We start from the raw sequence: 144,179 nt of genomic DNA on the forward strand, positions 1-144,179 counted from the left end.
CAGCAGCCAGCAAGGTGGCACCCTCCCTTGCAATCTTGAGTCCTAACCTCATAGGCTCCTACCATGAAGCTTCTAGACGCTGATAATCTCATCCTCTTCTTTTGACCTCTCCACCCCTAAGAGTGAGAGCAGCTTTTTGTATTGATCCTTTCTACTGTTCTCATTTTCCTCTTTCAGTTGTCTAGCCCTTGATTAGCAAATTCCTTCTGTTAAGTTCTTTCTGTTGAAACACTTAAGAGTAATTTGTTTCCCTGAATGAACCCCAACCAATGTTCCGTTTATTTATTTTCGTACCTTTTCTTATTTTAAACATTTGAAGATTATGCTAGAAATTCTCTGTTGCAACTCCTTCCTTGCTATACCTGTATAGCAGAGGAGAATCTGGGAACTATATCTCCCAGGATAATCATATCCATATGTTCTGTATGCGAGTGTGGGTTAGAGTTTTCTTCTTTAAGAAAAAGAGAGGCTATTACTAGAAGCACGGGCATATACCTGATGTAAAATTCACAGTGCTCTCTGGGTGGGCTAGGCTGTTCCTGTGCTTCAGGATGCTGAAATAATAAACAGGGGCATCCTGGAGGGTTTTTTTTTTTTTTTTTAATTATTTGGGGCTTCTGGGAAAGCTCCTGAGAATCAGCTGTAAGAGGAATCAAATGTAAGAGGAATTCCTCTTACATTTGTGGGTTTCTTTTTCTTTCATTAAAATAGTCTGGCTCATTCTCAGGCCATACTTACTATTTCTTTGGGCTTCCATGGTGGCTCAAATGGTAAAGAATTGGTCTGCAATGCAGGAAACTTGAGTTTGATCCCTGGGTCAGGAAGATCCCTTGGAGAAGGGAATGGCTACCCACTCCAGTATTCTTGCCTGGAGAATTCCATGGACAGAGCAGATGGTGGGCTACAGTTATGGGGTCGCAAAGTCAGACATGACTGAGTGACTAACACACAAGCAAGACAAGATTATTTCTTTAGGGTTATTTTTGTTTCCCATTTAAATATAACCATATTGAGATAAACTGATTGACACCTCTTATTTTTTTCTCTACTAATTGACTTGTTATTATTGAAAGAAAGAAAGTGAAGTCACTCAGTCGTGTCCAACTCTTTGGGACCCCATGGACTGTAGCCTACCAGTCTCCTCCATCCATGGGATTTTCCAAGCAAGAGTACTAGAGTGGGTTGCCATTTCCTTCTCCAGAGGATCTTCCCAACCCAGGGGTCAAACCCAGGTCTCCCTCATTGTAGGCAGATGCTTTACCCTCTGAGCCACCAGGGAAGTCGTTATTAGTGAAGGGATTTCTAAAAGGCTATTGACAAGAAAGTGTACTGAATATATAGACGTATGAGCATTTAGAAGTCATACTAAATAAAAAATTATGAGCTCATTTTTTCAAGATTACACATACAAATTAAAATACACAAATAAGCTCCCCCTGTATTAGCTTATAAATTCTTAAGCAGCAGCTCTAAACTGAAACTGATCATCAGAATAACCATGGGAAGTTTTTAATAGATGCTTGGGCTTTATTCCTGGAAGCTCTGCCTGAAATTGGGTTCAGGTTTATATGTATATGGGGCTTCCCGGTAGCACAGTGGTAAAGAATCCCCCTTGCAATGCATGAGACACAGGAGACTCAGGTTTGATCCCTGGATCGAGAGGATTCTCTGAAGGAGAAAACGGCAACCCACTCCAGTATGCTTTGGAGAAGGCAATGGCACCCCACTCCAGTACTTTTGCCTGGAAAAATCCCATGGACAGAGGAGCCGAGTAGGCTGCAGTCCCTGGGGTCGCAAAGAGTCGGACATGACTTCACTTTCACTTTTCACTTTCATGCACTGGAGAAGGAAATGGCAACCCACTCCAGTGTTCTTGCCTGGAGAATCCCAGAGACGGTGGAGCCTGGTTGGCTGCCGTCTATGAGGTCGGACATGACTGAAGCGACTTAGCAGTACAAGCAGCCAGTATGCTTCCCTGGACAATTCCATGGACAGAGGAGCCTGGCAGGCTACATACAGTTCATGGGGTTGCCAAGAACTAGATATGACTAAGTAACTGAGCACATTATATATATATATATGTATATATTATATAAAAGCTCTTCAGGTGAGTTTGACTGACCAGCCTTGTTTTGAAAGCACTACTTTGCCATCAATATTACCTTTAAAATAGTCCTGTGATCATGTGTTCTTAAATTTAATCCCAAGTTTTCTCTGTCGCTTGGTTTTTTTTTTGTTCTTCATTGGCCTCAGTATTGAAGCATATTTCATAAAGTCACTTGTAAACTAGTGCTTTAGGAGGTAGATTAAAAAAAAAAAGACTTCTACTGTCTGACATCATCTCCCAAAACAAGGATCCCTTATTTTGTACATGATGTCCCTGACTATGTTTATTTCAGAATGAATGATAATGATAGGCTTGTGAAATCAACATGTTGGACTACATATTTCTATTTTATAAATGCAGAATACATCAGGAATGCCAAGTGGTGATGTCACAATCCTTCTGTTTTCTGCCAACTTATTTGCCTTATGGACTCAAATCTGTTGCTCTTGAAACAGATGGCTCTCCGTACCCTCCAGGTCATTACATAAGAAGGTGAGGTGCGGTGGGTTGGGTATGTTCAGTTTCCAGGAAGACCGGCACAGTGCATGTGACAGGGCCCCAGCTTCAGAGCCAGACATGCCTGGACTTAAAGCTTGGCTCTGCCTCCTTCTGATCATGTGAACTTCAGCAACTTGGCTTGTTTAGCCTCCACAGCCTATTCTCTATAAGAATGGAGATAATATTTCCTTTGTGTTCTTATGGAAAACTTGAGTAATATATATATAAAGCAAAGGGCAAATAAAGGATTCACAGTGAAAGATTTGCTTTTTAAGAATTTCTATATGAAAAAAAAAAAAATCAGGATTTCTCCTAAGCTTCCTCCTGAATAGCATTTGCTCTGAACTGAGGAGGTTGCCTGCTAGGATTTAATGTAATCGCAGGTCAGCAGTTCTTTTGCAGGACTATGTCATGGTGGTTGTCATAACTTGAAGCCCACACAGACAAGAAAATGCAGTCTGTGAAAGAATGATACTTATCTGAGTTGGCTCTCTCAAGGCACTGAAATCATGACTCTGGTGATCTGCTTGAGCTCAGCCTTCCAATTATCTATTTAAAAAAAATCTATGTGTGTGTATGTATACATTGTGGTTTTGGAGGGAGACATTGTACTTAAAAGAACTCTCCCTCAAAACTGATGAAACTACTGAACTCACTGAACTGGATGAGAGCTGCATGAAAATAAGTCAACAATTTATTTAAATGCACTTACATAAAACAAGGGCTTCCCAGGTGGTGCTAGTGGTAAAGAACCCTGCTGCCAATGAAGGAGGTGAAAGAGACTCAACTTCCAGCCCTGAGTCAGGAAGATCCCCTGGAGGAGCACATGGCGAGCCATTCCAGGATTCTTGCCTTGAAAATCCCATGGACAGAGGGGCCTGGTGACCAATGGTCCATGGGGTCGCGAAGAGTCGGACACGACTGGAGCACGCATGCATGCACAAATAACAGATGACAAATAATTTGAGTAATTCAGAGTAATTTTTGCTTTTGCTCTAGCAGAGAAATTAGTAAAACTATGGTGATAATCAAAGAAATAGTTCCATTAAAAAATGTCTTGTTTCATACGCTACTCAGTATTTTATGCGCACTGCATCCATGCCCTGCGTAAGCAAGACGATGTTTTATTGAATTAGAGCCTCCGCATTGTTTTCAAATTTTTATCTTAAGCAATTTGTTTTCTTCTTTTGGGGGGGGCGGGGAGTGTTGCACTGGGTCTTCGTTGCGGCACGCAGGCTTTCTCTAGTTGTAGCGAGCGGGGGCGACTCAGCTGCAGCGCGCAGGTTTCTCGTCGCGGTGTCTTCTTGCAGAGCACAGGCTCTAGGCACACTGGAGTTCAGTAGTTCCAGTTTGCGGGCTTAGTTACTCCACAGCGTGTGGAATCTTCCCGGAGCAGAGACCAAACCTGTGTCCCCTGCATTGGCAGGCAGATTCTTATCCACTGTGCCACCAGGGAAGTTCTGTAAATTTTTAAGGTATTTGTATTATTTCTTGAGCTATACCTCAAAGCTTTTACTCCATCACAGTGGCTACAGTCACCTTTGGGAAGATAAAACCTGTTAGCACGTTGCTTCAGCTACATCTTGCCTTCTGGGCTTGGACTTGTCTGACACTTGACCTCTGATGCCTGTGGAGCTCCAGCTGGCACCCATCCATGCGTAGAGCTGGAAGATCAGCATCCTATAGGGTAAACCTTGAGTCAGTGCAGGATCGGACACAGTGGGTAAATGCCTGCTCTTCTGCCCCATCCTCCTGACAATTCAGAGGTGCATCTACATGATCTTCAGACAGTGACAGCAAGTGACAGCCTCCGCCACCCACAGCTTTGACCTGCCCCAAGATGCATCCTTATTTTGGCAGTCCCTTCTCCCCCATTTCATTCTTCCCAGCCTTTACTCGTGACTCCCTGAGATGACGTTCTCTAGTAAACTACCTTCATGAAAGATAAGTCTCAGACTGCTTTCTCGTGGGAACCCAGGCAAAGACAGTGTCACTAAGCCCAAACAAATAAAGCACAATCGCTTAGTGCCTGAGTTTACAAACCACAGTTCAGTGGCTGGCTTTTGCGAGAGCATGCCCTCTGTCTCTCTAAGACGACTGGTGTATATTTTCTCCCTCTGCTTTCTGTTCCTCTAAAGTGGTAGAGAAGCTGACGTGTCTCTCTGTTCAGTGGGTACCTGATGCTCCACTTCTACTGGGATCTAAAACCTTTGGGTCGAAGCATGGAGTCATCACCCTTGCTGTGTAATACCCCACCAGTACTCTAGTAGAATTAACTCTGAGACTTTCCCGTTTAACCGCTTTACCCACAACATCAGGTAGCTTAACCATTTCCCCTCAGACTGAAGGTCCCATAACATCCTCTTTCACCACCCCCCACCCCCAGTAAAACTAGAACATGTTCTGTTAAATTGTACCCAGCGTGGGTTTTCTGTCAGCCGAACAGTGTCAACACACACTCAGAAATAGAAAATGATGACACCATGTGGCACATTCTTGGCAAAATTCTTCTCTACCTTCTTTCGCTTGCCTGCTGGAGGACTTCCCAAGACCTGCTCTCCTCCCCATCTGCTTGCAGCCGGGGAGAGTTGTCTGCACTGTGCTGGTGTGTTTACATGTTACTCTGAGTTGTGCTTTTCCCTGATGTACCCTTAGGGGCGGGACAGGAGAATCAATCTGCAGGAGGTCAGAGCCACCCATATTCTGCATATTTAGATCTGGCCTTGAAGAGATGACTACAGATGGGGCTTCTTCCATGCTAAGCTCTATTATCACCCAAAATATCTTCCGTTCTCTAGTGAGCTTCCTTCTTTTAATCAGCCATATGTTTTTGCTGGGTTTGGTTTTGTTTTCACCACAGGCGATTTCCCCCACCCTCCTTGCAAAAGACAAGAATTTTCCCCTGATGGTTTTGTTATCTTGCTTCATCTCCCAATATGACCTCTTTTGTTCACTTTTCCATTTCTTGCCTCTCGCACACAGAAGTATGGAGAGAAAGTGAACTTTGGAGTCAGACTGGCTTGGGTTCTAATCCATGCTCTTTTAAACTCTTGTCTCTGTGATTCTTAAGCACGTGTTTCTAACTTTTGATCCTAAATGTCTTCCCCTGTGAAAATAAAGATAGTAATGTGTATCACAGAGCCACAGAATTTTGGCAAAAAATAAATAGCATACAGGGTAAATGCTCAGAAAATGACTGTCTTCTTTTTTTGTTACTGTATGTTACCTGAAGATACAGTCAGTCTGCCTTACTGGAGGTGTCTGTTACAGCTTAGTCTGCTTTTCCCAGCCAAGCATGCTTCCTTTCCCCCAGATTTCATGCTCACTTTGTTTAAGACCACCCTTTGGTCAGTTTACAATGAATGTTTTTGACAGAGTTATTCACTCAGCCATGTCCAATTCTTTGCAACACCATGGACTGTAGCCACCAGGCTCCTCTGTCTATAGGATTCTCCAGGCAAGAATACTGGAATTGGTAGCCTGAACTGTGGTATTGGAGAAGACTCTTGAGAGTCCCTTGGACTGCAAGGAGATCCAATCAGTCCATTCTAAAGGAGATCAGCCCTGGGATTTCTTTGGAAGGAACGATGCTAAAGCTGAAACTCCAGTACTTTGGCCACCTCATTCGAAGAGTTGACTCATTGGAACAGACTCTGATGCTGGGAGGGATTGGGGGCAGGAGGAGAAGGGGACGACAGAGGATGAGATGGCTGGATGGCATCACCAACTCGATGGACGTGAGTCTGAGTGAACTCCAGGAGTTGGTGATGGACAGGGAGGCCTGGTGTGCTGCGATTCATGGGGTCACAAAGAGTCGGACACGACTGAGCAACTGAACTGAACCTTCTCCATGGGATCTTCCCAACCCAGGGATTGAACCCAAGTCTCCCGCATGGCAGGCAGATTTTTTTATCATCTGAGCCACTAGGGAAGCCCCAGTGTCTTTGCCATTATGAAAAGTTTTGTATGTTATTGTAGGAGTTGTTCATTGTGGAATGACAACAAATTCTATCACCTCATACAGCTTCTGATCTGATCTGATACAGCTTCTGAGAGTCAGGAAGCCAGGAGCCATCTTAGCTGTGTGATTCTGACTCAGGGTCCTTCCCAAGGCTGGTTCTTCGGGGCATTACAAGGCTCCATGGAACTGAAGGACACAAAATACAGTATCTACAATAAAACTCATCTCAGCAATTGTCAACCATGTGACCCCAAATTGTGGTAAATGGGGTACTTATTGATTCACTCATTGTGGGTTTACATTCTGGCTCATCTCACCTAGACAAGAAATCCTTAGATTTGGATCAAATGGTTTTTCTAGTCTGGGGACTTAAGGATTTTAAGTTCACAAAGCCTAATTGTACTTTTGCACGGTAAAAGTCTACTCTGTATCCATAGGAAAATGACTTGCAGGAAAGCCAGGATTTTTCTCAGGAAATAATTCACATGCATGCCTGGTAGGTGCAGAGTTCTGCTAGAGTTGAACAGAGGTGGTCTGGGCTTGCAACATATTCAAAGTCAGTTTTAACTGTTTCCTTATCTGGGAAAACCTCAGTAATTCTGATACTGGCTGCTTTCTGTTTGTTCTTCCAAATCTATTCTTCAAGGTTCTGGGCTCTAAAATACTGACCTGCATGGACTTCATGAGCAGGCTGTCTTGATCACAGGCTTCTCAAGTAAGGTCTGGCCAGCTGGAAGCCCTGGGAGGAGGGTTAAAAGGGCAGGAAGATAGTGAGGTTGGGTTATTTCCCCAACTCCTTCCTGGAGCAGCATTAGCTATGTCTCAACACCAAAGATGACAGTCTCCGTCAGGAAGTCTTCTCTGAATAGCTCCCCATGCCAGGTTTCTAAAGCCATGCTCTGCCCCCTGCTCATTTGGGCTTAGAAGTGGTAACTGTAGTCCTATATTTATTAACTCCAGGGTACTTCTTTATCACTCTTTCCCCCCTAAACCTGCCTACAACTTTCTAAATTGTCTTTTATTAAACTGTTCTCCATACTCAGTTGGAATATGTCATCTGTTTCATGCCAGGACCCAACTGATAGCTACTGGGAAGTGGCTGGTTTGATTATCTATCTATCTACCTACCTACCTACCTATCTATCTTCTAGTTTTATTGAGATGTAATTGACACACCTCACTGGTTAAGTATAAGATGTACAGCATAATGATTTGTCTTACATATCATTAAATGATCACCACAGTGTTTAGTGAACATCCATCACCTCGTGTAAATGTGAGGTATATTATTTTTGCTATTTTGACAGTTGTGAAAACCGAGGCTTAGGGAGGAGAAATAACTTGCCCAGTGCTGCACAGGCAGCCATTGATGGAGCTAGTATTTAAACCCACACTATTAGAGTCCAGAGTCTACTCGCTTCTCAATTTCCTCCTTAGTTAATGAGGAAATGATTAAGAAAATATGACAAAGGTATGTCTTTGTTCAAATGGAAAATATCTGCAAATTCCTGCATGGTATAAATAGACTGTTTAAAATTATGAATTATACTACTGCTTGTAAGACTTCTATTTATTCCAAGCCTGTTTGTGGATTTTGTGCAATAAAGGTTGCCAGAGCTATTGTGAATGTTAAGTGTAGCCCACAAATACAAATACTTCTGAATTCACCAAACACACACACACACACACACACACACGAGTCTAACTCTACTTACTCTAGTGCTTAGCAATTCCTCAAATGGGAAGTGGTTAGTCTTGATCTCCTTATAAATCTGCTTATAAATAATGGTTGTGTTTACACACCTGGAAATACTGGATTTTTCCCTAAATGAATCGTTGTTTTGGAATAGTATAAACAGAGTCAGTGTTAAGGAAGAGGATTTCTTTGTCTAGTGAAGCTTTGAGCATTTAAACAGCTGCTTGGTTTCACTCCAGAGGTGTTTGCATTTCATTGACAGATGGAGTAATTTCCAAATGGTTTTCAATCAGTGTATACTAGACATGTGGTTGAGAATTATCTCTTAAGAGAGAAAAAAGAAAAATGCAATTTAACCATGGTGTCTTATTTATTTATTTATTTTTAAAGCATCTGTTATTAAGTAACTACCACGGAAACCACATGTTGGGATATGAAAGTCTATGCAGTGGTGTGTATTTAAAGCTGTTTATTTTCATGCCATTTGGAAATTTTTATTTGTGTGTTCTTACAATTTTTTTTTAAAGAAGAAATAATATGTGTATCTGAAGCATGGCTTTTTGTCCAAATTTATATCCATGTTACTCTTTACTTTGGCTTTTCTAGGAGGTGTCAAATTTTATTTTGAGTATTTTATATAGTTCAGATATTTACAATACTTCCAGGGATTTTTAAATAAAACCCATAAGACATTATTATTGTTATTTTATATAGCAATGTTCACATAGATTTACCCACATGTTAACCATATTTGTTTCTCATTTCTTCCTGTCTTCATCTCGAGCATTTTCCTTTTACCTAAAATACATCCTTAAGAATTAGTCACCTTATTGAGAGGATGCTGGAGGCAAATTCTCTCTCTCTCTCCTGTTTTTTTGTTTGTTTTTTAGCTTTAAAATGTGTTTATTTCACTTTGATTCATGAAGTACAACAGATGAATACAGAATAGCAATTAGGGAATTACTTTCTCAGCACGTTTCTGATATTACCCACTGTCTCTGACTGCCACCGGAGCTGTTGATAAGTCAGCCATCCCTCATTGCTTTTTAAGCCAGAGTGAACTCTCTTCTGTGTTATCAGAATCCCTTTGGGATGGAAGGAATTTTACAGATGCTGAGAGTGCTACCTGCTGAGAACCCATGGCTGTCAATCTTGCTGGAAATTGCCCTCAACTCAATAGACCCATCCTCAACCAGGTTCATGTCTTGTCTTTGAAGACTTTCACTATCTAAATAGCCCTCTGACCCATGACCCAGGTGACATGAAAGATGCTAGCTTTGGCTGAGGGCCGGTATAGGAAATGGCTGTGATATGTGTGGTCTTGCCATTTGGGCCATTTGACTCTGTAGACCTGAAGTTATTAGATGTATCAAAGTTAACAAAAGGTGCAGAGGTGGAGGGTTAAAGCAAGCAAAATAGGAGAATCACCTTCAGAATTCTGAAACAAGGCAACGCAATGGGTAGCATGGGTGTGCTGCATATAGTTGCTCAGATCAGATCAGATCAGTCGCTCAGTCATGTCCAACTCTTTGCGACCCCATGAATCGCAGCATGCCAGGCCTCCCTGTCTATCACCAACTCCCGGAGTTCACTCAGACTCACGTCCATCGAGTCAATGATGCCATCCAGCCATCTCATCCTCTGTCGTCCCCTTCTCCTCCTGCCCCCAATCCCTCCCAGCATCAGAGTCTTTTCCAATGAGTCAACTCTTCACATGAGGTGGCCAAAGTACTGGAGTTTCAGCTTTAGCATCAGTCATATCCAACTCCTTGCAACCCCTTGCATGGCGGCCTGCCAGTCTTTCCTGTCCATGGAATTTTTCAGCCAAGAGTATTGGAGTGGGTTGCCATTTCCACCTCCAGGGAATTTTCCCAACCTAGGGATCAAACCCAAGTCTCTTACATCTCCTACAGTGGCAGGTAGCCATTACCGCTGAGCCATTGGGGAAGCCCCTTTTCCAAAACTTGCTAAAGTGTGCTACTTGGCCCTGGTAAAGACTAAGTGCGTGACCATAAAGCTCAAAACAACTATGAGTCAAAATTTCCCATTAGGAGCTGGGTTCTGCCCAACACACCAAATCAGGCACACCCACCAGAAATGGATCATTTCTGGAACAGAAATACTAGGATCAAAGCCAAGACATAGCCAGAAACACAAGGGGGTAGAGCCATGTCAACCGTCATGATCTCATTAGCCCTCTTCCAATGGCAAGCTTGGTTCACAGATGGCCTATCTCTTGACCCTGAATGTGGGTTGGTATGTGGGAACTGCTGAAAATGGACTTGGGCCACACTGTATCTCCATCCAGTGATGGTCTGGAAGATAAGGTCTGTGAGGTAAAATTTCCACCATAGGCAGATATTTAGGCAACATACCTGATCTTTATGTGGAAAGAGAAATAGCCTAATGTTAAACGCACATGGATTCAACAAATAGCCAGTTTGGTCAGAGGCCTGGAAGAAAAAGATATTAAAAGATCAGAGACAAGAAGGTCTGGAATAGGCATATATGAACAGACTTTGGGGCTTAAAGAGAGAAGGTCTTTGCATTTGCTTTACACATTGCCACCGTCACAGAATATCATCTAAGGAAGAGGCACTAAACAATCAAATAGAGAGAATGACTTGGCCAGCTGATGTAAAACAGCCTGTGTCATCTGCTTTCCCAGGGCTGGCATGATGGGTTTGTAAATGGAGAACCATGGTGGCAGAGAAAGGCTATACATGGACCCACAGTCATGGGTTTCTACCTACGAAAGTCTAACCTGTCAGCGGCGCTGACTAATACTTGTCCACTTACACAAGAACATCTGTCAAGAATATCAACAATCCGCTTGGTGGTAGAATTCGCCTCCATTGGTCTTTGCTATTCGAGAAGGAATATAAATTCATTTTGACTCTACAGCACATATTCCAGGTGTGAGTTTGACTTTTCATCCACAGGGTCTCAGACCGCACTATTATCTGCAGGCTTACAAAATTCAAGCCACCCAAATGGGATTCCCTCACAGCATGACATCAGATCAATGAGCCCACTTTATGACAAATACTATGGCACAATTGGCAAATACTATGACATCTAGCTACAGGCCTGAGAGCATATGAATTCTGAGTGGTCCAGGGGATGAGAGGAGACTTAAGGTCGAAGAAGAAAAGGTTTAAGGAGTCTACATCTTGTTACAGCAAGGCATGGGCAAGGCTGTGGATATCAGTAGAAAGTTCTGGTACATTCCCAAAGGCTTGGCTATGCAGTTTGGGCAGACATAGTAATAGCAAGTTTCATGTCAAAAGACCAAGCAGAGGTAGCGGGGACCTGAGAAGAATGTGGAGACAAACCACACCTTCCCAGTGTCATGATGCATGTACCTTCCTGGGATGGAAGGAAGCAGTGGGGAGAGCCAGGCCCAGAACAACTCTAGAGGGTGGCTTGACCTCTGAATTAATTAGTTTAAATCCCAAATGGAATGAGCAATTTTTAATTACCTGTTACTATTTAAACCAGAGAGATCATATTATTTTTCAGTGGCAAAATTAGGAAATTTTTAACATCAGCAAAAATGGGGGCACCAAAGCTAAGTTGAGCTCATTAGTAGAAAACGTAAAGTTACATTTCCACACAGCTAAGCTGTGACTATTTCAAAATGCTACACATATACTCTTCCTATATTAGGGTGCCCTGACAACAGCTTTCAGAACGTCCTCGTGAAAGTGAAAGTTGCACAGTTGTGTCTGACTCTTTGTAACCCCATGGACTATACAGTCCATGGAATTCTCCAGGCCAGAATACTGGAGTGAGTAGTCTTTCCCAATCCAGGGATTGAACCCAGGTCTCTGGCATTGGAGGCAGATTCTTTACCAGCTGAGCCACAAGGGAAGAGAACCAACTCAAAATTAGCCATCATGATCCTTTCCCCTGCCTGCAGGAGGGAGAATTTAATCAAGAAAGAGGAGATAAATTAATCTCATTTTAAAAATATGGACCAGCTTTCTTCCCAGCCATCCAAATGTCATTTAATGATTCACTTTTAGGCATAGACACCTTTACAAAACCCTCTTTTTTTCAAAATTTTTATGGAAATATAGTTGTTTCACAATGTTGTGTTAGCTCCAGGCGTACAACAAAGTGATTCAGTTATATACATATATATATATATATATATATATATATATATATATACACACATATAGTCTTGTTTCATTCTCTTCCATCATAGGTTATTACGGGATATTGAGTATAGTTCTCTGTGCTGTACAGTAGGTTCTTGTTGGTTATCTGTTTTATATATAGTAAGGTATACATTTTAATCCCAAACTCTTAATTTATTCCTTCCCACCCACCGAAAAAAAAAAAAAAAAACATTTAAAATTCTCCAATTCTCATCTTCATACATTACTGATGGGATTGTAAAGTCATTCACCCACTACGGAAGATGGTTTTGTGCTTTTTCAATAAGTTAAACATAGAATTACCATATGATCCGGCAATACCATTCTTATGTATACTCCAAAGAATTGATAACAAATAAGCAAGCAAGAGCTTAGCACAAATACCAGCGTAGCACCACTAATAATAGCCTAAAGTTGGGACAACCCAAATACCCATCAACAGAAGAATGGGTAAATAAAATGTGGTGTACCCATACAGTGGAATATTTTTCAACCCCAAAAAGGAATGAAGCATTGATTTATGCTACAACACAGATGAAACTTGAAAACATGCCAAGGGAAAGAAGCCAGACACAAAAGGCCTCACATTGGATGATTCCACTTGTTTGAAATATCCAGAATAGTCACATCCAAAGACACAGAAAGTAGATTCACATTTTCCAGGGGGGAAAGGGGAGTGGCTTCTAATGAGTGTGGAGTTTCTTTTAGAGGGATGAGAATGCCCTGGAACTAGATAGCGGTGATAGTCACATATATCGTGGCTACACTTCAGGCCCTGAATTGTACGTTTTAAAATGATTCAGCTAGTAAATTTTATGTTGTGTGTATTTTACCACACACACAAAAATAATTCTCCAAAACCCAGTTAACAGGGACTTTCCTTATTCTCCCAAAACCATTTTAGATCCCAAGGAAAGTTTCCTGCAGTTCTAACTGAAGTGCTTCACCAGCTTTTCCTTGTGGGAGGCAACCCAAGACTCTGATTGCGCTGAATAAAGTTGTTCAGCTGTTTTACAAGGAAAACACCTGGCACCAAATCCTGGGCTCTTTACAGAACTGCTCACTAAGCCTCTTCCCCAGGGTCAATTTGGGGAGAAGCACGAAGAGTCTGAACTTGCTAGGTTCACCGGGAACCACACCCAGCAGCTAATAAGTTGTTCCGAACTCTACATGCCCCATCTTAATAACTAGTTCTCTTCCCAGTTTGTAGGTTCCCATAATCATGTGGCTACTCAAATGAGAACAGCAAAAACCACTAACAATTTGGAGACGAGACAGAGTCCAGAAAAGGAAGCAAAGTCATGAAAATATAAATTTAGCTTGAGGTGTTCCATGAACACAAGGCAGAGACCTAGAATTAGGGCTTGTCCTAAATTTCAAAATTGACAAAATAGTGACTTCTCTGAAAGCAGAGTCAGTTGAGTAAGGATATCCCTCAATATCTCAGGAGAGATATCTCAAGATGTATCAGAAGCTCACAGGAATTGATCAAAGAATTCAAAACTTTCAGATTTCAAAAGAAAAGACTCTTTGATCCGTCTGGTGACAACTGGTCAGAACAATGTGCCATAATGTTAGTCTGAGAACCAGTATTCAGGTTCCAAGAGAAACTATAGCTTCCTTTACCCTCAAAATGATAGTTACAAATGCTAGCCTATAAGAATTTGGCCAGTAGTCAGCAGGGAAAAAAAAAAAAGTATACATATATATATATATGTATGAAGAGGTAGGCAGGAGCCAGATAATGTAAAACCTTGGAGTCTGGGATTTCTTCTAAGTTCAATTAAAAGACACTGCAGAGTTTTGAGACCTTCCCTGGTGGCTCAGATGGTAAAGCGTCTGCCTGCAATGTGGGAGACCAGGGTTCGATTCCTGTGTCGGGAAGATCCCCTGGAGAAGGAAATGGCAATCCACTCCAGCACTCTTGCCTGAAAAATCCCATATCATATAATTTACGTTAACAAAACATCACACTCTCTGGTTCGGTGGAGGATGGATGGATTGCCAGGAGCAGGAATAGTTGCCAGGACAAAAGTTCAATGATGGTGGCTTGGACCAAGGGGCTAACAGTAGAGATCTAGGGAGGTGAGTGGATTCAGAATATATTTATGAGTAGAATCTATAGGACATGGTGATGGAATAGAATGTGTGGAAGGGAAACAGAAAGGAAGGAGTCAAGAATGACTTCTAGATCAAAAGAAAGGCTGTAGCACCTGGATTTTTGGTTGCAATAAGCAAGATCAGATCAGATCAGATCAGTCGCTCAGTCATGTCCGGCTCTTTGCAACCCCATGAATCGCAGCACACCAGGCCTCCGTGTCCATCACCAACTCCTGGAGTTCACTCAGACTCACGTCCATCGAGTCAGTGACACCATTCAGCCATCTCATCCTCTGTCGTCCCCTTCTCCTCTTGCCCGGAATCCCTCCCAGCATTACAGTCTTTTCTAATGAGTCAACTCTTCGCATGAGGTGGCCAAAGTACTGGAGTTTCAGCTTTAGCATCATTCCTTCCAAAGAAATCCCAGGGCTGATCTCCTTCAGAATGGACTGGTTGGATCTCCTTGCAGTCCAAGGGACTCTCAAGAGTCTTCTCCAACATCACAGTTCAAAAGCATCAATTCTTTGGCGCTCAGCCTTCTTCACAGTCCAACTATCACATCCATACATGACCACTGGAAAAACCATAGCCTTAACTAGACGGACCTTTGTTGGCAAAGTAATGTCTCTGCTTTTGAATATGCTGTCTAGGTTGGTCATAACTTTCCTTCCAAGGAGTAAGCATCTTTTAATTTTATGGCTGCAGTCACCATCTGCAGTGATTTTAGAGCCCAGAAAAATAAAGTCTGACACTGTTTCCACTGTTTCCCCATCTATTTCCCATGAAGTGATGGGACCAGATGCCATGATCTTCATTTTCTGAATGTTGAGCTTTAAGCCAACTTTTTCACTCTCCACTTTCACTTTCATCAAGAGGCTTTTGAGTTCCTCTTCACTTTCTGCCATAAGGGTGGTGTCTTCTGCATATCTGAGGTTACTGATATTTCTCCCGGCAACCTTGATTCCAGCTTGTGTTTCTTCCAGTCCAGCGTTTCTCAAAGCCGTAGGAAATCTATGCATTATATGCATTAAAATATTTTCCTATATAATTCTATTTATACAGTTTTCCTATGGCTCAGATAGTTAAAAAACTGCCTGTAATGCAAGAGACCTGGGTTCTACCCTTGGGTTGGGAAGATTCCCTGGAGAAGGGAATAGCTACTCACTCCAGTATTTTTGCCTGGAGAATTCCACAGACAAAGGAGCTTGGTGGGCTATAGTCTATGGGGTTGCAAAGAGTCAGATACAACTAACATTTTCATTCTATTTACAGCAAATATCTATGAGATTAGTATTGTGAATTATTTTATTATCATTGCCACTGTTGAACTTTTACTCTGGAAGGTTTTATATATATATATATATATAATATATTATATATATATATAATATATAACTTCCAGGTTCTATACATACATACAGCTTTGGTACTTCTTGTGTTGTCAAGCAAAATTCAGGCAAGAATGTTTTAGTTTCTTGTATCACAAAACTAAAACGTTGATGAAAGAGGAAATAGCATGACAAAATAACAATTCTAATAGGCAAAACGAAATGGAGAGAAAATTATGGCAAGAGATTTTAAGAACTGCTCAGATTTTTAGTTTCAGTCGAACAAGATAATGAAGCCTGTTAAAATCTCAGCTTATTTGTGAAACTCAGTGTATACCTGTCTCAATAGAGCCCCATTTATTCTCTGAAATCATACCTTTGTTTTGAAGACTAAATCATTCCAGTTACAACAGTATCTTAGAATTGTCTCTCTTTTCATATGAAAATATATTTGTGTTTGTAGGTAAGATATTTTTAAGTGGCTAAGTAAAAATAATCTAAGAATGGCTGTTGCTTAATTGCCATAGTACATTTATTTTAAATGCATAAAGTACTTAGAAGAATAAAGGGATTGCTATCCTACTATTTAGGGCTTCCCTGGTGGCTCAGATGGTAAAGAATCTGCCTGCAATGCAGGAGACCAGGATTTGATCCCTGGGTCAGGGATCAAAGAAGGAATGGCTACCCACTTCAGTATTCTTGCCTAGACAACTCCATGGACAGAGGAGCCTGGCGGGCTACAGTTCATGGGATCACAGAGTCCCAACATGACTGAAGCGACTCAGCATGCATGCGCGCGCGCACACACATACACACACACACACATCCTGTTAATATTGTTTTCATCACTGTTGGTGGTAAGATTCTGTAGAAACACTGGAATAGAGAGCAAGGCCATCATTAAACGCTTTTGATGTAATTTCACAGCCCTCGGCCACCTGCCTGGTTCCTCCAGCTTATTCCCCCAGACTTGGTGTCTTCTTGTGCAGCCAATCCTGTTGTTAGCAGAAAGAGGCAGACTTAAGTAACTGCAACGTTCAGGAACCAGACTGTCATCCAACACAACCCTGTTTGTCCTTTTCCAGGGAAGATTTTAAATAATCAAAAATTTTGTCTCTCTAGTCCTCTCTTTTTCAGGACAAAATTTCCATTTCCTTTAACTTGTCCTTGTCTAACAATATTTCTAGAAATAATACCTCCTGGCTTCTCATTTTTACATAGTGTAACTCGATGAAAATGAAAGAGGAGAGTGGAAAAAGTTGGCTTAAAGCTCAACATTCAGAAAACGAAGATCATGGCATCTGGTCCCATCACTTCATGGAAAATAGATGGAGAAACAGTGTCAGACTTTATTTTTTGGGGCTCTAAAATCACTGCAGATGGTGACTGCAGCCATGAAATTAAAAGACGCTTACTCCTTGGAAGGAAAGTTATGACCAACCTAGACAGCATATTAAAAAGCAGAGACATTACTTTGCCAACAAAGGTCCATCTAGTCAAGGCTATGGTTTTTCCAGGAGTCATGTATGGGTGTGAGAGTTGGACTATAAAGAAAGCTAAGCACCAAAGAATTGATGCTTTTGAACTGTGGTGTTGGAGAAGACTCTTAAGAATCCCTTGGATGCAAGGAGATCCAACCAGTCCATCTAAAGGAGATCAGTCCTGGATGTTCATTGAAAGGACTGATGTTGAAGCTGAAACTCCAATACTTTGGCCACCTGATGCAAAGAGCTGACTCATTGGAAAAGACCCTGCTGCTGGTAAAGATTGAAAGCATGAGGAGAAGGGGACGACAGAGGATGAGATGGTTGGATGGCATCACTGCCTCAATGGACATGAGTTTGGGTAAACTCCAGGAGTTGGTGATGGACAGGGAGGCCTGGCTTGCTGCGGTCCAACGAGTCACAAAGAGTCAGACACGACTGAGCGACTAAATTGAACTGAACTAAACTTAATTTTTAAAGCAAAATATCTTGCCTTTTCTTTACTTTCCTTTAATGTGTATTCTTTCCATAAAAATTGGTTTAATTTACATAGCTACTATTTTGGAACTAAAAAAATTGAGCATTTCTTCCAAAAAAAACTCTTTATTTTTAATATATTGCTTTTAATATATGTTTGTTATTCCCAGTAAACAATGAAGAAAATTTTATCACATATGGAGAAGGCAATGGCACCCCACTCCAGTACTCTTGCCTGGAAAATCCCATGGATGGAGGAGCCTGGTGGGCTGTAGTCCATGGGGTCGCTGAGGGTCGGACATGACTGAGCGACTTCACTTTCACTTTTCACTTTCATATATTAGAGAAGGAAATGGCAACCCACTCCAGTGTTCTTGCCTGGAGAATTCCAGGAATGGGGGAGCCTGGTGGGCTGCCATCTATGGGGTCGCACAGAGTCGGACACGACTGAAGTGACTTAGCAGCATACATGAACAAGAGAAAATTTTAAAAATTAGGATAGTATACATTTTCAAGAGCATTGCTTTATAGAGAACACAAAGTAATGGATTACAATGTAATTCCTCTTTATACAATATAGACTGATTACGTTATCTGAGATACTCCACAATTTATTTGTTGGTGGTGGTATTCATTCCCTAAGTTGTGTTCAACTCTTTGCAACCCTGTGGACTGTAGCCCTCCAGGCTCCTCTGTCCACAGGATTCTCCAGGCAAGAATACTGGAGTGGGCTGCCATGCCCTCCTCTAGGAGATATTCCCGACCCATGGTTCAAACCTGCTTCTCTTATGTCTCCTGTACTGGCAGCTCTTTACCACTTTCCATTCATGGGTATTCTTTCTATAAAAATTAGAAAAAGAAACACCAATACAGTATATCAGAAAATATATATGGAATTTAGAAAGACAGTAATGATGACCCTATAAGCCAGACAGCAAAAGAGACACAGATATAAAGAATAGACTTTTGTACTATGTGGGAGAAGGTGAGGGTGGGATGATTTGAGAGAATAGCATTGAAACATGTGTATTACCATATGTAAGACAGATGACCAGAGTAAGTTCAATACATGAAGATGGGCACTCAAAGCCAGTGCTCTGGGACAATCCAGAGGGATGGGGTGGGGAGAGAGGTAGAAGGGAGGTTCCATGGGGGATTATGTCAATGTATGGCAAAAACCACCATAATATTGTAAAGAAATTATCCTCCAGTTAAAATTAACAAATTAATTTAAAAATTAGTTTAATTTACATAGCTATTATTTCAAGAACAAAAAAAAATTGGGCATTTCTTCCAAGAAAAACTCTTTATTCTTAATATTAAAGAAATTAGTTATTTAATAAAGAGTTTTTAATAAAATACTCTTTAATAAAACATTATTAAAGAGTTCTTTACCACTAGTACCACCTGGGAAACCCCTGGGTGTGCTACTATTAATGAAAATAAATCACATTATTTTCATGAAATCCAAGTAGTTCTGACTTTTGAGTAGAATGCCTCTGTTGATATCTTTCCATACCTTTAGATATTTATTTATTCAGAGTAACTTTTAGTGATCGAAGATATATGCTCTGAATATGTACACATATTTCTTCAAAGGAAATAAATATGTCTTCCACATTGTTTAATGTCTTATGTCTCATGTGACTAGTGAATTTAGGGGGCTGGGTGGGAATGAAAGATGGAAGTGTACATGAAAATTCTATAAGTATTTCTTCATAGCATAAATATAGAAAAGGGTTAGAATCTTCATCTGTTGAAATTCATATGATTTTAAAGCACAAACCTGAATCTGATATCAGTGTCAGTGCTTATTTATATGTATTATATATTTCACATCATGAGTTACAACAAAGTATGGTTTTAAAAAGTCATTTAGAACATGATATCATATGACTGAAATAGATAATCATTTCATTATTAATCTTATTCCCCATCTATATAATGTTCAATTTTTATTTTCTCTTAATGACACAAGGGAAATCTCTCAGGAACTGAATGAATCAGGTCAAAACTGGGGCCATGATGATTTACTTACCTATCCCTAATTCAATATGCAGTTCATTATTTCAGTTAAACTATAATGAAAATCTTTATTCCATATAAATATTTCAGAGGACCAGATACTAGCTATGCACTCAATCATGAGATATTATTTTTTAGCCTATTTTATATATCTCTACTTCAATTTAGTGTTACAGTTCCCAGGGCCTCAGTGTGTCCTATTTCTGAATGCTGAAAATATCTTTAGCCTAATCTGGTATTTTCGCTTGAGTCAGATAATTTATTCTTAAGTATGACATGCTTCCCTCAAGTTATGAAAGAAAACATTTTCAAAAATAGGTGTAGCCAAAAAAGAAAAGAAAAAAATCCCTCATGTCTCCAAGTAAGCCAAGGCTATGAATCTCCCAAATGATAAACTAGCTACCTGCTGGGGCATGCTAGGGTCTAATTTTTATAATTCATCTTATAATTAGCCATGTATGGTGATTTTCAGCACAATGTCAGACTATATGTCTTGACAAGGATAGTCTAAAATTTACTGAGGTTTGCTTCTAGAAAACTGTGTACCTTATAAGTAAGAGAGGATGATTTTATACAATAGTAATGAAGGCCAGACATGGAAAGGGTAATCTGCTAGGCCAAGAGTAACCAAAACACGGTCTTTTTTTTTCCAAGGAGGTTGCAGTTCAGTAGGAGTGAATATAAATCATTATGATACAATGTGTGGTCTACATGGAAAATGCATGTCTAAAGAGTGATTAATTTTGACTGGAGTAGGGGTTGAGAAAAGCTTCCCAGAAGGAAGTAACCTGAATCTGGCCTCGGAGGATCAATTAAGCACAAAGAAGGGAGGAGAAACCTTGAAGGCTGGGATTGGTAGTTTCAACAAAGATGCAGAGTCAGGAGAAAAGTAAGACATATTTAAGGAGCACAGTTGTTTATTACAGGTAAAATACACGGTGACTCGGAGAGCAGAAGGCCAGACTGGGGTAGAAAAGGGCAGAGATGCTGAAGGGCCTGAGGAACAGACAGAGGAATGTAAATCGTATTCTATAATCAGTGCTCTAAGCAGGGAAACAGCACAATCAGTTTGGGGTTTGGCAAAGCCAGTTCTAACGGCAGTGTCTACAGGCAGTTAGGACGGAGAGAGAGAAGCAGCAGGCAAAGCAGTGGAAAGTCAGTTGCAGTTGTGTGGGTGAGAGGAAACGAGGTAAAGGGGCTTGAACTGAGGAAGTGGTAATGAAAACAGAAGACGGAAGGTCTTCTGAAAACAGAAGACAGGGGGTGATTCAACAGATTGGTTAGTTCAGTTCAGTTCAGTCACTCAGTCTCATCTGACTCTTTGCAACCCCATGGACTGCAGCACGCCAGGCTTCCCTGTCCATCACCAACTCCCAGAGCTTTCTCAAACTCATGTCCATTGAGTCAGAGATGCCATCCAACCATCTCATCCTGTCATCCCCTTCTCCTCCTGACTTCAATCTTTCCCAGCTTCAGGGTCTTTTCCAGTGAGTCAGTCCTTTGCACCAGGTGACCAAAGTATTGGAATCTCAGCTTCAGCATCAACCCTTCGAAGGACTGATCTCCTTTAGAATGGACTGGTTGAATCTCCCTGGAGTCCAGGGGACTCTCAAGAGTCTTCTCTAACACCACAGTTCAAAAGCATCAATTATTCGGCGCTCAGCTTTCTTCACAGTCCAACTCTCACATCCATACATGACCACTGGAAAAACCATAGCCTTGACTAGATGAACCTTTGTTGGCAAAGTAATGTCTCTGTTTTTGAATATGCTATCTAGGTTGGTCATAACTTTCCTTCCAAGGAGTAAGCATCTTTTAATTTCATGGCGGCAATCACCATCTGCAGTGATTTTGGAGCCCAGAAAAATAAAGTCTGACACTGTTTCCACTGTTTCCCCATCTATTTCCCATGAAGTGATGGGACCAGATGCAGTTTTCTGAATGTTGAGCTTTAAGCCAACTTTTTCACTCTCCACTTTCACTTTCATCAAGAGGCTTAATTCCTCTTCACTTTCTGCCATAAGGGTGGTGTCATCGGCATATCTGAGGTTATTGATATTTCTTCCGGCAATCTTGATTCCAGCTTGTGCTTCTTCCAGCCCAGCTTTTCTCATGATGTACTCTGCATATAAGTTAAATAAGCAGGGTGACAATATACAGCTTTGACATACTCCTTTTCCTATTTGGAACCAGTCTGTTGTTTCATGTCCAGTTCTAACTGTTGCTTCCTGACCTGCATATAGGTTTCTCAAGAGGCAGGTCAGGTGGTCTGGTATTCCCATTTCTTTCAGAATTTTCCACAGTTTATTGTGATCCTCACAGTCAAAGGCTTTGGTATAATCAATAAAGCAGAAATAGATGTTTTTCTGGAACTCTCTTGCTTTTTCGATGATCCAGCAGATGTTGGCAATCTGGTTCTCTGGCAACCAGGATCTCTGGTTCCTCCACCTTTTCTAAAACCAGCTTGAACATCTGGAAGTTCACAGTTCATGTGTTGCTGAAGCCTGGCTTGAAGAATTTTAAGCATTACTTTACTAGTGTGTGAGATGAGTGCAATTGTGCAGCAGTTTGAGCATTCTTTGGCATTGCCTTTCTTTGGGATTGGAATGAAAACTGACCTTTTCCAGTCCTGTGGCCACTGCTGAGTTTTCCAAATTTGCTGGCATATTGAGTGCAGCACTCTCACAGCATCATCTTTAAGGATTTGAAATAGCTCAACTGGAATTCCATCACCTCCACTAGCTTTGTTTGTAGTGATGCTTTCTAAGGCCCACTTGACTTCACTTTCCAGGATGTCTGGCTCTAGGTGAGTGATCACACCATCGTGATTGTCTGGGTCGTGAAGCTCTTTTTTGTACAGTTCTTCTGTTTGTACAGTTCTTCTGTGTATTCAGGGCTTCCCTGGTGGCTCAGAGGTTAAAGCGTCTGCCTGGAATGCAGGAGACTGGGGTTCGATGCATGGGTTGGGAAGATCCCCTGGAGAAGGGAATGGCAACCCACTCCAGTACTCTTGCCTGGAGAATCCCATGGAGGGAGGAGCCTGGTAGGCGACAGTCCACAAGGTCACAAAGAGTCGGACATGACTGAGCAACTTCACTTCACTTCTGTGTATTCTTGCCACCTCTTCTTAGTATCTTCTGCTTCTGTTAGGTCCATACCATTTCTGTCCTTTATCGAGCCCATCTTTGCATGAAATGTCCCCTTAGTATTTCTGATTTTCTTGAAGAGATCTCTAGTCTTTTCCCATTCTGTTGTTTTCCTCTATTTCTTTACATTGATCACTGAGGAAGGCTTTCTTATCTCTCCTTGCTGTTCTTTGGAACTGTGCCTTCAGATGCTTATATCTTTCCTTTTCTCCTTTGCTTTTCACTTCTCTTCTTTTCACAGCTATTTGTAAGACCTCCCCAGACAGCCATTTTGCTTTTTTTGCATTTCTTTTCCATGGGGATGGTCTTGATCCCTGTCTCCTGTACAATGTCACGAACCTCCGTCCATAGTTCATCAGGCACTCTGTCTATCAGATCTAGTCCCTTAAATCTATTTATCACTTCCACTGTATAATCATAAGGGATTTGATTTAGGTCATACCTGAATGGTCTAGTGGTTTTCCCTACTTCCTTCAATTTAAGTCTGAATTTGGCAATAAGAATTTCATGACCTGAGCCACAGTCAGCTCCCAGTCTTGTTTTTGCTGACTGTATAGAGCTTCTCCATCTTTGGCTGCAAAGAATATAATCAATCTGATTCTGGTGTTGACCATCTGGTGATGTCCATGTATAGAGTCTTCTCTTGTGTTGTTGGAAGAGAGTGTTTGTTATGACCAGTGCATTCTCTTGGAAAAACTCTATTAGCCTTTGCCCTGATTCATTCCGTATTCCAAGGCCAAATTTGCCTGTTACTCCAAGTGTTTCTTGACTTCCTACTTTTGCATTCCAGTCCCCTATAATGAAAAGGACATCTTTTTTGGGTGTTAGTTCTAAAAGGTCTTGTAGGTCTTCATAGAACCGTTCAACTTCAGCTTCTTCAGCGTTACTGGTTGGGGCATAGACTTGGATTACTGTGATATTGAATGGTTTACCTTGGAAATGAACAGAGATCATTCTGTCCTTTTTGAGATTGCATCCAAGTACTGCATTTTGGACTCTTGTTGACCATGATGGCTACTCCATGTCTTCTGAGGAATTCCTGCCCACAGTAGTAGATATAATGGTCATCTGAGTTAAATTCGCCCATTCCAGTCCATTTTAGTTCACTGATTCCTAGAATATCGACATTCACTCTTGCCATCTCCCATTTGACCACTTCCAATTTGCCTTGATTCATGGACCTGACATTCCAGGTTCCTATGCAATATTGCTCTTTACAGCATTGGACCTTGCTTCTATCACCAGTCACATCCACAACTGGGTATTGTTTTTGCTTTGGCTCCATCCCTTCATTCTTTCTGGAGTTATTTCTCCACTGATCTCCAGTAGCATATTGGGCCCCTACTGACCCGGGGAGTTCCCCTTTCAGTATCCTATCATTTTGCCTTTTCATACTGTTCATGGGGTTCTCAAGGCAAGAATACTGAGGTGGTTTGCCATTCCCTTCTCCAGTGGACCACATTCTGTCAGCCCTCTCCACCATGGCCCACCCATCTTGGGTGGCCCCACACAGCGTGGCTTAGTTTCATTGAGTTAGACAAGGCTGTGGTCCATGTGATCAGTATTAGTTGATACCAAAGAACTAATCTTATTAATTTTTATTAGAGTATGATGATAGCACTATGTAAGAACACGTTCATAATATTGAGAGATATTTACAGAACAATATGTGGGTGAAATGATATGTCTAGATTGCTTTAGAACAATTCAGAAAATACAAAAACGATATACAAGGAGGTAATTAAAGCACACGTGTCCAAAGATTGATGAGTAGGAATCTGAGTGAAGGTATAGGGGGATTCGTTTTACTACTCAATCTATGTGTATGTTTAAATTTCAAAATACATTTTACAAGAACTAGTTAGCAAAAAAAATTAATAATGACATAGATAATATCAAACTCTCTACCCAATCTACAAAAAATCTTGTTGCCTTTAATTTGAAAATCCATCCACAATACATCAATTCTTATCACTTCCATTGCTGCCTCCCTGAATGAAGCCACCTTCATCTCTCAGCAGAACTATTACAGGAGCCTTTTAAGCATCCTCCCTATATCTACAGTTTCTGTGTGGTGCCTACATTCCTCTCGAAATTCAGAACCACATTTTCAATAAATAAGTTATAATTCACATATTATTCTGCTGCTCAAAATCCTCTGATTTCTCATCTCTTGAAAAATAAAAGTCAAATCCCTTACCTTGTCTTTGAAGCACCTCAGTGAACTTTTAAAAAAATATTTTATTTATGTATTTATTTATGGCTGTGCTGGGTCTTGCCACACAAAGGCTTTTTCTAGCTGTGGTGACTGAGAGGAGGGTTACCCTCTAGTTGTCCTGTGACGGCTTCTCCATTGCAGTGGTTTCTCTTGCTGCAGATCATGTGCTCTGAGAGGGCACCTGGGCTTTAGTGGTTGCAGAACACAGGCTTAGCTGCCCTGCAGCCTGTGGAATCTTCCTGGACCAAGGATTGAACCCACGTCCCCTGCATTGGCAGGCAGATTCTTAACCACTGAGCCACCAGAGAAGTCCTCAGTGGATTTGTTTTCATGCATGCTCTTTGAACTCATCTCCTACATTCTCCACTTTCATTCACTCTGCTTCAGCCGCAATAACCTCCCTGTTATCACTCAGAAAAAAAAAAAGGAATAGAAGCCTTTGAATTTGTTCTTTCTTCCCTTTACATGGAAAACTCTTAGCCCAGGGGGCCACACAGCTCCTTTCCTCAATCTCTGCTCACGTGTCACATGAGCAGAGAAACTTTCCTTGACACCCATAGGAACTAGCACCGTCCCACCAACACCACGCATGCTCTGTTCCCTTTCACCTGCTCTTTCTTCCTATCCTTCATCATTATTGGACATGGTATGTGTTTTCTTTGTCTCCTCTGGCTAGACTGCAAGTTCCTTGGGAGCAGGGTCACCTTTGGGTTTCCTGTGGAATCCCCAGCAGCTCGGATACTGTATGGCTCACAGCAGGCTACGAAATACATGTTCATTATGAAAAATGAGTCAGTTGGGTCACAGTACTACCTTTAATTGTGAATATAGAAATTCGGCTTAGGCCCATGAACGAAAGGATTCTGTATCCCTCTCACCCTAAAATAGTGTTACCCACCCAGTGGCAGGATGGAGAAGCCATGACTAATTGAATTCATTCACCTATTGCATGGCAACAAGATTAGGATACAGAGTAGACAAGATCTCAAATTAAGGACGGGCAGGCCCCAGGGGACTCCCCACTGGGTCCAGCCATTCTACAGGCAGATGATTCACTCCTCCCCAGGCAAGGAGGAGTGAAGCTGGGGGTGGGGAACTCCCGTGTTTTCTTCCTAATATAGTCAGGAGGGCCAAGTTCCCTTTTGTGGGCCAAGAGAGAAATACTGGGAAAGGGAAAGAACATTTCCTACCACAATGAAGATAATAGTTATGACTATAATAATAAAGAAGACAATGACGAGCCTTTTTCCATCCCCAATTCCCTCTGAAGCCTATCAGAAACAAATTACATTGTGATCTGAAAACCTCTTGTTCCGTGATCCTTAGTTTTATAATTTTGTTTATTCTCTTTCTATGTGCATGAATTATGGAATAACATATTCTTTGATATCCCAAATAAGGTAAAATAAATATACTCATTCACCGAAAAAACAAAACAAATTAGGTTATGGGAATGTTTTTTCTTCTCCACCCACCATAGTTTCCATCACTGGTACTCTAAGCCCAGGAACTCTGCCCACCCACCAACAGATATGCATGCAAAGAGGATTGGGTGTGTTGTATGAAGGGAGATGATGATCATTTCTGAGAAGGATATGGCTGTATGTTAGGTAGGACAGTGATGGTTAGAATTTGTGCTAACTACACACGAGAATTTTCTACCAAGCCTGATAAACATTGGAAGTGAAAGTGAAAGTCAGTAAGTTGTGTCCGACTCTTTGCAACCCACGGACTGTAACCTGCCAGGCTCCTTCGTCCATGGAATTCTGTAGGCAAGAATACTGGAGTGAGTAGCCGTTTCCTTCTCCAGGGGGTCTTCCCAACCCAGAGATTGAACCAAGGACTCCTGTATTGCAGGCAGACTCTTTACCATCTGAGCCACCAGGGAAGCCCGTATCACTTACTAACTGTACAACCTTACACAAGTTATTAACAAGTTATTAAAGTATTATTCTTTATCTGTCTTAGCGTTAAAACAGATAAAGAAGAATACCCCCTTCATAAAGTTGTTCTAAGGAATATATATCTTTGTATAATATATTTATATGACACCTAGAAAAGAGTCTGGCACTTGTAAGGTATGTACATGTGCATATATTATCAATTTAAAGATTTCTACAATCCAAATTTAAATGATGTTTTATGAGTTTCTAGGAGATGTGATTGTATATTTGCTTGACAAATAATGAAATATTTTTCCTTGGAGCAATGATAAAGAGAAATAGTGTGTTACAATGATTAATACAGGAGCTCTGGTGTAACCAATGGAAAGTGGTGGTGCTCTTATATTTTATTCCTCCATTAACAAATAAAATGTATTCAGTCCACTTAATTCTTTGGTGAGTATTCAGTGGTGAAAGAATGAGACTCATGTAGTAGCACAAGATTTCATTAAAGATTAGTTTTACACTGTCTTTTAATGAAGACATTAGGTAAGACATTGGCAAAAGAGGAGATATAAGACAGTAGGTAGAATCAAATGCCTAAGTTCCATCTGAAATTGAGCTATTTGCAAAGATACTTAATTTTTGCAATTTGTTAAAAAAAAAAAAAAAGAACGAGACATTAGGTGCTGGATATTACTCATTAGCTCTAGAATTCTAGCCTAGGATTCATCTTATTCAACATTTGCCATTAATGATTTGGATCGAGACTAAGATGGCATGCATGCCTAATTTGCCAGTACCACAAAGAATGGAAAGATAATGAATAGCATTGATGGTCAACTAGAGAACTAAAAAAGCAGGACAGCCTGGAATGTTGGACTAAATCAAAACTAGCTATAATAAGAGATGAATGTAGAATGATGTAAGTAGCAAATCACCCTATAGTGGTTAATCATTCATCTAGGCCCTTTGTTAGGAGATATAGATACAAAAAAATGAAAAATATTTTATCCCAGTTCCTCATAATACTCAGTTTAACTGAGGAATGTGTGTGCTTAGTCACTCAGTTGAGTCCAACTCTTTGCAACCCCATGGACAGTAGCCCATGGGATCCATAGGCTATAGCCATGGAACCTACAGGTTCCTCTCTCCATGGAATTTTCCAGGCAAGAATACTGGAATGGGTTGCCATTTCCTCCTCCAATAGCTGAAGAGAGAGAATCATAAAAAGTGCAGTGATAGGTGTATTCACACAAGCACAGAGAAGTAACATCTAATTCATCCAATGGGGAAAGTGAAAGTTGCACAGTCATGTCCAGCTGTTTGCAACCCCATGGACTATATAGTCTATGGAATGCTCCAGGCCAGAATACTGCAATATGTTCCTTTCTCCAGGGAGTTTTCCCAACCCAGAGATCGAACCCAGGTCTCCCACATTGGAGGCGGATTCGTTACCAGCTGAGCCACCAGGCAAGCCCATCCAATGGCGAGTGAAGGGATTAAGGAAGGTGTTCCAGTGAAATAGGCTCTCAAGCTAAGCAGGGGTTTTTTCCAGCCAAAGGACACAATCTGACAGAGACATGCATTGAAAACCAATATGGTGTATGCAGAAAAATTTAGGAACTAAAATGCAGTGCAGGAAATGAGAGATGATACTGGAGAAGTAGCGTGACCCATGGGGACACTATGTCACGTAAAGGAACAGGATTTCGTCACTTAAGCATGAACAGCTGAAGCAGAAATTCAGCCAGGAAGCAGCAAGTTCAGACCTGCATTTCACATGATCATTCAGGAAGCAACATGGAGGGTGATTGTGATGGGCAAAAAAGGAGAAAAAGACAAAGAGGAGAAAACTAGAGCCCAGACCCAGGTGAGAGGAGCCAAAGATTTTATCAACAGTCTAGTGTTACTGTGGGTACTCCAGGTTTTAAGAGCCATTAAGAGGAACAGAAATCCATAGATAAACTGGAAAAGATGGTTAGAGAGACAGGGAGAAAATTTTAAGGATCTTGGGCCATGAAAGCCATGGAAACAGAATTACAAGAAGGAAGAGTGATTTATGTATCCAATATAACATATAAGATAAGGCCTTTAAAATGACCTTCAAATTTCACAATCAGACCAATTGTTAGACTTAATAGGAACAATTTCGGTAGAGTGGTTGAGAGGGAAGACAAATTAAAGTATATTTTTAAAAATAAATGATAAGTGAGTAAGTATAGCATGCACTTTTTTAAAGACATTGGTAATAAAAGAAAGGAAAGAGATAAGGTAGTTGCTATAAGACAGATTGTTTCATTTATAATGGAAGAGATTTGAAACAGTTTAGAAGTAAAAGTGGCAAAGCCAGAAAGAGAGAGAGAAAAAAAAAAAAAAAGAATTAAAGCAAGCTCCCAGAGAGAAAGAAAAGAGTGAATTACATGGGTGGAGAGGTTAGTTTTTATTAAACAAGAGGATCAACTTAGCCTATAAAAATAGGGAGGAGATGAGGGTAAGGTGAAGCTAGGCCAATGGGTATAGAGAAAGTATAAGGTGACCAATTTTCTCAATTATATGCTACTGTTGTGATGGTAGTTACATAAGTCCTACATTTCTTGTTTTAAACTCCTACTATAGAATTCAGAGGTCTTAACTTGACAACATAAAATGAGAAAGATCTTAGGAGCCAACAAGATGATAAAAGTCTTTGCAAAATATAGTCCTTATATACTTCCAGAGAGATGGACATTCCAATCACATTCCAATTATTATGTTCAATTTTCAAGGGCTACATTTTAAAAAGGCCCTGTGAAATATCGTCATAGTCGCAAGAAAATGTTAAGGAATATGACCCCATAAACCCACTTAACAAAAAACACTTAAAGGACTTTTGATGATTTTACTCTAATGTGTCTTAGAGAAGGTCTTTTGCATCAAGATTACTTCTAGTGGTGAGAATACCATAGGGTATACAGGAATAGAAATATAATGTTGTACACATGAGGTGTATATAATGATATAAACAAATGTTGCCTCAATAAAAAAAAATCTAAATTTTTTTAAAAAGGTGGTCAATATTGTTTATCCTAAGAAAGAAAAATTGAGAGATGATGCTGTTGTAGAGTAAAGGGAATATATTTGCTCTAAAGGGTTCTATGGGGGCTGAGTTTGGATGTGACAAAGAGGTAGGTTTTATTTTAATGGAAGGAAGCACTCATGAAAGCCACACAGCTCTCCATGACGGAGAGTATATGAGGTTAGATGGCCAAAAAAAGCAGGAAGGTTGTAACAGGGACCCCTGCAAGGGGAGAAAGTTGGATATCTCCCAACTCTGAATTTCCATAATTCTATTTTTGAACATCATTCACTCATCCTTGAGAAGTTATGGGATGAGATATGGAGCGTGTCAGTCTTGGTATCTGGTGGGACAGGAAAGCAGATAAAACTGGAATGTTTAAGGTCTACACAATAGGGATTTGGCAAAGAATTTTACTTTTTTTTTTTAACTGCGTGAGCAAGTAATTTACTATTTTAGAGCAATGAACTTCAGAGAATTTCAACCTGTGGTAAGGATGTTTGAGGACGATGACTGGAACTTTGTCGAGACCTGGAAATTTACAAACTGTTAAAAAAAAAAGTGCATGAAGGTGGAGGTGTGGGGGCAGGAGAGGGGTGTGCAGATGTGTAGAGATGGAGAGAGAAGCGTGAAAAAATAAGCACATATCTAATCCAGCATCCAAACCACCAAGTTTACTGCAGAGGAAAGGATAAAGAAAAAAAGGAAGTTGATGGACTATAAAAGGACCTTGGGCAGCCAGATAAAAAGGTCCTAGATCCAACACTCCTACGGGAGAGGAGCTGAGTTGCCTGTGGATGTTTTCCTTCACTCAGTGAGATGATTCCCTGCAGCTAATTCAAAAGCATGGAGCCTAGCTTGAGTGAAAAAGGGAATTGTATAGGGCCATAGGGTGTCCTAAGAAGCAGGACTTTGGGAAAGAGCTTGGGAAGGAACTAGGACCAGGAATTAGAGTAAGTCAAGAATTTGCATTTCTTTAAAGTCGCCAGGTGAGGTCCACATGGCAGAACCAAGGACCTCGCTTTGATAGCCGCTGCTTCAAGTTTGTGAAGCGTCTTTACAGGGATTATGTTATTTAATCCTTGCCATAACTCTGTGGAGGAGGTCTCATTATCCTCATTTTGGGGGAAAGGAAGCAAAGGAATAAAGAATTTCAACACCCAAGCTCTTACAGCTTCTAACCAGCAGAAAGACAGAAATCTGCCAAATTCCATTTTTTTCTCTCTACCCCTTAGCTGTTTGGTGGGGTTAATGGCCAATATCTACCAGAACGTGGTGAAAATCGTTAATAGCACATTACTAATTCCACTTGTTCAATAATAACACAGCTGATGGAAATGTTGTTATACTTTTTAGGGACAATGGCTGTTATATTTTTATACTGCTAAGAGTGGGATTCAACGCTAATTTCTTTATTAGTTTCACATGCTTTTATATCAGAACACAAGTACTACAAACCTAAAGAGAGCACTGGGACAGCTACATTAATAGACGAATTAAATTCCCTGTAGTTTTGCTGGCTTCTTTTTCCTTTCAGCGACTTTTTCCCTCTATCTTGTACCAGCAACCATAATTATGTTAGAAAGGCTTTAATGTCAATGAAAATAATCAGTAATCAGTCAATAATAAGAATAAAAAAGAGTTTTATTTGAGCCAAACTGAAGACTATAGCCCAGCAGTCATGAAACTGCTCCCAAGAAGCCTCGTTTTCAGCACAGTTTTATATCTTGTCAGAACAAACTTTAAACAAGTCAGGGATACATATCTTCAAGATTTCCAAAAAAAAAAAAAAAAACCCAACATGTCCAAAGTGGGTCAGTATGACCTTCGTGCCTGGAAGGGAAAGATCAAGCATTGGTGTCCCGGGAAGAGGAACATTTAATCCTTCATTTTAACATGGACATGCTTTACTTCAGGTCGATGTGTCATTTTCCTTAGTAATTAAAGCAGATGTGCAGTATCTGTTTGATGGGCAAGAAAATAGGTTGTTTTAGTTAGCATGAAATTCAACTTAACTCTTGTATAAGTCATAATGACTTCTCCATACCTCAATTCATGAAAATTTCTCTTTTTGCTAAGTCGCTTCAGTCGTGTCTGACTTGTGCAACCCCATAGACAGCTGCCCACCAGGCTCCCCTGTCCCTGGGATTCTCCAGGCAAGAACACTGGAGTGGGTTGCCATTTCCTTCTCCAATGCATGAAAGTGAAAAGTGAAAGTGAAGTCACTCAGTCGTGTCTGACTCGTAGCAACCCCATAGACTCAGCCCACCAAGTTCCTCCATCCATGGGATTTTTCAGGCAAGAGTACTGGAGTGGGGTGCCATTGCCTTCTCCGTTTCTCTTTTTAGTTGCTCTCAATTAAAATAAGTTTCTGTGTGGAAGTTTCCTTTGCAAAGCCAACTTCTTTATTCTGGTCCTTCATAAGTTTCCGGAAACCATTATCAAAAAGTGGTCAAGATATTCAGGCTATTTTTCAAGATTATTTACTTTCTAATTTAAGGTTGGGCCTGATTTTTAGTAATCTGAAAAAAAAAAGATACATATTTGAACTATATAACCACATAGTTTAAGAACAGCAAACATCGTCTTTCTGGAAACTTGCAAATCGTTACTAAAGGGGTAGGATGGGTAAGAAGAGCTGATAGAGGGGTCTTCAGACCCTAATTTCTAGAATCTCCAGTTTCAGCTTCAATTTTTTAAATTTAAAGATAATTTGATGAACGTATATGGAATCTAGAAAGATGGTACTGATAAACCTATTTGCAGGGGAGCAATGGAGACCAAAGACATAGAGAACAAACTCGCGGACACAGTATGGGAGGGAGAGAGTATCACAAATTCAGAGAGTAGAATGGAAACATATACATTACCCTATGTAAAATGATAGCCAGTGGGGATTTGTGTGTGACACAGGGCGCTCAGCCCAGTGCTCTGTTAAACCTAGAGGGGTGGGATGGGGTGGGAGATGGGAGGGAGGTTCAAGAGGGAGGGACATATGTATCCCTGTGGCTAATTCTTGTTGACGTACGGCAGAAACTAGTGCAATATTGTAAAGCAAGTATCTTCCAATGGAAAAAAAAAAGAAAAAAATGATAATTTAGTGAAGGATAAAACTTCCCAGGTGGCGCTTGTGGTAAAAAACCCACCTGCCAACGCAGGAGACATAAGAGACACAGATTCGATCCCCGGGTCTGGAAGATCCCCTGGAGGAGGACACAGCAACCCACTCCAGTATTCTTGCTTGGAGAATCCCATGGACAGAAGAGCCTGGTGGGCTACAGTCCACGGGGTCATGAAGAGTCGGACACAACTGAAGCAACTTAGCACGAAAAACTGCACTACCAAGCAACTTTCATAAAAACAAACACAATTCTTTAAGGACACGTAGAATGTGAACAGTCATAAGAAACAACTAAAGCCAGTAAGTTCAGAGGAGTTTCTAGCCTTGTAAAAGTTGCGTTTATGAAGGCTGGTTCTGCCACTTTTCATTCAGTAAGCATTTATTTGGTATGTATTTTGTGTGAGACAGTTTGCCAGCATTGAATCACCATACCAGAGCAAGCAGGACCAAGGTCCATATCAAGGCCGTGGATAAAAAGCAGATTATGCTGCCAGACTCTGCAGCTTGAATCTGTACTGCCCATGGGACTTGAACTCCTACATGGCCCAAAGAGTTTGGACATTTCAAGCCCAGAATTGGAGTAAACATCAGCATGAAACTGTTATCTTCTCCAGAGTTCCAGAAAGGTATGTATGACATTGTCATGCATGGGATGCCCACATAGCACTGTCATGCCATATCTGCACACAGACCATAGCCTACCATGCCAAAATGTAAGAATATCAGAAGGAGAAACTGCAAGAGAAATTATACCCAAGGGATTTCAGGATAGAGCAAACAGAATGCAGTCTTAGAAATAGTATGTTTAATTATTCAAGGGATAAAGGAAGAGAAAATAAGGCAAAAAAGAGTAAATGATTATTTTTAAAAAGTAAAAAGCAGATTTTAAACATCTAAATAGAAATTCTTTAAATAAAAAATTAAACTAAGCACAGCTAAAGAGAGAATACAAATATATCTGAGAAAATCACCCAGAATACAGGTGAAATATTTAACTGAAAATTTAAGTGATGAGAAAATACTATTGAAAATTTAGAGACAGGAAGTATGGAATGAGAGGTTCTAACATATGCTTTAATAGGTATTCCAGGAGAAACTAGTATAAGAAATGGCGGAAAACGATATTTTATTTTAAGTGATGCCTACTTCAATATATCCATGAGCATCTAATTCAAAGTGATAGCTTAACATCAAATATAATCAATAAAGGTAAGTTCTTCCATCAGTGCATAATAGTGCAAGTACAGAGCGGGAAGGATAACCAGATTCTTCACCTGGTCCTAAAAGTTGCCAGAGAGAATGGACAGATGGCCAACTGAGGGATGACAGTCAGAGGGACACCAGCTTTCTCACTGTCAACAACCAGAGTCTCCCTTCAGCTAAATCATCATTTAGGAATGAAGACAAAAATTGTAACTTTTCTCATATGTACAAAATGTAAACATCTTTACTCCTCGCAGGCCCTCATGAAAGTACAGAAGGACACACATCAGCAAGAAAGAAAATGAACCCCAGGAGTAAAGGTACCAAAAGCAATTATGAGGAAATCAATCTAAAGAAAATATGTGGACAATTAACATTATACAAGTAATGTTATACAAGTATCGTAGCAACAGTGTGAGAACAGTTTCATACTGTATTATAATTTCATTCTGTAGTACAATTATCTTTAGCAGTCTTCTTTCAAAAACTGTGATAATAATAGCAGTTAATAGTTATAGATATTTGTCATGTTTCAGGTGCTATACTAAGATTTTTATGGACTATCTCATTTATTCCCCACAACAATCTTGCAATACTTATCTGCTTGTTCCCATTTTACAGATGTCAAAACTGAGGCATAGAGTAGTAATTTTTTCCAAAGTCATCCAGAAACAAACAATGGAAATGGATTTGTGTTGACCTAGGATGTCATTTAGCATTAAAGTGTCAAAACCCAATTTCCTCATCTGTGTGAAGAAGAGATGGATATTTGCTCTGACCATATTACAAGGTTACATGAAGATGAAATAATGCTATTATCTATTCAAGTGTTTTAGAAATTGTAAGTGCATGTGTGCTCAGTTCTGTCTGACTCTTTCCAAACCCATGGACTGTAGCCCACCAGGATCCTCTGTCCATGGAATTTTCCAGGCAAGAATACTGGAGTGTGTTGCCATTTCCTCCTCCAGGGTATCTTCCCATCCCAGGGATTGAACCTGAGTCTCCTACATTGGTAGATGGATTCTTTACCACTGCATCACATAGAAATTGTAAAGTACTTTACAATTTGAAATTATAATAAAAATAAAATGGGATATGTGTATCAAATTAAAAAGTAATAATAATTAGGCCACGTAGATAATAGCATTTTAAAATCATCCATTCAAAATATTTCTTTAGAGCTTCAGTCAGTAGGCATAATCTGGAAATAGAAAAGATAGTGTTTCATGTATTTGTTTGCTTACTTGCTTGTTTCTAACCCATCTTGATCCAGAAAAGATTTTCAGGCAACTAACAAAGGTATACAAAATTATACAGAAAAAGGTATACAAAAAAATTTAATATATAAAGATTCATCTAATTTTTCATTTTAAAAATATACCCCAGATTTAATTTCTAAATATACACACCCTTTCCGAGAATAACTTGTTATTAATTTAAAATGTAACTGTACTCCACATATCCTCGGTTACCACCCCCATCCCAATAGACATGTGGAACAAATTTAAGCAGCAGGAAAAGTTCATATTGTCTCTTTTAAAAAATGAAAATTGTTCATTTTCATACTGCTTTGGTATGGTTCAAGTTAATGATGTGCTAATGTGATATTAAAGTAGTAACTCCTGCAGTTCTAACAGCCTAATTGGGCCACTGACATCACAGCAGCATAACTAAAATGTTGGCTTTTACTCCATTTCCATAAGTGAATGGAATCTGAGACTCATTGCATGTTAATCGCCGCAGTTTAGTAGGTCCCTTATTTATTTTGGATAAGCATTTCATTGGCAAATAAAGAATTAAGTGAGAAAACGAGCCAGAATTCGATAGACACTGGTGAAGAGTGATTTCTTTTGGCTCCCATAATAAATAGGGACTTTTTAAGCCTATAGAAAATGAGAACAGATGTGAATAATGACACAATTTGTTACTTATGAAAGCAAGGTTTTTCTGAAGATTTGGGAATTATCATGAGAACTATTCATTGAAACTCAAAAAAATCCATAAATATTAATATCAGGATGGAAATGTTTGCACTATAAGTTGAAACATAAAGACTATTTACCCATCGTGCCTTTGAAAAATTCAGATTGCCCTGAATCCTTAGGAACTCTATGTCATCAGATGATTCAGAGAGGGTCTCTGAAATATTTAGAATTCTCAAGCAGATTAGGAAAAACACACTCTTGGTAAAGGAAAGTGTGTACATTGTTCTGTCTGTATCTTCCCTGGCTTTTATGACTTATAAAAAGAGGACTGAACATGGTATCAAGAAAACTGGGCTTGCATATTGGCCTTGCCACTTAATAGCCAATGTGATTTCAGATCTCTTTAAAGATGCAGTTACATTTTCTACATCTGTAAAATGACCATAATGGCCCCTCCTATAAAGGGTAATTTGAAGATAAAGTGAGAGTAGAGTTCAGTTCAGTCACTTGGTCACATCTGACTCTTTGCAACCCCATGGACTGCAGCACCCCAGGCTTCCCTGTCCATCACCAACTCCCGGGGCTTGCTCAAACTCATGTTCATTGTGTTGGTGATGCCATCCAACCATCTCATCCTCTGTCGTCCCCTTCTCCTCCTGCCTTCAATCTTTCCCAGCATCAAGGTCTTTTCCAATGAGTCGCTTCTTTGCATCAGGTGGCCAAAGTATTGGAGTTTCAGCTTCAACATCAGTCCTTCCAACGAATATTCAGGACTGATTTCCTTTAGGATAGACTGGTTGGATCTCCTTGCAATCCAAGAGACTCTCAAGAGTCTTCTCCAACACCACAGTTCAAAAGCATCAATTCTTCAGCATTCTGCTTACTTTAGAGTCCAACTCTCACATTCATACATGACTACTGGAAAAACCATAGCCTTGACTAGACGGACCTTTGTTGGCAAAGTAATGTCTCTGCTTTTTAATACGCTGTCTAGGTTTGTCATAGCTTTTCTTCCAAAGAGCAAGTGTCTTTTAATTTCATGGCTGCAGTGACCATCTGCAGTGATTGTGGAGCCCAAGAAAATAAAGTCTCTTACTGTTTCCATTGTTTCCCCATCTATTTGCCACAAAGTGATGGGGCCAGATGCCATGATCTTAGTTTTCTGAATGCTGAGTTTTAAGCCAACTTTTTCACTCTCTAGTATCCAGTTAATTAAATCTGATTAGAATTGAGGATATTCCACAAAAACTTTAATAATTGACCTTATTCACTCTGGGAATTCTGCTTTGACCTGTATGGAGTTGATGACATCTTTCTGGTGGAAATCAAGTGACAGGTCAAAAACATATACACTGTCTCCACTTCGCCAGTTATGATAGCTATGGTTGTACAGGACTGATTGGAGATATGAAAGTGAAGTAGAAGTGTTAGTTGTGTCCGACTCTTTGTGACCTCACAGACTGTAGCCCACCAGGCTCTTCTGTCCATGCAAGTCTCCAGTCAAGAATACTGGAGTGGTTAGCCATTTCTTTCTCCAGGGGATCTCCCCAACCTAGGTCTCCTACAAACCAGGTCTCCCACATTGCAGGCAGATTCTTTACTGTCTGAGTCACCAAGTCAAGCTCTTATGACATATTGGTTCTTTCTTTTAATGAGTTTTGAGCAATGGTCACTAAGCATATTTAATTGTTCAAATAGACTGCATCATTCTATCATTCTTGTCATAAAGAATACTGTCTGGGCTCTTTCTGAGAGAGACACAATAAACTATGGGTTTAATAAAAAAATCATCAAGCCATTACACTGTAGAAACATCCACAGAGCAGAAAGACCTGTCCAGAGCATCTTGGCAATCATCTATTCCCAGGCTCTGCTGAGTCCAAGACATCATAGGAGGTGCTTGAGCAGCCCTGGGAGGTGGTGAGAGGGGTGGTCGAGGGGTTGGCTCCTGCTCCACTTGCTAGATTTAACCCTACCAGCTCTGCTTTTATCATTTTCCAAACACTGACTTTTTGTTTAAGTTTTCATTTACACAAAGGGTTGGGTTACTATAAAAATGTTTAACCAGCTGATCTAGTCCAATTTTCTCATTTTAGAGATGAGGAAATTGAAGGCGGGAAAGATGACACAAATATCCCTCAAAAGTCAATCCTCCAATCAGGACCAGATAAAATTCATCCATATCCCCAATCTAGGTTATTTCCACCACACTGTCCTCACGATAAGATTTATCCCCATCCTCTATTGAATGTTGAGTTCTGTGCTAGTTATTCTACCTCTATTTACTAATGAATACAGCAAAATCTCTAAATATTTTCATCATTTGAAGATGAGGCTCGAGAATATCAATTTCCCAAGCCTGCATTCAAATCCAGTCTAACTCCCAATCTTGTAAGTGTATTTGCTGAGTTTCACTAAACTTACAGGCTTTTTATCAAGCATCAAAACAACAGACCATTATAAAGCAACCCAGACGAACAAATACGTAAATGTTGGATATTTAATTGCCAATTTTGGGCTCTACTTTTTTTTTTTTTTAACTTTACAATATTGTATTAGTTTTGCCAAATATCGAAATGAATCCGCCACAGGTGTACATGTGTTCCCCATCCTGAACCCTCCTCCCTCCTCCCTCCCCATACCATCCCCTGGGTCGTCCCAGTGCACCAGCCCCAAGCATCCAGTATCGTGCATCGAACCTGGACTGGCAACTCGTTTCATACATGATGTTATACATGTTTCAATGCCATTCTCCCGAATCTTCCCACCCTCTCCCTCTCCAACAGAGTCCATAAGACTTTCTATACATCAGTGTCTCTTTTGCTGTCTCATACACAGGATTATTGTTAGCATCTTTCTAAATTCCATATATATGCGTTAGTATACTGTATTGGTGTTTTTCTTTATGTGTACTTTATAAAAATTGAGGTACAACGCATATGGATGTAGAAAGGCTAAATGAAACCTTATTTGAGAATTGCTCTTGTCTCTTTCTGGACTGAGATTATCAAAACACCTCTTATTTTATGTTGGTTCTTTAATTTATTAGAATAAGCATGTGGCTTTTCCATTCTTTTTTGTATCATATATCACGCATTTGCACATATTAATTTTTTTCCTCATTCAAAAAGTCTGCTTCTCATATTACAAATCAGATTTGTACATGTACTCATAAGAGGGGAATAATGCAAAGACGTTTTCCCCCTGGCATTGTCAATTTTTCAAGTTTCATGTTTAAAGCAGTTTCTTTGCCTTGTGTATTCTCTAACACAGCTAAGTAAGGCAGTTTTCAGTGCAATGAGAAGCCTGCGCCCAGCAACAAAGATCCAGCACAGTCAATAAATATATAAATAACTTATTTTAAAGAAGAGGCTAGAAGTCAAAGTTATTTAAAAAAAAAAAAAGAGCACAGAGGAATCTTAGAAATTATTCTGTGTGATATTAAAATGGAAGATAGATCCAATGAACCCTGATGTAAACGATGGTTTTGGATCATTTTGATGGAGGTTTATCAGCTGTGACAAGTGCACGGCTCTGATTTGGTGTGTTTATAGTAGGAAAGGTTGTGCCTGTGTGGGAGGAAGGGCTATATGGGAACTCTGTGCACTTTCCACTCAATTTTGCTATAAACATAAAACTTTCCTGAAAAATAGAGTCTATTTAAAAAGGAGGAAAATGCAACACCTAGGCCCAGGAATCTAGACAAACCTTATACAACCTCAAAATGTATTATTAAAATGGAACACCAAATTTGAGAAAATGGATAATTACCTGAACAAAAACCATGCAGCCAGGACTGTGTAAAATATGCTTGGAGAGTAGTAAGAGGCAGGAAGTGGGAACGTCTCACCATCCCAGACTGCTGGAAACACCTGAAAAGCAGGCAAATTAGACCAAATGTGTGGTGTCCCAATTAGATGTAGAAATTTGCAGTATCAGCTAAGGAGCTCAAACTTAGAGAAAGCAATAAAAATTCTGTGTGGGTGAGTGAGATGGGGAAGGCTGTCCTTTAAGAAAACGTGTCTGGCGGCCTGAGTGACACAGAATGAAGGTAGGAGAAACCAGAATCAAGGAAATGAAATATTAAGTTATTATAATAGCCTAGGAGTAAGGGGGTTGGGAACTAAATTGGGATACTAGCGTTGCAAATGAGGGAAGAAAGGAACCATTGGAGAGATACTGTAGGCAGCGAATTTACAAGACTGGTTGACTGATTTGATAAGAGTTAAGAAGGGAAAAGAGAAATCAAATATGCATGTCTTCATGCTGGGATAATAGTGCTACAGCCTTCTCACCACTGTCTTTAATCCCTCCCTTGCCCAGAGTTTTCTCCTCTGCCTTTATTTATTTTTTTTTTTATTTTTAATCTGTTTTATTGAAGTATAGTTGATTTACAACACTACTAATTTCTGCTATATAGCAAAGTGACTCAATTATGCACATATATATATACACTTTCTTTTTCATATTCTTTTCTTTTTTTTCTGATTTTATTTTATTTTTAAATTTTACATAATTGTATTAGTTTTGCCAAATATCAAAATGAATCCGCCTTTAAACTCGCCCAAGCTTGAATTAGCATAAACGTTTGGAAAAGGTAAAAAACATTTATCCTCAAAATGTTCTTGAGGTAAACCATTTCTGAAATATGAACCTGTTTGCCAGCCAAAACTATATTTACATTCAAACTGTGGTTTAAACACTCTGTCCAAACATGACAGATGTTGGAATCAATTGATTTGCAAGTCTTTTTTTTTTTTTTGTCAGCTTCAATAAACAAAATCTTCTGAAATTATCATCCGTCAAGTATATTTACCAAATCTATGCAATGCATATGGACTTCTATAAAGTTAATTGAAAATTAAACTTATGGCCTTTGGGAGTTAAAAAGAAAGGTAATTTTTTAAAGGGGGAGGCTTTAAAACTGGCAAGAATAGACCAAAAGCAAAGCAAAACAAAACAATTAAACAAACAAAAATACCCTATACAGACCAAAAAAAGAATTTTCTCTTGTCACTACCTCTCTAAAAAATTTTCCCAAGTTTTTTGCCTAAGGTTCCAAAAGAAATTTAAGATTGTAATCCTAAAATCACGTAGCTTTTTTTTTTTTTTTTTTGTCCTTTTAAGCTCAAACTTTGAAATCATCATGTTCAGACAAGGTCCTATGTCATCATAAATAAATCACGTAGCTTTTTAAAATCAGATCCTATAAATTACATAGAAAAGCTTGACTTTTATATAATATTGTATTCTAATTCAATGATTTAAAGTACCTATTTTCATAGTATCCCTAGATTAGATAACTCTAATGCGCTAGAATCTGCTAAAGGTAATACTGTAAAGTGAAATGAATCTGACACTATTTCTATAGATTAGAATAAACAACAGGGCTTTCCAGGTTTTGCTAGCGGTAAAGAAAGACAGTGCTAAGTTGTCTCCAACTCTTGCAATCCCATGAACTGTAGCCTACCAGGAACCTGCCTGCCAATGAAGGAGATTCAAGAGATGCTGGTTCAATCCCTGGGTCAGGAAGATCCCCTGGAGGAGGACACGGCAACCCACTCCAGTATTCTTGCCTGGAGAATCCCATGGACAGTGGAGCCTGGTGTTACAGTCCATAGGTCGCAAAGAGTTGGACATGACTGAAGAGACTTGGCATGCATGTGTGCATAATAAATGATAAATACTTATTGATTCTTACCTTGATAAAGATAATGAGAATAACAACAGGCTAATTCCAATAAGGGCTTCCCTGGTGACTCAGTGGTAAAGAATCCACCTGCCAAGCAGGAGACTCAGGTTCAATCCCTGGATCAGGAAGATCTGGAAAACAAAATGGCAACCACTCCAGTATCCTTATCTGGGAAATCCCATGGACAGAGGAGCTTGGCGGGATACAGTCCACAGGGTCTCAAAAAGTTGGACATGACTTAGCAACTGAGCACACACACAAATATGATAAATACAAAAAGAATTGAGAGAGAAAACTCAGCCACAAAGCCACCTAACCTCCCCTGCTACTTACTCATCTATAAACCTAGGGTCTTAATAGAACCTAGTTTAAAGGTTTGTGGGGATTAAATAAAATAATATGTGCAAAGTACATAACATGGCATCTAGCATATAATAAATATTCAATAAATATTATCTAATATTATAATATTAAATATTAGATAATACTTATGACAAATCTAGACAGCATATTAAAAAACAGAGATATTACTTTGCTGACAAAGATCCATTATAGTCAAAGCTATGGTTTTTCCTGGTGGGTCAGATGGTAAGGAATCTGCCTGCAATGCAGGAGACCCAGGTCAATCCCTGGTAGGGGAAGATCCTCTGGAGATGGGAATAGCAACCCACACCAATATTCTTGCCTGGAGAATTCCATGGACACAGAAGCCTGGTGGGCTATAATCCATGGGGTTGCAAAGAGTCGGACACAAATGAGTTACTAAGCACATACGTGGTTTTTCCAGTAGTCATGTACAGATGTGAGAGTTGGACCATAAAGAAGGCTGAGCACTGAAGAACTGATGCTTTCAAATGGTGGTGCTGGAGAAGACTCTTAAGATTCCCTTGGACTGCAAGGAGATCAAGCCAGTCAATCCTAAAGGAAATCAACCCTGAATATTCATTGGAGGGACTGATGCAGAAGCTCCAATACTGATGCAGAAGCTCCAAAATTGACTCATGGGAAAAGACCCTGACTGGGAAAGATTGAGGGCAAGAGGAGAAGGGGGTGACAGAGGATAAAATGGCTGGATGGCATCTCTGACTCAATGGGCATGAGTTTGAGCAAACTCTGGGAGATAGTGAAGGACAGGGAAGTCTGGTATGCTGTAGTTCACGGGGTTGCAAAGAGTTGGACATAACTACAACAAATATCAATGTTAACATATCCTTTAGTTTACCTAGTTATGTTTATTTTTTAATATCTCTTCATGTTAACTACCTATTGGGATCTTAGCATTTTAATTTAGATTTAGTATATTCTTTTTGTTTTAAAATATTAACCCTTGGTTATACTTACTGCAAATCTATTACCAATATTTTGTTTTGTTTTTAAACACAAGTTTTTTTTCTTTTAGTAGAATTACTTCTCTTAATATTTTCTTCTTGATATTTACCATTCCTTTTAAATGTAGAAAGTCTTCACTATTCCAGAATTACATGATAACATATTTCTTTGAAGTTTTTCTTTTTTGTGATAATAAGTGAACATTTTACATTTAACTCTTTAATATAGCTGGAATTGGGGGAAGGGAATAAAATGGGGACCAAATGTTAACATTTCATCAAACATTGGTGACAATACAAGCCTCACATGGTGAAAAGTCTTTTCCTTCACTATGGTTTTATATTACAGGCATGCCTCAGAGATATTGCAGGTTCGGTTCCATAAAACCACAATAATGTGAATATCACAATAGAGCAAGTCACATGAACGTTTTGATTTCCCAGTGCACATAAAAGTTATGTATATACTGTACTGTAGAGAGAAGGCAATGGCAACCCACTCCAGTATTCTTGCCTGGAAAATCCCATAGATGGAGGAGACTGGTAGGCTGTAGTCCATGGGGTCATGAAGAGTCGGACACCACTGAGCGACTTCACTTTCACTTTTCACTTTCATGCATTGGAGAAGGAAATGGCAACCCACTCCAATGTTCTTGCCTGGAGAATCCCAGGGATGGTGGAGCCTGGTGGGCTGCCGTCTATGGGGTCGCACAGAGTTGGACACGACTGAAGCGACTTAGCAGCAGCAGTCTATTAAGTATACAAAGCATTATGTCTTTAAAATGCATACCTTTATGTATTTTTATTATAATTAATGTGCATACCTTAATTTTAAAATATTTTACTGCTAAAAAAATGCTAACCATCATTTGAGCCTTCAGTGAGCCATAGTAGAAACGTTAAAGATCACTGATCACAAAGCACCATCCCAAATACAATAATGATGGAAAAGCTTGATCAGAGAAGAGGAAGCTGAAACCTCACTGTTGGCTCTGGTGGTGGTTCTCTATCTTGAGTGCACATTAAAATGACTTGGAAGATAAAGAAACAAATCTGGAGGCCTGGATCCCACTAGGCATAAATATTTAAAAATATTTCTAGGTATATGGCAGTTCCTATGAAATTAAAAGACACTTACTCCTTGGAAGGAAAATTATGACCAACCTAGACAGCATATTAAAAAACAGAGACATTACTTTGCCAACAAAGGTCCGTCTAGTCAAGGCATGGCTTTTCCAGGAGTCATGTATGGATGTAAGAGTTGGACTGTAAAGAAAGATGTAGGCTGCCAGACTCCTCTGCTCATGGGATTCTTCAGGCAGAAGGGAAAGAGACACATGTACCCCAATGTTCATCGCAGCACTGTTTATAATAGCCAGGACATGGAAGCAACCTAGATGTCCATCAGCAGATGAATGGATAAGAAAGCTGTGGTACATATACACAATGGAGTATTACTCAGCCATTAAAAAGAATACATTTGAATCAGTTCTAATGAGGTGGATGAAACTGGAGCCTATTATACAGAGTGAAGTAAGCCAGAAGGAAAAACATAAATACAATATACTAATGCATATATATGGAATTTAGAAAGATGGTAACAATAACTCTGTGTACGAGACAGCAAAAGAGACACTGATGTATAGAACAGTCTTATGGACTCTGTGGGAGAGGGAGAGGGTGGGAAGATTTGGGAGAATGACATTGAAACATGTAAAATATCATGTGAGAAACGAGTTGCCAGTCCAGGTTCGATGCACGATACTGGATGCTTGGGGCTAGTGCACTGGGACGACCCAGAGGGATGGTATGGGGAGGGAGGAGGGAGGAGGGTTCAGGATGGGGAACACATGTATACCTGTGGTGGATTCATTTTGATATTTGGCAAAACTAATACAATTATGTAAAGTTTAAAAATAAAATAAAATTTAAAAAAGAAGAAAAAAAAAAAAAAAGAATGCTGGAGTGGGTTGCTATGCCCTTCTCCAGAGGATCTTCCTGAGCCAGGGATTGAGCCCAAGTCTCCCTCATTGCAGGCAGATTCTTTACCTGTGAGCCACCGAGGAAGCCCCAGAATTACCATATCATCCAACAATTCCACTCCTGAATATATGCTTCAAAGAATCTGAAGTAGACACTCAAACAGATATTTGTATATTCTATTTGTACCCTTCATAGTAGCATTATACACAGCCAAAAGATGAAAGCAATGCAAGTGTCATCCATATATATAGAGAGAGAGAGAGAGAGAGAGATAGATATATAAAATTCAGCATTAGAAAGAAATGAAATTCTGAGACCTGCTAAAACATGGAGGAATCTTGAAGATTCTTAAAAATAAAAAGCTTGAAATATTGTGAGAATTATCAAAATGTAACAGAGACACAAAGTGAGCAAACGCTGTTGAAAAAAAAAAATGGTGCTAATAGCTTGCCTGATGCAGGGTTGACACAAATCATCCACCTATGAAAAAAAAAAAAATGCAGTATCTTTAAAGTGCAATGAAACAAAGCACAGTCAATTGAGGAATGCCTGGAGATGTTCAGCCACTGGCTTTAAAAGATCCAGCTGCTCAAACCCAAATCCCAACTAAAAGTCCAAGTTTTGCCTCCCATTCTCCGTTCTGAATCCATTGGCTCTGGGCTGAGCACTTGGTCTAGTCCATGGCTTTACACGAGATTTTCTTCTCTGCCTACAACCAGCACCTTGGTGTTCTACTTAGGTTGAACTTAAGTCTCAGACTTCACTCAGCTTCTACTGACCCATCTGCCCAACATCGCCTGTGACGGTGACCAGATCTGATGACGAACCTGGTGTGTTTTGGGAGGTTCTGAACTTTCACTTTGGTTCCCCTTCATAATGAGCCCTTCAAACCCATAGCTGTGTTTGACAGCTTAATTTAAACTAGATCAGCAAACGTCCTCAGAGCTGAAGCAGTGATCTGCTCACTTCTCTAAACCACAACTCTTAAATAATTCCTTGCCATCCCATGTTACATCTTCAATGTTTTTAGGAAAGAATTTTGTATTTTATCTAGTAATCTTAGTTGCTCTGGGCCCCCTCTTACTTGAAATGGTCTTGCTCTGTATTACAATTTATCTTTTCAATTAAGTGCATGTGAGTTGATTTCCTAACTAAATCATACATTTCTTCAATGCAAAATTATTCTTGGTACCTAAAGTGAAAGTCACTCAGTTGTGTCCAACTCATAGTCCATGGAATTCTCCAGGCCAGAATACTGGAGTGGTTAGCCTTTCCCTTCTCCAGGAATCTTCCCAACCCAGGGATCGAACCCAGATCTCCTGCATTGTAGGTGGATTCTTTACCAGCTGAGCCACAAGGGAAGCCCAAGAATACTGGAGTGGGTAGACCTATCCCTTCTCCAGGGGATCTTCCCAATCCAGAAATTGAACCAGGGTCTCCTGCATTGCATGCGAATTCTTTACCAACTGAGCTTTCGGGGAAGTCCTCTTGGTATCTAATACAGTGCCTAACCCATGGTAAACACTTTAACGTTTGCCCTCCCAACCCCAGGAAGGGTATGGGTAGCTCTGGGAGGGCATCAGATTTGTAACCCTCCCCTTCTAGACTTATAACCTTCCCCTTTCAGAAACCCTCCAGAAAATGGGGGACTCTGACCTCTGAATATGATCTACTTGCTGGGGTACAACTGATCCCTTTGACACCCCACAATCTGAGAAGACTCTGTCTAGAAAAGATTGAACGTGAATGGACAAGACACCCGCTCTTTTGCCTAAATATAATCTCCACAACAGCTCTAAAAAAAAAAAAAAAAAAAAGGAAATACAAACATGAAGTGAGTGAGAAGAGGCACCATCATAAATATGTTTTTTCTCTACTCCAGCAAGAGTTGGAAGTTATATCCTGCTAAAGCCACCCTCAGTTGGAAATACCATATATCAATATCACATTTAATGCACTTCACCTTCTGAATATCAGAGCTTAGCCTATGTGCTCATAGCACTTTCATGAGCCTTCAGTTGGGCAGAATCATCTAACACAAAGTCTATTTTAGAATAAAGCGTTGAATAGCTCATGTAATTTATTGGATACTGTACTGAAAGTGAAAAACAGACTTGGGATCTGGATCCAGGATGGTTGTCAGTGTATCGGCTGTTCACCCTCATGATCGTGGGGCTGACTGGGAGCTGCAGCCTGTTCCTGCCCAGTGCTACAAGAGAGCCTCGTACCAAATATTGCTAGGCTGGGAAAAGATCGAAATTCAAAGTACCATTTCTACTGAATGCATTTTGCTTTCACATCATCTTAAAGTAAAAAATAAAAAATAAATTTTAAAAACTCAAAACAACAAAATCTTACACTGAACCATCGTAAGTCAGGCAAGACATTGTATATGTCTATACAATCTGATGTGATTTAGTCACTAAATCGTGTCAGAGTTTTGCGACCCCATGGACTGTAGCCCGCTAGGCTCCTCTATCCATGGGATTCTCCAGGCAAGAATACTGGAGTGGGTTGCCATTTCCTTCTCCAGGGGATCTTCCCAACCCAGGAATCAAACCCAGGTCTCCTGCACTGCAGGCAGATTCTTTACCAACTGAGCTATGAGGGAATACAATCTACTGGATCGTAAGTCCACAAGGAAAGGGAAGTTTGGTTTGTTCATGACTATTCACAGTCCTGAGTTCTTTGCTTAGTGCAAAGCAGGTGCTAAATAAGTTTGTATTAAATGAATACGTGGACGCGATACGTTCAGAGGCACAAGACCTGGTTCCACCTCAGGGAATTTAAAATCTCCACAGGGGGAAAGGATGAGGGGCTCCCATTTGTTTGGCTTTTTCCACATGCCCGTTTCCACGTATTAAGTCATTTAAGGTTTGCACGGACCTCATGAGACAGCTATTATTACAGTAATTTGTAAGCAGTGCTATCTGCTTCTCAAGATGAGGCAGTTGAGTCCTACAGAAGACATGGAGTTTGCCCAGAGTCACATCATTTTTAAATGGAAAAGCCCATATTTGTCTGAATTCAGTGTTCATACTCCGTCTTGGATTCCAGGATGTCTCTCTACAAGTGAAACACAAGTGATAAAATACAACACATAATTAAAATTTAAAATGTCCAGAGGTGACTATAAATGATTTAGAAATTCAAAAACTGAGAAGAGTGAAAATAAAGTAGTCAGAACAGACTTATGAGGGCGTGGGGATTTGAGTCAACTCCTCAGGTCTCTAGGTGGAGAGTAGAGCAGAGGTCACTTCAGGAAAAGCAATTTCAGAAGTCCCATCAGGACTCTTTAAAGTCAATAAATGTTTTTGATTTTTTTTAATGGTATTGCTTGATAAGCACTATAAATGATGTCAAAGCCGGAAATGGTTTACTCACAAGCCACCTAGCGAAGCTTAAGAGTTATATGGTCATATGAAGAATGAGAGTGATACAGTTTTGGCTTTTGCCCTATATATACTGAAAAACAATTGAGAGGGAAATGCTTCGTATATTCACACAATTCTTCACTAATCTAAATGATAATATTCAGTATCCGAGTCCGTGTTATGCCTAATGATGACTGCATAGAAAAGCATGAAGAGCCACTAATACGTCCTGATCTGCAAAGAGCTAACATGGTAATTTCACCACTTGACGAGAAGGAGGATGCTAATTGTCCAGTGCAAAATAGCAATGACCTCTATGATGCTTTGAAGTGACTGGGCTTTCTAGATTCAGACAAAATGTAGACAGGATATCTTATTAGTTAAGCATTTCTTTTTTCAAAGTAATGCTTACTGGCATTATGCTGATTTAAGAAAGCCCATTCTGACTGTTAATGAAAACTTAATGGAGCTGACATAAATAAGATGATCTTAAGCTTGCCTCACTCTAAACTGCTTTTTTTGTTGTTGTTGCCTTCTGGAAAGTTGCTGGATCATTGAACATTAATGTCACGCCAGGGTGTAGAAGAAAAACTGGTAAACAACACTAAGAAGGTGAAGTAGGTCCAGAATTGGGCCAGGCAGATCTTAGGGTCATATAAAAGATGAAGTATCAGCCAGGACATCGGAGCAAAAGCTAAGAAATTAGTAATTTAGAAGTGGTCAAGACAGACCTAATTTTGCTTCCCAACTCTGCTACTTAATGATGCTGTTGATTTGGGGAAATTACTTAACTTCTCTGATCTTTAGTTGCTTCAACACAAAGATAGATTATAAAAAATGGTATCTACTGAAAATGCTTAGTGTGAGGATTAGATTGAAAAAATTAGGTAAAACACTTAGTGGTATGCTTGACACATAAATTTATCAAAAAAATGATGACTTTCTCTTATCATTATCAGCATCAGCAACACTAACAGGAACAAGACAAATCTATAGAAATTAAGATATGTGAAAGAAGGGAATTCCCTGGTAGTCTAGTGCTTTCCCTGGACTCCGTGCTTTCACTGCTGAGGACACAGGTTCAATCCCTAGTTGAGAAACTAAGACCCTGGAAGCCACACAGTGCCGCCAAACAAGCAAAAAAGATACAGTAAGAAAAAGAAGGAATAACAAATGATACTACCTTGAGACAGGAAAAGGCAAAAATTCTAGCACCGCAGGTCCTAGAATCACAAAACAGAAGGGAATTTAGAGATCATCTAATCAAACATTTGGAGACGGCAATGGCACCCCACTCCAATACTCTTGCCTGGAAAACCCCATGGACGGAGGAGCCTGGTGGGCTGCCGTCCATGGGGTCAAGAAGAGTCAGACACGACTGAGCGACTTCACTTTCACTTTTCACTTTCATGCATTGGAGAAGGAAATGGCAACCCACTCCAGTGTTCTTGCCTGGAGAATCCCAGGGACGGCGGAGCCTGGTGGGCTGCCGTCTATGGGGTCTCACAGAGTCGGACACGACTGAAGTGACTTAGCAGCAGCAGCAGCAATCAAACATCTTCATTTTACAAATGAGCAGCGCAGTGCTAGGAAACATCTCAGTGGTACAACTATGTTTGAAAAGAGTTTGGCAGTTTTTTCTAAAATTCAACATGAACTTCCCATGTTTACAAGGACAACCTAGTAAGTCCAGTCCTAAATCTCTACCCGAGAGAAATAAAAACTTATGTTTACACAAAGCCTTGCACAGAAAGAGTTACAGCAGCTTTATTCATAACAACCTAAACTGGAAACAGTCAAATGTCCATCAGCAGGAGAATGAATAAATAAATTTCATACAACAGAGCATATTCAGCAATTTAAAAAATGAACTTCTGGCACACACAACAGCATGGATGAATCTAAACACGTCTTGCCGAGTAGCAGCAGCAGTACAAAGGCATGCGTACTGCCTGGTTCTATTTATCTGAGGTTCTAGAAAACACAAACTAATCTCTAAAGACGCAAAGCATAGAAGTAGTTGCCTGATTCCTTGAGGGGGAGAGAGGTAGGGAGTGAGAATTTGACTGTGAAGGGGCACAAAGGAGCTTTTTGGAGTGATGGAAATATTTTATATCTTTTATAAAATGTTTTATATCTTAATTGTGCCAGTGGTTACAAAGTACATAAATTTGTCAAAACTCATTAAAACTGCATGCTTAAAATGGGTATAGTTTATTGTATATTAATTATACCTCACTTAAATTGATTTTAAAACCAGAGCTAGAGAGACAAAGAGAGATGGCTTGATGCCTTACTCTTTTCAGGGGCAGAGCTAGGATTCCAAGCCAGGTCTTTGCTAGCTATTTAGCTAAACTAGCACTTAGCTACTGTTCATGAGGCTGAGCTTTGCTCAGTAAGCAGTACAATATCTTGCTCTGCTTGCTCTTTTTCTGAGAGCTCATCTAATAAAACGGCATCAGTCTTGGCTTTGGCATGAGGATATGGTTTGATGTCATGGCTTCCCTTCTTACTTGTTGGGTGGCCCTGGCCAGATTGTTAGACCTCTCTGAGCTACCTCTTACTCATTTTTTAATCGAGGATAAAATTATTATCATAGAATTCCCATAAAGATAAAATAATATAGGTACTATCTGATGCATAACTGACCAAAGTTTTAAAATGAAAGCTATGAAATCTCTAGTCATGTCCATCTGGAAATATATATGCATGTAATGTATGTAGGTAGGTATGAAACAGACCTACAGTCCAAAAGGACTGGGAAATGGCGATGGGCAAAACAGACCATGCAAACTAAGGAACAAAGGCCCTGGGGCCTGAATCCCAGAGACAAAAGGAAGAAGAGAGAGAGACAAAACAATGTGATACAAAAAGTGACCAGAAAATGACAGGTACTTAATAAATTGTTTCCATGACTTCTATTAATTTCTTAAAAAGAACATCCCAGACCTGAAGCAGTACCAAAAATAAGTCTTGCCTTGTGAGGTTGGAAGATAAAGTCTCCAGACTGCCTGTATTCACTCATTCCATGACTAATACTCAGTGCCTCTGCTGTGCAAGGCATTGTTCTAGTCTCTTAGAATTCACCAAAGAACAAAAGAAAGACTTAAAGTCAATAAGCCAAAATAAAAATATGTCAGGTGGCAATCTGTGCCAAGAAGAGAAATAAACCGAGTAAGAGGAACAGAGAATGACTGGGGGTGATAGGAAGATGCTGTTTTACACAGGGTGCTTAAAAGTAGGTGATCTATTGATGTAATATTTGAACAGAAACTTGGGGGGAGAAGGAGTGGAGTTATGCATAAAAGTAGCTGGGTGGAAGGTATTGAAGATAGAGGAAAGCGCAGGCAAGAGGCTCTGATGCCGAAGTCTGTTTGACCCATCTGAGGATCAGCAAGGTGACCTGTGGGCCCGCGTGTGTTGTTTTCACGACTGGGCAGTGTGATGCTACATAAAATTCACCAACTGTTCAGAACGTTGAACTTTACCTCTCTGCTATTTGTACTTGGGCTTGTCACATAGTCACAAATTTTCACATCAAATAATTATTGTAATTGTGCTTATCAGCTGATGGCTTTGGTGCTAGGAGGAAATAGTTTCTTATCTATGTACACTTTATAAATAGTAACCATTTATTTGTCATTGTTGAGTCACTAAGCCATGTCCAACTCTTTACAACCCCTTGAGCTGCAGCATGCCAGGCTTCCCTGTCCTTCTCTATCTCCTGGAATTGGCTCAAATTCATGTCCACTGAGTCAGAGATGCCATCCAACTATCTCATCCTCTGTATTTCAAAGATACTGGTCCAAATCAGTTGCCTGTTTATCGAAGAAGATGTAAATCACACTCTCAGCTTGAAGAGGAACAGTTGAATTCAAGGGTGCCCTTTGTCATCATGGGAAATGATGTTGTCCATTCCCATGATGCACTGGGGAGCAGGGAACTCAGAAGACTGTGATGGAGGACAGAAGTGGACACGCACACAGTTCCAACACTTCATGTTCTGATTGTCCCCTGTGTCTTAAGAATGAAAAGCGCACAATCCCCAAACAAGCTCTACACTAGGGCTTCTGTTATCTGAGTGGGGCACAGTGAACCAAGTGCTGCACCAACCCCTCAACCTCGGGGTTGAGGTCAGCCAGGACATTGAGCCCCTTTAAAAGTGACACCAAAAGACTTGCCTGGCAGTTCAGTGGTTCAGACCCTGCACTTCCTCGGCAGAAAGCATGGGTTCCACCCCTGGTTGGGGAACTAAGATCCTGCATGCCACACAGTGAAGCCAAAAATAAATAAATTTTAAATAATAATAACAAAACTATATAAAAGAGAAAATGACCCAAGATTTTCTTTTTAAAAAAAAAGGCGACACTAGAACCCTGAACACAGACCTGATGGCAACCTGTGACTTCTCTCACACAAGCTATTCCTGCTGAGTTTCCTTCCAGAAGGGGAGGACAGGGGAGGACATAAACTAGAGGTGCTTCCTTATCTTCTGCTACGAGCACAGGCCACGGGAACACTGTATTGCTCTCTGACCACAACTGGAACGGGGTGGAATGCAACCCCAAGAAGTTTGGGAGTCATTTCTGGGAAGCACCAAAGTAAAGTCTGATGGATCATGGTCCAGGGTGGTTAAGCAGTGCAAACAGTGTGTGAGCAGACACCACCAGAAACAAATGTTACCATCATATAAGAAGAGTGAGAAAAAAAAAAAGAAAAAACTATCAGCAAAAAAAAAAAAAAATGAAGAACCAGGTGGAGATTCAAGGGAGCAATCCTGTTTAGTTCTCAGGGAAAGAATATTTTGGTGAGAATTCTTTTAAAAGCCTGAGAAAACTCAATTCTCTTGCTTTGTATTTTAAAGCAAAGTTTCACAGCTGATCTCATTCACCTTAAAGTAATCTGCACCTAAACTTTGCTTTCATTAGCACAGTGAAAGCTGGTTATGTTACCAAATGTTCTGAAGAAAAAATAAAATAAAGAAGATAGACCACAGTAAGGGACTCAGTTTTCTGTGGGAAGATCTTGAGTGTTTAGTCAATGTAGCCCACTCACATAGACTAAACAGTAAATAAACTGATTGCAGTTTATTTGGCTATTGCTAAACCACAAAAGCTGCACAGGCACAGGAGGGCCTAGAGGAGCTATCCCACGTTGAAGGTCAGGAAGGGCGGTGGTGAGGAGATACCCCTCGTCCAAGGTAAGGAGCAATGGCTGAGCTTTGCTGGAGCAGCCGTGAAGAGATACCCCACGCCCAAGGTAAGAGAAACCCAAGTAAGACGGTAGGTGTTGCAAGAGGGCATCAGAGGACAAACACACTGAAACCATACTCACAGTAAACTAGTCAATCTAATCACACTAGGACCACAGCCTTGTCTAACTCAATGAAACTAAGCCATGCCCGTGGGGCAATCCAAGATGGGCGGGTCATGGTGGAGAGATCTGACAGAATGTGGTCCACTGGAGAAGGGAATGGCAAACCACTTCAGTATTCTTGCCTTGAGAACCCCATGAACAGTATGAAAAGGCAAAATGATAGGATACTGAAAGAGAAACTCCCCAGGTCAGTAGGTGCCCAATATGCTACTGGAGATCAGTGGACAAATAACTCCAGAAAGAATGAAGGGATGGAGCCAAAGCAAAAAGAATACCCAGCTGTGGATGTGACTGGTGATAGAAGCAAGGTCTGATGCTGTAAAGGGCAATATTGCATAGGAACCTGGAATGTCAGGTCCATGAATCAAGGCAAATTGGAAGTGGTCAAACAGGAGATGGCAAGAGTGAATGTCGACATTCTAGGAATCAGTGAACTGAAATGGACTGGAATGGGTGAATTTAACTCAGATGAGCATTATATCTACTACTGCGGGCAGGAATCCCTCAGAAGAAATGGAGTGGCCATCATGGTCAACAAAAGAGTCCAAAATACAGTACTTGGATGCAATCTCAAAAATGACAGAATGATCTCTGTTCGTTTCCAAGGCAAACCATTCAATATCACAGTAATCCAAGTCTATGCCCCAACCAGTAATGCTGAAGAAGCTGAAGTTGAACGGTTCTATGAAGACCTACAAGACCTTTTAGAACTAACACCCAAAAAAGATGTCCTTTTCATTATAGGGGACTGGAATGCAAAAGTAGGAAGTCAAGAAACACTTGGAGTAACAGGAAAATTTGGCCTTGGAATACGGAATGAAGCAGGGCAAAGACTAATAGAGTTTTGCCAAGAAAATGCACTGGTCATAACAAACACCCTCTTCCAACAACACAAGAGAAGACTCTATACGTGGACATCACCAGATGGTCAACACTGAAATCAGATTGATTATATTCTTTGCAGCCAAAGATGGAGAAGCTCTATACAGTCAGCAAAAACAAGACCAGGAGCTGACAGTGGCTCAGATCATGGACTCCTGATTGCCAAATTCAGACTGAAATTGAAGAAAGTAGGGAAAACCACTAGACCATTCAGGTATGACCTAAATCAAATCCCTTATGATTATACAGTGGAAGTGAGAAATAGATTTAAGGGCCTAGATCTGATAGATAGAGTGCCTGATGAACTATGGAATCAGGTTCGTGACATTGTACAGGAGACAGGGATCAAGACCATCCCCATGGAAAAGAAATGCAAAAAAGCAAAATGGCTGTCTGGGGAGGCCTTACAAATAGCTGTGAAAAGAAGAGGAGTGAAAAGCAAAGGAGAAAAAGAAAGATGTAAACATCTGAATGCAGAGTTCCAAAGAATAGCAAGAAGAGATAAGAAAGCCTTCTTCAGCAATCAATGCAAAGAAATAGAGGAAAACAACAGAATGGGAAAGACTAGGGATCTCTTCAAGAAAATCTGAGATACCAAAGGAACATTTCATGAAAAGATTGGCTCGATAAAGGACAGAAATGGTATGGACCTAACAGAAGCAGAAGATATTAAGAAGAGATGGCAAGAATACACAGAAGAACTGTACAAAAAAGATCTTCATGACCAAGATAATCACAATGGTGTGATCACTGACCTAGAGCCAGACATCCTGGAAAGTGAAGTCAAGTGGGCCTTAGAAAGCATCACTACGAACAAAGCTAGTGGAGGTGATGGAATTCCAGTTGAGCTATTCCAAATTCTGAAAGATGATGCTGTGAAAGTGCTGCACTCAATATGCCAGCAAATTTGGAAAACTCAGCAGTGGCCACAGGACTGAAAAAGGTCAGTTTTCATTCCAATCCCAAAGAAAGGCAATGCCAAAGAATGCTCAAACTACCGCACAATTGCACTCATCTCACACACTAGTAAAGTAATGCTCAAAATTCTCCAAGCCAGGTTTCAGCAATATGTGAACCATGAACTTCCTGATGTTCAAGCTGGTTTTAGAAAAGGCAGAGGAACCAGAGATCAAATTGCCAACATCTGCTGGATGATGGAAAAAGCAAGAGAGTTCCAGAAAAACATCTATTTCTGCTTTATTGACTATGCCAAAGCCTTTGACTGTGTGGATCACAGTAAGCTGTGGAAAATTCTGAAAGAGATGGGAATACCAGACCACCTGATCTGCCTCTTGAGAAATCTGTATGCAGGTCAGGAAGCAACAGTTAGAACTGGACATGGAACAACAGACTGGTTCCAAATAGGAAAAGGAGTTCATCAAGCCTGTATATTGTCACCCTGTTTATTTAACTTATATGTAGAGTACATCATGAGAAACACTGGACTGGAAGAAACACAAGCTGGAATCAAGATTGCCGGGAGAAATATCAATAACCTCAGATATGCAGATGACACCACCCTTATGGCAGAAAGTGAAGAGGAACTCAAAAGCCTCTTGATGAAAGTGAAAGAGGAGAGTGAAAAAGTTGGCTTAAAGCTCAACATTCAGAAAATGAAGATCATGGCATCCATTCCCACCACTTCATGGGAAATAGATGGGTAAACAGTGGAAACAGTGTCAGACTTTTTTGGGGGGGGCTCCAAAATCACTGCAGATGGTGACTGCAGCCATGAAATTAAAAGACGCTTACTCCTTGGAAGGAAAGTTATGACCAACCTAGATAGCATATTCAAAAGCAGAGACATTACTTTGCCAACAAAGATCCTTCTAGTCAAGGCTATGGTTTTTCCCGTGGTCATGTATGGATGTGAGAGTTGGACTGTGAAGAAGGCTGAGTGCCAAAGAATTGATGCTTTTGAACTGCGGTTTTGTAGAAGACTCTTGAGAGTCCCTTGGACTACAAGGAGATCCAACCAGTCCATTCTGAAGGAGATCAGCCCTGGGATTTCTTTGGAAGGAATGATGCTAAGGCTGCAACTCCAGTACTTTGGCCACCTCATGCGAAGAGTTGACTCATTGGAAAGGACTCTGATGCTGGGAGGGATTGGGGGCAGGAGGAGAAGGGGACGACAGAGGATGAGATGGCTGGATGGCATCACTGACTCGATGGACGTGAGTCTGAGTGAACTCCGGGAGTTGGTGATGGACAGGGAGGCCTGGCGTGCTGCGATTCATGGGGTCGCAAAGAGTCGGACGTGACTGAGAGACTGATCTGATCTGATCTGAAACCACAAAAGCACTGGAATTCAGTGAGCTGGAATCCAAATTTAATTTTAGACAAGCATGAAGACAGGACTGTGCTTAGTTTCCTGAAGTACACTGAGTATCCCCTACGACTGCCCTACATGGCCAACCAGTGGTGACCATGATACATCTCACACTTGCAGGTAGAATTCTAACAAAAGCCGCTGTTGAATCTACATTTATTTGTATATAAAGCTATCAAAAACCAGAAAATTAAAAGGAAATAGAAATATTCTCAGAGAAGGGAATGGCTCCCCACTCCAGTACTCTTGCCTGGAAAATCCCATGGATGGAGGAGCCTTGTAGGCTGCAGTCCATGGGGTCGCTAAGGGTCAGACACGACTGAGCAACTTGACTTTCACTTTGTACTTTCATGCATTGGAGAAGGAAATGGCAACCCACTCCAGTGTTCTTGCCTGGAGCATCCCAGGGACGAGGGAGCCTGGTGGGCTGCCGTCTATGGGGTCGCACAGAGTCGGACACGACTGAAGCAACTTAGCAGCAGCAGCAGCAGAAATATTCTAAAGTAGTACCCAAGTTAAGTAACACTGCATATAAATGATACTGACAGTACATAGAAAGCTCTGCATTTTAAAACTTCTATTCAAAATTGAAAATAAGTGATCATCATCATATTGATGGATAACAATAGATACCAACTGGGTGTTTCACATTTTATAAGTACTCCACTTACCATTTATCAAAGATTGCTCATATTTCTCAGTACATGACAATTTTAAAGTGTCGTCAGAAAAGTTCACTCATTTAACCTCATAAAAACCCTGAGAGATAAATATTACCATGCCAGCCACTTTCCTGAAGAAAGCAAGACTTTCTTGCTTGGTAAACTTTATCTTTCTTGCTTGGTAAACTAATTTCCCAACTTCTACAGGCAAGAACCAGTGGCACACCAAGATTGGTACAAAAGGATTTTGATTCCAAAATCACTTTCAAGTTTCCCATTCTGCCTTTTCCAGTAAAACCTGGAGACAAGTTGGCACAAATAAAATAAGGCATATTTCATGATCATAAATACTAAATAAAACTGTTGTGTGTGTGTGTGTGTGTGTGTGAAAGAGAGAGAAGGGCAGCTCTCAGGGAAGGGCAAGAACTGTTTCATTTAGTCACTTACGCCTTTCTCTGCAGTGATGCTAGTGATAAAGAACCTACCTGCCAATGCAGGAGATCTAAGAGACATGGGTTCGATCCCTGGGTCAGGAAGATTCTCTGGAGGAGCGCATGGCAACCCACTCCAGTATTCTTGCCTGGAGAATCCCATGGACAGAGGAGTCTGGTGAGCTACAGTCCATAAGGTTGCATAGAGTTGGACATGAGTGAAGCAGTTTAGCATGCGTGCATGCCTCTCTCTGCACCACCCCCTCCCACATGCTTTTTTTTTTTTAACCATTTTTGTATCTTAGAGTTATCCATTTCCCTTACCAAATTCCAAAGCTAGTTTGCTATCATTTTCTAAAATCCATATAATGGTACCTCTCAACATTAAAGAGGTTTTGCTGATATCTATTCTAATACATGGGTCTCTGGTGTAAATTAAATGGTGCATTTTAAGACTGGTTCACCCAACCAACAATAACTATGCAGTTTCACTCCACTCATTATCTTAATTAATGCTTTTATTAATTTAAAATATATGAGTTTTCAGGTAAAGCACACACATGTGAGAAAATCTGCTGTAACATATGTACGGCAGTAAGGTAAAACAGAATGCCATGTAGTGTGAAGACGGTGAAAAGATTTCCATTACAATCCTACTCCAACCAATTGATAGCTGCTGCCTGAAGCAGTGTTTTGTAAATTAATCTGAGCCTAAGCCCGGGACCCAGGAAAAGGAGAGAAGAGATTGATTAAGAATGTCTGTCATTGCTTCAGGAGTAGGGAGTGACACTTCTCATCCTGAAGGCATTCTATCTTGCCAGACTAAGAAATAAAATATTAAGTGTCTTTCATTAAAAGGCAAATTCATAATTTACATGTCAGTCTATAAAGAGAATCACATACTTATTTTGAACTCCCTGAGGTCGACTTCAGGATGGACTCCAAGTAATGGTTTTAATCAATGGCACATTGGTTAATTTTACAGCCTGAGAATAGCTTCAGTCCGACATCTGGGCATGTTTCAGTATGTGGGGCAGTAAAGCAGTGATGTTGGAAAAGAGAAAAAGGAAGGGAAAAGAGTGTTCTTCAAGACCGATCAGGATATTTAGAAGTGTGCTTGCTAAATATCAGCAACATCTGACATGAGGGCTACCACATCAAAGTTCAACACGAGAATTCAATGCAAGTGTTTAACATGTCACACGTAGCTCTCCTTCCTACCTTCGCCCTTGCCTTCTGCCCTTGGACTCTTCCCAGCTCATTTGTGACCCTGTTTTAACCTACAGAGGTTCAGCATGAAGTTTATACACTGATGCTGAAATGCAAAACAGTTTAATTAAATGAAAATTGCAAATCGTTCTCTTATTTTTCTCCTAGTGTGATTTCACTAGGTCCATCCAAGTTTGGTTTACTTTTCTGAAACTGTCTACATTTGCAGAGTTGCCCTTTAACTTTTCTATGGGTTTGGATAGAGAGTTGGTTATTTGTTTGCAGTGTCTGAGCATCCAGAAGACAAAGAATATAAATGAAAAGTTGAATGAATATCCAAGCCTTCCCTTCCCTTCCAATTACCAAGAAAATGCAAGTGCCTCTGTGTCTCCTTTATTTGGCGTTCAAAAATAAAAGCAGATTCTTCTTAGGAGTTGGTGTGAGGTGATAAAATCACCAAGGTATCCCTGACTTAAATCTCAAATGTGCCAGCTTGACAAGCAAAGTACAGTTTCAGAACTCAGTCCCCTTTTGATCATTTCAGCTTTCAAGATCTTTGGTGCTGGAGGTAGTTACACGAATATTCAGTAGTCAGATACAATCATTCCTGTTTATAAAGTTCCTGTAAGAAAAGAAAGCAGACCAAGGCTCCCTGCTGTGGATTGTGGATTGAAATATATTTAGCCAATGAAAACACAAGCCACAGAAAACACTGCAGAGAGGGAGAGTGTGTATCTCTTGGCCAGGAGGTCACCAGGCCTGGAAATACAAGGAGTTAAGAGGAAACTTTGCTCACTGCAGCCTCTGACAATTAAACCCCCAGGAAAATGCTCTCATTAATCACTTGCTACTTCAGACATGACTTTCTAGCCCCTCATTTCATGTTCATAATCATATTCCTCTTTTCATCATACAAACATCTTTTGGGGACTGTAAATCTAGAAGCATGTTGGGGAAACATAAATAAACCAAGCCGTGCCTTTAAAAAAGAGATCACATTTTTTGTGGTGCAGAAAATAATGTTATTTAGCCAGGTCTCTGTTCATAGATCCCCTCTGCAGAGCAGGTTTCCATCACTCTGCCACTTAAAATAGCAACTCCCTGATGTCCTCTATTTTCTTCTTCTGTGTTTTTTTTTCCACTGCTCTCATAACTTCCTGGAATTACATTACATTTGTTTATTGTCAGTCTCCAATAGAATGCAAATTCCATGAAGATAGAGATTTTATAATTTTATCTGTGTTGTAAATGGCTGTATTTTCAGATCCAAGAGATGTTTTGCATACAGGAAGCTCTCAATGAATATTTGCAAGATGGATGAATGAATGGGTACATGGGCCGCAGACAGCTCACATGGTGGTTAAAACTTGTATTCTGAAGTCAGACATCTGGGTTTGAATTTTGTTTACACACATTACCTTGGGAGAATTATTAACTCACCTAAAGTCTCAATTTTCATTTTTCTGTTATATGAAGATAACAATAATACTTAGCTCATGAATTACTTGTGCCTAATGTGTAAGTGATAGCATATTGAAAAGCAGAGACATTACTTTGCCAACAAAGGTCCATCTAGTCAAAGCTATGGTTTTTCCAGTGGTCATGTATGGATATGAGAATTGGACTGTGAAGAAAGCTGAGCACCAAAGAGTTGATGCTTTTTTTTTTTTTTTTCTAATTTTATTTTATTTTTAAACTTTACATAATTGTATTTGTTTTGCCAAATATCAAAATGAATCTGCCACAGGTATACATGTGTTCCCCATCCGGAACCCTCCTCCCTCCTCCCTCCCCATACCATCCCTCTGGGCCGTCCCAGTGCACCAGCCCCAAGCATTCAGCATCATGCATCGAACCTGGACTGGCAACTCGTTTCCTACATGATATTTTACATGTTTCATTGCCAATCTCCCAAATCTTCCCACCCTCTCCCTCTCCCACAGAGTCCATAAGACTGTTCTATACATCAGTGTCTCTTTTGCTGTCTCGTACACCAGGTTATTGTTACCATCTTTCTAAATTCCATATATATGCGTTAGTATACTGTATTTATGTTTTTAAACTGTGGTGTTGGAGAAGACTCTTGAGAGTCCCTTGGACTGCAAGGAGATCCAACTAGTCCATTCTGAAGGAGATCAGCCCTGGGATTTCTTTGGAAGGAATGATGCTAAAGCTGAAACTCCAGGACTTTGGCCACTTATGTGCAGAGTTGACTCATTGGAAAAGGCTCTGATGCTGGGAGGGATTGGGGGCAGGAGGAGAAGGGGACGACAGAGGATGAAATGGCTGGATGGCATCACTGACTCAATGGACGTGAGTCTGGGTGAACTCCGGGAGTTGGTGATGGACAGGGAGGCCTGGGGTGCTGTGATTCATGGGGTCGCAAAGAGTCGGACACGACCGAGCGACTGAACTGACTGAACTGAATGTGTAAGTGTGGGTTTCCCAGGTGGGGCAGTGGTAAAGAATCCGCCTGTCAGTGCAGGAGATGCAGGAGTCAAGGGTTCGATCCCTGGGTCAGCAAGATCCCCTGGAGTAGGAAATCGCAACCCATTCCAATATTCTTGCCTGGAGAATTCCATGGACAGAGGAGTCTGTCAGGCTACAGTCCATACGGCCCCAAAGAGTTGGACACGACTGAGCACACCAAAAGAAAAAGAAAAAATGTGCTAATTAACATTCAATAAATATCAGACATTATTATTATAATAGAGGCATGAACACAACACAAGAAAGCACAAAGTCAGAGAACACTCCAGCTGTGTCTTAAAGGCATGGAGGGTACAACCTCCAGAAGGGACAGCATAGAAAAAAATACATGGACATGAAACAATTCGAAGCTTTTAAGGGCAATGCAATGAAGAAGCTAAAATAGCAATACAGAATGCCTCAACTATCCAAAGCTAGCCAAGAATGATATCACAATCCTGGCTGGCCAAGAGCCTAATAACATGCTTTTGTCAGTCACAGAAAGGAAATCCTATCTTCTCTCTTCAGTGATAGGACTCAGCAATAATTTAATAAAATGAGAAGCTCTAGAAGAGCCTTTTCTCTAATCAAAACCATATGTGTTCCTAAGACTTATGATGAGGAGATGCGAGATGGTAAAGGACAAAGAATATGAGCCTACCCCACTGGCCACAGGCCCTTTAAAGTTCCTCCAACCTCCCCACCCCATGTACCACCAATCTGAAAAATGTGAGTTACAAAGAGCAATGATCATTGAAAGAGTCATCTGGATCTCCCTGTCACCTATCTTGACCTCCTTGCCCTCTGGCCTGTTTTCAGCTACCTCTGAATTCTTCCTAAGTAATTCAGTCACAATCCCTACTTCTTGTTTCTCTGACCATGCAGTCTTATATGCCACCACTGGAGTTTGGGCTTCTTCTGTTGTAAGGAGGCTTAATCTTTTGGCTCCCAGGATCCTTTACTACATTGGGCAGAAGCATCTTGCTGGAACCTCAAGCCTTAGATGCCAGACCTTACCTCTGTCCATGAAGTCTACACCTCAACAACTAGCCCTAGCCATCATCTTTCAGCTTCACCTGCAATGAAGATGGTAGATTCAGAAGCATGGGTTCAATTCCAATTATACCTCTTATAATTACACTCCAAGACCAATACGGGATTTCTCTGGTTAAGGATACCCACCAGGTAATGCAAAGGAGACCAAGAGCTGTGATCATTCTCCCACTTGGAGGGCAGAAGAGGTAGGCACCAAGGCTCCGACAGGGGCCCCTGACTGCCTATGTTGGAAGAATGTCCAGGTGGGCAGGTAGAGCATGGTATCTTGAGGAACTGCAGTGGCAAGCAGATAAAGACTTCCATAGCGATTGCTACTGGAGGACTGTGACACAGGGTTAAAGAAACGCTAACTAATTAGGTAGCCTGAAATCACAGGGGCCACACACATAGTACTGCTCAGTACAAACTGGAGAAGCAGGGGCATGGAGCAGTAGGCAACTCCAGCTTCCTGGTGACATGAAAGTTCTAGTTTTTTCCTTGTGACACTGGAAGAAGCACAGTAGACCACTAGTTTGAGTCGCCATGTGACCAAGGAAAGGACTCCTGCATGGGGGACAATATTGAAGTTTATTTACCGGAGTATGTAGCGGATACATAGAGATAAAAATCTTGATTTCCGGCAGCTCATCTGCTCCACATCTTTTTTTGTGGTTTTTCACTTCTCAATCTCCATTTCCTCATCTATAAAATAGACTCAAAATGTTTTCCATCTGACTGAATTTTGGAAGGATTACAATGACATTCAAGGTAAAGTCTTATAACAGTGCATAGATTATATACTGGAGTGGGGTGCCATTGCCTTCTCTGATGGATTATATAAGCACTTGATAAATGTTCACTTTGATTAATAGTTTATAAGATAAAGAGACCAGAAAACCAGAATGCCCTCTCCGTGCATGCCTATGTACTCAGTCATGTCCAGCTATTTTGAGATCCCCTGGACTGTAGCCTACCAGGCTCCTCTGTCCATGGGATTTCCCTAGCAAGCATACTGGAGTGGGCTGCCATTTCCCTCTCCAAGGGATCTTCCCAACCCAAGGACTGAACCCGCATCTGCTGCCTCTCCTGCATTGGCAGGCAGATTCTTTACAAACTACGCCACCATCATTAATTAAGATTTAATTAGCAATTATTTTTTGCCAGCTGTTCTATGTCCTTTATATAGATTTCTTCATTAAATCCTCAAACAACCCTGTGAAATCTGTATTATTATAATCTCTGCTGAGCAGATAGGGAAACTGAGGCACATCCAATGAGAGCAACTGGTCCCAGGTCACACTATTAACAAAAGGCAAACTGAGGCATAGCCCGGGCAACCCAATTTCAAAGCCTGAGTTCTAAACACTCTGCTGCCCCTCTAAGAAAATGGTATAGAGCTGCCCTCTGAATGTTAAGCTATGAAATAAACACAGAAATGTACAAAATCTCTCCAAGGAGTCAGAATCGCCATCTGGCTAGAGTCAGCCTTTCCTGTAAACTCATTAGAGTTATTAATGTGGTGGTCTTAAAAGAGGAGTTGGTCAACCATGGAACACAGAAAAATGAGGCTCCTGGAGACAAAGACTAGCAGTGCACATACAACTCCAACGAGGGGTGGGGGAGCTCTGGTCACCAGACAAAAATATTAAGGCCCATACTCCTAGAGAAGACAAAAAGATGCCCTAGTTGTCTTAGCTAAGGTATTCTTAAGATCAACCAGCTCTCTTTGCTCTGATGTTATGCTCACCAAGCAAATGTTTGATTTGTTTGCCTATGGGGGGGAAATGTGTTGCAGTGGGGATTCGAGTACTTTGGGTAACTTTTTAAAAAAAACAATATTCTTGCTTAAATATCAGTATTTTCTGTATTTATTTAGTGTACTCTTGCCCTGAAAGTTTTCTCTGCCATCAGTTAACACAAAATAAGTCTTTGAAGTGGGAGGCCAGACATAAGCAATTATACAGAGAATCCACTAAGGTAAAGGCTGTCACACAAGGGCTCTTACAGTAAGCTGGTCAACCTCCCTGGGTGAGATGTGTTCATCCCATTGACCACCTTTGCAACGTCATCGTGGCTCAAGGTAGGACAAAGTCAACCACAAGATCATTGCTGCTGAATCCGGGTGTTAGACCAGGGAATTGTAAACCCTTCAGTCTGCCCTCAGACTGAGCCTACACATGGGTGCTTGTGGCTTCAAAAATTAGCTGTGGTTGAAGATAGGGAGGAAGAAACTGAAAACAGGGAAGGACCAGGTTCCTGCTAGCAGTGGCACCAGACAAGTCATGTAACTGCTCTGAGCTTGTTTCCTAATAGAAAGCATTTTAGATGGAATGTCTGCTTCACTCACATGTATAAGCACTTCTTATAGAGAAGCAAAATCCATGCAAAACCATTCTGTGAACCGTATGTAATTACATAAAGCTAAAAAAATGCTAACGTGAACCCTCAATATACGATGTCTCTCATTTACTCAGCACTTACCTCACACCAGGTAATGTTCCAAGCGTTTTCTGTGTTAATTTATTTCATACTCACAATCACCCTGTAGTTAATGCTATGATGTGTCACCTAAAAAATGCCTGCAGGACAGTCAGGCAACTGAGACACTCATTTCCCAGGTACCACAGCAGTCCTGATGACTGACCACTCAGAGCCAAGTTGCTCTCAAAAAATTGCTTTCAGGACTCCACTGGTGGTTCAGTGGTTAAGAATCCACCCGCCAATGAAAGGCACATGGGTTCGATCCCTGGTCAGGGAACTTCTTACATGCCAAGGAGCAACTAAGCCCATGCACCACAACTACTGAGTCCCATGTTCTAGAGCCCAGAAACCCCAGCTACTGAGCCCACGTGCTGAAACTACTGAAGCCTTGTTGCCCCGCAACAAGAGAAGTCACCACGATGAGAAGCACGTGCGCCGTGATGAAGAGCAGCCCCCTTTCACTGCAACTGTAGAAAGCCTGCACAGCCACAAAGACCAAGCACAGCCAAAAATAAAAAGGGGGACTACCTCACCAACCGCCCCTTGAAGGGGGTAACCCACTCTTAATGGCTAGTTGCCAAGAGAGGGGACAAAGTCTTAGCCCCCTTGCTTTAATATGAGACCACTCTGAAGGGCCATTTAGTTCCACGCCTCCCCATGGGAAGGGCTGAGGCCCCAAGTGTACCTGATTCACATATCAACTTCTCACTCGACCCCTTCCTGCGCCTCGCACTCCCTTTCGTGTTACTCCTGGGAGCCTTCTTCACTGCATCATCTGTCACAAATACCTGCCTCGGAGTCTGTTTGAGGGGTCACCAAACTTAAGACAGACCCAGTGAATTATTATTATTATTCTTATTTTAGAGAGATGAAGTAACTTGTTCAAGTTCACACAGCCAAGTAGCAGAGCCAAGATTTGAAGGCACACCATCTAGAAAATGTTCTTACTGTAATATTTGGCCCAGGAATTTCTCTAAGTGAATGGACTGCTTGTGTTTGATGCGTATTTTGATTAATGGTTGGGCTAGAAGCTGAGCCCTAGGAGCTAGACATGGGTTGTTGCCATAACTTCGGAGGAAGAAAAAAGCTACTCTGAAAAAAATAGTGAGACAAACTTGTAGCTGAGTATTTAGAGATTAACCCAGAATGGAAGAGATGAGAAGGAAAGAAGGTGGAGGGAGAGAGGAGGCGATATAATTAGGGGGAATGCTGTGGGCTGTGTGATGTGATCCCTCCCCATGACATTGCTCCATCCAAATATCTTCAGTAAAATCTGCCCATCTCAGGACATGTTTGGTGGTGTATTGCTTTACCAGAGCTGCCATAGCAAAGTACCACAACTGACTAGATACAGAACAGAAATTTATTGTCATGGTTCTGGAGGCCAGATGTCTAAGACCAAGGTATCAGCAAGGTTGGTTCCTTCTGGCTGTGCAGAGAAGATTGCTCCCACGTCTCTTCCTCAGCTTCTGGTGGTCTGCTGGTGATCACTGGAGTTCCTTGGTGTGTAGAAACCTCACCCTGATCTCTGCCTTCATCTTCACAAAGAGTTCTCCCTGTGTCTGCATCTGCTCCACATTTCTCCTGTTTAGAAAGACACCAGTTATACTTGATTAGAAGCTCACCCCATTCCTTTATGACTTCATCTTCTTTTATAATAACTGCATTTGCAACAGCTGTACTTCCAGACAAGGCCACATTCTGAGGTACAGGGGTCAGGACTTTAGCACATGAATTTTTGCAGTATACAATTCAAGCCATTACTGGTATGGATTGGCTTCCTGGTGGAAACCTGTAAAGAGTGTGACTTCTACACCTGGGTTGACATGGAAAGAAATGGAAACCACCAAACCTGATCAATAGGACTGTGAGAAGAAATTCTGGAGTGGCCTAGTGCTTTCTCAATGTGAGGCATTGGGATTAGAGACAAGCCTGCCCACTTCTGAAGGACTGGCATGCAGGCATGCTAAGTTGCTTCAGTTGTGTCTGACTCTTTGTGACCCCATGGACTGTAGCCCACCAGGCTGCTCTGTCCACGTGATTCTCCAGGGAAGAATACTGGAGTGGGTTGCCATGCCCTCCTCCAGGGGATCTTCCCACCCCAAGGATTGAACCCATGACTCTTACATCTCCTGCACTGGCAGGTGGGTTCTTTACCACTAGTGCCTCCTGGGAAGCCCAAGGACTGGCAGACCCACCCAAAATCCGATGAAAATATCTGGCAATGAAGTCATTTCAAGGACGACTATCCATTGCCTCCCCACTGTGACCCTCAGATGCTATAGAACCAACTCTATCTTCCCAACTCTCCAAAATAATTATCTACTTCTACAAATCTTCAGGTCTATTAGAGGGAAAATTTCTATTTCTTTTATGTCTTCTGCATGTCTACCACAGGGAAACATCCTACCACACACAGGCTGATTACTACACGATTTCTTCAAGGGAGTTCATAGTACCTAGATGGCTTGTGAACATATGCAATTTTTGATGATACTGGATTGATATACATCAATCCAGATGATTGATATAGATTGATAGATTGATGGCTAGATTGATATACATCATTTTTCTTAGTCTCTGATCTAAAGAAAATCTTATAGTACAAGAAATATAGTATATATATACAAGAAATATAGTAGTTTATGACATAGGAATTTCCTACTTAAATGGTCTGAGCTAAAAATCCAGCTCTATCACTAGTCACTGTGTGACTTTGGGCAATTTACTTAATCTCCCTGCACTTCAGTTCCCTCGTCCGTAAAATGGGAATAGCAATATACCTATCTCAATGGGCTGTTGTGAGAACTAGGTAAGTAGTGTATAGCATGTTGGCTCTCACATAGTAAGCTCTCAATAAATGGAGGCTATTATAATGTCACAATAACCACTCTCCTTCATTCTATCAAAATGGGGTACTGGAACAGTTACAAGAGATGATAAAAATAAGGATCGCACTTAAAATTAAGTAGAAGAGAGGAAACAGCTCTGTCTTGTAAGACTCATAACCACAGGTAAAACTTAAATCACTGGTCAGGGACCAGGCGGTATTCACTGGATACTTAGGCCATTACACATATTTCAGATAGAAAATTCTGAGCCCAGAATCTACATTATCAGCCAACTCAACTACATAATCAAAATAAAAATTCATGGCTCAAGCACAGATGATAAAAATTTAATTATTTGTTTAATCTACCAACATCATTAAATAGACAATCTGATGGCTTCCCTAGTAGCTCAGATGGTAAAGCATCTGCCCGCAATGCATGTAGACCTGGATTCAATCCCTGGGTTGGGAAGATCCCCTGAAGAAGGAAATGGCAACCCACTCCATTGTCCTTGCCTGAAAAATCCCATGGACAGTGGAGCCTGGTAGGCTAGAGTCCATGGGGTCACAAAGAGTCAGACACAACTGAGCAACTTCACTCACTTTCTGATGGTTTAAGAATATAAATCCCAGGCACCAAGATGCAATTTCAGAGTAACCATTACCTTCCTTGCACTTTAAAAATGTCTGGGGTGAAAAAGAATACACCTCATAGACAAGGGTCATTACAAAAAAAACTTGTAAATGGAAGTGAGGTATGGACTTGATAATAAAAGTCAAAGATCTGATATGCTCGCCAGGTTTAATTCTTAAAAAAAAATAATAAAAAAAACAAAGTGAGGTAAGACAGACTTGTCTTAGCAAGTCTGTCATGAGCTCAGACATTTCTCAGAAACACCACCATTTAGAAGACAGCAGAGGTTCTTCGTCTACCAATAAGTATTTCAAGGCATCACTGAAGGATCAAAGTGAGATAATTTCCATAAAGGCAATTTGAAAACTATAAAATGTACATATTGTTCTTGCTTAGTCAAGTCTGACTCTTTGTGACCCCACGGACTCTAGACCGTCAGGCTCCTCTGTCCATGAGATTCTCCAGGCAAGAATACTGGAGCGGGTTGTCATGCCCTTCGCCAGGGGATCTTCCCGACCCAGGTATCGAACCTACATCTCCTGCATTGGCAAGTGGATTCTTTACCACTGAGTCACCAGGGAAGCCAAAATGTACATATGCTAGTTAGAATTATGACTACTCGATAATTACTAGACACTATTATATGACTTCACTTTCGCTTTTCACTTTCATGCATTGGAGAAGGAAATGGCAACCCACTCCAGTGTTCTTGCCTGGAGAATCCCAGGGATGGTGGAGCCTGGTGGGCTGCCATCTATGGGGTCGCACAGAGTTGGACATGACTGAAGTGACTTAGCATTATATGAAAATGGGCTTCCTGAGCAGCTCAGCTAATAAAGAATCTGCCTGTAATGCAAGAGACCCCAGTTCAATTCCTGGGTCAGAAATTTCCCCTAGAAAAGGGATAGGCTACTCACTTCAGTATCCTTGGGCTTCCCTGGTAGCTCAGATAGTAGGGAAGATCCCTGGAGAAGGGCAGGGCAACCCACTCCAGTATTCTTTCCTGGAGAATCCCCATGGACAGAGGAACCTGGCAGGCTATAGTCCATGGAGTCACAAAGAGTCCGACATGACTGAGTGACTAAGCACAGCACAGCACATTATATGAAAACAGAGTAAAATAAGTTGAGTAACACATGACTACATTTGAAGAAACACTGTAGTTTGACTGGTTCCCACAAAGAAGACAGAAGCTCAAGCTACCATACACACTCAGCAAAAGCAGGATTTGAACATCGTTTTTCTGATGCCTGGTCTTGGCTCTGTCCCTTACGCTTCCTTTGGAAAAGGAATATGCATGTGTTACCTTGTGCTTCAGTCTCTCAACAGCATTTCCTGTCATGGTTGTGCACATCTTTCTTTTATCAGTAAAATGAAACATAATTCAAGCTAAGCTCCTCCCTTTTGTAAGTGAGAGTCAGCTCAAAAATGTGGAAGATATAGTGAGATGCATACCTCTCCCTTAATATCTTACCTAATAACTTCCAGGGAGAACCTAAACTAGAACCATTTATCTGAATCAAAGCTCGGTGTCCAGAAGGCCATTACAACATATACCTATGCTGAATAACAGAGCACCCCAAAACTAAGTAGTCTTTTTTTTTCAATGAGAAAGGATTTTTTTTGTGTTAATTCATGACGTTGTTGAGAAATTTGTTACAGTATTAACAATAAATCCCTGATTAGAGTTTAATGCTTATACAAAAAACAATTCCCGATTTACTTCCTCATCCAAAAAAAAGGAATTCTGATTATCTATCAGTTACTTAGGTTAAATATCTTGTAGTCATCATCCTGGACTCCTATCTCTCTCAAATCTCACCCCAGTTTACCTACAATTCCTATCAGAACAACCATTAAAATAAATCCAGACTGTAAGCATCTCACCACATCCTCTGACCTGTGCATCAGAGTTAATGCATCCTGTAATAACTGCAGAAAAACTTTTCTAAAACTAAGCAGCTTTGATGTTGTTGTTGCTTAGTCTCTAAGTCATGATCGACTCTTTGTGACCCCATGGACTGTCGCCTGCCAGGCTTCTCTGTCCATGGGATCTCCCAGATAAGAATACTGGAGTGGGTTTCCATTTCCTTCTTCAGGGGATCTTCCTGACCCAGGGCTTGAACCCACACCTCCTGCATTGGCAGGCAGATTCTTTACCACTGAGTCACCAGGGGCATGTATTATTGCTGAGAAGTTTATGGCTGAACTGGATAGTTCTCCCAGTCTCAGCTGAGTTCACGGGTACATCTGTGGTCAGCGATGGGTTGAGTGAGAAACTCTGCTGCTCTTGCTAGCGCTTTCACACAAGTCTATGGGATGACTTGCCGTGGGCTAGCCTAGATTGGCCTCGGCTAATGTAGTTGGGACAGCTCATCACTCCCAGTGATGCTTCATCATCCAACAGGCTATCCCAGGCTTGTTCTTTATGGTGGCAGCAGCAGTCTGAGAGAGGAAATAAAAGTGGGTACGTCATCTTGAAGGTTTCCCAAGTGGTACTAGTGGTAAAGAACTTGCATGCCAATGCAAAAGACACAGGAGATATGGGTTCAATCCCTGGGTTGGGAAGATCCTCTGGAAAAAGGAATGGCAACACACTCCAGTATTCTTGCCTGGAGAATCCCATGGACAGAGGAGCCTGGTGGGCTACAGTCCATAGGGTTGCAGAGTCAGACCTGATTGAAGCCACTTAGCACACACTCACACACAGCCTGTTGAGGCCAAGAGGTAGAAATAGAAGTTTGTTCCTTCTACTGTATTCTCTTAGCCAAAGCAAGTCACAAAAGCCAACCCCAAATCAGGAAACAGAGAAAGAAATTCCACTTTTGGATACATTCAGCTGGAAAATCACACAACAAATAGAATGTATGGGGAGAGTTGAATTGGCCATCTTTGCAAGCATTCTACTGTAGCCAGTGGTATGTTTTTAGTATATCAAAGAGGATGGGGGCCTAGCATGTTAACACACATATTAGACATTTGCATTGATCAGTTGGTCTTCACTTTGCAGGATAGAAATCTCTCAGTTCATCAGGCAAGGGATTTGATCATAAAATATAATTTACTCATCTTTGTATTCCCAACACTTTGCATCTCATCAGGCAGATTGTAGGCATTCCACAAAAGTTACTAATAATGATAAACGATCTCTCTTGGTAAATGTCACATTGCTACTGAAAAAAATGACACTTATTTTCAAATACCTTTTGATATTGATTTCTCACATAATTCCACAGTGATAAGAGAACAGACTCTGTATGCTTTCAATACCTTTAGATCATGCAATTTTTGTACTTTGTTTTATGTCCCTGGATATATTCCAGTGTCTCCTGGTTTATAACCTATGGGAACTTGGGTAGAATTTGTATCCTGATGTTGTGTGAAAATTGTATAAATCTTAACTATGTTGAGTTGATTCATAGACCTGAGTAGCTTTTCAGGTCTACTATATCCTTCTAGTCTTCTGTCTACTCATTCTATTAATTTTTGAGAGTTTGATATTGAAACTCCAACTAAAAATATTAATTTATCTATTTAAAATAATTCTAAAATAAAGTGGAACATAACTTTGTTCTGCAAAAAAAATTAAAAGTTGAGGAAAAAGAATCTAAATACATTTGAATAAACCACAGGTAAATACAAAACAACAGAAATGATAATGGAAAATTACTCTATTAGAAATTAGCAGTCAGCTGAATCATAATTCAGCTATGCCAGATTACCTGTGCGACTCTGGAGGGAAATAATTCAGCCCCCCTGGGATTTCTAGAGACAGAATGGCCATTCTCTAAACTATTCTTTCCTTCCTTCCCTTCTTCCTTCCTTCTTTTCTTTCTTCCTTCCCCTCTTTCTTCCTTTTGTTTTAAAATATTGAGTCTGTAAGAACCTTAGAGATTATGTAGATGCAGCCCACTTATTATATAGAAACTAATGAATCAGTTTGCTTAAAAACGCAGATGGTTGACATCAGAAACTAGAGCTCCGAGTTCCTGACTCCCGGCTCATCTTCCCTAGTATTATTCCAGTACACTTCCACTCAGAGTGCTGCCATGAGCCAACAGCATCAGCATACGGGAGTCTGATAGAAATGCAGAATCTCAGACCCTCTCCCAGGCTTCCTGAATTGGAATCCGGATTTTAACAAGATCCCCAGATAATTCGTACATGTGTTCAAGCTGGAGATGCTCTAGGCTTCCTAATAAATGCTTAATGGCTAAAAAAACTAAAGTGTCTAGTTAGAAGCCTGTTCCTTTGGATACATTAACACTGACACCATATTTTTGCACACCTCTCACTAATTTATTTAACAAATACCTCCTGAGACAGTCTGTCTGAAGTGTTGTAAGAATTTGTTCGAGAGCAGGTTTTGCCCTTCTGGAGTTCACTAGCCCCAAGGGAGACAGGCCCCTTCCCCTTGTCCCACATCTTCCTTCCTTCCTCTGCGCCCTCTCTTTGCTCTTTACCTTCCCAACCTCTTCCTACTCCTCATTTTTAATGATTCCACAACCGAGATCTAATTTCTGAAGTTGTTGGTTTAAGAGCAAAGCACTTTATTCATTTGAAATTCCAATTTCAGAATAGTGATTTAAGATGTTGGAAAATTTTTATTTGGCTCACGTCCAAGTGGCTTACATTATAATATCAGCATGACCCTAAAACTGTGTATGAAAATGACTGAAGTACTCTGAACATTTCGGGAGGAAATTCTGTATGAGCATAGTACAGGTTAATCATATGCATTAGTTATCGCTTTTGTCTTTTTCTAATGCAGTCTTTTTCTCAAAGAAGATAAAAGTTTGGGAAGCTGAGATATTATCACAAAAATACAAGAAGATTGTATTTTTCCCTCAAATATTTAAATCCCACACACACATCATTGAGATGCAAAGGAAAAATTTTCAATATCAACAGATTAATTTCATTCAAGAACTTAGTGTGAAACAGAGACAATTAAACAGAAATCCAGTAAATTAACTATTTTCCAGTGAGTAATATGTAAAATGATGTAGTATGTAAGATGGGGTCTTTATGTTAGATAATTGGATCACAGGTAACGGTTGTATGATGATATTCAATCCCTTTGAGGCTTATATGCCTGGCATTTTAAGTTCTGGTGATTAAAAATATTGTACTTCTCTCTCTCTGCGTCTTTTTTTTTTCAATACTCCTTCATAGTCCTGAAAAGCCCTGAGCTCATTTTATTCTTCTTTCCTTTCCTTGTCTTCTCCCTCTTCAAAGATATTCCATGATGATTTCGCTTTTCAAAATCAAGACTGCTTGAACTTGAACTGAGAGTAATGAAATTTCAATCCTTCACACAATGGCAGCTACATCTTCTTTCTGCTCTCTCGGTGTTGTCAGAATAGCAACTGCCCAGCGTGAATAGGACTACTTTCAGTTCTAAGGGGTTGGCCGTTGCTGAACAGCAGTGCATAGAAATAATCCTTGGCAATCCCATGGGTGACATTTCTCCTTCCTTATCTCCCATGCTGCATGCGGCCAGAACTTGATAAGACACCCAGAAAGAAGATAATGGCTGCTATCAAGCTGTCTAGGTAGAAATAATAATAATAATCTGTTTATGGAAAAGCAGCTGTCCTATTGTTTAGGATTTCATGAAATCTCAGAGTCAGATCCTCTCTCCCATGCCAGCCCCATTCCTGGTCCCCATGCCAATCCAATCACTTTGGGGCTTTAATGATGGGCATTTTGTTTCACGATCTTTTGATACAATAGACAAGAATGCATGTAAATATCCCATAATCATATTCAGTCACAGAACATAGTTAAAGACTAGAGAAGAAGCATTTTATAGGAAGATTTGGAGGCTGGGAGGACTTGGCAATGAATATGGGACAGCCCAGTATCCCTTTTAAAATATCCAAAAAAAAAAAAAAACCGGAATAGTCCAGTGATCATTCTAGTCTGAAATCTTAACCCTTGCAAACTGCAAAGTCTCAGCTTCTCAGAGTGAAACCCCAAAGAACTGTGATATTGTGATTGCCAAATATGTGGGCTCCATCCATGTTGATTGTTTTTATACGTCCTAAACAGAAGAGCCTAAGGCTCAGAAGCATCCTGGCTGAAACACTATTGTCCTCCTTTTCTTTAAGCTGGATTGCTCCCTTGGCTGGGACTGAATAGGTGATCACTTTATTTCCCAGTGTCCAGCTAGACCCTTGCCTTTAAAACAGTCATCTTCACGTAGGGTTATCTGTGGATGCTATTTCTGTTCTTTATCCATCCCTGTGTCTCTGGTGAAAGAGTCAGGCAACCATGCCTTTCAGGGTCAAACATACAATTGAAAAGAACAAAGTGCATCAGTTCCTTTTTCCTTCCTTCACTTGGTTCTAAAACACAGCCAAAGGCTGCATTTTCACATCCAGGGCTGGCTGATATCTTCATTCGTGTGACAGTCATCCCATAAGGGTCCCACCACTGCAGTAAGCAGAGACAGATTACCTTTACTCCTTTTCCTGTAGTCACCATAAGTCATCACTTCTAATTTACCCCAGCTGAACTCACTTTCTCCCTACATCCTCTTTTACTAAGACGTGGCAATGCCATGAGAACAAAGAGGACGGAGATCTGGGCCTCATAAATAGAGAAGCAACCTTGAAGAATCTCCCACTGCTACTGCTATGGTTTTGTGCATAGACTCACTCTATGTAAGTCAGGTCTCTTTGCCTCTGATAAGTCTGGGTCTCTTTCTACACAGAGCTTCCCACGTGGCTCAGTGGTAAAGAATCCACCTGCCAGTTCAGGAGACGCAGTTTCAATCCCTGGATAGGGAAAATTCCCTGGAGTAGAAAATGGCAACCCACTCCAGTATTCTTCCCTGGAAAATTCCATGACAGAGGAACCACATGGGCTGCAGTCCCTGGGGTTGCAAAGAGTTGGACATGACTGAGCAACTAAGCATGCTTCCTACACAACAAAGCACACCCTACCGGATCTCTTTCTCTCTCTCTCACATCCCACTCCATAGAGGAGTAACTCAAATACTACTTTCTCTCTGGGGCCTCACTCTAACCCTCTCCCTCCTTCTTCAGCAGACTGTTAATCATGTAGATAGCTGTGCACATTGCTGTAAGATACCCTTTTCCATTCTGTATCACATGCCTTTCTCTCCAACTGGAATGTGAATTCCAAGAAATTGAGTAAAATGCCTTTTTATATTTGTACTCATTTTCAGGAAGGCAACTTAGGCAAATGAATGGGGAAATGGTTTTACACCAAGTAGGTCTGGATGTGAATCCTAGCTCTGTTAACAATCAGCCACGTGTCCTTGACTTTTCTGAACTCATTTTACTAAAATGTCAGATGGGGCTGTTTCATAAAGTTGTTGCTAAAGAATTAAGTGAATTAAAGTACATGTATGTAAGATGTTTAACATAATACCGACAGGCAATAAGCTCTAGATAAATGGTAGCTATTATTATGAGTGCAATTAACTTAGTATCCCCAGTCATCCCATAGTAGACTATCAATAAATATTTATTAAAGAGTAAAGGAACAAATGAAACACACACATATATACACAGAATGTACATACAAACCATCATCCACCTAGTATAAATTGCATTGTTCTCTGCTTGTCTGAGCTCTCAAAATGGGATGTTGACCTATGGGGTATGTGACTAGGGAAAGAAAGGATCACAAAAGAGTTTGCAGGAATTCTCTTTTCTAGCAGCTTTACTGTAAATGGTGACCTCAAGGAATGCACATATTTTTCTCTGAAAGTGCTGAATTGGCCCCTGTGACATCCAGCTGAAAACACAGGTGGAGCAGGTGGTAAGAGCACCGTGCCTCTTACCAGCAGCAGAGCTGCAAAGGGAGACGCACAGGAGTCAACTCGGTGTCCACTTGCTAGAATGAGTCATGGCATAATTCAAGAAACACGGAGATGCAGCCTTGAACTTGCACTTCCTTCTCGCAATCGTCCTTTTTTGCACAAGTCATTACAAATCGCCTGGTCTCACACCTAGTGACTGTAAAATCCTGGAAGCGTCTGGATGCAGACTTGTCACTTCCCCGCTAAGACACCAAAGGGGTTAATGTCTGAACAGAAATCAAAGTCTGGCAGCTTCCACCCCACACATAATGGGCATTGTTGTTCCTGAGAGTGTGTCTGTTTTTTCTGGCAGACTTTACCATTTGGAACCGATTCTAAAACAGAAAAAGGAAAAGTCAGTCTGCTTTTTTTAAGTGCATAGGCAACAAAGCATAGGGCTGGTCACAGAACTGTTGTTTTGCTAGATTTCCAGGAAAGTTGTTGGCCTACCACTATTCAGAGAAGATGAATTGTCAACTTAAAATTCATTTACCTCAAAAGGAATTCGTTTGTATATGTGCATGAGTCACACATAATATCCTGAGGTGGTCTCCTTGTCTCAGAGATGAAGCAACACATTACGACTATATTAGCAGGTAAGTGAACTACGGCTGCCCATGCATCTGCATATGAAACCCATTTGCATGACGTTATTAATGGGCTCACTCATCAACCTTTCCAGGTCAGTTGCAATCCCAGAACCCGTTCTTCACTCCCACCTGATGGGCCCCCAGATGTTCTCATGTAAAACCGCATGAATGTGTCTTACAAAGTTATCAATACAACTAAATCCCCCTACAAAACACCAAACTCTCTCCTGGTGGGAAAGGCCAAGGATTTTTTTTTTTTTTCCCAATCTGTCATAAACTAAGGCTTTTATATATACCAAAATCGTGCACTTGGATGTCAGCCGCACATCAGATTGTTATAGATGTTTCTAAAGACTGTTCGTTTCTGCAGAAAGTTTTCAATTAGCAATAACCATGCTTAGAATAAACCTCATTGGTTATGATACTGCTACTGTGCAAAAGCTGCTTTTAGCTTCTGCACTTTGCTTCTCACAGATCAGTAACAGATGGTTTGTGAATCACACTGGCCCCTGGACCACACTTTGCTGGATTGTGGGCTTTGTTATATTGCTGACAGACCATCTTTTAGATAAAAGTTCACCAACTTTTATGTAAAGGGCCAGAGAGTAAAATTGTAGGCTTTGAAGCCTGCACAGACTCCCTAACTCCTCGATTCTGCTGTTATAGTGAGTGGGGGCAGCCATGGACAAAAGAAAATGAATGGGCATGGCAGTATTCCAAGAAAACTGTATTCACAAAAGCCAGTCACAGGCTGGGTTTGGCCCACTTTCTGTAGTCTGCCAACCCCCGAATGATGACAATGATAACATACATTTACTAGGCAACTCTTAGGTGTCAACCTTTTCTATCTTCCCACCATAGCCATGAATTATGTAACATTGTTTTAATTTTACAAACAATGAAACTGTGGTATTAATAAATGAAGAACTTATTTCAGCTTATTCTGAAAATAGGTGGCTGTTTCAGGATCCAAATCACAGTCCCTAGGCTCATACTATATACCACATATGCACAATGAGTGGTATGTCTTTTTCACTATGGATGGAAAACTTGAAATATTAGTATCATCTTGATCATCTTTTTCCCTTTTTTCATCTCCCTACCCACAATCCACCTCAAACAGTAACAAGGTCTTGGAATTCCCTGGTGGTACAGTGAATCAGAATACAGCTGCCAATGCAGGGGACATGGGTTCAATCCCTGGTCTTGGAAGATTTCACATGCTGTGGAACGACTAAGCCCATGTGCCAAAGCCAAGTACTAAAGCCCATGCACCTAGAGCCTGTGCTTGGCAACAAGAGAAGCCACCACAATGAGAAGCCCAAGGAACACAAGGAAAAGCATCCTGATAGCTACAGCTAGAAAAAGCCCACGCATAGCAACAAAGACCCAGCACAGACAAATGTAAACAAATAAGTAAATAAAAATAAAGGTCCATCTAGTCAAAGCTATGGTTTTTCCAATGGCCATGTACAGATGTGAGGGTTGGACCATAAAGAAGGCTGAGCACCAAAGAATTAATGCTTTCCAACTATGATGCTGGAGAACACTCTTGAGAGTCTCTTGGACTGCTAGGAGAGCAAACCAGTCAACCCTAAAGGAAATCAACCCTGAATATTCACTGAAGGACTGATGCTGAAGCTCCAATACTCAGGCCACCTGATGCAAAGAGCCGACTTACTGGAAAAGACCCTGATGCTGGGAGAGATTGAGGGCAGGAGGAGAACGGGGCGATAGAGGATGAGACGGTTGGATGACATCATTGACTCAAAGGACATGAGTTTGAGCAAACACCAGGAGATGAGGATGGATAGGGAAGCCTGGCGTGCTGCAGTCCATGGCGTCACAAAGGATTGGACATGATTTAGCAACTGAACAACAACAACAACCAATGTCTTAGTGTTCAATCAGCCTGTAGAGTCCCTACAGCATCAGGGCCAGGCCTGGACAGTCTCCACGCTCATCGAAACACTTAAGTACTCACCAAATATATGTTGAGAGTTTCCTCTGTGCCAGACACCATTCTCAACAATGGGGCCATAACAGTGAATGAAATATACAAGTCCCTACCCTTTACATTCTAGTAAGGGGTTATTTTTGTTGTTCAGTCACTCAGGCAATAAACATGTAAAGAAATATATATCATGTAGGGATATCATGTAAGGAAGTCAGGCTTGGAAGAAAAAAAAAGCAAAATAAGAGGGCAGAGAGTAACAAGAAGATGTTTCTCTTTTATCTAACTCTTGTATCTTTTCTTTACCAAATTAGATACGTAAACTCCAAAGAGATCTATAATTTCAAGTACACCTACTAGATGTAAACACATTATACTTACAGGATTTTTATAACTTATTTTTATCAGCTATTTTCCCCATAGTTGTATGGGAAAGGACACCAAGGAAGAAAGGAGTATATTCATTCATACTGTCAATATTTATTAAGTGCCTACTTTGTGTAATGTTTTTAGAACAAAGAATCCAAAATGAGCAAAATACACAGATTCTTGCTATCATGGGTTTCCGTTATGGCCAGAGGAGTCAGAGAATAAACAAAAATAAAATAAACATATGTTAGAAGGCTGGAATAAGTACAGTGGAGAGAAGAAACCGCAGAGAAGGAGACAAGGAAGACCTGGGGGCAGAGGCCAGGCTGTCATTTTAAGTAGCAAGCAACTGTCCCTTGATCAGATAGGATGCCACAAAAACAATACCTATGCCAATAGCAAGCCTCAGGTTTTAGTTCGCCCGTTATTATAGTCAGAGTGTCATCAATTAAAAGAAAACACAGGCAGGATGTTTTGTGTTGAGCATTCTATTTAAGTCCATAGAAAGAAATGTTATTCTTTCAAACTCATTTTTGCCCTTCCCTTTCCCTTGCCTCGGAGAAAAATGAGGGGTTGGCAGCCCAAACAATGTAGGGATGGGAGAGGGGAAGGGAAGGAAAAACTAAGGGCCAGCATTCACGCCGGCAGACTGTTTTAACAAGGATGTAGCTGTGACCCAGCCCTCCTGGGTCCCCAGACAGCCTTGTTAAGGAACCCACAAAAACAGAGCTGGCAGACACCAGGCATTTTCCATTAAGCATGGCATGCACTTTTTTCAAGATGTAACGAGATGTTAATATAGATTTGAATTTTAATCAGATCCAACTTGGGAACACAGTGCTTCTCTATAAATGTGAAATACTTCTAGGCTTTTAGGAAAATGTCATCCATATAAAGGCTAACTACTGTTTTACATATAAAACTGCCATTCTTCATTGATTTTTTAGGAAAGAGAAAAATACGATAATAAAATGAAACATCACCACAAAGACTTCTTACTTTCCTGTGAACATTGTTTCCAAGGATAAATTTTTTTCAGAATTCTTACATACTAGGAAGAATGCTTTTAGGCTTAAGGCAAAAATTAGGGAATTTCAGCTTATAAATTATGAAAACAGACATTACAAATCTATTTCTTGATAATAATAGTATTAACTTAAGTACACAACCAATAAGGGTGGATTCTAATCCCCATATAATTTTTTATAAAATCGGCATCTTAAACTAAACTTCCCCCCTTTTTACTCTTTTTATTTTCCCCCATAATCTTTCATGGATATGTACTTCTTTTACAGTTAAAAAAAAATTCCCTTTTGGAAAATAATTGTTGTATAATACATATATTACACTTAGTTGATCACCCCATCAGTTTGTTCCGATCAAATTCATAATTACCAAGTGTCTTTGTAAACCTCAGAATAAAGTCCTGTGGGATGTGATGTGGCAGGCTAGGTCCTGGGAGTCACTATTACCTCTCTTAGATAAATCAAGCTTTTTCCACGTGACAAGTCTATCCCGCAATCCACATCCACAGTCAAACAAGGAACAGGAACCGCCCACTCCCAATCCACTTCCTACCCACCCCCTTGAGAGTTCCCTTAAGACCACTAAAAATCAACAAGACGATGTCAGAGTCAACAGCTGGTAGAAATCAGGAGACTAGTGACAAGAATTCCCTAAGCCCCCTGAACTGAAGTCTGACATTCGTATTCCATAGAGAAAGGAGAGATGAGTTCCACTGAATGCTCGTGTTCAGAGGCTGGGCTTTCTTGCAAGCTTGATATTTTCCATCTGTGCATATATTTGGATATCTAAACATGTATTTATAACATACAATCCTATTATTAAACATCTAGAGAAATAAGACAAATGCATTGGAGGGAGGGGTGTTTATTTACTCTATTAAAGCATTTTCACATGAAATTATAAATCCCTATTGCATTCTTTGCAAAGTAAATTGCCTGAAACTCTGAGGTGCCAGATTTCTTTTCCTAAACCAAGACAGAACACACAGACTGAGAGCATAAACCAAGGCAACTATGGCAAAGGGGAAGAGGGGTGTAGACAGACAGGTGTTCTGAGAAGTCCCCCTAAAAATAACCAGCCCCAAACATCCTAACTAGATTTCATTTTTCCCTGTAGCTCAAATGGTAAAGAATCTGCCTGCAATGCAGGAGGCCGGGGTTTGATCCCTGGGTTGGGAAGATTCTCTGGCGAAGGGAATGGCAATCCACTCCAGTATTCTTGCGTGGAGAATTCCACGGACAGAGAAGCCTGGTGGGCTACAGTCCATGGGGTCGCAAAGAGTCAGACACAGCTGAGCGACTAACACACACACACACACAGAAATTAAATGTATCCATTTGTACCATTTGTAGAATCACACGTATCATCTACAGGAAGATGCACCTCGGTAGTAAATTTGAGTATTTGTATCAGTGAAAGAGAAGATGGATCTGTGGATTTCAGGTTTGGCATCCATCCGAAGCACTTGGAGTAGTCTTCAACTTGTGCCATCTGAGCCCACAGCTGAAAATTTTGATTCAGTGAATCTGACGGGATCCAGATTCAATCCAGAACAAGTCGTTCCCCTGGATCCATCCACCAGGCTACATAGATCTGTAACATAATGTTTTTTATTTATAGCATATATTTGGTTTAAAAGTAAAAGGGAAATAGGTATTCTTCTGTTGAAACCTTCTCTCATAACAAACCTTGGCCTTATTTTTGAACTACCTTACCCATTCTCCATATTTCTAATATTGCAATTCTTTTTTTTTTTTAGTTCCCCAACCAGGAATGGAACCATGCCCACTGAGGTGGGAGTGCAGAGTCTTAACCTAACCTTGGACTCCCAGGGAAGTCCCTGCAATTTCTGATACAGAATTTCACCGGTGAAGATCAAGAGACACCTCTAAGAAAAACAAGAACATGAAAACCATTATCTGTTCTTAACACTCATTAACAAATGACTCCTGTGCACTGTCAGTCAGCTGGACCTACCATAAGCATGGGTCACAGTTCTGGAGGCTGGGCGGTTCAAGATCAAGCCACCAGCCCATGCGGTTCCTGGACTCTCTTCCTGGCTTGCAGATAGCTGCCTTCTCACTATGTCCTTACATGGCAGAGAGGGAGAGAGAAAGAGGGAGGGAGAGAAAGAGACAGAGCCAGGGAGGACAGTGAAGCGGTAGGGGTCGAGAGAACTCTGGCATCTCTTCCTCTTCTTATAAAGTCACTAATCTTATTATGGGGGCCCCAACCTCATGACTGCTTCTGGAGCTATCACTTCCCAAAGGCCTCACCTCCCCACCTCTAACTATCAGAACACTGGGGGTTAGGACTTTAACATGTGAATTTTGGAGGAGCACAAACATTCAGTCCCTAGCGTACACAAGGATAAACTTTACGCTCTTCAGAGGAGAGGCTGTGAGCATCACATCGATGTGTCAGTCTTTGCTCCCTTCAAATGAGTTCTTTGAGGTGAGAAAGTTAACATACTTGAGAGAATGTAAATCAATCTTATACCCACCCCCCCAAAAAAGATGCTGGTATTCAGTTTTTACTACATTGATAGGCAATCATTTGTGGAAACAAGGATAACAAAGAATGAAATTCAAGAATCTAGTTGTCTACTTGGTGATGATTGCTTGGCTGGTGGCACTGACTGTTCAAAATGAAGTAGTAAAGAACGACTGTAGTTATCTAACCACCTTTTAATTCTTTAATTCTATCCATAAATTATCCATTCTACTTCATAAAACTGTCTTTCCTCTTCCATTTTTTTCTCTTATGTCAGACACTCTATACTACTGATTTTATAAAAGTGTTATACCGGCTGGTAAACTGAGAAGTACTTCTACTTAGATATGCCAGAGACAGAGCCGTTTTCTGCTCCTCTTGTATTTCTATTAGCTGGTACTTAAAGAGGCTGGTGAAAGAGGGTATATTCTATCATTTTATCATCTGCTTGCTCCCCTCCAGCCATCACTGGAAAGATTCTGAACACAGACATGCTATCAGATCTGTAGTCCTGAAAACGAGGAGTTTGTGCAGTGAATAGCAGTTACATTCTAATTATATTAATTCAGACTGCAATTTCTTTGAAATATAAAGGACCTGCTGTCAGGGTGGTGTGGACAATGGAGGCTGAACATGTCAATGACATGACAAATTCTTCGAACAGAGTGCCAGATGTATTGTTGCCTGGGATTCTTTTCTGAGAACAAATTCAGCAAGCACTACCAGCGTCAACTCCGGAGCAAGGAACTGGTTCATTTGTTATCTTTCCAAGTTGCAGGTACATCTGCCAGAAGAGTCTGCCAACAGATGAACTGGTAATTAAAATCATTTCCGTGGTTGGAGGAGTGATTCCAAAATTGTGCCTCTTTGCTTTCTCTCTTTTCCTGTGCAAGATAAAACTCTGGTGAATGCTGATATCGATTTGCCTTGGACAACACTAGAATTGTGTGGTTCACTAGGCTCTCACTGCTCACTTTAGTGCTTCAGCATCTTTACTGGGACTCACCGTTAAGGTTTTTTAACAGATTTTTCAAGTTCTGTTCTTTGCTAATATCATATCCTCCCTTGTTTTGTAAAAGTTCTTCACAGATGTTTGCAAAACCTAATATGGGTCAAATACATCTAATTGCTCAACTGACAGAAAAGGTTTATTGTATCTCCTCTCTATGCCAGATATGTGCTAGGATAAATAATGAGTGATGGTCATAGATTTTAAAAACATTAAAGTTGATAATAAATTGCATAATATAAGACAGATGCTAGTTCGGTACCTGCCTCTAGTAGTTATTCAACAAGTATCGGTTTCTACTATTCTTCTCTTCTGCATCGAAAGAGAGACCCTACTTTGTAAATATTCACATATTTACACATCAGCATCAGCATCACTACGACAAGAAAACCAACTAGTGTTTACTTTATCCTTACATGTCTGTGCTATTTTATTCCTATTTCACTGGCAGGGAAACCGAGCCGCAGAGAAGTAACAGTGGGTGAGTTGACAAAACTAGGAAGAACCAAAACTAGAGATTTGGCCCAAGTGTCTGAATATCAAGGCTTCGAGCTTAACCACGTCACTGTAATGTCACATGACCCTATGTAAATAAATTAACTGCAATAATTTCCCCAGACTATGCAGTAGCCTGTTAATTAATCAGCTTATATCTTTTACAATGTATTTATTTTCGATTGCACTGGGTTTTCACTGCTGTGTGTGGACTTTCTCTTGGCGCAGAGCATGTGCTCTAGGTGTCTGAGCTTAGTAGATGCAGCTCATTGGCCCTGGAGCTCCCAGGCTTCAGTAGTGGTGGTACATGGGCTTAGTTGCTCTCAGCATGTGGAATCTTCCCGGATCAGGAACAAACCCATGTCCCCTGCACTGGCAGGTGGATTCCCATCCACGGTACCATCAGGGAAGCCCCTAAAGTGGCTTATATGTTAATACATATTTGCTTGCTCTGGTTTTTATTTCTTCTTCCTTTCCTCCTCCTTCCTTCCTTCTTTCTTTCCTGCTCTTTTGTCGATAAACCCAGCTGCTTTTGTTTTTCTAGCAACAGAGGAAGGTTTTCTACCATCCTCAGAGACTCAGAGGAATCTTTTTAAGAATCAGTAAGTGGAAAAGGATTGTAAGATAAAATGTAAAATCACCACAAGAATTATTTTCTCCAAATCAAAACACCAAAATAGTGTAGATTTATAGACACTGGTAACCTAGAAGTTTACCAACAAGTTGTCATGTATATGTATATTCACATATAGAATACAGTATTGAAACATCAACTATGCTTAAATGTATCATCTCTTAGTGACAGTGATAGTAGCAGTAAAAGCAAAAGCAACAGCTTTGCTCACTTCAGAGAGTACCAAAGAGAAGCAGCTCCTTATTCTACAAACTAGTAGCTAAAAGCAAAGAACAAAGCATTTGTCCTGTTCATATTTATATGCATTTATCAGTTCAGTTCAGTTGCTCAGTCGTGTTCGACTCTTTGCGACCCCATGAATCGCAGCACTCCAGGCCTCCCTGTCCATCACCAACTCCCAGAGTTCACTAAAACTCACGTCCATTGAGTCGGTGATGCCATCCAGCCATCTCATCCTCTGTTGTCCCCTTCTCCTCCTGCCCCCAATCCCTCCCAGCATCAGAGTCTTTTCCAATGAGTCAACTCTGTGCATGAGGTGGCCAAAGTACTGGAGTTTCAGCTTTAGCATCATTCCTTCCAAAGAAATCCCAGGGCTGATCTCCTTCAGAATGGACTGGTTGGATCTTCTTGCAGTCCAAGGGACTCTCAAGAGTCTTCTCCAACACCACAGTTCAAAAGCATCAATTCTTCAGCGCTCAGCCTTCTTCACAGTCCAACTCTCACATCTATACATGACTACTGGAAAAACCATAGCCTTGACTAGACAGACCTTTGTTGGCAAAGTAATGTCTCTGCTTTTCAATATGCTATCTAGGTTGGTCATAACTTTTTCTTCCGAGGAGTAAGCATCTTTTAATTTCATGGCTGCAGTCACCATCTGCAGTGATTTTGAAGCCCAAAAAATTAAAGTCTGACACTGTTTCCACTGTTTCCTCATCTATTTCCCATGAAGTGATGGGACCAGATGCCATGATTTTTGTTTTCTGAATGTTGAGCTTTAAGCCAACTTTTTCACTCTCCACTTTCACTTTCATCAAGAGGCTTTTTAGTTCCTCTTCACTTTCTGCCATAAGGGTGGTGTCATCTGCATATCTGAGGTTATTGATATTTCTCCCGGCAATCTTGATTCCAGCTTGTGTTTCTTCCAGTCCAGTGTTTCTCATGATGTACTCTGCATATAAGTTAAATAAGCAGGGTGACAATATACAGCTTTGACGTATTCCTTTTCCTATTTGGAACCAGTCTGTTTTATGTATATATATGAACTTTACTTCATAAAACCAAATAGGTAATGAGAGGGAAGTTTCTCAGTGTAAAAGGACTCTGGTTAATAAAATAAAATCACTGATGGATACATGCCATTATATATTTATCAAAACCTACAGAACATACAATACAAGGAGTGATGTCATGTTAACTACGGACTTTGAGTGACAATGAGGTGTCAGCGCAGGCTCACTCCTTGCCACACGTACCACTTTGGTGTTGGATGCTGAAAGTGAAAGAGGATGGGGCGAGGGGAAGGGGAGTGGAGGAAGAAAGAATATACGTGTACTTTTCACTCAGGTTTCCCATGAATCAAAAACTACTCTAAAAAATAGTCTATTCTTTTTAAATCATAAAATTAGGACATCACAACTTTAGCTAATGAAATAATAGAACCAAGCAACAAGCCTCAATAATTGATAAGATTACACACACACACACACAAATACATTTCTACAGATGAAAATATATACCACAATTAATGACTTAGCCTTGCTAAAAATATGGAACCAGAATCTAACAAAAACTCTGTCTTTACCTATAAATGTATAAGTACAAAATACAAGGCAGTAAATATATTTGAGAAAACCTCAAGGAACAGAATCAAGAAAATTCAGATTGTTAGGAAATTTCAGGGAAAAACAATTCAGAATATTAGAAAATTTCAGGAAAAAGCACTCTCATTTTTTCAGCCAAAATCCTAAGGAAAAAAATAATAGAGTTAAACGAGGAACCCACAGATTTTAACGAAACCTAAGAGACTCACAAGCAAGCACAGTGCATGGACCTGTTTTGGATCTGGATTCAAATGAACTTTAAAAAAAAATATATTGTAAGACAGTTGGGGATAGGTGAGTGCTAACTGCATAATTGTTGATATTACTATATGTTGTATTATCGTTAATGTTTTAGATGTGATAAAAGTATTATGGTTATTTTATTTTAAAGAATCCATATCTCTTCAAGACTCTTATTGGAAGATATATAGAAGAAATGACCTATATTTGCTTAGGATTTGTTTCAAAATAATGGGGTGGGATAAGTGTCAGTCCTGAGTGGGTCAAGTAAAATAAGCCCAGAGGTTCATTTTACTATTTTATCTCTCTCTCTCCTTTTTTTTTTTTTTTTTTGCATGTATTTGAAATGTTTTATAATACAGGTTTGTATAACTTATAAATTTACTTAACCTGCCCAACCTTAGTTTTCATTTGTAAAACAGAAATAATATTATCTAGAGCAGGAATAACATCTCCTTACAGGATTTTTGAAAAATTTAAAATATGGATTTAAACACTTGGCATGCTGTAGATAATTGAGAAATTATTTTTTAGGGGCTCAGATTTATCACTTATTACTGAATTAACTGATCTAAGCTTAGCAGAGTTTCCACACTGTCTCTGAAGTGTAGTAAGACTGGGAAGGCTTACTACTACTACTAAGTCACTTCAGTCGTGTCCGACTCTGTGCAACCCCATAGATGGCAGCCCACCAGGTTCCCCCGTCCCTGGGATTCTCCAGGCAAGAACAGTGGAGTGGGTTGCCATTTCCTTCTCCAATGCATGAAAGTGAAAAGTGAAAGTGAAGTCGCTCAGTCCTGTCTGACTGTTAGCAACCCCATGGACTGCAGCCTACCAGGCTCCTCCGTCCATGGGATTTTCCAGGCAAGAGTACTGGAGTGGGTTGCCATTGCCTTCTCCAGGAAGGCTTAGGAGGGAACAAGAGTTTATATCCTCATGTGCCACCCTTTTGGGAACCATGAACATGCTGGTTGGACTTGTTTGTTTTGTTTTTTTCAGCTTCAATCTTGTCCCAAGTTACAGTTTTTAGTCTTGCTGATCCTGGAGCCCATGTAGGTACACCTGTTTTGTTAAATATCTATTCAGTTCTCAGCAACCACAGGTGCAAGTGTTAATCACTCAGTCATGTCTGACGCTTTGTAACCTCATGGACCATAGCCCACCAGGCTCTTCTGTCCATGTGATTCTCCAGGTAAGACTACTGGAGTGGCTAGCCATTCCATTCTCCAGGGGATCTTTCTGACCCAGGGATCAAACCCTGATTTCCTGCATTGCAGGCAGATGCAAGTTCAGTTCAGTTCAGTCGCTCAGTGTGTCTGACTCTTTGCGACCCCATGGACTGCAGCACGCTAGGTTTCCCTGTCCATCACCAACTCCAGAACTTGCTCAAACTCATGTCCATTGAGTCGGTGATGCCATCCAACCAACTCATCCTCTGTCATCCTTTTCTCCTCCGGCCTTCAGTCTTTCCCAGCATTGGGGTCTTTTCTAATGAGTCAGTTCATCGCATCAGGTACCCAAAGTATTAGACCCTCAGCTTCAGCATCAATCCTTCCAGTCAATACTCAGGACTGATTTCTTTTAGGATCGACTAGTTTGATTCCCTTGTAAGAAGAGGGTGCAAATAAACCACATTTCCCTAAACCATTTACTCCAGCTCCACCTACACCAAGACAGGCACTTTTGTTTGATGAAATACCAAAAGTTATCTGATTATCTTAAAAACTACTAATGCTAAACCCACCCACCAGTTTTCACAACTCATTCCAACTCCTCAAGATCATTCTCTTTGCACCCCTGTTCTACTTATCCTCACAAATCCCTGAGAGACCAAAGTTTAAAGGAAAAAGTATATGAAAGTGAAGAACAGGGGCCCACAGGGCAGAAAAGATGAAACTGCTCAGAAAAAGGCAGTCTGCTCTCACAGATGACACGCCCCAAGCAGGAATTCTTCTGGTTCGTTTTTCAATGGCTGGATTTTTTGGCTCTCCAAGTCCTGCTGGAGACTTGAGTTTGTCAAGGGCTGAATCTGGACTTTCTCCAGGTCATGGCTGCATGTCAATTCATCTGATTTCTAATAAAGCCAATTTTTATTTTTCTAACTTGCTTCCAATTCTCAAGTTTAGCTCCAAAGAAAACAGAAAGTAATTAAAATGTCAACACTTCCCTGAAAAGGAACATAAACTCTCTTTGGATTTTCTTCCCACTAGAAATGCTGCTTTTCTCCAAGGCACCAGCCCCATGTGTGGCAAACAGCAGTCACCCGCAGCAGAGCGGGTTGATAGGCAACGCACATAAATCCCCCTCTGTCCATTTCCTTGTTTGCATCTCTTCTTCTCCCGTGCCATTTTCCAAATGGAGAGATCCTATCAATGAAGTACTTAAGTCTGTCTCTTATAATGGACTAATATCTACTCCATTGTAATATATCCAAATTTTATGCGATATGAAGTAAGCTCCAGCAGCAGTAGGCTATTTGATCTAACGTGAAAAACATAATGTGGAGTCTAACAGCTTATTATTCAGTGCAGTGCGATAAATTAACTAAGCACCATTTTGCATAATGGGAGCCTGATTATTTCCTTTCCCTTCATTTAAGTGGTTTGGATGCATTATGACTTTCTTCAGGTTTACATGAAATAACTTCTCCTTTCAATGTCTGATATTAAAGAATGAAATAAGAGAGAGGAAAATATGGGATGACATCATTTTGTGATTTTGTATTTTGTAAGGTTAGTCCTTCAAAAGAGAGGAAAATTGTGTGATAATTGGCCCAAGAACTGCTATGATCAGTTTTGGAAAAACAAATGTTCATGTTTATCTTCCACTCCGGCCTCTTTCCTGCTTTCTTCCCTGAGATCGCTGCCAGTTCCTTGACTCAATTTTGAAAAATACTTTTTAGTGAAACTCTTGATTCCATCTTTTGGATATCTCTCTGACTCCCTGACTCCCTGAAGATGCCAGTTCCTTGACTCAATTTTGAAAAGTACTTTTTAGTGAAACTCTTGATTCCATCTTTCGGATATCTCCCTGACTCTCTCTCCTCTGCATACCCAATTCCTTAGCACTCTGGTGCAAATAGTAGACTGACTGTAACCACTGGTCAGGAGTCCAGAGGCTTCATCTAGAACCACATTCCCTCCACCTACCACTAAAGGTCTTAAAAATACATTAAAATGCATCAAAACACATGCCAACATTAAAGGCTGCTGCAAATTCTCACAACCATCACTTTTGAAAACTAAGCATAAATCAGGCAGCTCTTTAATTTTTTTGTGCTCTGTGCTCAGTTGAGCAGTTTGTGTCCGACTCTTTGCAACCACATGGACTATAGCCCGCCAGGCTCCTCTGTCCATGGGATTTCCCAGGCAAGAGTATTGGAGTGGGGTGCCATTCCCTTTTCCAGGGGATCTTCCTGAATCAGGGATAGAACCTGTGTCTCTTACCTCTCCTGCATTGACGGGCAGGTTCTTTACCACTAGCACCAACTCTATTAATACCATTTTCCCAATTTAACAGTTGGAAACTGAGTCTGATAGAGATTACTTTACCAAATTTGCATAGCAAGTGAAGTTAAATCTGGATAACTCCAAAGTTCATGTGACATGTTAACATTATTTGCTGGAAAAAATTAGCAAAAATAGTACTTCTATGTTTCTGCATTACTGTAGAGGAAAAAACAACAATTCAAAATGGGTTTTCTTGACAGTGAAGCTGAACCTTCATCATCATTGCAGATGAAATTATTTTTATAGTACTTAAAATATGATAAATATGTGGTCTGCTAATTTTGCTTTTTAGAGAGACATTTGATTGTCTTTTCTGGATTGTAAACCACTTGAGGCATTAATATGCAATATTTGTTTTTCTCTTTCTGACTTCACTCTGTATGACAGGATCTGGATCCATCCATATCACTACAAATGACCCAATTTTTCCCTTTTTATGGCTGAGTAGTATTCCATTGTGTATATGTACCACATCTTCCTAGAAAATAGTACTGATGAACCTAGGTCTAGCTCAGGAATAGAGATGCGGCTGTAGAGAATGGGCATGTGGACACAGGGGCAGAAGGGAGGGTAGAAGACATTGAGAGGGTAGCATTGACATATACACACTACCAAGGGTAAAATAGATAACTAGTGGGAACCTGCTATAAGCACAGGAGGGTCAGCCCGGGGCTCTGTGATGGCCTAGATGGGTGGGACTGGGGGAGAGGTGGAAGGGAGGTCCAAGAGGGTGGGGATAAACCAGTACCTATAGCTGAGGCCCTTCACTTACAGCAGAAGCTGACACAATTTGTAAAGCAATTACATTCCAATTTTTTTAATTGCTTTTTAAAAGCAATTTTAATGTTTAAATGTCCTGACCCTATTTCATCCCTTTTTATGACTGAATAATATTCAGCCATAAATATTGATGTCAGGACATTTATTTCTACTTTTATAATCAGTAGAATCAGTGTGATATGGCATTTGAGTCAGAAAATCTGAGGTTTCCATTTTGACTCTACGTACTACTAACTGTATGGTGAGTTCCAGTTGGTTTAACTCAAAAGTAGGTAAATATGCTACATAGGAAAGGTTAAATGAAATAAATTATATAAATGCATAGCACAGGGGACATAATCAATGCATTCTGTTTCTCTCTCTTCATAACTATCCCACCCCTATTATCTAAGTATCGGTTTTCCACGCATGGAGATATTCCAAGGAAATGTCAATGGGACACAGAAGTGTTATGACTGAACGATGTCCTGATTAAAACTCTTCTTCCATTATTTTCCCTTGAAGTGAAGTCACTCAGTTGTGTCTGACTCTTTGCGACCCCATGGACTGTAGCCCATCAGGCTCTTCCGTCCATGGGATTTTCCAGGCAAAATGCTGGAGTGGATTGCCATTTCCTTCTCCAGGGGATCTTCCCAACCCAGGAATTGAACCCAGGTCTCCCACATTGCAGGCAGATGCTTTACCATCTGAGCCACCAGGGAAGTATTTTCCCTTACTATTATTCATTTCACACACATTTAGCCATCTCACCAACATGAGATTTTTAAAAGATGATTTTAATTCTAAAACTAACAGTAATAAAGTGAATAAAGGTACTTGGCATTCATCTCGACATTTCTTTTCTTCCAATTCTCCCTTTCTTGTTTCTTTACTTCTTCTCCCCAGGTTGTGACAGTAAGTGCTACTGATAATATAAGAAAGCTTCAGATCAAGATCAAGGACATATAATCTTAAACTTCTATCTGCTCACTTCTCTGACATGAAACTCTCCTTTTGAGGGTAAAATAGCAAAAGTTGAATCTTTCGTTTTTCAAAAATTTAAAGAGAACTCGAAGAAAAAAATGATTGATAATCCTGTGAGCAAGAAAAATCTTATATGGCAAAGCCCAGCTATAAGTGGTTTCAAGCTTTAAAGATATATAAGGAGGAGGACATTTTTTGCTGGAAATAGTTTCACTTTGTTGGGATCTGAATGAAGTGTTTGATAAAAATTATTATTTTAATGAATGACAACTTATGTCATCTTTGACTTATGACATCTTTTCCTCTGGAGAACTCAGAGAATTTGATATATGTCCTTGAGGTATAACAAGAGTATTATTTGACAGAATTTAAGTTGATAAAATGACAATTCAGAGAGGCTAAGTGAAATACACAGGGTCACACAGCATATTAGTGACAGGAATTCGATACTTTGATACTTAAGAGAGTACAGAAACTTCACAGTGAGAAACCAGAGGTAAGTTGCTGTGGACAGAAACTTTGTTTGCTTGAGGACAAAAACTTTGCTCTTGAATCCTCCTCTCCATACCCTAAAGGAAAGCACAATCTCATCAGAAAGGGGGTGCACAATGCGGCATATGTGAGATAGTACTTGGCCTGGAAAGCTGACAAGGGGTACAAAAGTAACATACAAGGTGAGCTTTGATGGAAGAGTAAGAAGAGAGTTCCAAACAACTATTTCTGCTTTATTGACTATGTCAAAGCCTTTGACTGGGTGGATCACAATAAACTATGAAACGAGATGCCAGTCCAGGTTCAATGCACGATGCTGGATGCTTGGGGCTGGTGCACTGGGACGACCTAGAGGGATGGTATGGGGAGGGAGGAGGGAGGAGGGTTCAGGATGGGGAACACATGTATACCTGTGGTGGATTCATTTTGATATTTGGCTTTTTTAAAATTCTAAATAAAAGAAAAAAATAAAAATAAAATAAAATAAAAAAGAAAATTCTGAAAGAGATGGGAATACCAGACCACCTGACCTGCCTCTTGAGAAACCTGTATGCAGGTCAGGAAGCAACAGTTAGAACTGGACATGGAACAACAGACTGGTTCCAAATAGGAAAAGGAGTATGTCAAGGCTGTATGTTGTCACCCTGCTTATTTAACTTCTATGCAGAGTACATCATGAGAAACGCTGGACTGGAAGAAGCACAAGCTGGAATCAAGATTGCTGGGAGAAATAGCAATAACCTCAGATATGCAGATGACACCACACTTATGGCAGAAAGTGAAGAGGAACTCAAGAGCCTCTTGATGAAAGTGAAAGAGGAGAGTGAAAAAGTTGGCTTAAAGCTCAACATTCAGAAAATGAAGATCATGGCATTTGGTCCCATCACTTCGTGGGAAATAGATGGGGAAAGAGTGGAAACAGTGTCAGACTTTATTTTTCTGGGCTCCAAAATCACTGCAGATGGTGACTGCAGCCATGAAATTAAAAGACGCTCACTCCTTGGAAGAAAAGTTATGCCCAACCTAGATAGCATATTGAAAAGCAGAGACATTACTTTGCCAACAAAGGTCTGTCTAGTCAAAGCTATGGTTTTTCCTGTGGTCATGTATGGATGTGACAGTTGGACTGTGAAGAAGGCTGAGCGCCGAAGAATGGATGCTTTTGAACTGTGGTGTTGGAGAAGACTCTTGAGAGTCCCCTGGACTGCAAGGAGATTCAACCAGTCCATTCTGAAGGAGATCAGTCCTGGGATTTCTTTGGAAGGAATGATGCTAAAGCTGAAATTCCAGTACTTTGGCCACCTCATGCGAAGAGTTGACTCATTGGAAAAGACTGTGATGATGGGAGGGATTGGGGGCAGGAGAAGAAGGGGACGACAGAGGATGAGATGGCTGGATGGCATCACTGACTCAATGGACATGAGTCTGAGTGAACTCTGGGAGTTGGTGATGGACAGGGAGGCCTGGAGTGCTGCGATTCATGGGGTTGCAAAGAGTCCGAAATGACTGAGCAACTGAACTGAACTGACTGAAGACCTCCATGGTCCATGCCTGGAGTAGGCGTGGGGAGGGAAGGCTTGTTCCAAGCAGATGGGAAAGTTGTGCAGGAGCATGAAACCATGAGTGTAAATGAGCTGTGTTGTGAAAGTTGAAGGGGGCCTGTAGACAGAGTGTTTATGGCCCCCAAATTTATATATTGAAACCTAAACCCCAATATGATGATATTTGGAGGTGGAGACTTTGGGAGTGATTAGATCATTTGTGCCCATATAGGAGATGTGGTATATATGTCCAGTGAAATATTACTGAGTCATAAAAATGAATGAAATCTTGTTTGGGGCAACATGATGGACCTAGAGGACATATTCTAAGTAAAATAAGTCAAATAAAAAAAGACATACTGTGTGACTTCACTGACACAAAGAATCTAAAAGCTGAAAGAACAAACAAAACAAATGAAACAGAGCAAGAACGGAGCAGGACCCTATGGGCCTTGCTCCCCCCGCCCCCCACACCACCATGTCCGCTGCCTGCCTTTTGTTTGTGGAAAACTTTAGTCAAAGAATAAATTTAATCAGAGAAGTGAGAAATGCTGAAACAAAGGAAAACAATCACAGACGACGTAATAAGGTAGTCATTAAGCATCCTCAAGGACCATTCATCCTTTCTCAAGGGCTATGGATAATATTCTAAGCCATACCCTGTGATCTGTCTTATAGATACGAAAATGCCCTGATGGAGAAGTTAACTACATGATGACCAGACTGTACCCAGGACATGAGCTGCAACAATTCCAAGAATTAGCCTCAGAGAAATGGGAACAAATGGAACTGAAGGTTAACTATTCAAGATGACACTACTCAGACCACCAAAGGCCAATCTGAAGATGACTGATAGAGATGACTGTGCTGTTTCTGCATGTAGTGCCCCCCCCAACACACACACACACACACACACACACACACTCTGTTTTTAAAAGCTCGCATCCCCTGCTTGTTGGGTCATTGGGGGAGGAGGGCGAGGCAGTCGACTTTTGGACAGATGTCTGCCACCCTCCCCATACCTTCCCGCCAGTTGCCAGCGTCTGAAATAAAGCGAATGTTCCTTTCCTCAAACCTGGCCCGTTTATTGACTTTTGAGCCGAGAGCAGCTGAACCCCACCACACACTCTTTCAGTAACAGAAAGACTCATATACACAAACTAGGCTTGCCAGGGGTCGGGGAGGCTAGGGAGTGGACAAAATAAATGAAAAGGATGAAGAGGTACAGCTTCCAGTTAGATGCCATAAATCAAGACAAAAGACATAAGTCACTTGCCCTTTTCATCATGTACGGACACAGTGAGAAGACAGACATCGATGAGCTGGGAAGAAGGCCCTCATTCAGCCATGCCGGCACCTTTATCTAGGATTCCCCAGCCTCCAGACTGTGAGAAATAAAAGTCTGCTGTTTATAAGCCACCCAGTCCGTGTTATTTTGTTATAGCAGACTGAACAGACTAATACAAGGGGATAGTAACTAGATCCTGATCAGGTTTGCCCTTTCAAAAGCTGAATACGGTGAGAGGAAAGAATGGAGCTAAAGCTGGGAATAGAGAGATCAGCTAGGGAGTCCTCATCATCACTTGGGGGGCTGCAGGGGGATCCCTGCTGTGATGCTCAGTCAGTTTAGTTCAAGTGTAGATTCTTGGTGGGTTGGCCACCATCAGAGGTGTTCCTCATGCTCGCACATCATCTGCTTATCACATTAAGCCACATTTGCATCTCAGCAGATTCCATAACATGTTATATACCTTTGCAATTACTCTAAGCAACAAATCAATAGAAGCCATAGTTGAAAGTAAAGCTAGAGAGACAAAAGCATGCCGATTTGAGAAGGGGTGAAAAAGAGGCACCCATGAGGGCAACCTAGAAGGAAAAGCCAAAGAGTAAGGAGGAATTTGCAGAGCTAAAAAAACGGAAGTCAAGAGAGAAGAAGGATGTCAGACACAGGGGGAAAAGGGTCATGAGCACCGAGTGCAGGGAGGAGGCCATGTGAGAGATGCACACAAACAGGGGAAAGTCTATTAAAACGGAGACTATGGGGTCACTGCTGAACCTCGACAAAAACAGTGTGTGTGGAGCAAAGAGTACAGAGGTCATTTTACAAGTAAATCGAGGGAATGTAAAGGGAAAGAGACAGCATAAATGAGCGTCTTTAAAAGACATTTAAGTTATAAAAAAGGAGAGGGAGGGGCTACAGCTACAGATGGAAGAATTTGTAGAATGAAAGCGGGAATTTTTCACTTTCGTTTTTAAATGGCAGAGAGCTTGGAACCTGTTTAAGTCACAAGGGTAAGGAGTCTGGGGAAAGGATGTAATCAGGGAACCAACAGAAATACAGATGCTAAAAATGAAGAATTTGGGTGGGGCAGGAGATGGTTATCTGTAATTTAAAAGGGGAGAATTAAAAAGGGCAATTTCCTCAAAAGAAGCAAGGAAAGCCCTGGGAATAATATACCTCAGAGAACAAGTGGAAATAACCGTTTAGACTCTTAAAGCATCAGACACATCCACCATCAAAGCTCAGCTGTACCTCCTGAGAGCAGTGTTACCCCTGACGACATGTCTCACCTCTCTAAGATACAGTTCCCTTATCATAAATGGTGACAAACATCCCTACCTCAATGAGTCATGTGAGCGCTTTCATCTCAGCATTCCCTACCTTTTCCCAGCTTATTTTTTGTTTCCCCATTAATATTTACAACTTTTTATTTATCTTGCGTATTATCTTTTTCTCCTATTAGAATGCAACAAACCACAGAGTGTGAATTTTTATCCACTGCTATATCCTTAGCAGTGCAGTACCTACACATCGTAGATGCTCCATAAATAATTACTGAATGAGTAAATGAATGAATGATTGGGATGTTGCAGAGCAGTTTCTCAACTTTAACACTGCTGATATTTGGAGCCAGATAATTAGTTTGGGGGCCTGTCCTAGGCTCTGTGGGATGTTTGGCAGCATCACTGGCCTCTAATCATTAGATGCCAATCACGCTCCACCGCAGCTGAGACAAGCCAAAATATGCCCGACGTTGCCAAATACCTCTTGACTGGCAAAAGTTCCAAGATGAAAACATCTGCTTTGGGAGTCAGTGCCTTAAGTGCTACTCTTTAATATTGTTAGAATTATTATTAACACTGTTAGAATGGGCTAAAGAATAAGAAATGAAAGTAGCACTCAGTCACCAAATTCTCCCACAATCTGTTTGACTTGAGGTGGAGAAAAATACTGCTGCTGAGATGGGTATTGGTTTCGCAGCACACTGTCATTTGAGTTATTTTACCAAAAAACTTGTTCAGGAGAAAACAGTTCATAAATCGAGAAAGCGCCTCCTTAGTCTCTCATCTGTTAGTTGCACGTGACGTATTTTCTTCCTTGTTACCTCTCTGAATAAACAATAATAACACAAATAATTATCCCTACCCACTTAGTCAGGTATCATCCAAGTTAATCACGGATGAGACAGAATTTAAAAGCCAACCCTTTAAAGAGAATGATGTCTCCACCTCCACATTCTAACTAATAAAAGATTATAAAAAGTCAGAATATACAGCTCAAGCTTTCCTTTCCAGGATGATCTCTCCCTTCAGATTTTCTGTTTTACCATCCCATTCCTTTACTTTGAATAGAAACCGACTGTCTTGTACTCAAATGGCTACTTGAGTGGCCTTACAGAAACATGAGGATTACATAAAATGGGGACTGTTCCAAAAATTGCTTTGGGGAGCATAAACACATAATGCCATAAAAAGACCCAAAAATGCCTTGGCCACAGGTTCTTCCCCCTTAAGTATACACCCCATGAACTGAGGAGCAGTGTTAGACCAACAGGGAGCTCATGGTTACGGCACCCCTATGTCTGTCCCTGGGTCAGGAAGATCCCCTGGAGGAGGGCATGGCAACTCACTCCAGTAGTCTTGCCTGGAGAATCCCATGGACAGAGGAGCTCGACAGGCTATAATCCATCGGGTCACAGAGTCGGACACAATGAAGCAACTGAGCATGCACGTCTGAGTCTGCCTGAAGCAGTCTCAGTTGATCCCTGCTGTCCCGGGACACTCATGACGAGCAGCGTCTCCCATCTTCAAAATGTCTGGGTCTGGATGTGACATATAGATTCACATTTACACTGAGTTAGTGAACATTTAACTCGTCACAAAAGAAAGGCAATGCTGAGAACTGGCCATCTGTTTTCCTATCTCTGGATCCTGACCACACCTCAGATTTTTCTCCGCACCCTGGCAGCCTAGCTTCTGGAAGAGAACTTTCTGTAACACAAGCTCAAAGATCAACTATCTGGGAGTCAATAAATGAATCAGTCCTCCCAGCTTATTGACCTATATGTCACTTATCTCTCTAGTCCCAGGAAAAGTGAAACGGTAATTAGATGGTCACATCCCAGAGTCTAGCAATTAAGTGATCATGTCCCTGTATCCTGATTGCTCGGGATTCCCAGAAGGCACTTAGAGCCAAGGCCAAGTTCAGTGAAACTTGACCCTCACCAGCCTTGGCCTCAGATTCCTTGGCCTGTTAAAAGGGCCCCAGACTGCCAGGTGCTGGCTAGAAGAGCCCCTTGATAAGAGCCTCCTTGCCCTGGAGCCCAACCCCACCTTAGATAAGAGGAGGGCTGATATTTACAGACAGCCAACTGACCGAGAATGTCCTGGCATGTTACTAGTAAGATAAGCCTTCCCTTTTCAGGACCAAGAACACAGCTTAAAGGTTACATGCAAATCAGGAGTTAGCACCATAACTGTAAGCCCACTCAGATCAGCGTCCCTTGAGGAAGAAGGAACTGAGAACGTGGGAACAGCTAAAAGGTAGCTGGGAATTCAACAATGTCTGCTAGGAGGGTACCCAACATTTCCTGGACCAGCAGTCCTGCTTACCTCCAGTTGCAACTCTCACCACAGATCAGATCAGATCAGATCAGTCTCTCAGTCGTGTCTGACTCTTTGCAACCCCATGAATCGCAGTATGCCAGGCCTCCCTGTCCACACCAACTCCCGGAGTTCACTCAGACTCACGTCCATCGAGTCAGTGATGCCATCCAGCCATCTCATCCTCTGTCGTCCCCTTCTTTTCCTGCCCCCAATCCCTCCCAGCATCACAGTCTTTTCCAATAAGTCAACTCTTCGCATGAGGTGGCCAAAGTAATGGAGTTTCAGCTTTAGCATCATTCCTCCCAAAGAAATCCCAGGACTGATCTCCTTCAGAATGGACTGGTTGGATCTCCTTGAAGTCCAAGGGACTCTCAAGAGTCTTCTCCAATACCACAGTTCAAAAGCATCAATTCTTCCATGCTCAGCCTTCTTCACAGTCCAACTCTCACATCAATACACGACCACAGGAAAAATCATAGCCTTGGCTAGACGAACCTTTGTTGTCAAAATAATGTCTCTGCTTTTGAATATGCTATCTAGGTTGGTCATAACTTTCCTTCCAAGGAGTAAGCGTCTTTCAATTTCATGGCTGCAGTCACCATCTGCAGTGATTTTGGAGCCCCCCAAAATAAAGTCTGCCACTGTTTCCACTGTTTCCCCATCTATTTCCCATGAAGTGATGGGACCAGATGCCATGATCTTTGTTTTCTGAATGTTGAGCTTTAAGCCAACTTTTTCACTCTCCTATTTCACTTCATCAAGAAGCTTTTTAGTTCCTTTCACTTTCTGCCATAAGGGTGGTGTTATCTGCATATCTGAGGTTATTGATATTTCTCCCAGCAATCTTGATTCCAGCTTGTGTTTCTTCCAGCCTAGGGTTTCTCATGATGTACTCTGCATAGAAGTTAAATAAGCAGGGTGACAATATACAGCCTTGACGTACTCCTTTTCCTATTTGGAACCAGTCTGTTGTTCCATGTCCAGTTCTAACTGTTGCTTCCTGACTTGCATATAAATTTCTCAAGAGGCAGATCAGGTGGTCTGGTATTCCCATCTCTTTCAGAATTTTCCACAGTTTGTGATCCACAGTTGTGATCCACACAGTCAAAGGCTTTGGCATAGTCGATAAAGCAGAAATAGATGCTTTTCTGGAACTCTCTTGCTTTTTCCATGATCCAGTGGATGTTGGCAATTTGATTTCTGGTTCCTCTGCCTTTTCTAAAACCAGCTTGAACAATTGGAAGTTCACGGTTCACATATTGCTGAAGCCTGGCTTGGAGGATTTTGAGCATTACTTTAATAGCGTGTGAGATGAGTGCAATTGTGCCGTAGTTTGAGCATTCTTTGGCGTTGCCTTTCTTTGGGATTGGAATGAAAACTGACCTTTTCCAGTCCTGTGGCCACTGCTGAGTTTTCCAAATTTGCTGGCATATTGAGTGCAGCACTTTCACAGCATCATCTTTCAGGATTTGGAGTAGCTCAACTGGAATGCCATCACCTCCACTAGCTTTGTTTGTAGTGATGCTTTCTAAGGCCCACTTGACTTCACTTTCCAGGATGTCTGGCTCTAGGTCAGTGATCACACCATCGTGAATATCTGGGTCTTGAAGATCTTTTTTGTATAGTTCTTCTGTGTATTCTTGCCATCTCTTCTTAATATCTTCTGCTTCTGTTAGGTCCATACCATTTCTGTCCTTTATTGAGCCCATCTTTGCATGAAATGTTCCCTTGGGGTCTCTACTTTTCTTGAAGAGATCTCTAGTCTTTCCCATTGTGTTGTTTTCCTCTATTTCTTTGCATTGATTGCTGAAGAAGGCTTTCTTATCTCTTCTTGCTATTCTTTGGAACTCTGCATTCAGATGTTTATATCTTTCCTTTTCTCCTTTGCTTTTCGCTTCTCTTCTTTTCACAGCTATTTGTAAGGCCTCCCCAGACAGCCATTTTGCTTTTTTGCATTTCTTTTCCATGGGGATGGTCTTGATCCCTGTCTCCTGTACAATGTCACGAACCTCATTCCATAGTTCATCAGGCACTCTATCTATCAGATCTAGGCCCTTAAATCTATTTCTCATTTCCACTGTATAAGCATAAGGGATTTGATTTAGGGCATACCTGAATGGTCTAGTGGTTTTCCCTACTTTCTTCAATTTCAGTCTGAATTTGGCAATAAGGAGTTCATGGTCTGAGCCACAGTCAGCTCCTGGTCTTGTTTTTGCTGACTGTATAGAGCTTCTCCATCTTTGGCTGCAAAGAATATAATCAATCTGATTTCGGTGTTGACCATCTGGTGATGTCCATGTATAGAGTCTTCTCTTGTGTTGTTGGAAGAGGGTGTTTGTTATGACCAGTGCATTTTCTTGGCAAAACTCTATTAGTCTTTGCCCTGCTTTATTCCGTATTCCAAGGCCAAATTTGCCTGTTACTCCAGGTGTTTCTTGACTTCCTACTCTCACCATGGATCCCCTCAAATTCCAGAAGGAACTGCTTTCAGTTTCTCAGGTCCGTCACAGTGACTCTCTTCTTCAGTTCAGTTCAGTGGTTCAGTCATGCCGATTCTTTGGACTGCAGCACACCGGGCTTCCCTGTCCATCACTAACTCCTGGAGCTTGCCTCTTAGTGCCTTGGAATATGGAGTTCTTTAGCGCACATTGCAACCTCTAATCTGTATTTTACTCATCTCTCTAGTCTCAGCGTAGGTATGATATCCTCCCAGGAACTCTCACTGAAACCCACCAAATTGGAATCACGGTATCCCTCCTTCTAAAACATCCATTTTGTATTTCCTGCTATCAATGGACTTAACACATTTGGTCATAACGGTCTCTTTATTTGTCTATAACCTCTCCTCAGTTATAAGCCCTTTGAAGTTAGGAATCGTGTCTTGCTCCTTGTTCTCTGTTTTCTCCCAAGTAACACACACAATACCTGGTATGTAGCAGATACTCAAAGAACATATTTTGAAGGAATGAATGATCAGTTTCACTTTGGTGGCAGGAACTGTGCAGCCTAATGCATGAAAAATGACACCTGACAATTAAGGAAGCACTTATTCAAAAAAAAACATGGTATAGAGAGCACCCAATATTTCCATTACCTTGTTACTTATATGTCACCTACCATGTACCAGACATTATACTTGCAAAGTTATTGTGAGTATTAAATTAGATAATGCACATATTTGATGTTTAATAAATAGTAGCTGATGTTGCTATATTACTTAAACTTCCCTACAACCTTATGATGTAAGTAAGCATTCATGATCTGCCTTTTAATACTTGAGGAAAGAGCCCGAGAAAGGTTAAAGTGGCTTGATAGAAAATGGAATTGTCAAGATGCTAAATAATAACTGCTTCACCCTAAAATCCAAGATCTTTCACTGTAGAATACAGCCTGTTTATGAAATGAAAGGGAGGGAGGGAAGGAGGAAGGAAGGAAGAGAAAACAGGAGGGAGGGGAGAAGAGATATAAAGAAAGAAGAAAGGAAACAAGATTGAGAGGATTTTTCTTTTAAATCTGCTTAAACCTTATCCTTGCAAAATTCCTCAACCAACATCACTGCATCAATTTCCATATAGGACCCAGCTCCACCTATCAGTCATGGTTTATGAAGGAATATTATATTAATGATCAAAATCCCTGATCTCACTGAGCTGTGACATTGCTTGGGTATCATAACCAACGTGAAGCTCTAACCACACTGACTCTTCTTGCCACAGCATCATTGATGGGTGTGTTCTGAATCTGTTACCTTTATCCTGGCTCTGGTGAGATCTCTCTGGCTTGCTGGTGTTGATCCCCTCATTCTTGTGGAGGATGGTGAATCAGAATGCATGGTCAAGTGCTTTAGCAAACTGAGATTAAGCATCTATATCAAAAGTCATAAAAGTTTGTGGGGAGGTAGAGGAGGAGGCATCATCAATTGGCTGTTCACATCTGGTTTACAAGCAGCCTTTCTACACAGATGACACAGGAAAAATAGATAAACTGTTTAACGGAGAAGGCAATGGCACCCCACTCCAGTACTCTTGCCTGGAAAATCCCATGGACGGAGGAGCCTGGTGGGCTGCAGTCCATGGGGCCACTAAGAGTTGGACAGGACTGAGCGACTTCACTTTCACTTTTCACTTTCATGCATTGGAGAAGGAAATGGCAACCCACTCCAGTGTTCTTGCCTGGGGAGTCCCAGGGACTCGGGAGCCTGGTGGGCTGCCGTCTATGGGGGCGCAGAGTCGGACACAACTGAAGCGACTTAGCAGCAGCAGCAAACTGTCTAACACCTAGTAACTGTGGGAAATTTATCAGGCCAGATCAACGCCATCTTTATTTGCCTCTCCAAAGAGAAAAACCCTAAGAAAATGCTTCCAGAATCAACAATACATTCCAGAGAACTCAGAAAGGAAGGTGAGTCTCGTACTTGCTTTCAGAAATGTTCTTGGAGGATTCAAGGATAACCATCTCGGTCAGACCTGTAAAACCATACTTCTTCCTTCATTGAACACACCCTAGATGCCAGGCACTACATGGAACTCTACGATTGAATTGTTAACTATACAAAAATATATCTGCCCTCCTGGGCCATATAGTCTAGTATGAAGACAGGTAATCAAATAATCACAGAAATATATATATGAGTACAAACTATCAATAGTTTGGCCACCTGATGTGAAGAGCTGACTTATTTGAAAAGACCCTGATGCGGGGAAAGATTGAAGGCAGGAGGAGAAGGGGATGACAGAGGATGAGATGGTTAAAGAGTCAGACACGACTCAGCAACTGAACTGAACAAACTATCATATTCCTCTTGAAGAAAATAATTAATTAAAAAATATATAATGAGCAAATTTTTTTCAAAAAAGGTATAATTGAAATTCTGTCTATAATAACCAAAAAGCTACTAATAACTCCCCAAAAGATAGAGCTTGCTGGGTTGATGAAGATAAAATTATTCTTAAGTCTAAGCCTGTCCAGTAAGAAAGCCTATTTTCTCATGTACTATATTTCTTTCCAAGAAGAAAGTGATGTAAAAAATCATTCTGATATTTATGGCTACTAAATGTTATCTATTTATTTTGTGAGGATCAGTGAAGTACAAATACTTTATTTCAGAGAATTATGAAACTTTAAAGTTGGGGAAAGGTTTTGAAAGTAAATCCTATCCCCCTTTATAGTTTCACAGATGAGGAAACTAAGATCCAGAAAAAGCAAGTGACTTGCTCAACATCACACAAATATATGTGTGTAAGAGCTGGAAGTGAAACTTGGGTTTCCTCATTCAGGGTTCTTTCCTCCAAACCAAGTTACAATAAACCCCTTATTTTTTTGTAAGGGTGTTAATTACCCAACAGGTCAGAGTTTGCTTTTAAAATCCCCCTCTCTCTCTCTCCCTCTTACACACACACACACACACACACATACACACACAGAGAGAGAGAAATAAAAGAATATGCTTAAGGCAAAAGCTATCAACTAAATAGTAATCTAGCTTTCCACTACTAGAATTACACAACAAACAGAAAAAAAAAAAAAATATGTATTCTTTGTTAATTCAATCCCTAAATGAAGCTTTCAGACAAAGTCCAGTCAATTACCCCAGATTCTTTGCTGTCTGCGTGTGGTTTGTTTGATTTTATACAGAAAATGGTTTAGTTAGTTCCACATAAAAGCTCATGTGGAACAGACGGGAACTTTTCCAAAGACTCAAAATATTATATTATTATACTCAGCCTTTGACAAGCAAAATTTTTTCCCAAGGTGACATTCATGTACTTTCCATACTGTGGTTATTCAGAATTTGTCTTAGCAACTTAATTTATTTTACATATTCAAATAGCATAAGCTTAGATGATTAAGAAAAAAAAGACAATGCAAAAACACAAAATTTAAGTGTAGATTTCTTCAAAATCAAGGTAGGAGTTTAGTATGTATTATCCACATTCTAGAGCTAAAGACATTTTTAAATCTCCTGAAATTTGGCATCATCTTAACTTGAATCATCTGCTCAAAAAGCAGGGACAGGAGTAAGAGATACCAGAAAACCTAATCTACCCACCGAGGGTGTACACCCTTTCTCATTAGTGTGAGCCTGTCATGAAAATTTAACCGAGCATTTTTTGTTTTAGGCTTAAGTTTTCTCATGGAAACAATGAAGAGTGGGATAAATTACCTCGTTAGTTCCTTGTAGCATCAGAATAGCCTGTTCTTTTTAATTCTCACTTTTATTATTTGCTCCAAAATCTAAATAAGACTCAACATATGTCCCAGGAACAGAGAGAACTGGCATAAGAATAAAGCAGAAAGCAAAGGAGGCTTCAGGTAAGAATCTAAAGGTACACATGAATCACACGTATTAGGGAAAAAAGGCTCTGTACTCTGTGATGACCCAGATGTATGGATGGGGTGGGTGGAAGGGAGGCTCAAGAGGGAGGGGATATATGCATACTTACAGCTGTTTCATAGTTGTTCAGCAGAAACTAACACAGCATTGTAAAACAATTACATTCCAATAAAAAGAGAGAGAAATGATAAAGTGACACTCAGAAGTTAAATATATCTCAAGATGCTGGTAAAACTGTACTCTCAAAATACAGATTTCAAGATGTTAAAAGCATTAAATATCTACAGATTTTTTTTTTTTTTTACAAACTACTGTTGTTTGTGTACTGATCAGTTTTCTTGAATTTACATGAATAATACTGGAACTTCAAGTATGTTTGGAGAATTTGAAAGGAAAATACCATTCCTTTGCTCTATGAGAATTGCATTAATTTAGGTAAACCACACTTCCTGGTATCCATTTATCACATACAATATAATAACATTATCACTAACCTTAATACTCATGCCAAAAATGCCTAAGATGAAATAATATAAATTAACTTCTATTCTAAGGTTTTACATTATAATTTCAGAGATAGAATTGCAGGGCAAAAGCAATAACTGGAACCAATAAATGAGAACAATTTCTCTTAATGAGAACAATTTACCTTAAAAAGCACAGAAATATATATTTTTTAGCTTAATAAAAACTTTATAATAGTTTTTTATAGAAAACAGTAACTCTCTGATAAAATATTAATATTCTTTGCATGATTCCAGTAGCAAACAAGAAAAGTTGACAATGCAGTTCCAGAAAATAAGGTGATTGCCAATTGAACATGTGGGAAGAGAAAGTATCCATTTCGCTGAAGGAACATACAGAGTCCTTTTAAGATAAGTACATTTAAAGAAAACCGTTTTGGACAACATTACCTCCATTGTACGTTTTTGGCTTTCTTTCACAAGACTGTGATTTTACAGATGCTCTTAGTACCAGTAGGGGAATCTATACTGGAAATTCTTTCTTTGCCATTTGGCAGAGTACACATAGTAAATAAGTAACAGAGTTAAGATTTTATTTTTGGTTTTTATGTGTGGCTGGCTGAAAAGACAGACTTTTACCATCATGTTGAATTATACTCAACAAAAATAAGGAGAAACAGCTAAGAAAAAAAAAAAAAAGACAAGACGAAGGGAAAGGAAGAACAAATTAAAAAATTAAAATTTCTTTTTGAAACAACACAGCAAGAGTAGAGGAGCTGGTTAGCAGGGACATTGTTGCATACGATATATATGTTAGCAGCATTATTACATGTTATGTATGTAATCCAGAAATAGGAACAAAATAGTGGAATGAACACACACTCTCTCCCACTCTGTCTGTGATATGATCAAAGAAATATATTCATAACAGCACTGGAGAACAAGAAAGAGTAATGTCAACACCAAAGAGGAAGATCATCGTAAGAGATACGGAGCAGAGAGGTTTGAATTCTCAGGGAAACAAGACCAGAGAATAGCACACAGGAGAGAAGCAGTGTGGAATGAGAGTGATTACAGGGAACTTCAGGCAGAAGGAGGTCAGGGAGCAATTGTCACAGTGATTAATTGGGGCAGTGCATTCAAAGGAACTAGGCTTGTCAGCCAGCCCCCCACCTCTTGAATACATGGAGCTAGACAGAGCAGTGATTGCCCACAGGCTAAAATACAAGACTGGGCTCTGAGACCAGAGAGCTGGGGCAGTTCATTGTCACAAGCAGCCAGAGATATTCACATGTCCTCCCTGCAGGATGTCTTCTTCTGTCTCCACAGTCGCTGGGATGAGCTCCATAATCTGAGCCAATTTCTACTAAAATGTGAACAAGTTATTCAATCTTATATACCAATGAAACTAAGAAGCTGAGATAAGGAAAGATGTGGGATATAAGAAAGCATGGTAAAAAGAACAAAAGAATTAAAAGTGTATTGTTGAACTTAAATTGTTATGCTTAATAGAAAAAAAAATTGTACTAAAATTTCAAATGATCCGCAATTGGGAAGTGATGAAACACAAGGAAATGAAACAGTATTAACATTCTTATTTTGTTTTCTGGGAGCATATAATGCTGATGAGCTCTATTTGTTATCCAAAACTAATTATGTTTAAAGCTATCTCTTAAGAATTTAGGAAACTTACTGGCAGTCCAATGGTTAGGACTCTATGCTTTCACTGCCAAGGGCCAAGTTTCAGTCCCTGCTTGGGGAACTAGGATCCCACCAGCCACGTGGTATGGCCAGAAAAGTAAAATAAAAATAAGTAAATAAATAAATTTAAAGGTAAATCTACTGATTAAACATAGTGAATTAAATACCCATATTTATTTTATTTCCTTTGAAATGCTTCTAAAAACTTTAAAGGAAATTAAGTGCATACATGCACACACTGACACTCTAAATCAATAATACTAATAGCAAAGAACTGAGGAGGAAATGATAGCAAATGAGGTATGGGAAACAAAGAGAGGAAAGGAAAACAGTTGAATAAGTGGTAACATATTTGATAGATTAGATAAAGCTAATTTTTATGCCTGAAGAGAGGAATGCTAATAGGAAATAAGACAATTTGTGCAGAAGAAACCCAGAATGCTTTAGGAACTGAAGGTTCCAAGTATCTCTGAAGATAGGGATGAGAGGGTAAAACTAGAGAAAGGACTCTTCAAAGAAAGTCTAAATAAGGAGCAGTCAGACCCCCAAAGTCCTCCCCTATACCAGCAGCTAGGTGAGTACCTCTTACACATCTAAAAAAGATAGTAGAGATAGAGAATCTACATTTTCTTGTATTAAAATACATCACAACTTCAACTGACAATTACAACACAAATTCAAGCCCACAGGGTTTTTACTTAACCTCTTTGATCTTATATTTGAACGACCTTCTTCCGTGCCAAAAATCTAATTCCCAACACCAACATAATTTCTCATTTTTTTATTCCATAGTATACACATAGTATTCCCTGGTAGCCCAGTTGGTAAAGAATCTGTCTGCAGTGCAAGAGACTGGGGTTCAATCCCTGAGTCGGGAAGATCCCCTGAAGAAGGAAATGGCAAACCACTCCAGTGTCCTTGCTGGAAAATTCCATGGACAGAGGAACCTGGTTGGCTGCCGTCCATGGGGTCACAAAGAGTCAGACACAGCTGAGCGACTAACACACAGAGGGAGGGAGAGAAGGAGAGAGAGAATCTAAAACAGTAACAATACTATCATCAACAATAAAATTAGAAAACGCAGTTTAAAATTTTTTTGACATTCCCCCCACCCCACCCCCGCTCCCTTAGGGTATTTCTACAGATGAGTTAGCCACTTGAAGTACTTTCTCTCTGAGTTTATGGTATTAATTTGAGACTCGTGTTCATTTGTGCCATTTTGCTTTCAATTTTTAAAGATTGCTTTGTCTTGAGATTAGCTTTGCTTTACAGTTATGTAAAATGCTTGTGTGTTTTTTAAATTTAAATCAGAAACAAAAATATATTCACACATTTACCTTTTAACCCTGTCCCCTCTGACCTCATTTCCTCTCTCACTCCCTCAAAGTATCTTCTTCCTGAGTCTTTTTTTCAATATAAGCAAATTTATATTCAGACTACCTTATTCTCAGAGCAGCATACCATAAACACTTCTTGCACCATGATTTTTTTAATTAACAATAATTGTAGAGATCATTCCATAAGCTTACTAATTTTTGAAAAGTATGTTATTTTGTAGCCCACGTGAAAAATTTGGCTATAAAATAGGAGCATTAGTGGCCAGCTGCTGGAAAAAAAGATTTAATCCAAATACTTAAAAAATATATATATGCAGATTTTTGGAGCTTTGTAGTAAACCTTTAAAAAATGACTCACCAGATTCACAGCATCGTGCTGGGAAAAATTAGAGTAGGTGGCTTTGCTTCTGAGAGGCATACACAGTGTACAATTTTACCATGCAAAATGCTTCTGCTACTACAATTTTCCTTTGCTTTGCCTTTTTGAAAAGTAATGTTCCTTCCTATTTTAGCAGCACCATTTGCATGCCTATTATTCACATTGAACTGGGATTTCCATTTTTATCTTCCTTTTGTTACTTGTTTTCATTCCAGCACTTTCTCTTCTTGCTCTTTGCCTTTCCTTTATCTTGCCCTTAAATGGAGGCCTCATGCTATGGGAAAAGTGCCATGACCTTATCCTCCATCAAGCCAGGCCTTGTCCCAATTTAATAAGATAAGTTCCCCTGAACCACTGCCAACAAAGCTAGGATGTCCCACACATGTTTGCTATGGAAACACCTTCATGACTAACAGTCTCTCAAATTAAGGTATTTTCAAATCGAAGCAAGAAGTGGTTTTCATTTTTTAAAAAAACATATCCTGCAGCTAAGGAAAAAATATACTAATTTTCTAAAAGTTGTAAGTTGCTATACTAATATATCCAGCTTCTCTGAGAAGTAGAATCTTAAACAACCCTGACTCCAAGGTATATACATAATAAAAGCAAGAGTTCATGAATACTCACCTGTGTCTTTGAACAGCCTCTGTTCTCTTCTGTTGTGTGTTTATATGGTCATGTGTTGGAGTTGTGCCAAGGTCTTTCCTTAGAACAGAAGTGTGGACACTGAAGACCCCGCATGATTTGGATGCCGCCAAATCACCAGATATCCCACCACTTTCCATCTCACACTATAATGGCACGTTATTGATTCATAGACTTCTATAGACCCACAGGCCATTTTGCCTTTGTTCAAGCTATTGCCTTTGCCTGAGAAGACTGGATCTATTTTCCAGGTGAATCTCCCTTTCATTCTTAAACACCTTGGTCAGGCACTTCCTTCTCTAAGATTTCTCTGGCATACCCTTTTCTCCTGCCCAGGGACAGCTGATTATTTCCTTTTAATTTCTTACATGCCCTTAGAACTGGGGCCATTTAGAGGGAAGAAGAGACTGTGTTTTATTTATTAAGTTCCCCAACCCCTACCCCCATACCCAACAAGCATGGGTTCTGCTCAATAAAAGATGCTGAATTAAATGCCTGAATGAGTAAATGGGCATGTGGTATCCTTCGTTTTATTGTTTAGTTGTGAAAGTGAAAGTCGCTCAGTCTTGTCTGACTCTTTGTGACCCCGTGGACTATACAGTCCATGGAATTCTCCAGGCCAGGATACTGGAGTGGGTAGCCAGACAGCCAACCATCTCAAGAATCCTCTATGTCCATCTAGGGCCTTCATATATGATTCTACCATGCTGCTAACAATCAGTCCAATTTTGCTTCTGCCATGTCCCTCTAATCTTCACTTTTCATACCCTGCCTTCCACCCCTAACTGAAAGCTGGCCTGTCCAATAGGTGATGCCTACAGATCTCAAATCGCAAGTTACTAATCTGATCAATTTATCTATCCCAAGGAGGGAAGAATAGAGTGGTGGCTCCCTAGCTGATTAAAAGAATCACCCAGATGAAATTATGAATGGCTTTGTTCTTACCTGGTGCTATTCAGTAGGTCTCAGTTTGACAAAAGATCTCTCTGTCCTTTTTAAAGCATCTTCCTGATTCCAGTGATGAGGCAAATTTTGGAACTGCTCAATGAGAAGCACAATCACAAGAATAGGTACCATCTTGCTTTCTAATAAAAGCCATTCAAAAAACACACCTACTATGTTGTCCATCTCCTGGATGGCAAAGCAGTGACTCTGCAACTCACTGAAGACAGAAGGGGAACAATTTCCTTTGTAACTGACTAGCAGAAGTCATTTCTATTCTAGTTATGCCTTCAGAATCTCCAAATACAATGAATTAATTTTGGGTCAGCTCCCTGACCACAGAAGTGAGATTCTATTCCTTATTCCATTTGTGCCTTTGTAATAGATGTGATTTTTAGGCCCAAGGTCATTTGGAAACTGATAAGTATATTGTGTAAAAAAGTCAGCTCTAAGCGCTCCAGTCCCCTACTGAAGGGATGGATCCAAAGGCAGAAATCCCAGTCCCTAGGATGATCGCTCTTACTCTGCTTTTTCTCAGTATCAGGTGGCATCACACCTTCCCCCAGCAGCCACTCTTCCTCTTCTGACTCCGTAGCTGCAGGTTTTGACAGAGCAGACTTCTCCTATGCTAAACAAATGACTTTTTTGAGGCACATTTCCCACTCACTAATACTCTGTGGGCTTCCAGTAAAATTTTAAGTTTGCCACATATCCCAGAGGCATTAAAGACCTAATTTTAGAGAAGATGGCAAGGGCCACTGGGAAAACCCATCCTTAACCGTAAGAGTAACGAAGGAGGAGGTGGCCATGGCCCACTTCCTCAGTCTCACAGAGCAGCATCTTTATGAAAAATGAGCTCAGCTGTTAACAGCCCAGGGAGGGACTGCTATCTACCACATCACAGCCAGCAGAGAAGAACAGGATGTTATGAGTACAGCGTGAACCTCACAGCCAGAGTCAAAACCATACTCGGCACTTCCCAGGCACATGTTTTCCCTTGTTTTCTTCAAACTTCAAGAGAAAACTCTTCCGTTCTGTAAAAGTGTAAGAAAACGCTACCCGGGGAATGGGGCTGCACAGAACTGATCCATCTCCTTGTTTTCATGTCATCGTTGAAAAGAAAGCCCGCTCTGGTTTATAATAACGTAGTGCCAAAGTGGCCCGTAGCTCCTCCTTGACTCTTAAAGGACTTTGTCTCCAGGTCTGTTTCTCTGTGGCCCAAGGAGCCCCAAAGCCCTTGTTGTAGGTGCACCTGCAGGTCAGCTCGTTTCTGCCAGACTCTTTGACTAAAACCGGAAGACAGTTAAGAGCTTTCCATTAAATATTGTTCGGTAGTCAGAAAACAAAACGAAGTGATAACAAGGGGGCACCGACCACTCCACTGAAGGTGAAGAAAGTTTAACCCCCTAAAACTGGCCATGCTGATTAAATACTCATTTGTTCTCCTCGGTACCTCCCTCTGTAAAAATGAACAGCACACTAGCTGGCAGGCCTAACTTTCATCCAGTATCCCTGCAAAGTTCAGAGTATGCTCGTTAGGAATGCCAGGCTTTAGACATATCTGGGTTTGAGTCCCTCTACTACTTGCTCAGCGATCTTGTGCTAGTTACGTAACCTTTCTGAGCCTCAGTTTCTTTTCTTAAAAAGACAAAAATCTATCATAAGAATTAAATAGGAGAATCTATATAAAGGATTTACACAAGATCTGCTCTTTGGGGAGTTCTCAACAGGAATTATTGCTTCCCAGATGGCATAGTGGTAAAGAATCTGCTGGCCAATGCAAGAGACACGGGTTCGATCCCTGCGTTGGGAAGATCTCCTGGAGTAGGAAATGGCAACCCACTCCAGTATTCTTCCCTGGAAAATTCCATGGACAGAAGAGACTGGTGGGCTACAGTCCATTGAGTCGCAAAGAGTCGGACACAACTGAGCACACACACAGTCAATAGGTATTATTATTATCACAGTAGTATATGAATGAGGATCCAATAGGCTGCAAGTGAAATAGCTCTAATACAAGCTGACTTAAACAAAGAAAAAACAAAACAAATAATTCCCACACACAGTGGCCACTTTGGTTCAAGCACACACTGATCTACTGAAGCCCTAGGACTTGATTTCCTACCCCGATCCCTCCCTGCCTTCTTCCATCTGCCCTGCTCTTTGGCATTCACTCTTCTGCAGGATCGTTCAAGGATTCCAGGTTTCCATAAAGAAATCACGGTGTAGAAATCTCCATCAAGAGCTATTCCTTTGTAATCTCATTGATGGGATGGATCATTTGGGCATCCCTGAAGCCATTGGCCTGAGAGAGAGAGAATGCGCTAATCACTCAGGCCTGGGTCACATGTTTGTCTTGGAGAGGAGGGTGATACCTGCCCTCCAGCCTCACAGAATCTGTGGCCACTGAGGCTGGGAAAAGGCCCTTCTCCAAAGGAAGATGAAGGCACCCTACCACCCATGAAAAGGGGCATGGATGCCAAGTAGATACCACTGCAGTTCCCAAACTAATTTCTCTTTCATTAAAGACTCTTGCCTGTGAAGAGGGGATGTGTGAACTTAACCTTTGAGTTGTGATAGCAAGGTCAGAAGTAGTGAAACAAGTTCTCTCAGCTGCCTTCTAAGATGCAAGACAAGAATGTCAGACCCGTAATCTCTCAAGATATTGAGGTGTCCTAGGTCCTCAGGGAGGGCAGATCCTTCATTTGGGGGCTTCGCTGGTAGCTAAGACAATAAAGAATCTGCCTGCAGTGAGGGAGACCAGGGTTCCATCCCTGGATTGGGAAGATCCCCTGGAGAAGGGAATGGCAATTCACTCCAGCATTCTTGCCTGAAGAATCCCATGGACAGAGGAGACTGGTGAGCTACAGTCTATGGGGTCGCAGAGTCAGACATGACTCAGTGACTAAGCACAGACCCAGAACAGGTCCCCAAAGGCCACTCTGGGAGTGGAAATGCTGGTGGTGACAAGTTAAAGGTTACTTATAAACTGACTTTTCTTGTGCACTCTGTGTAAGATTAGAATTTTTTAATTGGTTCTGATTTAAATTTGTTTTATCTGTGGATTTCGTACTGAAAATAAATTTGTCAGTGTGGTATCTTCTTATTTGGCCCTAATTAAATGTCACTTGGAAATTGTGTCCCTTCATCCTAATGTCCCTTCCTTCAAGCATTTCATCGTTTGCTGAATAAAGAGCAGTGCTAAAAATGTCCCCAGGTTTTTAACACACTTGCCAAAAAAGATTACAACTTCTTAAAGAAAATTTAAACAAACTTATAGGAACTAAAAAGCCTCTTGATGAAAGTGAAAGTGGGGAGTGAAAAGGTTGGCTTAAAGCTCAGCATTCAGAAAATGAAGATCATGGCATCCGGTCCCATCACTTCATGGGAAATAGATGGGGAAACAGTGGAAACAGTGTCAGACTTTATTTTTTTGGGCTCCAAAATCACTGCAGATGGTGACTGCAGCCATGAAATTAAAAGACGCTTACTCCTTGGAAGAAAAGTTATGACCAACCTAGATAGCATATTCAAAAGCAGAGACATTACTTTGCCAACAAAGGTCCGTCTAGTCAAGGCTATGGTTTTTCCTATGGTCATGTATGGATGTGAGAGTTGGAATGTGAAGAAGGCTGAGCACTGAAGAATTGATGCTTTTGAACTATGGTGTTGGAGAAGACTCTTGAGAGTCCCTTGGACTTCAAGGAGATCCAACCAGTCCATTCTGAAGGAGATCAGCCCTGGGATTTCTTTGGAAGGAATGATGCTAAAGCTGAAACTCCAGTACTTTGGCCACCTCATGTGAAGAGTTGACTCATTGGAAAAGACTGTGATGCTGGGAGGGATTAGGGGCAGGAGGAGAAGGGAATGACGGAGGATGAGATGGCTGGATGGCATCACTGACTCGATGGACGTGAGTCTGAGTGAACTCCGGGAGTTGGTGATGGACAGGGAGGCCTGGCGTGCTGCAATTCATGGGGTCGCAAAGAGTCAGACACGACTGAGTGAATTTCACTTTCACTTTCATGCAACATATGAAAGCAATTCTGTGGATAATTCTAGAAAGGCAGAAGCTACAAATAAGTACACAGAGACTATTATCATCCTCCAGAGAAGCTGTGGTTAAGCATCTTTGTGTTTAGCCTGTCAAAGACTTTGTGATGACACCTTGGCTTCTGGAATATTTTAAGCTAAAGGAGTTCGCAAACAAACAACAGAAACTGGAAGGTCACCCTGACCTCTTCCTCCTTCACCTTTCTTCCCCAAAGAGGCTTAAAACCCTCCAGTGAAAGGGCTCCCCCAGCACCCAAAGGAAGGAAGCACCCCCATCTCTGGAGGCAAGGGAACACCATGAAGAATCCTAGAAAACTGGCTTTGCTAAGTTTCCCCAGTTTGGTGCAGGTACCTCATACTCTTTAACTTATCTTGTCCTCTTTATTGAAGCTAGAATAAAATATTCAAGTTTGTTTTTTGCTTGGGTGTTCATTTCCTTATGAAGGTTGCCGTAACATGTAAAGCTGATGTTAAATAAATGTGTTTATTTTTAATAAATGTATTAATAAGTGTGTTAAATAATGTGTTTGCTTTTCTTCTGTTAGTCTTTGTCAGTTGAATTTTCAGACCCAGCAAGGGATCCTAAGAACACTGAGAAATACTTGTTTCTCCCAATACATATGTAGGTGAGTTTTTTTTTTTTTTAATGACATTTTAGACTTTTATAAGCTGCTTGTTCCACTACTCCATATATGAATATTACTTCTACTAAATTCTTGATATTGAGTGCTCTTAACCTTCGAGATAGAGAAGTTTATGCTGAAATCCCCTGAAAATATTGAGCATATAGACATTGTTGTCTGAGGAGGTGGTTGATCACTTTTATCAAGCTTGCCAAGCTCATCAGAAATTTAAAATTAAAAACCCACTCTTTTACATCCTCATTTTATATGGTAGAAACAGAAATATCTGCAGGGAAATATACAGATAGATATCATGATCTGTTTAACCAAATTATTCTTATAAGACATTTAGGTCCATTCCAGTTTTTGGCTGATATAAATAATACACAGTGAATACAACTATTGCTTTAGAGTTTAACCACATAACTCTGTATTTTTCCTGTAAGACTGCAAGACATGAAATGGCTGAGAATTTTTTAAGTGTGGAGTAACACAGATGGACAAATTATCACAGGTCTTAGGAGATGACTGTCTACCCTAGGGACCCCTCATTGCTAGAACACTGCCACCCAATGCCCCAGAACTCTTACAGAGAAAACCCATCCTCCTGCAAGTACCAGCTACTCAGGGAAAGGAACAATGTTTCCTATCTGTCTCCCTTTGTTTCTTGACTTGAAGTCCTTCCCCTCACCCCAGGGCAGAGCTGCAGCAGCTCTGTTTACATTTTTTTGCGCAGACACGTGGGCAAGCCCAGGCAAAGCCAAATAGCACACTGCTCATTGATCACAGACTGAAGCGTCTGGTGATCCCCTTTGGGGAAAATAGAATGATTCTGAGAGTTGGGTCACCGCCAATGGAAAATTCACACAGAAGGGAGCCACAGGAGCCTCTCTGCTCATAGTTTCAGAGGCGTGGAGGAGGGAGGAGGCGGAGAGCAGGTAAACAAGATGGTGACAGAAAATCAGGGTTTCTGCTGAGTTTGCTCCTAAGCTTGGAAAAGTCCCTCCAAAGCAACGAAGCTACCCAGGTGTTAGTGGTGGTTTATAATCTGAGGCTGAGCACATAGGAATCTGCCTTTTCTCACTGTGAAAAGGTTTAGTTCAGCCTCTCAAATGGTATCCTCACAACAAAACAACAGCATGAACAAGCAAGCCCTCGTCAAAGCCCTTGTCAAAGACTTCCTAACGACATTCTGGAAGGAATTACCAGGAGTGCCCCCTCCCTTCCTTCAGATCTGAAATTTCCTTGGCAAAGACTTTGGCTCAAATTTGCCATAAAGCTACTATGCCACCTCCAGATTACAATCTCTGGTAAACAACGATCAAGAGTTTTTGCAAAAGCCTCTCGAGTAACACACCTTCTGTATCCTTCCTAAGAGCTCTTTCTTTAGAAGCCCACTGTGCGTTATCATGCTTTCACAGATGGGAGAAACAAAAACACAACAAGGTTAAACGGCCTATCTAAGATGACCTAGCAAGTCATCCACCAAACACATGACTCCTGATCGCTTGTGACACACAAAGGCTTCCACTGACAACTCAGCCTCTCCCTTGCGTCTGTGCAGAAAAATAAGGGGAATCGTTTATTGGCCCCAAAAGACCTCACAATGTTCTATGAGGATGGCAGATTCAATCAGACCCTCATTAACTGGATCCAAATCGGGCCTGACAGAGAGGCTTCATTAGACCCAAAAATCCTGTCTGAGGTAGCTCCGAGTCTCACAACTTGTTCATATTACAGCAAACTGACTGTTGGAGAGTCAGGGAGAGCTCTCCACCAAGTGCTTACAGATGACAGTCATCCCGGATGACATAAAAAGCTGAAGTTCAAAAGGGGGGTGCGGGGGGAGACAGTGCAGCAACGGCAAAGCCAGTCCAAAGAAAGGGCCTCTCAACTGGCCTGGTAATGGGGAGAGGAAAACCCAGTTATTTAAATGAACTTGCAACAATAACAAAAAAATTACAAAGACACTGTTCTATCATGGAAACTAAGCTTCTCTTCTGAAGCTGAATTTCACGTCAGCTAAGTTCCATTTCACATATTTTATATTCCCAGGTCAGAGAAATGGCACCTTCTACATCTGAAAGAGTTCAGCTAGCCTCAAATGAGCCATTTTCTTCTTTTCTTCTCCATGGAATCAAATCCATCACTTTTTTTCTAACGTGGTGCCAGTGAGACCAGCCTTTCAGATAAGCAGAGTCCGTGGCCATTGAGTTAATGTGACTTGAGAGGAGCCAAAAAACTTGGCTGCCAAGGTGCCTAAGGCTTCCACCATTAAAGTCACCCCAATGAATGGGGCATTGCATTTCCAAAATGCTCCTGTCACAAATACTAATGTAGGTCTCACGCAGTGCCCAGACCATCTCAGTCACTCGGTGTTTATTGAACAAATAAAAGAATGATTGTTGCCTGCAAAGGATAATAAGCTGTGATTATATTGGTTAGAGTCTATGCCAAATATATGTGAGTCTCTGAAACATATTAACTCATTTGCTCCCACTACCACGGTCTCCCCTTTACCACAGGGCATCCATTCCCAAGACCCGCAGTGAATGCATAAAACCATGGATGCTACTGAATCTTCTCTATATTATGTTTTATGTTTTTTCCTTTACATACTCAGAGTTTAATTTACAAATCAAGCACAGTGAGAGGTTAACAACAATAATAAATGGAACAATTATAACAATATACTGCGATAAAATTTATGTAAATGTGGTCTCTTTCTCAGAATATCTTATTGGACTAATATAATGCCTTTTTCCATCTTAACTAAGCACTTATCACACTGTGGCCATGGCTTTTGCAGTTTAAGATGTTACAACAAAACCAACACAGATTTCTTTTTCTTTGTCATGATTTCACAGATAGAAGATAGATTGTAGCAACCTTGGCATAGGATATTTTTTTCTTCCCTTATTAAGTGGAGAACTTTCACCCTTTTACTTAATGGAAGCACTTTACCTGCTTTTTTTTGGCATATCCGAATGACATCACTGGTCTTGTGCTTTGGGGCTGTTATTAAGTGAAATAAAAGTGACTTGAACACAACAGTAGATCTGATAACCAAGAGGCCTACTAAGTGACTAAGCTGTGGGATGGGCTGGACAAAGGCATGATTCTCATCCTGGGCAGGATGGAACAAGCCAAGATATGAGGTTGCATCACGCCACTGAGAATGATGGCACGCAATTTAAAACTCATGGTTTATTTCTGGAAACTTTCAATTAATGTGTTCAAACTATGGAGTTTTCCAGGTGGCTCAGTGGGTAAAGAATCTATCTGCTTGCAATGCAGGAGATATAGAAGACGCAGGTTCAATCTCTGGGTGAGGAAGACTCCCTGGAGGAGGGCATGGCAACCTACTTCAGTACTCTTGCCTGGAGAACCCCACGGACACAGAAGCCTGGCAGGCTACAGTCCATGGGGTCGCAAATAGTCGACACAGCTGACGCAACTGAGCGAGCACACATGCATGTTTAAACTGCGATTGACCACAGGTAACTCAAACTGTAGAAAGTGAATCTGGATACAGGAGAGACCACCGTATATGTAGTTATGAAGTAGATTCTCAAGTGGGCCGCATGCTAACTAGCCAGAGGATGCGCTTAGAGACATGGAACATCAAGAAGGAAAGCGGGGGACTGCGGCAATGAGATGTGAGAACAAGGGGCTGGAATGATCCTGAGGTTTGGTAGAGGGAGAAGAAACCCAAGAGATAAGCCCAGTAGCCCAGTGTCTTTGCAGCCAGCACAGCCTACACCATTCTCCTCACCACCAAGATGAAGAGTTTGTCCAGGCAGAGACACTACTGATCAATGGTTTTCACATAAGCTTGGGAGGTCAAACCCGTACTCTCCTGTTCCCAAGATTTAGAACAAAGTCCTTAACTTTTGTTGCTCTGAAACGAACATAAGAACTCTCTCCTTGGGCTGCTGTAGGAATTAAATAATATATATAATAAAGCCCTTAGAAGAGTGCCTGGCTTAACCCAGGAAATAATCAATTCATGGTTGTTACTATCATTTTCATGAACACCTCTACAATCTACTCTTAGTGTAGTGTAAGATATTGGGAATGAGCAGTTTATTTCCTACCATTACAATGTTTATAAATACACAATAGAGAAATTAACCAACTACCTTGGTGGCCTCCAGGTCAGATCTGTGTGTCATATGAAAGTGATAAATGTGAGATTTTACCTCTATACACCTGCCGTAGACCTCTTCCTGCCTCAGCCGCTCAACCGAACACATGAACAGTAACAGTACATGTCTCATTGTCCCAATGAGGAAAGAAGTTTGATGAGTTAATGCTCAAACAGGTCTGGAACAGTGTTAGTCACTCAGGCATGTCTGACTGTTAGCGATCGCATGGATTGTAGCCCTCCAGGCTCGTCTGTCCATGGAATTCTCCAGGCAAGAATTCTGAAGTGCATAACCTTTCCCTTCTCCAGGGAATCTTCCCAACCCAGGGTTCAAACTTGGGTCTCCTGCATTCCGGACAGATTCTTTACCGTCTGAGTCAGCAGGGAAGGGTTTAGAACAGTGTCAAGCATATGATAAATATGATTATTACTTCACATGTGCATCTCACATTTTTCTAGAGATGAGGATGATGCTGATAATCCATTTTCAATTTTAAAAAAATCTATCACATGGATATTTCCCATACTTGATTCTTTCATTGTATAAAGTGCAGTTGCAACTAGTCTGATAATGTTAGGCAGGCTCTGTATCTTCAGCTTGGCATTCTCACTGAACTGGTCTGAGTAATAAGTCCTCATTCAAAGTGTGGCTCTGGTTTGAAATTGCTGTTTAATGCTACTGTGGTGATTAAGGGCACTGAAATATATATATTTCATATACATATATATATATATATTTCATATATATATATACATATAGTGCATTATGCTAGAGGGACTTCCCTGGCAGTCCAGTGGCTTAGACTCCGCACTTATACTGCAAGGAGGGCAGGTTTGATTCTTGGTGGCGAGCTAAGCACCCACATGCCACGCAGCCAAAAATAAAAGCAATAAATTTCACACACACTCAAAAAACACTTTGCCAGGGCTTGTCAAAGAAGGTTAGAGATGATCACTCAATTAATTGGTGGTCCTCACTTTCTGGGCATCCATCTAGGATCAGGAAACTGTATCCAATCGCATCACCCACAGTGACCCTTAGGCAAGAGACTGATGTGCCCATTTATTTCCAAATGGGTAAAATGGAAGGATTCTTTCCAACTCTGGGAAAATGCTTAGGTAGGAACAGGGTGATAAGCAAAGGAAACAAGTTTGGGGTTTTTTCCCCCACTGAGTTTTAAAGTCAGTGTAAATAGCGATTATTTAAAAAAAAAATTTTTATGTAAACCTACCTCATCTAATGCAAACAACTTAAAAAGTCCCAAATGCTTATTCTGAGCATACTTCTATAAAAGAAAAGTACACATGTATGTCCATAAGACAATGAGAATGGGCGATCTATTTCTAACCCTTACAACTTCTACACACACACAGTAGATAAGTTGTGTTAACTCCTCGGCATCTACTGCCTGTGCTTAGTGGATGCATGTCTGTATGAAAGAGACAGACGTGTGCATTTCCCATTTAAATCCCTCAGTGCCGTTCCCAGGTCAGGGAAACCTCAGTGCTGTGTAATAGCTACAGCAGAGAGACGTCTGCTCATTGATAACGCAGATGACAATAGCAGGCATTCTGCTGTGTTGAAGGAATCCCATGACTGGTTTCACCACAAGCAGGTTATTACAGTGAAACAAGGCTATTTTGTCCATTATGAAAAGCACTATCCTGTCCCAGTGAGTGACACATTCAGGGCTATTTACATTTCTGCAGACAACCAACAATAAATCAATATGAATACTCCTTCAAATCCATTTTGTTTTTTGAACAACAATGGCTGTTCAAAATCACGGGGTTAAACAAGAATCTGAATCAAGCAGAAATAATAAAATATCCAGCATTTGGCCAATCCTATGTATGTTAAATCATTCATAAGTAAAGCATCTCAAAGCCCTGGCATAGAGTTCAAAGTAATCTCATTTTGAGGCCCTAGAAATTAAGATTCAACTCTAAGTAATAACAATAACTGCAAGTAGCTACAGTTATCATGTAATATTTTTATAAGTATTTACTACATGATGGAAAATACTGTATGTACGTACTTATTCTTTGAGATAGGTGCATTACCTCTTGTTGTTCAGTCACTCAGTCGTGTCCAACTTTTAACAACCCCATGGACTGCAGGACACCAGGCTTCCCTGTCTTTCCCTATCTCCCAGAGTTTGCTCAAACTCATGTCCACTGAGTCGGTGATATCATCCAACCATCTCATCCTCTGTCACCCCCTTCTCCTCTTGCCCTCAATCTTTCCCCAAATCAGGGTCTTTTCCAGTGAGTCAGTTCTTTGCACCAGGTGGCAAAAGTATCGGAGTTTCAGCTTCAGCATCAATCCTTTCAATGAAGATTCAGACTTGATTTTCTTTAGGATTGCCTGGCTTGATCTTCTTGCTGTCCAAGGGACTCTCAAGAGTCTTCTCCAGCACCACAGTTTGGAAGTATCAATTCTCTGCTGATCAGCCTTCTTTATGGTCCAGCTCTCACATCCATCCATGACTACTGGAAAAACCATAGCTTTGACTATTCATAACTTTGTCAGCAACGTAATGTCTGTGCTTTTTAATATGCTATCTAGATTTGTCACTGAATCTTCACAATAACTCTGTGAGGCAGATACCATAATAATCTTCATATTAAAGGTAAACTAAGACTTAAGGAAGTTCAGTAACTTGTCCAAGACCAGAAACTAGCATATGAAAGACCCAAGTTTCTAATCCAGGATTCCTATCTGCACTAGAATGGAACTCTTTACTATTACCTACACATCCTCTCTACAGAGATTCAGTGATGGGAATCAGATTACAGCTAGTAAAATATCCTGGGGACTCAGAATATTTTGCCTGAGTTGGATCAAAGATAAATATATATATATATATTTCAATTTATGGGAATATTACTAACTTCAATTTCAAAATCATTGTGAATGATCAAGTTATCTATAATAAATTGTATTATTCATTCACTTTTGCAACAAATATTTACTGAACAGTTAATAAGGCTCAGGTACATGCTAGAACCTGCAACTGCAAGCAGTAATGAGACAGACATAGCCCAGATTTTACTTGATTTACAGTCCTCTAAATGAAAAAGATAATGGCATGAGACAAGGCTGCACAATCAGGAAGGGCCAGATCATGCAGGGACTTGAAGACCATGTTAAAAATCTTGGATATTTTCCTAAAGTTAATGTAGAGTTTCTGATGTCTGTCATGAAAAAATTTACATATAAAAAAATATTCATGTGTAAAAGAAAAAATCATCAAAAATATATGCCTATATATATTATACATATGTGTATATGCATAGACTATCTCTGCAAAATCAACAGTAAGTTGGTGAACGTGGTTGCTTCTTAGGAAGCTAATGGAGTAGAGAGACTGCTGATTGCATGCAAATTTGAATTTTTCTCTATGTTTTCTTATCTACATTTATACATTGTATCTAACTATTTTTTTAATAAAAAAGCAAATTGTTTCAAGTTATTAGTCTGTCCATTGAATAGAAAGAAACATTGAAGGTGGGAAATAGTACAAGGGGACAATTAAGAAGCTACTGCAACTGGCCAGGCAGGAGACATTGATCACTAGGCTTCTGATGGTACAGAAATAGAATTTGAATCCTGTCTCCTAAAACTGAGGCTCCTGCCCTTTTCCACCACCACAGTAAGCTTTGTGTTTTTAAGGGAGGCACACGGGGCAGGGCAGAGTGAAATGGCTACGGAGCCCAAGTCATTTCTGAGCATGAGATGCAATGTGGGGAGGTTTGAGGAAGAGCCAGAACCGAAGGAATGGTTATAAGAGGATGATGGGGGCCTGGGGAAAGGGAGCTAGTTTTTATTTGTGCAGAGGCACAAACTTATTTGATTTACCTGAACTACTGATATCCCCAGATGTAAAATTATGCAAATGTAACACCTTTGAAAATGAGACTCTGCATCTGAGTTGAACTCTCGAGACCCCAGATTGTGATGTGGAATGGGAGCCTTGAAACGTTCTAGCAGGCAGCCCACAACAAGCAGGAAAATGGGAATCTGCAGCCTACTCGTCCTTTGCAGGCTGACTTTACATTTGTGCTGTTGAACTGAATACTAGAGAATGTGTTCACATCACTGGCACAAGTAAAAAAAGAAATGATTATTAAAAAAATGAATGAATGTCAGCAGCATGAGCTCTCTAGGATGCTGCCTCCCGGGCTGCAGTCCTCATTTTGCGCCAAATAAAACTTAACTCACAACTCTCAAATTGTACATCTTTTCTTAGTCGTCAGTTACGGCGACCGATGAAACAACCCAGAGTGGACTTCCTTCCTGTGACTGGACTCCTTGAGGAACCGGAGCTTTGGTACCACCCCTTGCGCCCATCCACCTCCTCGGGGAGTGCAGATGGATTTGGACCAAGGAGTGGTGGCTGCGCAGGCGCAGGAGGGCCAAGAGGAGCTACTCCACTTTCAAGGTCAGGAGGGGCGGCCGTGAGGAGACACCCCTTGTCCAGGATAAGGAGCAGTGGCTGTACTTTGCTGGGGCAGCCGTGAAGAGATACCCCAAGTCCAAGGTAAGAGAAACCCAAGTAAGACGATAGGTGTTGTGAGAGGGCATCACAGGGCAGACACACTGAAACCATACTCACAGAAAACTAGCCAATCTGATCACACGGACCACAGCCTGGTCTAACTCAATGAAACTAAGCCCTGCCGTGTGGGGTCACCTAAGACGGGCGGGTCATGGTGGAGAGGTCTGACAGAATGTGGTCCACTGGAGAAGGGAATGGAAAACCGCTTCAGTATTCTTGCCTTGAGAACCCCATGAACTGTATGAAAAGGCAAAATGATAGGATACTGAAAGAGGAACTCCCCAGGTCGGTAGGTGGGATATGCTACTGGAGATCAGTGGAGAAATAACTCCAGAAAGAACGAAGGGATGGAGCCAAAACAAAAACAATACCCAGTTGTGGATGTGACTGGTGATAGAAGCAAGGTCCAATGCTGTAAAGAGCAATATTGCATAGGAACCTGGAATGTCAGGTCCATGAATCAAGGCAAATTGGAAGTGGTCAAACAGGAGACGGCAAGAGTGAATGTCGACATTGTAGGAATCAGCAAACTAAAATGGACTGAAATGGGTGAATGTAACTCAGATGACCATTATATCTACTACTGTGGGCAGGAATCCCTTAGAAGAAATGGAGTAGCCATCATGGTCAACAAGAGTCCAAAATGCAGTACTTGGATGCAATCTCAAAAAGGACAGAATGATCTCTGTTCATTTCCAAGGCAAACCATTCAATATCACAGTAATCCAAGTCTATGCCCCAACCAGTAATGCTGAAGAAGCTGAAGTTGAACGGTTCTATGAAGACCCACAAGACCTTTTAGAACTAACACCCAAAAAAGATATCCTTTTCATTATAGGGGACTGGAATGCAAAAGTAGGAAGTCAAGAAACACCTGGAGTAACAGGCAAATTTGGCCTTGGAATATGGAATGAAGCAGGGCAAAGGCTAATAGAGTTTTGTCAAAAGAACACACTGGTCATAGCAAACACCCTCTTCCAACAACACAAGAGAAGACTCTACACATGGACATCACCAGATGGTCAACAGCGAAATCAGATTGATTATATTCTTTGCAGCCAAAGATGGAGAAGCTCTATACAGTCAGTAAAAATAAGACTGGAAGCTGACTGTGGCTCAGATCATGAACTCCTTATTGCCAAATTCAGACTTAAATTGAAGAAAGTAGGGAAAACCACTAGACCATTCAGGTATGACCTAAATCAAATCCCTTATGATTATACAGTGGAAGTGATAAATAGATTTAAGGGACTAGATCTGATAGACAGAGTGCCTGATGAACTATGGATGGAGGTTCATGACATCGTACAGGAGACAGGGATCAAGACCATTCCCATGGAAAAAAACTGCAAAAAAGCAAAATGGCTGTCTGAGGAGGCCTTACAAATAGCTGTGAAAAGAAGAGAAGCTAAAAGCAAAGAAGAAAAGGAAAGATATAAGCATCTGGCACCCCACTCCAGTAACTCTTGCTTGGAAAATCCCATGGACGGAGGAGCCTGTTAGGCTGCAATCCATGGGGTCGCTAAGAGTCGGACATGACTAAGCGACTTCACTTTCACTTTTCACTTTCATGCATTGGAGAAGGAAATGGCAGCCGACTCCAGTGTTCTTGCCTGGAGAATCCCAGGAACGGGGGAGCCTGGTGGGCTGCCATATATGGGGACACACAGAGTCGGAAACGACTGAAGTGACTTAGCATAGCATTGCATAAGCATCTGAATGCAGAGTTCCAAAGAATAGCAAGGAGAGATAAGAAAGCCTTCCTCAGCAATCAAGGCAAAGAAATAGAGGAAAACAACAGAATGGGAAAGACAAGAGATCTCTTCAAGAAAATGAGAGATACCAAGGGAACATTTCATGCAAAGATGGGCTCAATAAAGGACAGAAATGGTATGGACCTAACAGAAGCAGAAAATATTAAGAAGAGGTGGCAAGAATACACAGAAGAACTGTACAAAAAAGAGCTTCATGATCTAGATAATCATGATGGTGTGATCACTCACCTAGAGCCAGACATCCTGCAAAGTGAAGTCAAGTGGGCCTTAGAAAGCATCACTACAAACAAAGCTAGTGGAGGTGATGGAATTCCAGTTGAGGTCTTTCAAATTCTGAAAGATGATGCTGTGAAAGTGCTGCACTCAATATGCCAGCAAATTTGGAAAACTCAGCAGTGGCCACAGGACTGGAAAAGGTCAGTTTTCATTCCAATCCCAAAGAAAGGCAATGCCGAAGAATGCTCAAACTACTGCATAATTGCAGTCATCTCACACGCTAGTAAAGTAATGCTTAAAATTCTCCAAGCCAGGCTTCAGCAATACATGAACCGTGAACTTCCAGATGTCCAAGCTGGTTTTAGAAAAGGCAGAGGAACCAGAGATCAAATTGCCAACATCTGCTGGATCATCGAAAAAGCAAGAGAGTTCCAGAAAAACATCTATTTCTGCTTTATTGACTATGCCAAAGCCTTTGACTGTGAGGATCACAATAAACTGTGGAAAATTCTGAAAGAAATGGGAATACCAGACCACCTGACCTGCCTCTTGAGAAACCTATATGCTGGTCAGGAAGCAACAGTTAGAACTGGACATGGAACAACAGACTGGTTCCAAATAGGAAAAGGAGTACGTCAAGGCTGTATATTGTCACCCTGCTTATTTAACTTCTATGCAGAGTACATCATGAGAAACCCTAGGCTGGAAGAAGCACAAGCTGGAATCGAGATTGCTGGGAGAAATATCAATAACCTCAGATATGCAGATGACACCACCCTTATGGCAGAAAGTGAAGAGGAACTCAAAAGCCTCTTGAAAGTGAAAGAGGAGAGTGAAAAAGTTGGCTTAAAGCTCAACATTCAGAAAATGAAGATCATGGTATCCAGTCTAATCATTTCATAGCAAATATATGGGGAAACAGTGGAAACAGTGAGAGACTTTATTTTCTTGGTTCCAAAATCACTGCAGATGGTGACTTCATGAAATTAAAAGCTGCTTGCTCCTTGGAAGGAAAGTTATGACCAACCTAGACAGCATATTAAAAAACAGAGACATTACTTTGCCAACAAAGGTCCATCTAGTCAAGGCTACGGTTTTTCCAGTGGTCATGTATGGATGTGAGAGTTGGACTGTGAAGAAAGCTGAGTGCCGAAGAATTGATGCTTTTGAACTGTGGTGTTGGAGAAGACTCTCGAGAGTCCCTTGGACTGCAAGGAGATCCAACCAGTCCATTCTGAAGGAGATCAGTCCTGGGTGTTCATTGGCAGGACTGATGCTGAAGCTGAAACTCTAATACTTTGGCCACCTCATGCGAAGAGTTGACTCATTGGAAAAGACTCTGATACTGGGAGAGATTGGGGGCAGGAGGAGAAGGGGACAACAGAGGATGAGATGGCTGGATGGCATCACCAACTCGATGGACGTGAGTTTGGGTGAACTCTGGGAGTTGGTGATGGACAGGGAGGCCTGGCATGCTATAATTCATGGGGTCGCAAAGAGTCGGACACAACTGAGCGACTGCACTGAACTGACTGAATATTACAACTGTACATAATAGTTACTGGTGTACTTGTCATATCCCTTATTTGGATTAATGCACTGTAACATATCTGAGATCCTTTTGCAGCATAGTGTATTAGTCACCAATTGCTGTGTAACAAACTACTTCAAAACTTATCCATTTAAAATAACATTATTAAAATAACAGAGCATTTATGATCTCAGTTTCTGTGAGTCAGAAGTCTGGGCATGGCTCACAGTCTCTGGCAAGGCTGCAGCTGAGACATTTCCCAGGGCTGCAGCCGTTTTAGGGCTCAATTACGGAGAGATCCACTTCCAAGTTCACACATGTGACTCTTGGAGTCCTAGGTCTGCTGGGGGTTATCTGGCGACACTGGTTCTCTGCCACGTAGGCCTCTCCAAAGGATAGCTCACCATATGGCAGCTGATTTCCCCCCAGAGCAGAGATTCTCAGAGAGAGAGAAAACAAAACAGAAGTCAGGGGTTTTTCTGTAACCTAACTTCAGAAGTGAGAACCCATCATTTCTGCTGTGTCCTACTTGTTAAAGGCAAATCAATATATCCAGCCTCTTCCAGAGGAAGGAATGACACAGGACTTGGACCCTAGGAGGTAGGGGGTCCCCAGAGTCCATCTTAGAAGCTGTTTCCACACATAGCAAGAAATCGGGGAAATGTGCAGTTATTAAATGTGGGTTATCCTTACTGATAACCCTTGTAATTCTGAAATCCAGCCATCCGACTAACTGAGCAAGAGACTTGCATAGGCAATTATGCCTAAGAGAAACACGCATTTGTTTTTTTTGGTCACTTAATAAACACAGGTTGATCCCCAGGGTCATGACAGACACTGTGTGAAGAATTAAGGATACTAAGATTTTTTAAAATGGATTTTAGAGCTGGATAGGATCTGACCCAACTTTCTCATTTAACAAATAGGGAATCTGAGCCTGAGAGAAGAAAAACCAGTTGTCCCACGTCACACAGTAGCAAAATTGATGTCGAGACACATGTCTCCTGATTTGGGGCTTTCTTCTCTGATGGAAACGTGGAGGTCCCCTGCCACACTGTCCTGTGTAACCAGTTCCTCCACTTCTATTTCCATGAATTAAACCAGAAAGAGCTGAATCAATGAGACATCCCTTCTCTTTAGAAGCTTGTTGTTTAATCGCTGTCCCGCTCGATTCTTTGTGACTCCATGGACTGCCAGCATGCCAGGTTCCTCTGCCCTTCACCATCTCCCAGAGTTAGCTTAGATGCTCATAGTTTTATTCAATTCAGTCATTCACACTAAGACAGTCTTAAATAAAGACAAACTGTAATCCCTGGAGTTCCTACATTCTTGACATAGATCTTCACTGCCGCCATTCTTATCCGTCTTCCCTTGTGCTGGCATTTCTCTGAAGCTTCACTCCATCACCTGACAGAGATAATGAGGGAGACATTACCTGAGTCAGACAACCTCATGGAAACGACCAGGTGCCACTCTGCTGGAGACACAAACACACACGGCCCCCCAAACCATCCGAGCTACAGCTTCCGCCTTTCACTTCCTTATTAAGGCTGGTGTTCATTTTCTGCTTTGTTTTGCTTCCCTCCATCCAGAAAGCAAAGCTTACGTGTGTCAGATTCAACAATGGCAGGTCCCCTTGCTGGAAAAAAATGAAATAACCCCCACCCTCCTCATGCCTGCGAATGGAATTCACTTCAAGAAGCAAATACAAGAATTTCATGTGATATAAATGGACTCCATCAATTCAAGGAGCGGGAGTTGAAACAGGAACACTGACAGGTAATTATCAAAAGCACCTTAGAAAAGCAAGTTTCTGTGGACAATAGCTGCAATTTATTATTATTATTGTTGCTAGCCTCCCCAATGCTCTCCATTTATGATTCGGGTAATCTTGTCTCTTTTGATGAATATACCTTTTGTTTTTCATTAAGATGTCAATGCATTAGACAAAAGGCCTGCTGAATACGACAAAACCCATGGTCACCTGACAGAGGAAAACAGAACTGTATACCTGGAAGCTAAAACGCAATTGTCCCTGCAGGGTGGAAATGCATGAACCCACAAGCACACAGCCACATACACACACACACACACACACACACACAAATTGTTCTTGACAGTCCCAGAGATGACACTGGGAATCTTTTAGCCGGGTTGAAGTGGAATATGTCAGGTCTGAACATCTAAACTACATATAGCTGAAATCTGCCACCTCCCACTCCTTTTTTTGTGTGTGATTTTGCTAAAACTCTACACTGATCTGAAAAGAGTAAGAATCTCTCTCCTTCAAATAATCTCAGGCCCCTTCACCCAGCTGGAGATCCTGAGCTACACAGGATGTTCCTCCAAGTGTTATTTATTCCTAAAGTGTCTGCCCCGATGCTTGAGCAGCTACTTTTCAAAACCTTCCCACCTTCTTTGGGGTGGGGAGAGGTGGGCCAGTCAGTAGGGGTATGAGGCAGACCTGTGGTCTGAGCAAAACCGGAGCCAGCATTGGGTGTTTAGGGAATCGTTTCAATAGGTTCTGAAGAAGTCAACCCAATATGGACTTCCCTGGCAGTGCAGTGGTTAAGATTCTGCCCTTCCAATACAGGAGGCGTGGGTTTGATCTCTGATCAGTGAACTGAGATCCCGCATTCTGTGCAGCGCAGTCAAAACAAAAAACAGTCCGTCCACTGAGATATGTGAATTTTTTTTTCCTATCAATCTAGTATCATGGGCCAGTGACACTATCTCGGAGAGCTGTCAAAACTAATAAATTTTCACAATAATATCCCGGATGGTGAAGTGGAAATGAGATTTTCCCAGGGCTCAGGGATGAATAACTGAAAAGAATTAAAAAATAATAATTTAAAAAACACTTAAAATTGGAAGAAAAGATAGATGTAAATCAAACTCCTCCCACCCTCAACCTAGGAAAAATGTTACATTTATGTGTCCCAGAAAGGAAACTTTCAAAAGAAAAGCTCGTATTTTAAAATATATGCAAAGTATTAATTTTAAGGTAATTAGGAAAAGCTATTTTGTATTTGTCAGAAATCAAAGGTATGTGCATTCTGAACAAAAATTTTGTGCTACTAAGCTCTAAATAGCCTTGAAGTATTAAGCAGGCTGTCCATATTATATAGCACTTTGAATTCTAATTGATCCTAAGAAAAAAATGTAAAAGTGGAAAACTGGATTTTTGAAAGAAGCTATTTCCCCCGCCATGTAACCTCCATTCCTCTAGGTATTTTCATTCAAGAAAAGGAAATATTTTAAAACAAAGAACAAAACTAGAAATTGCATCCACTGTCATATTCTAGCTTTCTTTCTGTTCATTCATTCATTCATTCATTCACTCCACAAGGATTCATAGCGCTTCCCTTTTGACTAGGCTCTATGCTGCTGCTGCTGCTGCTGCTGCTGCTAAGTCGCTTCAGTCGTGTCCGACTCTGTGCAACCCCATGGATGGCAGCCCACCAGGCTCCGCCGTCCCTGGGATTCCCCAAGCAAGAACACTGGAGTGGGTTGCCATTTCCTTCTCCAGTGCATGAAAGTGAAAAGTGAAAGTGAAGTCACTCAGTCGTGTCTGACTCTTCGTGACCCCATGAACTGCAGCCTACCAGGCTCCTTCGTCCATGGGAGTTTCCAGGCAAGAGTACTGGAGTGGGGTGACTAGGCACTATAGTAGGAAGTAAAAGATGAGTGAGTTGCACAGAGCCCCCACTCAGAGAGCTGCTCATCTGTTAGTGAGAGCGGCACACACAGGTAAACAAATAATTATGTTCTACTTGGGAAGGTCATAGACACATTTCTATACTCAAAATGGATAACCAACAAAGACCTACTGTACAGCACATGGAACTCTACTCAATGATATATGCCAGCCTGGATGGGAGTGGAGTTTAGGGGAAGGATGGACTCATGCATATGTATTGCTGAGTCCCTTCACTGTTCATCTGAAGCTGCCACAACATTGTTAATTGGCTATACCCCAACACAAAATAAAAAGTTAAAATTTGAAAAAAAAATAATTATGCTCTAAGTGCTACATAAAGACACAGCATTATTGAAGTTCAAAATGCTGAGTGTCCAACCCAGTGGGACTGAACAAAAAGTCTTTACAGAGGAGGTGACATTTTAACCTAAGTTTTAAAATACAAGTAGGAGTTGGCCAGGTGGTAGGATGGGAGCTTCATGTATATTTCAGAGAGGATGAAACATCTGATATGATTAAAGCAGAGTATGTCTGGGATGGATGGAGGAGGTGGTGGGAGAAGAAGCCACATGGGAGTCAGATATCCATGGACTCGTATGTCATGCTGAGGTTTTCAGATCCTACCACACACTTAACAGAAAGTCACCACGGACTCCTAACAAGGAAAGATCTCACTGTTTACAAAGACGTTGAATTTTATTTGCTTGTGTTACTTTTGGCTGCACCGGGTCTTTGTTGCTGTGTGCAGGCTTTCTCTAGTTGCAGTGAGCTGGGGCTTCTCTCTCGTTGTGATGTGCAGGCTTCTCATTGCGGTGGCTTCTCTTGTAGAGCACAGGCTCTGGGATGCATAGGCTCAGTAGTTGTGGCACTCAAGATTAGTTGCCTGGAAGCACGTGGGGTCTTCCCCGACCAGGGATCGAATCTGTGTCTCCTGCATTGGCAGGAGGACTCTTAACCACTGGAACCACCAGGGAAGTTCAAGATCCCACTTTTATTCAAATAGTTCAGGCGTAGACTTCCCTGGCAGTCCAGCAATTAAGACTCTACACTTCCAAAGCTGGCGGGGGTGGGGGGGGTGGGGGCGCGGGTGGATATTGATTCAATCCCTGGTCGGGGAACCAAGATCCCACATGCAATGTGGCCAAAAAATTAAAATTTTTTTTTTAAAAAGTCACGTGTTGTCACACTGGAAAGAGAGAAGTTTCAGTGAGAATCAGTATTTTACATGGCTGCACTCAACCTCCCCCTGACCCAGGCCAAACCCAGTTTCTGTGCAAGCGGGATCCTGTATGTTGCATCTTCCCCTTTTTGTAATCACTAACCCACTCACCCTTACTTATCTGCTGTTAGTCATTCATTCAATCAATCATTTCATCATTCAACAAGTATTTATTGAGCCCTTCTAAAATTTCAGGCACCATGTAGGGGCTGGCGATTAATAACACATCAGAAGGACAGTGTCTGCACCCTGGCAGAGCTTATAGTCTAGCAGGGCTGACAGATCTGTTCATTTATTTATTTATTTTATTTGGCTGTGCTGGGTCTTAATTATGGTCTTCGGGATCATCGACCTTCATTGTGGCATGCATGATCTTTAGTTGCGGCAAGTGGGATCTAATTCCCCGACTAGGGATCGAACCCAGGCCCTCTGCATTGGGAGCAGAGTCTTAGCCACTGGACCACCGGGGAAGTCCCCTGACAGATCTGGTTAAACGTAAGCAATTGCAATGACGTGTAATGAGTAAGGTTGTTGGGAAGCAATGGGGGCTTCCCCGAGGAAGTGATGGGTAACTTGTAACCTGAGGATGAGTAAGCTTTAGCCAAAGTGTATGTTTTAGAAGTAGGAGGAGGAAGAGGCAGACAGAGCCCAGCAAATGGGAAGCAGCCAAAGGCAGGAGGAAGCACAGCGCCTAAGGGGAAGTGAGAGGCAGCTCCATGTCTGGAGTGTGCAACGAGCTGGAGAGATGGGCAGGCCTCAAACCTCACCATGCACATGCTCGACCACTCTGTGTGGCCCGTGGGCATGGAGGAACACGTGTGCGTGAGGAGGTCTGAAGGAAGATTAGCACTTCGTGTTACCATATTCATCCTGTGCTCAGGCAGGAACTCTGACATACATTTGTTGCTCATCTACATTCTTAGAATTGGAAAAGGGGAGGGCAGAGAAGGTCCTTAGGAACTATTCAGAACAGCTTTTCTCAAGGCACGCCATGTGGGCTGACTAGGAATCCCTGAAGATGGGGACAGAAACCTGCCTTTTTAAACAAGCATCTCAGGGGATTCTTCAACAGTCTTACGATGGAAAACCACTTGTTCCCATTTCGAAGCAAGAATATTGAGTACTGAAGAAAATCAGTAATTTGTCCAAAATGGTATCTTTTCTTTACTGACTTGATTTTATTGGAATATAACTGCTTTATGAGGTTGTGTTAGTTTCTGCTGTCAATGAAATAAATCAGCTGTGAGTATGCATGTAGCTCCTCCCTCTTGAGCCTCTTCCTCTACCCCATCAGCGGCACTGACATTTTGGACTGAGTAGCCCTTTGTTGTTGGGGGGCTGTCCTGTGCACTCTGGGACGTTTAGGAGTGTCCCCAACAATTTCCAGACATGGCCAAATATTCCCTGGAGGACAAAGTCAGCCCTGATTGAGAACCACTGTGTAAAGTCATGCCAATAATCAGAAGCAAAGGCACGCGACAGCACTCAGGAGTCCTAACTCACAGCTCAGCAATGCCCTCGCCCCCCTATATCTGCTGAATCCTCTTTGGCTGTGTGAAGCGGGGGTAGAGGAAGGGGTGGAAGGGTGCGGCGGGTTAGAACAGAACTCGAGGCTGGTGCAGGCTTCAGCAGTGTTTGTTTGTTTGTTTTTCAGGAACTTGAGACATCCCTCCTGGCTTTTTCCATGACTTATTGTGCAGTTAGTCATCCCTATTTCTGTTTCTCCACCTGTTTCAACCTTGATCTTCCAGGAGAACTGGCAAGATTCAGCTTGGCAACATCTTGGAAACCCACACAGAAAGGTGCCATCCAAAAAACTTTTTAAACTGAGACTGATTTCAAAGTGGGCCTGTGTAAGAACCAAGAGCGTTGTGTTCTAAATTTAGCCAGCAAGAGGAGTGTGGTGGGGAGCAAGGTAAAAGGAATCAGGAAATGCGGCTGCTGGCTCCAGCTCTTTCCAAACTACCTTTGTGGCAAATCACTTGGGCTTTCTGGTCTAGGAGCAGCTTCTCATCAGAGGAAGGGATTAAAATACACTGGTCCAAGGTCACTACATCCAGGCTTGACCCGCGCAGCATTTCCTACCCAAGAAGACCTACCACTGGTCATCAAAAACCCAACTCTATCTTTCCTCCAAAATCCAGCTCCATCATGACTCCTCACTTTCTTCAGTGATAGTGATGTTGTGGTTATACCAGAGAAGGTCCTTGTTTTTAAGAGATGCACACAGATTATTCAGGAATGTTATCTGCAACTTACTCTCAAACGCTTCTGAAAAATATGTAATATGTATATATGTATGCATACAGAGAGACAGTAAACATCAAAGCAAGGCTGAATGTTGAATCTCACTGAAGGGTATACAGCTATTCATTTTATAATTCTTTCCCTTTTTCTGCCTGTTTTAAAGTTTTCAAGATCAATTTTGGAGTGAAAAACAACTCCAATTCTATCTCCTACACAAAGCCTTTCCTGAATTCGCTGAAATACTTCCTCCGAATTCCCGTAACACTTATGTACTCTATGTTTATCACTTCTACCTTGCATTATAGTTATCTAAGTACTCACATAGTGGGTCATAAAACTGCTAACCCAACACTCAGCTATGCAGAGAACATTTGTTCTAAAACTGTTCTTTATTTAGTCTACAACTTTTCTGTTCTTCCTCATGAGACTCTATGCTGCTGCAAGCAGTGGAAAAAAATCAAAGTAAATTTTAGTCCAATCTTGTTATCTCAGATTGATCATAGAATTGAAATAGTTGCCTTAGATAAGTCAGGAACATTTGGATAAAGGCCAGACCTTAGATCTCCCAACTCCTCTTCTTTTTTTCCCCCAGGATGGCATTTGGATGCAGGAGAGAAACTAACCTTTTTTGGGAGAAGTCACAGGAAGGGGTCCCAAAGATCAACTTACAAAACTGGCTTGTGACGATATACCTGTTATGCAGACATTAACTCTACACCTGGCAGTAAAGTCCTTGAGGGATGTTTCGGTGTTTCGAGAATCAGTAGGAGGAAGGTTTTTTCTCTGTGTACCCAGCAAGCCTGGCTCATGCTTTATACTTACAGGTCCTCCATAAATATTGGCATCCATTCTCCCCCTGGCCTGTTGCCTCCACCTCCACAGTGGCCTCTGTTAGCATCACCAGCCGAAACATCACAAAGTTAAAAACAACAATTTGATGTGAATAATAACTAATGTACTGAGTGCCTGATATGGGCCAGGCACTAGGCCAAGCTCCTTACAAATAATATTTCATTTAATCTTCACAACACTCAGATGAGTTAGTACTCTAATTATCCTAAAATAAGGACAATGATGGGTCTCTTCATTGCCCGATGACTAAATTAGCCTTTCTTCAACCTCTCTTCAGGATTCCATCCTGCTGACTATCATGTTATATTTGAAACTCCCATTTTTTGTGATCTCTTGATTTACCCACCCAACCACCTCTCCTCCAGCTGTATCACCTTCCTTTTCGTCTTCGATAAATGTTGTAGGTTTTCTGACCTACCTACTTTTTAAAATCACCTTTTGCTTTTCCCTCTAGTCTCTTTCGGGCTTCCCTGGTAGCTCAGTTGGTAAAGAATCTGCCTGCAATGCAGGAGACTCCGATTTGATTCCTGGGTTGGGAAAATCCCCTGGAGAAGGGAAAGGCTACCCACTCCAGTATTCTGGCCTGTAGAATTCCATGGACTGTATAGTCCATGGGGTCTCAAAGAGTCGGACACAACTGAGTGACTTTCACTTCACTGCCCCTTCAAAATGCATTATCAAGGATCAACTTTCATTCGATCATTCAGTACATTTTAAAGGAGTATCCACTTAGTGCTCCAATCTGTTGTCCTCAGCCCTAGAGAAATAATGCCAAGGAAAAGAAAGGCAGGCACAATTTCTACCATTGTGGAATCTGCACTCCTGTGACTGTCTAGGCTTCACTCTTACACAGTTCTTCAAGCAAGAAATAACCTCTCTTGCACCTCCTTTCAAATCTGCATTGTATCTATACCACCCACTGAACACTCACCCAACACGGCTTTGTAGAGTGAATCATCCTATTCAGGGATTCGTTTGAGGGCAACAATAATGGCATCAGTAGCTTTCACTGACTGAAGGTCCTCTATGCCGGGCACTCAGTCTACTTATACTGTATCTAGTTTCCTTGCTGACATTGCCAGAAGGGGATGACTTTTCTCTCTTGAGCAGTGAAGCACTTGAGACACAGAGTTGATAAGTAAACTGCTCAAGGGTTCATAGGTAGTAAATGACTTTATTAGCGTGAGAAGCCAGGTTCTCTAGCTTAGACGGCTCTCTCCACAACACACCGTGCTGTCTGAACATCTTCGTTGCACCATGCATAGAGGTAGGGAGATGTCAGTAAAGAGCAGGCAAGGTAATGGCAAGGAAAGAACATGATTTTGGACCTAAACAGATTTGTGTTCAATTTCGACTTCCCTGGTGGCTCAGACAGTGACTTCCCTGGTGGCTCAGACAGTAAAGCGTCTGTCTACAATGCGGGAGACCCAGGTTTGATCCCTGGGTTGGGAAGATCCCCTGGAGAAGGAAATGGCAATCCACTCCAGTACTATTGCCTGGAAAATCCCATCGACAGAGGAGCCTGGTAGGCTACAGTCCATGGTGTTGCAAAGAGTCGGACATGAATGAGCGACTTCACTTTCACTTTCACTTTCGAGCCATACCACTTACTGATTGTATGACTTTGGGCAGATTCCTGAAACTCTTTGTACTTTGATGTCCTTGTTTTAAAATCACCATTGAAATAAATAAATAAAGCCACTGACTGCACAGAGCTGCTACCAGGATTAAATGAATGCTAAATACCTAGAAAATCACCATGTGTGTCATCGGTTCCTTCTCTCCTCCCTTTTTGTTGATGCAGATCCTTTAAAAGTTTGCCACCCACCTTATTGTTGCTGATGGAAGTTCCTAAGGACATCTACAGCAGGGCCTTTCAGGGACCGGCAAGTAAGTGTATTAGAGAGGCAGATAACAGGCACTGAGAGATAAAGGCAGTGCTGTGAAGAAGAGATGGAAAACCAATCCAGAAACCAGGCAATGGGAGGCAGTGTGGTCCCTTTTGTTAGGAGAGCTTTTCCAAAGCAGAGCCCTGGAAGCCTTTGCATGTCAAAAGCATTTTAAATGCTTTCCTCAGGTGCACACATATGGTATTGCTTCTGTGGCAAAGAAAGCGTGGTCTTATCAAAATGGAATTGATTTTTTCCAAAGGAATCTCAAGACTTCGTTAATGGAACATTGCAAACAATATCAAAAGCCAACTCTTTTTTCTACAAGCTGGCTACGCACTCTAGGACATAGCATAGCTAATCAACTAAACTTCCATGCTTATTAAATTTTTACTGAGCACTTTGAGAGATCTCATACATCAATCACTTCATTAATCCTTTAAAAAAAAAAAAGCCCTGTGAGGAGATTATTATTTTGTATGTTGCAAGTGAATAATCGGAAACTCAGAGAGGTTAAATGTCTTGCACAAAATCACATAGTCAGAAATTGTTGGTGAGATTTGAGCTGATTTGGTCATTTAGTCAATAAATATTTACTGAATGACTACCAAGTGCCAGGTCTATGTTTCGAAAGCTAATGTTCTTTCCACTAATTCTTCCTAGTAAAATAAATATAATAGTGTTCGTATCATTAATAATGTTTTCTCCAAAAGTGAAGCAGTTTGGCCTTATAGCTCAGGATAAATAATCAGGCTGATCATCTTGGCCAGGCAAGTATCCACATGGCTCAACATTACTTCACGTGTGCTCTTTTCAAAGCTGGATGCTTAAAAAGAATGGTCTTCTACAGTCAGAAGTGCCTTTCTCAGACAGTATATGGAAGTGTCTGCACTTAATGGTTTATAAAGCTTTGGGTGGATGATACATTTTAGAATGTGTACTTATTTCAAAGTTGAAAAAAAGCTAAGATAATGGACTTCTCTGGTGGTCCAGTGGTTAAGAATCTGCCTGCTAGCGCAGGAGATGCGGATTTGATCCCTGGTCCGGGAAAATCACACGTGCTTTGGAGCAACTAACCTCATGCACCACAACTACTGAAGCCCGAGTGCCATAGAGCCCTTGCTTCACAACAAGAAAAGCTATAGCAACGAGGAGCCCTTGAATCGCAATGAAGAGTCGTCCCAGCTCAAACTAGAGAAAGCCTGCACACAGCACTGAAGACCCAATTCAGCCATAAATAAAGAAAGAAGCAAAGATTAGTATATGCCACTCACTAAAAAATGGAAAATCCAATTGTTCTAGTGCCTTGCATTTATACACTTTCCAGTGTATGATAATATAAACAGTGTCATTTTAGCCTCATATCCATCTTCTGTGAGATCCACAAGGTGATGGTCGTTGTATCCATTCCTGGGGAAACCGAAGTTCAAGTTGTGAAGGTCACCAATGTTTTAGAAATGTCCAAGTTCACATCACTATTTAAAGGCAGAACCAGGATTTGAACTTAGGTTCTGTTCACTCTTTCTGGTATGCAGTCTGCATGAGCCAGGATGAGCAAGATTACGTTGCAGTAACAAATGGACTTCAGATCTCAGGGGCTCACAGTAATATAGCTTGATTTCTTGCTCATGTCCCATGTCACCTGTGGCTTTGGTCTACTTTTTGTTTACAGGGGGATCTGGATGACAGATCCTCTACCTGGAACACAGGCGGTTATGGGGCAGAGTGAAAAGCAGGAGTGACGGACCTCACACTGGCTCTGAAATCCTCTGATAGAAAGTGGCTGTCAGTCTCAGTTCATTGGCCAAATCAAGTCACATGCACTTACCCCATATAATAGAGCAGAGATGTTTTCTCTTTCCACAGGGTGGGGCCCCAAACAGGAGTAAAAATGTTTCAATTTATGTTAGGGTAGTGATAGATAAAGTCATTTTATCCATCATCTTCTTGTACCATGAAGGTATTCACTAATCAATGTGGTACCGATTAAGAAACATTTCAGATAGGCTCAGCCAAGCAGTCATCTTATACAATTTAAAAATAAAATAACTAAATAAATTTAATATTTAAAAAATAAGCTCTAAAATATGCCTATTGTGCATGAAACCTCCTGCATTTTCAAATAAAGCAACTTTAGCTCTGGGAATAAACTTCCCATTGTTGGCAGAAAAATTGTATACTAACACTGACGTGATCCTGTGAATGGTCATCAGAGTGTCATATTTGAATGTGCAATGAATAAACATTGACAGAAATCCCCTTTGCCATGTGACTTCAAAACAGATACCAGTCGGTAGGGAACTACCGTTGTGCTGAGTAGGGGAAAAAAAAAAAATGTTCATACACTCTCCCTCCATGGAGCAAAAATCCCCTGCCAAAAATCACCTCTCCAGAAAACGCAGGACACACGTGGATTCTCACATGTGTTTGAGCACGCAGCCCCACCCCCTGGAAAGTCCTCCTGGCAGAGCCATTTAAACAAAGATCAGAGGAAGACAGAAGTAGGACATGAAACGGAGTCCAGGCATTCACAGAATCTTGCCTTCCCTTGAATCAACTGGGGCTCTAAAAAAAAAAAAAAAAAGAGAGAAAAGAATCATTCAGCAAGAGTTTAAAGTAGACAATTTCTAAGGTTGCCTGGCTTATAATGTCCCTGACAATTTTAACACCTTATGATTCTGTACATTTCTGGGATGAGAAGAAGCAAATCTATTTTCTCATTTAAGTACAAAAGAGAAAGAGGAAAAGGACTGCTTTATGTAATAAAATTGAGCAAGGAACAATACTGAAAAAGCATGTTCTAGGAACTATAAAGTTGTCTTGGGTTAGGCAATCTGCATATAAAATTCTGTTCCTTAAAGTTGCTTTGGCATTGAGTCCAGACTTGGTTTGTAGAAGTGACACTTCTCTAATACTTCTTTGAGAGAAGTGAGGGGAAGGAGGAATGCCCTGACTTAGAACTTTACCTTAGACTTTTTATAAAGGTCACCGAAGGGAAAAACTCATAAAGAATCATTGCCCTTTAGTCACTTTCAAGTATGAGACACGTTGTCCTTGGATAAAGGAGAACAGTTATAGCGTGTTACACTTTAGGTTAAATAATTAAATTGCTATGTCTTTTCTTTCCCCTGTGACTTTATATAGAATTCATGTTGAAATAAACCTAGATTATTAGGAAATATTTCTAAGTACATATAATTGTGCTTTTCTGAAATGCTTGGATGTAGCTCTTTGATTTTACTGGCATAACTGTCGCCAGCAAATCTCCAAAATGAATATTCACATTTTAATGTAGCCATAAGCAAAATGGGGTTTCAGGTACCAAAACACCAAAATAGGCTATGTGATGAAAGATGTTAAGGAGGAAAACGATACATTAACTATTTCTTCTCTAACAACCAATCTGAGAGTCTATTGCTTCTGTGGCTGCTTTCTATAGAAAGAAAGTGAGGACAGGAGTTGTGTCGACTCTTTTGAGTCCAACCCGACATGAACAAACTCATGTGATGGCTAACAGAGGTAAGTAGTACAAGAACAACATCCATGAAAAAAGATAGTGGCTCGTTTTGAGAAGAGAGGATGAATTATAGTGTCACAGGGTCAAAAGATTTAAAAGGAAATGTTGGGGTTCTGGGGGCTTAAACATAGCTTTTTCCTTTTCAAACTAATTCAGATTTCTCTTCAAATCCTTAATCAAATGTTTTACGAGGCCTACAGGTAGTAGTGGAATTCAGTGAAACTATACAGAGAATCAAAAAATTTTGTATACATATACATACCAGTATGTATATATATATACACACACATATATTTTGAGATATATTATAATTATATATGGATATATGGGCTTCTCAGGAGGTATGGTGGTAAAGAATCCATCTGCCAATGCAGGAGATGCAAGAGATATGGGTTCCATCCCTGTGTTGGGAACATTCCCTGGAGTAATACCCCACTCCAGTATTCTTGCCTGGAAAATCCCATGGACAGAGGATACCACTGAGCACACACACACATACACACATGGATGTATATCTATTCATATACCTATATGGAGATGCACACACACACACCATACATACTTATACATATATGGACACACACACATATATATATATGTACAGACATACATATGGTATATATACACACATACATAATGATTTTCCTTAATTTATGATTGGATTACATCCTGATAAACCTATCATAAATTGAAAATGCCATAAAAGTCAAAGATGCATTTAATACACTTAATCTACCAAACATCACAGTTTAGCCTAACCAACCTTAAACGTGCTCAGAACACTTGCGTTAGCCTTCAGTTGGCAAAATCATCTAACACAAAGCCTGTTTTGTAATAAGGTGCTGGATATCTCATGTGATTTATTGAATACTGTACTGAAAGTGAAAAACAGAACGGTTGTGTGGGTCCAGAATGGCTGTAAGTGTATCGATTGTTCACAGCTGTGTTCGCAGAGCTGACTGGGAGCTGCTGTCGCTGCCCAGCATCTTGAGAAAATATCAGACCACATAGCACTAACCCAGGAAAAGATCAAAATTCAAAGTACAGATTCTATTGAATGCATATCACTTTTGCACCATCATAAAATCAAACTCTTGTAAGTCAGGACCATTTGTATATGAATACATATATGTGCACATACATTCATATATGCATTTAACTGGTTATGGCACAGCTATTCAACTGCATTTAAAAACAATTGAACTCAGTCTTATATCAGCTCCAAAAATAAATGACAAAATTAAAGACAATTGTACAAAAAAATACTTTCAAGAAAATCCAGCACATTATATGTGCTTATATGTACAAACCACCAGTGAAAGCCAACTTTCTTGACTGATGCATTTCTTGATCTAATACAGAAGCTATAAAGAAAAGATCAGGGAGGTCCCTTGGGGAAGGAAATAGCAACCCACTTCAGTATTCTTGCCTGGAAAATCCCATTGACACCCCATGGGGTCATAAAAGAGTCAGACACAGTTTAGCTACATAACAACCAACAAATTTGCTCATATAAGGATTTAAAATCTTTTTTTGACAAAAGAAAGTTTCCCTTACCAGATAAATCGACAAAGGATAGGTTCAGGAATATTTGTACCACAGATGACAACAGTTTTTGTTTTGTTTTTACAAATTGACAAAAGTAGACAAACTCATAGGAAAATGAATAAAGAAACAAGAAATTCACAGAGGAATAAACCCACATGGAAAACAAAAACATGCTCGCATTAAATCAGTCAGGGAAATGCAAATTAAAATAACAACAATGTATATTATACCCATCAGACTGGCAAAAAAAAATGAAATGATCAATAAGCTCTACTGGTGATGGCTATATGGAAAAATTGCTGCTTATACATTGCTGTGAGGAATTTAGCTGTTAAAACTTTTTGACAAGCCATTTAGCAGCATATATAAAAAATTAAACACATACCTATATGTGCCATTCAACATTGCAATCTCCTCTTGACACCTCCAAGATCATCAGAGCACAGGGGCGAATGTAAGAGAACACATATTCATAGCAAGAAAAGGAGAGGGGGACAGGGATCCCAGTAAATGTTCAGCAGTGAGAACATCTAAATAGATTACAGCTCATCCATACCATGAGTTATTACATATCCACTCCAAAAAAAAAGAGTTACAACTGAATAGTCACTTTGGAGAGATTTCTGTACATACATCATAAATGAGAAAAATAATAATAACAGGGTGGTCCAGTGGCTAAGAATCTGCACTCTCAATGCAGGGGGGCTGGTTTCAACCTCTGGTCGGGGATCTAGATCCCACATGCCAC

At 40.9% G+C, this 144,179-nt stretch overlaps 4 long non-coding RNA genes and 1 other non-coding gene across 6 annotated transcripts; 1 reads left to right on the forward strand and 4 right to left on the reverse strand.

The window, feature by feature from the left end:
* Positions 1–3,225: 3,225 nt before the first annotated feature.
* LOC112446653 (uncharacterized) lies at positions 3,226–7,557 on the reverse strand. The gene is made up of 3 exons (XR_003034675.2): positions 7,236–7,557; positions 6,621–6,752; positions 3,226–4,285 (listed from the first exon to the last, which is right to left on the reverse strand). It is a non-coding gene; the product is annotated as an uncharacterized lncRNA (long non-coding RNA).
* Positions 7,558–28,557: 21,000 nt separating this feature from the next.
* On the forward strand, positions 28,558–85,058 carry LOC107132462 (uncharacterized). Its single transcript, XR_001500287.3, has 4 exons — positions 28,558–28,962; positions 33,677–33,894; positions 34,729–34,791; positions 82,644–85,058. It is a non-coding gene; the product is annotated as an uncharacterized lncRNA (long non-coding RNA).
* On the reverse strand, positions 31,761–45,634 carry LOC112446654 (uncharacterized). 2 transcript variants are annotated; one of them, XR_009494466.1, is made up of 4 exons: positions 42,863–45,634; positions 42,098–42,219; positions 40,168–40,268; positions 31,762–32,108 (listed from the first exon to the last, which is right to left on the reverse strand). It is a non-coding gene; the product is annotated as an uncharacterized lncRNA (long non-coding RNA). The 2 variants fall into 2 exon arrangements; XR_003034676.2 differs by having other exon boundaries at positions 31,761–32,108; positions 42,098–45,634.
* On the reverse strand, positions 41,502–41,575 carry LOC112446880 (small nucleolar RNA SNORD107). Its single transcript, XR_003034964.1, has one exon. It is a non-coding gene; the product is annotated as a small nucleolar RNA SNORD107 (small nucleolar RNA).
* On the reverse strand, positions 66,997–110,585 carry LOC104972363 (uncharacterized). The gene is made up of 2 exons (XR_009494467.1): positions 109,945–110,585; positions 66,997–67,231 (listed from the first exon to the last, which is right to left on the reverse strand). It is a non-coding gene; the product is annotated as an uncharacterized lncRNA (long non-coding RNA).
* Positions 110,586–144,179: the final 33,594 nt, after the last annotated feature.

The sequence above is a fragment of the Bos taurus genome, chromosome 5, assembly GCF_002263795.3.
Source record: "Bos taurus isolate L1 Dominette 01449 registration number 42190680 breed Hereford chromosome 5, ARS-UCD2.0, whole genome shotgun sequence".
In the NCBI taxonomy this organism is placed as follows: Eukaryota; Metazoa; Chordata; class Mammalia; order Artiodactyla; family Bovidae; genus Bos; species Bos taurus.